Source organism: Ixodes scapularis, unplaced genomic scaffold, assembly GCF_016920785.2.
Source record: "Ixodes scapularis isolate PalLabHiFi unplaced genomic scaffold, ASM1692078v2 PGA_scaffold2__306_contigs__length_199485367, whole genome shotgun sequence".
In the NCBI taxonomy this organism is placed as follows: Eukaryota; Metazoa; Arthropoda; class Arachnida; order Ixodida; family Ixodidae; genus Ixodes; species Ixodes scapularis.
This window is the reverse complement of record NW_024609857.1, coordinates 5,378,755-5,521,308: the sequence shown is the minus strand read 5'-3', so window position 1 is coordinate 5,521,308 and position 142,554 is coordinate 5,378,755. Positions and strand designations below refer to the sequence as shown.

General features: G+C 49.0%; 4 protein-coding genes across 7 annotated transcripts; 3 read left to right on the top strand and 1 right to left on the bottom strand.

The window, feature by feature from the left end:
• The first annotated feature begins 17,603 nt into the window (after window positions 1-17,603).
• LOC8028950 (muscle-specific protein 20) lies at window positions 17,604-24,929 on the top strand. Its single transcript, XM_029976546.4, has 4 exons — window positions 17,604-17,927; window positions 21,469-21,593; window positions 23,238-23,442; window positions 24,432-24,929. Exons 1-4 carry the CDS (start codon window positions 17,877-17,879, stop codon window positions 24,609-24,611), a joined length of 561 nt encoding a protein of 186 aa, XP_029832406.1. The 5' UTR covers window positions 17,604-17,876; the 3' UTR covers window positions 24,612-24,929.
• Window positions 24,930-42,796: 17,867 nt separating this feature from the next.
• On the top strand, window positions 42,797-65,484 carry LOC8038490 (muscle-specific protein 20). Its single transcript, XM_040209970.3, has 4 exons — window positions 42,797-43,048; window positions 60,594-60,718; window positions 63,311-63,515; window positions 65,032-65,484. Exons 1-4 carry the CDS (start codon window positions 42,998-43,000, stop codon window positions 65,209-65,211), a joined length of 561 nt encoding a protein of 186 aa, XP_040065904.1. The 5' UTR covers window positions 42,797-42,997; the 3' UTR covers window positions 65,212-65,484.
• A 6,312-nt stretch (window positions 65,485-71,796) lies between these two features.
• LOC120839533 (importin subunit alpha-1) lies at window positions 71,797-94,706 on the bottom strand. 4 transcript variants are annotated; one of them, XM_040209923.2, is made up of 12 exons: window positions 94,510-94,706; window positions 92,450-92,513; window positions 92,245-92,373; window positions 88,871-89,052; window positions 87,399-87,571; window positions 86,969-87,051; window positions 82,154-82,277; window positions 81,050-81,318; window positions 80,417-80,521; window positions 75,212-75,394; window positions 72,989-73,135; window positions 71,797-72,166 (listed from the first exon to the last, which is right to left on the bottom strand). In XM_040209923.2, the coding sequence occupies exons 2-12, from the start codon at window positions 92,501-92,503 to the stop codon at window positions 72,074-72,076; spliced, it is 1,542 nt and encodes a 513-aa protein (XP_040065857.1). In that variant the 5' UTR covers window positions 92,504-92,513; window positions 94,510-94,706; the 3' UTR covers window positions 71,797-72,073. The 4 variants fall into 4 exon arrangements, with proteins under 4 accessions (XP_040065857.1, XP_042147607.1, XP_040065794.1 ...); XM_042291673.1 differs by having other exon boundaries at window positions 92,450-92,510; XM_040209860.2 differs by having other exon boundaries at window positions 88,871-89,055; window positions 94,510-94,705.
• Window positions 94,707-95,333: 627 nt separating this feature from the next.
• On the top strand, window positions 95,334-100,682 carry LOC8027688 (popeye domain-containing protein 3). Its single transcript, XM_042292152.1, has 4 exons — window positions 95,334-96,677; window positions 98,666-98,768; window positions 98,909-99,176; window positions 100,561-100,682. Exons 1-4 carry the CDS (start codon window positions 96,130-96,132, stop codon window positions 100,680-100,682), a joined length of 1,041 nt encoding a protein of 346 aa, XP_042148086.1. The 5' UTR covers window positions 95,334-96,129.
• Window positions 100,683-142,554: the final 41,872 nt, after the last annotated feature.

The window sequence follows — 142,554 nt, the reverse complement described above, 5'->3', positions numbered from 1 at the left end:
AACTGGCAACCATGATTTTAAGCCTCAATATGGCCAAGTGTCGCTACTCTAAAGCGTAGCTTATTTAATGACATTATTCATGCTCTTGTTCAAGAGACTTGTAATACCTGGAGGGGCCATTACGTAAGCCCCGTGGATTCCACAAGCCACTACCTTTTGACACCTGTTTCTTCCTCATTGTTCCCGCTTGTGCCAGTAAATTAGCTACGGTTCAGAGTAACGACACTTGGCCATATTGTGGCTTAAAATTATGGTTGCCAGTTATCTGAAGCTTTATCTAAAATCACAGGAAACGCTTTTCCGTTCCCCACAAATGTTTAAACAACCCGCGACAGAGTATTGCAATATTTCATTAGCTTCCTAGCACCGCATCTAATGCTGAGGAAGTCGTACTTTTGGATCATGACGATCGGTCGTTGCGTTTGCTCTGAACAAGACCAAAAATGGCGACGCCCAAAACAATTCTTGGGGAACGGAGTGCCGATACTTTAAAGCTCATTTAGTGACTCTGGGCATGAAGTGAAGTCGGGTGTATTCTTTTCCTCTTCGTCTTCATTGTATATTGATTTCAATCATATCGAATAATGAACACATTATATCACGCTACGCTTGTGTAATTATTTGTCTTAGATTTATTAACTTGACTCACTACTTTAACCATTCATTTATCGATAGTTAATCTTACAATATATTTTTTTAATGTGAAGGTAAAAAGACACGGAGAGTGATGATGATACAGACGCGAACGCCGCCCTCGGAAAGTTTTTGAACATTAGAAATCAGCAGTTCGTCTGGCATTCGCCAGGTAGCGCAACAAAACACCCAAACAGTTTTTAATTGTTTTTTAAATTATATAAGCTCTACACCTATTAAAAAACCAAAGCAATATCACTGTGAAAGTTTAATACATTGCAATGTATATCTATTCCAAACAATAAATGTTATTAGATGCCAATAAATCTGTTTGATGTTCCAAAAAAGATATGCGTCAAAAACAGGTAAGTTTGAAGGGCTCCTGGAGCGTTATGAGTTTGAAAATGAAAAAAAGCCATCGTCCACCTCTTGGGCAACCATTGTAGCTCTAAATGTTGTAAAAGATTTTATCATAGTTTAGTTATTTCCTCAGCGGCATCTGAAGTACCATGACTTGAAGCACCAAAAAGTGCTACGTCTGATATAAAATATCTAAACAAAAAATTTTACACAACATTAGATTTTTTTTTGAATATTACCAATAATAAGCACTACATCTGTAGCTAATTTAATTGTCCCAGCGCTTGTCATTAAAAACATATTTGTGATGTAAAATGTCAATTTTAGGGCAATGTTTGGAGGGATGAAAAAAATAAAGTAGTGCAAATACCAAAAAAGTGTATCGTTACATTCTGCTCCGACATCATCTTAACAAAGCTGCTATATTGGAACCGTGTTATATTTAATGGATCGTTCATAAAACATGAACTAGAGGAGCAAGTGGGGGTCCGCGACATCATATTCGCAACGCTACAAATGCGCGTGAACAGTAAAAACCAACACACACATAATATCAAATGAAAGAGGATTGCACTGCCTTTCGAATGACATCAATTCCACAAAACAGTATTTAAAAGGAGATGAGTAATGACCTGCTAAAAAGTACCTCAACTGCCACATTCAGTGGGACCGTGGCCTTAAAGGTTTCGAAAATCGTTTAGAGCCCTTTAATCAGAAAAAAAATTGGCAACTTTTGACGTCTGGTACCCACCGTTCGCGCTACATTTGGGCGGACAGTGAGGGAGCGTTCAGCGAATCCTGGTTTATCTTCTTGGTTAAAAAAAACACGGCACTTTTTTTTTTTTTTTAAACTACCGTTTAAGGCATTAGGCTTGTGTATACAAAAGTACGGGAAGCCGTATCTGCAGATGATTGCACAAAGAGCGCTGGGACGCTACCTGAGGTGGAATTTTTGCCATGTTAGAAAATCCGTGTTTCCCCGAATTTGGTGATTTGGACTGACCAAAGTAAAGTCACTGGCCATGTTCCTAAATTTACTGGATCTTACTCCAGGGTGGGGTTTTTCTACCTTGGCGTTCTAAAGCCTACCCGCGTCCAGCGTTTTTCAATCTGTGTTGTCACGTGACACGACCAGCCGGAGTGACTCGGATCCACCTGGGTACGATTTGGAACACAGCCACTGTGTCAGGACACGGCATTCCCTTTCTTTGCTGCTTTGCCGACAACGGGAGTTGCTATTTGCACAGCACCAAGAGGGGGGGTCACGTGATGCTCCAGTGACGCTGTTCCTCTGCGCCACACAATTCTGTTAATGGGGGTGGCGTGACTTTTTTTTTTTTTTTCTTTTTGCGCTTTGTCAGCTATAACGGTACTTATAGCTGACATTTATTTTTTATTTCATTTCATTCCGTTCGCTTCGCTCAATTACTTTAATCGCGTGACAGGCCGTCGACGTTTTTGAAACCCCAGTGTTATTTTGGCAGGTTTAGTTGAACTTACCCAAAGTATCGGAGCAAACGTGTATTCCGAATACACTTGTCGGTCGCTTCTTGCCTTAGTTGAATTTCGTATGGTAGGGGTCATATATAACTGGAGTGCGTGAAAAGAGGGAGTGTATTCAGATTCATAGCACCGACATTTCACCAGGGCGCATGGTGTGAACCGGAACGTACAAAGAGCAGCAACACCCCCTCCTACGCTAGGTTGCAAACAGACGTCTGGCTGAGGACATCGCAAGAATGGATGTAGAGCGCCGCATAGGAGGACGTTTACCGCTGCTTGAGCATTTTTAGTGCCCACCGAGTAACGCGTCGGATTTTCGTCGCGCAAATACGTGTGTCGATGTCTCTTAGCCTTGACTGCATTCTGTATGCTTTTTTTGCCGATGCTCGTTTGCCACGAGAGAACAGGCTCCACATAAACTATTTACGCATAATACGCAAGAAGCCACAAATAAACAAATACACTAAAAAATTGAAGCTGGGCTAGTTGGTCCAACATACCGAAAATGTAAAGCGCAAAGGGACAGACAAGGACATCAACTAGACAGGACAGCGCTTGTCCTGTCTACTTCACGTCCTTGTCTGTCCCTTTGCGCTTTACATTTTCAGTGCGCCAAACAAAACAGAGTTACACACTCTTGAATCTTGCACTCGGAGCCAGCAGCCGGAATTAGTTTAAGGTATGTCAAATCAGTTTAATCAATGTATACAACAACCCAACTTTCCGACGCCACGCCACTACGGGGGTGCTGCTGTTGGTTATCCGCATGCGCCGACGCTTCTCCACTCTTGGACTTCGTTTGTGCGCACGCGCGCTGCCCGCAGCCGGTGCGGGCGAACGCGGGCTTGTTTGGAAACAATCAGTGAATGTATAGGAGTCCAAACGAGTCGCCAAAGAAGTCAAAGCTGATAGAAAAAAATACTTTAAAAAAAATACTTAAAAAACGGTGTTAGGTAAGTCTCCAGCGAAGGAACGTCGGCTGCCACTCTGAGGTCTCCAGGGTGTTTTCGGTTCCGGCAGGAACAGTTCCCTTCAACTAGTCTTAAGTGAGGAACCCTCCGGTGGCCGTGTTTTCAGTCTACTCGTTGTTGCCCTCCGTGTCCCTCCCGGCCCACGAAAGAATGACGCCGCATTGTTGCGCCGGAGGCTCGTCGGCCTCTGGCACCTTCTCGCGATCGGAACGCCCCCGTCTTGGTCCTCTGCCACGGGCTGGAGCAGGCAGGCGTCGTTCTCGCGCCCTAAAATCAACGAGGCTGTCGCGCAGCAGCAATTTGGGACGGCCCCGACGCCATCCCGCTTCGCGAGCGAGCGTGAAGCCGTGTCAACCGCGGCCTGACGTCGTTGGAACCTCGCCGAACCAGAAGTACGGCCGAAATAAGAGGTAACGAAGCTTGGCGGCCGACGGAAGCGGAGGCTGCGATGTCTCCGACGCTTTCTGATTGCCGAGGTGTTCAGCGGGCTACCACCCGATTCGCGAAGCGCTTCCCGGCGCGGAAGGCAGCCGCCAGTGATAACAGCCTTAGCTCTCCTCCAGCCTCCCATTTCTCTCGCTATAACCACGCATCAGAGCAATACCGCATAGAAGACAAAACCTGCGCCTCCCCTCTCCAAGCGTCCTCACTCCACAAGCGCCCGCGTAACTTGCTTTAGCACGCGGCGACGTCAAGACGGACGTCAAGACGGTCTCTCGTCGAGATTCAGCGTGTTTGCCGCTTGGCGCGGGGACCCACCAACGATGACGTCATCAACTGTCCTTGTCTTCTAAGCAGTAATGGTGAGGGTGTGAACCCAAGTTGCGACGACAAAACTTGTTCCCGAAATCACCTCCAACGAGTTCTCCAGGGACAAGACGACAGCCTGCACTCGGAAGCTTCAGTATACTCTCTAAGATATCCTGGAGCGTCTGCTTTCACGCGAAGGACCTGCGGGAGCCACTTGTTGCAATGACGTTGTGCCTGGAACGCGTCTCCGACTGGTTCGTACACCAGGTTCAAAAAAGTGGTCCCTCGATATCCTCTTGATGAGGTCATGGAAGGGACATGCTGTCGCCGGCCGCAATCCTGGCGGTGTCACAACAGCGGTTGTGGATGTGGCAGACGTCTGTTCTGCTGTAGGTTGCTGTCCAGCTTGGCAGTCCTCGGAAGGTTCGGCAGCCAGGAGTTGGGACGCCGTGTCGACAGCGACACTCCCGCTCGCTCTTGCTTTCTATCGGGACTTCTGGCATCAACCACCGGGATCGCCATACTCGACAGAATAACGTATACCCCGGCTTTTGTGACGTTATATACGTCGTTACGCGAAAGTTTCGATAGCAGAAGTTTCCCCAGGAATTGAAATTAGGGAAGGCGTCTAAATTTTTAGGGGGGGGGGGGGGGGGGGGTCATTGAGAATAGAGGAGTCGTTTTGAGTTAAGGGTTTGCCATAAGAAAAACAACGGGGGGGGGGGGGGGGGGGGGATTAACACCCCCTTTGGGGGTGTGTAGGAAAATCACTGGTCGATAGCGCCGAGCTTTCGCTCCACGTGGTCAGAGCTACGGTGCGCTTGTACATTCAGCCACCGATCTCCCCCTCTCAACCAACAGCAAAAAAAAAGTTACTCTAAAAGAAGTCTCAGTTCACTAACGTGAAGGCAGATAACCACGGCGAACAACAGAAGTATACCAGCGAATGACAAAACTCAAAATACGATTCGATCTCAAAAAAAGAAAGTAAACGAAGACACTTAAGATTGCTTACGGGTATGAATTCGAAAGCATTCCTACGAACAGCGCGCCAGGTGTTCCTTTTTCACATGGCGCTCCGGCGGTGGCATCCCGCTCCCCCAGTGCGCAGGCGCGGCGAACCCCGCCGGCTCCACGACTTCTGTGACGATGCATCTGCGTTGCTGTGCTTTTCTTTGTGTTTTATATCTGAGGCGCGTCCGCTTTGACCTCGAGCGCACCGCCGACTTCCGTGACGATGCATCTGCGTTGCTGTGCTTTTGGCCAATGGGACTTTAAATGCCGCTTCGCTCAGACAAAGGAAGCTTAGGTGCCGTTTTTCGCTGCGACAGACAACGCCGGCTTCGCTCCATAAAACAGTTAATGTTTTTGCATTAAAAAAATGCATTGTGCGAACAGCGAGCAAGTGAGACGTCGTTGCTCCTGTGTCGAGATGCACCACAGGGAAGGCAGAGCGAGCTCCTTGCTCAAGAACGCACCTGGGGGGCTATGTTGCATGTTTTGGACTCCCAGGAGACTAGGGAGAAGGAAGTGAAGTAGGTGTGAATGAACGTACCTTAGCAGCACCCGCAGCACCACGCAACGCGTCATCAGCGACTCCACCAATCAACATCCAAAGAGCGTTGTTGACGTCACTTCCTTCTCCCTAGTCTCCTGGGAGTCCAAAACATGCAACATAGCCCCCCGGGCTGCCCGAGCTTTTACGCAAGAGGGTCTACTATTGGCGGGGCTGGATTGTACCGAAGACAGTCTGGAGACGCTGTCTCAAGCCTGCTTCTTTCTTGCATGACGGCCACATTGGTCACACGCTAAGACTGTCTGCAGACATGTTCGAAGCATGCAGGAGGAAAACAGGCTTCGAAGATGCTTCAGGCGTGTCCGCGAGCAATTTTTGGTCATCATGCCTGCAGCGATGTCTTTTCTATGATGTTTGAGCAGCGTGACTGCAGCTTTAGGCTTCCACAGTTCTTTCGAGTTATGTTCGAACGGAGCATAAAACTCTAGCAATAAAACAAAAATAGCAAGAACGTTGTTTGTTTTTCTTCCACGCTTCCCTGCGCTTTTGAAAGGTCCATCCAGACCTCCAAGGCCACGTGAACCTGACACTCTTGGAGCCCATTTGGTCGCCCGCTCCAGAGGACGTCGCCCCCAGCACCGGATCACGTGGTGTGCGCTCGGCGTGCCCCGCCAACACCGGCGAGCGCCTATGAAAGATACCGGCCCGCTCGCAGACAAACGCCCACGCCTCTGGGATCCCCCGCACTGGAACGGTCCTCCGAGAGAAGAGCAACGGAGGCAAGTTAACACCAGGGAGGCTGAAAATAGCCGCCCTTCCATCGGCGACTAGGTCACGCGCTCACCCTCGGCTCAGCCCGTGGCTGCGCAGTTGCGACACGAGCGGCGCGCATCGCGGGAAACCCCTCGACACCAGGGGCTTCGTTGTGCACATGGCCAATACCCCATTAAAAAAACAAGGCCTGTACCTCCCCCTCCTCTTTGCCAAACATCATCCCTATAGACCAACACGCGTCCCTGACGTCACGCAGCTGCGGTGGTGTTGTCTACGGCACTGCGCATGCGCAGAAGCGTCAGCTCACTCGAATTCGGTTTCTGCGCATGCGCAGTGCCCACACCTGGTGTGGGCAAACACGGGCTTGTTTGTAAACAGCGTGTCGGTCTATAAAAAAGAAAGCTGCACCGTGTTTGCCGCTTGGAGCGGGTCGGGGATCCACTAACTATGACGTCACGTCCGGGCCTTGTCTTCTAGGTAGTATTAACCCGACTCGCACCTTGTTTGCGGTCCGTCTCTTTCGTGTACGCTTAACCTTTCACCTTACGATGGACCGCAGCGGACGTTACGAGCCATCGCAGCCAATCCAACGTGCGACTATATATGCGCAAACGACGTTCCCGGAGGTCACGTGATACTCAGACTGCACAGGATTGACTTAGCTGACTCGTAGCATCAATCGCGGTTCATCGGGGGGTGAAACGGACCAGAGTCAGTCAAGGAAACGTGGTCCCCACATTGTCTTGGAGTCATAGATGGGCTTTCGCTTGTTTTGAACTGCCACGTGCACGATCACTCTGCTCCGGGAGAGACAGTCTACAGATCAAGCGACGTCTACTCGAACAACATTTCTGTGTGTCAAGTTCACCGTATGGCACGCGGTGAAACAATCAGCGGTATTTTACTGCGAACTACGCAGCACATCTAGCAAATAACAAAAACAAACAAACAAAAAAAAAAAAGAAAACGCCAGTAGAAGTCGGAGTTTTCAGCCAAGGGCTTCTGTGTCTCGTCATTCCCTGGATGTGCCTCGTAGGGCGTGGTGACGTCGCGTAAAGTAGGAGCGCAGGCACTTTTGTTCTGTGTCAAAGAATCAATCGCCCCTACAGAACAAGATGAATCCAGGAGGAAAGGACACCGCAGGAAAGCTCAAAGAAGGAAAGCGCACCGAAAAAAAGCTTACCTTTTTTTTTTTTCAGATCGGGAGAAAAACTTGTTCTTAAATTTTTATGCAGGACTTTTTTTTTCTTAAAGTACTAGAGTAACCAAAGCCAATTTAGAGTACTAGAGTAACCAAAGTTCAATTTTTTGCGTTGCCGGTATAGAGAAAATGCCAACTTTTTTTCTGTATTTGTCTACCGAATAAGCTACAAATTGAAAGCGTGCCTTCTTAAATAAATGATGAAATGGGAAAATTTGACCATGCTATGAATGTTTCTACATAAAAGGTAATTCAACATAAAAAAAAAGAATCAAGGAACTACTCAACCTGCATCCTACTACACTGGTAATATTTTCTTCCGGCCATCCTTTATTTATCGTTCAATAAAAATCATTTTATTTTCGTCGTGCAACCAAAAACGTTCATAAGGAAGGCTTGATAAAACTATGTACCTCCTAAAAAAAGAAAACAAAAACACGCGCATATATGGCATCGCAGACACACTTAAGCTGAGTGAAATTATTTCAGTTGAGTCAATTATTTGTCCACAGACTGACATGTGAGCTTTTCTCCGCCGCCCGAACAACATAACTTCATCAAAGACATTAAAGCTAATGCGAAGAAAGAATGGTACACAACAATGTAAATCCGCGGTTAAACCACTAATGCATCATAAAAAAAAAATTGACTGCATGTTTGGCCCTTCTGCCCAACATGCTTAATTAATGCGGTAGATTTATAGGGTGGGTGTTGCTCTTAGTTCGTGTGGTGCCTAGCACAGGATGACCCTTAGTCTTTCAGTGACTGGGTTATGTGGTGCTCTTACTGCAGGTTTTATAGTGTAGGTTTTTGCATAGAAACAGATTACGTCACACCATTGTCTCTTTGTAACGCTGCGTGAGCTTCTCTTCAGCACCATCAGAAGACAAAGCCTTTGCGCTGAATTTTCTTGGTCACCAAGAAAAGGTAACGCACCTTCTTGCTCTTTCCACGTCTCGTTCCGCGGGCTCTTTCTACGCCCCCTGTTTCTGATCCTCTCTTTCTTCACCTTTCCGCCTCAAGTTGTTCGCGGAAGTTTTATTTTGTGACATACGTGTCCGATCCAGGCACTGCGAAATGATTTGGAGAGTTCAGTGTCCCTTTGAAGGCAAAGTCTTTCATACAACTTAGAGGTAATAAAATATTGTATTTGGTGAAAAAATTGGTGCTGATATTTGTGCGTCCTTGCTGCCTTTTCTCGCTCAGATAATTGTCATATGAAATAATAAACTGCGGGCCTTTTAGTGGGTTTTTGGATATTGAAATGATTGATTACTTTAACATTATTCCCAGCACAAGAATAGCAGAATCATTACCCTTTTTACAATATGTTCACGAAACGTATAAATCAAGAAATGCTGTTCTCACTACAGAAACAAAAAGAGACGAAATCCAAGTCAGACAGCTGAAGTGTGTGTGTGTGCTTGTGTGTGTGTGTGTGTGTGTGTGTCTAAATCAACGCGTGACGCATAGCACTTCATATTACATCTAGTGTTTGACTCTTTGTCTATCGTTATAATGATGTCAAAGTTTTGCATATGCTAAAAAGAAAACAAAACGAGACCTTTTTGGAAAGACTATTATGATGAAATGACGTATTTTGTTATCGTGGCGTTTATTGGGGGTATAAATTGCCGCAATCTGTATTATTAATAGTAATAATTCTATTATTAATAACAAAATGAAGATAATATAATACTTACTTTTTGAAGCTCTAATATAATCTGTTGCTTATTATCTAATTTCAGGCGCGCGTACAAGTATGACAAACAAAAGTGCAAAAATTATCATCAGTGGTGCCAATTGCAGTATTTTTAATTAACAAGCTATAAGATGAAAAAGTCTAAAATCAATGAAAACATCCTGGCTGATCTGAGACATCCACGCAAAATTACATTAATTGTTTGTAACGCAAATGGTGCTTTCAAAGCTGCGATTTTTAAAAATCGGCAACACTTCCAACGTGGCCGGTAATATCTTTCCGGACCAAATGCCCCAAAATAAAAAAGTTAACAAAAAAAAAAAAACGAATTGCTTTTTTTTTTTTTTTTTTTTTTTTTTAGTTGCCAATCTTTTTAGAACATGTAGCTTCCTTCAATTCTACGCGCCGTCGTTTTTCCAATGTCATTCTTTCCAGTTCGAAGGAAAGCCTACCTGCTTGCACGTCTGCTCACTGGAGCACGTTTAGTTGGCGTTGTAAGCCGATGAAACAGTAGTGAGTTTTAGTATTGCGTATACGAGCGAACGCAAGCGCTGTGTGTTTCATTTAGCTTTGTGTGTTCCACACTGCTCGTGCGTGGAGCCTAAAAATTACGGTTTGGGATTTGTTCATGGCGATGACGTGCGTCTGCAATGTGGAGCACGCAACTGTGACGCAAACGCGCAGCGCTCGCATTTGCTTCTATACGCAATACTAAAACTCTCTGCTAAAGTACAGTCCCTTACCGGCTGCAGCACTACGTTGGGACAGTGAAGAGTGTTGTTTTCATTCGGAAATTACATTTCGCGAGCCATGATCGCGAGCAGTTCCGCCGTGCCCGCTGAGCAGATAGAATCGGGAGATCCTCACTAGAGCGCTTCCCGTTTCCGCCGCGGGAGGGCGAGCAACAAGCTGGAGACGCAAATAAAACTACATCTTAAAAAAAAATTATTTGGCAGACATTGTTTTAGGCCTGTTTCTTCCTAGTAGGATGATCATATAACGTTGGTCGCAGAAGAACCATCTCCAGACATGATGGATGCATACATATTCATGACAATGCCTCGAAGATGCTTGAGGCATGTCCGCAAAAAATTCAATCATCATGTCGGCGACGTTTGATTATGAGCAGTGCGACTGGGGCTGTAGTACAGTGCTCGCACTTGTCGGACTACTAAATGTGATTCCTCTCAGAAGCTCCAGCCTTCATACATATTTCTAGCGCTTATCACGCGGACCGAAAAGCACCAACAACTCTATAAATAACTACTTATCTTATTCGTTGTGTGCACTCGAAAGACTCGTGAGGAGAGCGATCAGTCTCACGCTCCAATACAATCAGTCTCACGCTCGAATGATCACTAAGTGGCAACAGGGCAGGACGCAGAGACTGCACGGCCAGTGGGAGCACGACACCGAACGCCTTAGTGGTTCAGCCGATACGCTCACGACGACGAAAAATTTACAATGCTCACGATTAACACACGTACAGCAATTGGTGCCCCGGGTACATCGCTGCGTGGCACACGCTTGGGCACTAAACAGGACTGGGCGCGTTTTACGACTAAGACTGCACTATCGGTAAGAGCACGACACCGATCGCCATGTTCCCTGTTTCGACTGGTTATCGCACATCCAATGATCCATGTTCCGGGTGGATCGCTGCGTGGCACACATACTCGGACACTTGCGAGCGTGTGGGGCGCAAAAAAAAAACGCGCACATATGGTTTAGTAGGGTGCGTTGTTGGGCTAGTTGGTTCATCTTAGTAAAACATAAAATAGCGCAACAGAAAGACAAGGACAAGAAGTATGCAGGACAGGCGCTGGCATCGCAGACATACATAAGCTGAGTGGGAGTATTTCAGTTGAGTAAATTCTGGGTTCACAGATTCATATGTGAACTTTTCTCCACCACCCGAACAATATAACTTTATCGGAGATACCAAAGCTAACGCGAAGACACAGTGGTGCACCACAAACGCCGCAGCGTCCAAAGCAGCCGCCGAGGCCACGCAGAAGTCGAAGACCTTTCCGAAAGCCTCCTCGAGAAGTGAATCATCGAAAGCCACGCGCGGTCCATTAGGCGAGCCCAACAAAACGACCCAGCCTAAAACAAAATACGAAAGTCAAGGAGCTCGCTATTTATACGGCGGAGACCAAAACGAAGAAGGCGTCTGTGGCGTAATCCTCGCGGCGCACGCTGATTCAGCCCACTATTTCGGTGGTGCGCGCGTCCCGGAGACCGGCGAGTCTTCGCAACAGCCGACTTCTCCAGATTCCGGTGCTCGTCAAGTCCTACGTGACGCAGCTCGGAACACCTGCGACGTAGGTCGGCTCCTCGGCCCTCCGCGCTCGTCACAACTGCCACAACTGCCGCAGCCGATGAATCAGAGCCCTCCGTATACGTTACGCGGAAGTGTCGACAGCGAGCTTCGTCGAATAAATGCCGAGCACTCTGCGGAAAACAACAGTCTGGGTTTCCATACGGAGAGTGCTTTCTCAATAGTGTAATCACTGGGTCGTCATCACCGCCCGCGTCTCAGCAGCCATTCCGGGTGTGCAAGCTTATCTGAACATGGACCACAGTAAACACTCTAAAAAAAGCCCGTGCGTCCGCTTTCCCGCACAACACTCGGAGAGCCAATCACCGCAACTTACGGAGGCAGCTCAGCGAATGACAATGCCGAAACATATTTTTATACCAAAAAACGCAGTTGTGACATGAAGCAATGCAAGCGTGACGTTTTGCATTGCTTAATGTCACAACTCAAACTGCGTTTTTTGGTCTAAACATGTTTCCGCATTGTCATTCCCTGAGCTGCCTCCGTAAGTTGCCGTGATTGACTCTCCGAGGTGTTGTGCGTGAAAGTAGACTCACAAACCTTTTTTAGAGTGAAGGCTGCGGGCATGATGTTCCCGCTGCCCGAGCACTGAGCAAGCCGCATACGTTTTCCGCATACGCAGAGCGAAGCCAAAAGCTGCTTAGGGGACCACAGCGTTGGAACCCCCTATCTAAAACTCCCTATCATCCCGCAACGTGGGTAAAGCAACTCACCGTCCACCACGAACAATTTTTGTTTTTACTTCGATGATACATACAATTGAAGGCCCTTGTGGAAGGCGCTATAACCAACAACAAACAAGGATGAAACCTAGCTATACAAAAAAAAGCATGGCTGCCTACAATTCAAGTGGAAGAAGAAAAGGAGGTAAACAAACCAGTACACAGGCATTCAGACAATACAATATGCAGGAAACGATTCATCGGCACGAGGTTACCCCAAACACACGAAAGCAATAATGATCAAATGGGATAAAACATTTACTCTTACATAATCGTTAACTGACTGGTAGTGAACACGCAAAATAAACGTCAAGAAAGCTATCTTTGCTACGCTCTAAAATTGCCTGCGCGCCTACCGACCCGCAAAACACTCGAAGCGCCAATCTCTGCGATCTAGGAAATCAGCTCAGCGAATGATGAGGCGGAGAATCTGTTTAGACCTCAAAATGAAGTCTGCGCTGTGGCGTTACGCAATGCAAGCATGACGCTTTGCATTGCATAATGCCACAGCGTCGACTTCAATTTTAGGTCTGAACGGATGTTCCGCCTCATCATTCGCTGAGCTGATTTCCTAGATCGCAGAGATTGGCTCTTTGAGTGTTTTGAGGGTAAGTAGACGCGCAGGTATCTCTTAGAGTGTAGGCAACAGGCATCCTCAAACCCTCCAATGAAGTCAGTGTCAATTAAAAGTCCAAGATGTAAGCAGTTTCCGTAGCGCGAGAAGACATGGGAGTTGTGGAAAACAAGCGCCCATGGCCAGGTTGTTCTTGATGCTAAAAGGGGAATACAGCGGCAAAGCCAAGCGCTATCCTTGTTTAAAAAAAAAAAATCCTTGGAACATTTTTGTTTTTTTAATTTGTTAAGTAGGTGTTTTGTGGCTGCATTAATTGCGAACGAGAATCCAGCTTTTCATATTTGCAATGAATAGCTTGCCTTCGTACCATTTCCAACTTGAATAGTAGGTTTTAAAAAAGCGAGCCCCAACGCGATGGGTCCCTCAAGCTGCTCGGGGTACCCAAAGCTTTAGGATACTAAAACTCTCTAATATGTCCTTTTGAACAGCGTGCAATGTGATTTTTTTACTGTCAACAGGTGCAAAACAGCTGCGCGCGAATACATGGCAGCCAGTGAATACAGGGACTCAAAACGTATACGTGTGCGAATTTCCTGTATTCTGCGGAAATCAGAAAATATTTATGTTTTTGTAAATAAACATAATAAAATAACTTACACCTTGGAAGTATCTTTTTATGTTATAGGTTTAGTAAAGACTAACCATAGAAGTCTTTCCAACAAAGATCCGATTGTTAAAGTATGGCTCCTTACTTCTATCTCATCTCTACCACATCCTCTTGGTCTGCGGTATAAACACGAAACAAAAACGTACGAACAATTTACATATTATTGAAAATGTTCCTAGACATCATCTCGAATATGTCATACACGCCTAATACTCTCAAGGGCCTTTTTTTTTTTTTTTTTTTTTCAATTTCGACTTTAAGTTTATTCATATCTCTTCACACGAGAATTGAGGGAGGGGGGAAAAAAGCAGTACAAAATTGCTTGACAGGGCGCCCCCCCCCCCCTGCCCCCCCCCCTTTTCATCCATCAGCAACAGCAGCGGAATTCATTTACAGCAATATCAAAAACAACAGCAATAGGAAAACAATATTTCGCGCACGTAACTAATTTATTAAAATTTAACTTCGGGAGACAAAGTGATAACGTACCAATTTACCCTTAGTTTGTCCTTGCGTGTTTTAGTTTAAGTTTAGGGCTATCGCCGCTTTTCTTGCGTAGAATTATAAATTTGTGCCAAGTACAAACTTGAAAAAGAGAAATTAACACCCAGTTTTTTTTTTTAATTTACCCTATTCGGTCAAACGAATATTTGGAGGTTTTTCTTCGCGGGAAAGATTGCCGAGAGCCAATGTTAAAGCAAAGTGAGATTCTCAACTTTGATGGTGTTGATTTAGGAACCTCATGAACAGGCTTCCATCGCACTTTTGACGCACCATCGGACTTGTCGGCCGCTACTAGAAATCTCGGTCGTGACGTCAGGGATAGGAACCATAAAAGGGCGCCACCGAAACATTTCGTCGCCAATAGAGGATATATATGTTCAGAAACTCGTATTGTTTGTATCACGCTGATTATTAGTAGCACGCGCGTTCTGCTAATAATCAGCGTAATACAAACAACACGAGTTTATGAACATATATATCCGAAGATATTTGTGCCTGTGGTCAGAGTATTCATTTTTCTCAAGAAGGCGCCTTGCTCGGAAAAATTAATACCCTGACCACAGAAACAAATATCCTCGAGATCCCTGTAGTATAGACGATTGCAAGCAGGGCATCTTGTGGCCGCCATGCCTCTGCTTGCACGCACAAGTATGTGCAATTGGAAGCTTGTCAAAAACAGCCTTTCTACTCTGGTGAAGAAGGAGCAGCGGAGCTTCTGTTCTCGGCGGTGGCTTTCCACGCGAGCGATCTGCTCTTCTTTCGCAAGGGAATCTGAAGCGCTCGACGCACGCGGCGGTTGCGGACCCATTCGTGCTGCTGCGTACGTCGCCGCTCCTTCCGCACCCGGTCTTCTTTCCCCGAAAAAAGGGTACGCGGCTGACCCATCATGAGTCCAAACCGAAACTGATTAGAGCGTAGGAAGCAGCGCGCAAAACAGACGAAGCCGAAGAAGAAACACACGTGACGTGCCCTGCGCTCGTCACGCGCGTTTCTTCTTCGTCCTCGTCTTTTCTTTTTTCTTTTTCCCCTTTTTTTATGCTCTGTTTCCTACGATGAATTCCCACCAACTCGCCCAACTATCCATTCTGCTACGATAGCTGGAAAGGTTGCCGCTATCTATGAGTGACGGTGGCAACCAGACTGGTTGTCGCTGTCGCATATAGATGGCGCGTAAATTTGTGTCGACATTTCTTTTTTTTTTTTTTTGCACCCGACACGATTCTTGGGAACCTTGCCCTATTGGCGACGTGCGCGACCGAAAGCGTCGCTGTGGTCGGCCTTCCACGATTGGCCAACGCTGATTATGACGTCAGAAAGGGGATTTATCATTGACGAAATAAGAGGAATGAAACAACTTTAATTTTGACGGTGTTGGCAGTGTTCCTTTGAGAGCGCAATGATTTCAAGCTTCCACCATGCTATTGACAAACACCATCGAACTTGTTGTTTGCAAGATAATGATGTCACAAGGGGGAACCATAGGAGGGCGCCACTAGGCGCCACCAAGCCATCTCGCCGCTAATACAGCTCCGCTGTAATACGTTTCCGTGCACGCTGCAGGGGGATCGGTGGCCGGGTGTGCTAGCGCACACCAGCTCGCAGCACGTGGAGCGAAAGCTCGCGCTGCAGAACCCAGAGATCCTGAAATCAATCCCCACCCCTGCCCGTTTCGATCTGGATGAGCATCGTACCGGCGTGCGCTCGTGTATCCCTACTGCGTGGTGCACGTTAAAGACCCCAGGCTAGCGGTTGTACCGTACTGCCTAAATTGTTCGTCTACAGCTGAGACACCAGACGCCCACTGAGGCAGACTATCTTCTGGCTGTGTAAACATACACACAACAATTTGCTTGTTTGCACGCTGCTTGCACGTATGAAGCACCGGTCGGGTGCTATGCTTGCAATTATGAATAGAGAATTTTCTCGGTGAATTTGGAGCCTTTTGGGGGCATTTTTAAATTGGTATCTCCTTTAGCGTGCAAGCGTGCGCTCACATTTACAGCACTTACGGCGCATGCACAAGGCGCCTTTGGACCTCTCCAAATTCACTCAGGGAATCCCACATAGATTTTGCTGGGTGACGTCACCAAGCCGTTTGCGTCTGAAATGGCGTGTACAGCTGCTAGCCCTTGGAGCTCACTGGTCCCTCAATCGAAGCACGGCAGTACTATAGATATACCACTGCAACACGTTTTAGTTTCTTGAGCACTGGAAGCCAATGCCTCCGATTCCGCTAAACATGCAACTTATTACATTTTTACGAGAGCGTTGACGGGATTACTGTTCCTTCGTTTGCATTTTATTTGTCAAATGCATCTTTCAGGTATGCGCTGCCTGCACCCGAGCCAACGAGGGGCCATCATAAAAATAAACGCGAGAAAACGGCTCTTGCGCAAAGCCAGGTTATAAAAAAACGTATTCCTACCCGCGAAGAGAAAATGACAAAAAATTTAAGTTGAGTCCGACATCAGTGCGTGCATGCTTCTTTTATTCCAAAAGCAGCTTTCCTTTTTGGTGGGCTCAATCTTTTAGCACAATTTCGTATAACTATTTTTTTAAGAAAAAGTTGTATAACGTCACTTCTACGAGTTGACAGTCAGACAAAAAACACATACCAAGAAAATCATTAAATAAAGCAATGTGATAAATTTTTGTCTACGAATATTCACAAAAAAAAAAGACCTGCCCCTGTCCTCGTGTTTTTTTATTATTATTTATTTAATTGACACTGTTCAAAGTCGAGTTGTTTTTTTTGTAAACTGTTGTTATCCTGTTCGTATTTGTGCCAAGCTCTTAATCATATAATTTTGAAGAAGGGATTACTTCACGAACGTCAATTCGCCTCGTACAACGCCGCTTCCACTAATTCCAACTTATTTTAAGAACGTGCTGGTCTTCAATGATCCAAGACAACCATATCGAACGTTGTATCTGTAACGTTATATAACGAATACGATGCACCATGTTTAGGCAAAGTAGACAAAAATCTCGGATGACCCAGGCGAAAAGTACTCCCGTCGTTAGACAACATCGATTCCAGTCTGTGAAGTAAAATAAGCACATGGCGGCTAAACGTCGTTAGTCTCGCACGCAGCGGAGTGTGTAGGAAACCAATTGGAGTGCCAAACTTAAGCCCCCCTCCCTAAAGTGACGCCCGGTGTGTCTGAGAACCGGGTCTCACGCGCGACAAATCACCCCTAAAATAAACCGACTCGGCAGGATGACACAAGACGTGAGCCGCCGTGCACCGATCGGGTGACTCCGTAATTGTTGAACAAACGAGATGCGGTTGCGCGGAGAATGCATCTGACGCCCTCATCTGCGTGCCAGTCTGACGCAACGGATACACAGCTCAGCCGTTCGACACTTTGCGTTGCTGCAACAGTGCGCAAGCGTCTGTCTCGAAAGCCGAACCTGGGTCCTGGCCATTGGCGGAGGCCCCCGGGGCGACCCGTTATGGCACGGCTCTGACATCATCGTCGACCAATGACAGGCGGGCTCGGGTCGGGGCCTCCCAGCGCCCAGCGAAAGCGCCCGAGTATTTTTAGGAGGTCTTCGAGGCACCTTGCCCCAGCGCGCCTCTGCAGTGTGTCCAGTCTTCGCTCAGTGCTCATCCCGATCGCTTCCGAGGAAACCCTCGCTTCGCAAATCTCGCGTCATGGCTAACCGTGGACCCGCCTATGGACTTAGTGCCCAAGTCGCCAACAAGGTACGTCGCTTTTTGATCTATCCCAGAGATCGTATCCAAGATGCCGCAAGTCTTATCAGCCGGACTTTTTTTTTTCTGAGCACCTTGTTTTACTCGAGAAGGAACCTATCACGTCATCGGTCGTTAATCGTGCCAAGACGTGGTAATGGCAACGTCACCTAACGAGTGGCATAATACACCGCGAACGTCTTGCTTCGTTGGCTCCCTCCAGTTTTTACCTACAGGTCGGTTATTCTATTTTCGCCCATCCGGCCCATCGGGCCTCGTGTTACAAACCATAGGTCAGCTAACCAGCTAAACCTCTTCCATATACAGTGGACATATAATCTGGGCGTTGCTTTTTTTGTTTTTATGTGTAAGGCGTGAATAATTACATCGCCGATCGATTCACGCTATCGCATGCCAATTAAAAGCTGAAACAAAAAATAGCCTGGTAACGACCAACTTAATAAACGTCTACAAGAGATAATCGAATTACAAATAGATATTTCGAAAGGACCGATTAGAGTTTCTGATTTCTGCTTGTCTTCTAAATACCAATCTGACCGCTTCTTTCTGATGTTTCTAAAATGTCCGCGTTCCGTACAAAAAAGAAAGTAACGTTCTGCATGATGAAGCTCGACGGTTTCTTTCAACTAAAAATAAAACCCCACGCCGAAAATCCTACATGGGAGAAAACGAAACGCGTTCTCTTAGAGCAAGTAGAGCATAGAGGATTATAGTACTCCGATTCGTGCCGGATAAAGATAAAACTAGTCTTCGGTGTTCTGAGGGGACGCTATTTTAACTTCAAAAATATAGCTGTAGTGCACAGTTACTGCTAAACAAACAAAAAAAAACGCCCTTTTACAACAAGAAAAAAGTTAAAAAAAACAACAGAAAAGACAAGTTACGCAATTTCGGACACCAACTAACTAAATAAACTTAATTATATGCTTTGCAACGTCAGCTGCACTGATCGGTGCAACGTCAATCATTGTCCTATACACTTCAGACCCACATACAACTCGCGTTTTGACAAATATATTTTGAACGCATTATGGCATAGACCATGCAGTGTCTAGCGTTGGTGGGAAGAATTTTCTAGAATTAGGTCCATCGAAGAGCTGTCACGTAAGTCTGTGAATCCAACCGAACTCATTACTGCCACAAAGGAAGAGGGCGTTTTCACCAATCCAGGAAAATATGGAATTGCGCATGTAGTTCTTCCCCGCAGCAACGCACAGCCCGCCAGCACGTCCCTAGGAGACGACAGGCTTAAAAATAGGACCGGCTTATTCGGGTCAGCCAAACTTGGCGCCCAATGTGGGTGCTGCACGGCGACCCGCCTCCGCACGCTCGAAATAGAAGCAGACTCCCTCAAAATCCCCTCTGACACATTTCAATTCGCGGATTTTCTCCCCCGAATAATGCTCGGCGTGTGCACTATAGTACACTGTCGGGTAGGCAGCCGGAGATGTTGTAACGTTATCTTCAAATTAGGACGCCCAAATACAGCGTGTGCCCGAAAAAAATATATTTTACAGCGTTTTTCTCGCCGCAAAAATTAAATACGCAACGCCGGCCGCTAACTCTCCACTCAAATGCAGTGCTAGTAGTACGAGCCGGATGTCAAAGTTTCAGAACTATCCGTTACCATATTTAAAGGTTGTAATTGTGTGTGATTTTATGAAAAATTAAATGGGGAAATGGGTCCTGTTTCCGGTAGCTAACGCCATTCAGCTTCGTGTATTTGTGGACTTCGTCGGCCAACATTATCCCGTCGCGAATATTTGAAAATCTCTTTTCACATTTGAATTCGATAACGACAAGCTTTGAAACTTTGGCATCTGGGCCGACTTGGCTAGGACAGCGTCTCAGCTGAGACTGGGTGAAAGCAAGCACTGCGAAGGCTGGGGCGCGGCGCGAGCGTCTTGAGGCAGGTTTCGAGTCCCGCTCAGCTCGTGCGCTGGCTTGGGCAGTGCTTTGTTTTCCCCCTGATCAGCTGAGACGCTGTTTCTAGCAAACCGGTCCGTTTGCTAGCGCTATATTCGGCCGGAGACAGACCGTTCGGCGATGTGTAGTTTAGTTTGACAAAGAAAAAACGCAAAACGTTCTTTTTGGGGGACACCCTGTTCTTGTATTGGACAATGTCCCATTGCACACCGCACTCACCTAAAAACATCAACATTATAAAAACAAATGTGAACACAATGTTCATTTACAGAAAGAGGTGTCCATGTAGCACATCCGGTATTTCTCAGGAGGATATCGTCCTTAAAACCTAAACCTCAGTAGTTTAGGGCTTTCGTCTGAAAATAAAGTTTTGTAAGTATAATAATGAACTTGTCATAAAACTCGTTTAGTTTCGTTTGTTAAGTTATTTTTAACTTCCACTTTAGAAAGTAAGAAAGGTAAATGTGATTTTGCATGACCTCGCAGCACGGTTGTATAGTTTCCCTCGTAGAAAAGGCACGGAAATAAAAGTACATTTTGGATGCTCTATTATTATTATGTGCATACCAAGAAACAGGAACACATGATTTATTTTTATGTAATGCACGATCAGTGAGCCTTGCGGGTGTCCGTATGACTTCTAGCAATAAACAAAACATGAAAAGAATCAAGTCTTGTGGTCAATGGCGTTTACGTAGATCAATTTGATGACTGTACAAAAGAAGAAGTGCTGCTTACTTAACGTAGCATTGTCGGCGGACCTGGTGCCTTTTGTTCAAAGCCATTGTGACTTAGATATCTTACTTCAATTTTATTTTTTTACTTTAAAATACTACATTCTCCACTAAAGACACAGTAGGAGTGTATAGAAAAAAAAACACTACTGTACAACCTCCAAGAGTGCCTTCAGATACAGTGAAAATACAAAAGGGTAGAAAGCCCCTCAGTAACGTCCATAGGGCAAAACTCGTAAGGGTGCAGGCGAGCTGGTGAATATTAACCATGTTGAATCAACCTGAGACTGGGGTAGAGAAGAAACATCAAAACGTAGAAGGGACTGAAAATAGACAGGACGACGTCTCCATAGGGCGTCAAAACAAAAGTATGAAAAACAGCACACACAAGAAACATGAAAAGAGTCAAAGTACAGGCTAGCTGGTGGAAGTCAACCATTTCGACGTTTACCCTGAGACTGGGTTTTTTTTTGAAGAGCAGAAGTAACTAAAAAAACAGACCTGTCTATCTAAACAGACCTGTCTGTTTTTTCTGTTACTTCTGCTCTTCAAAAAAAAAAAACCCAGTCTCAGGGTAAACGACGAAATGGTTGACAAAAAACATAGCTATCGAACAAAGTCATGGGTGCTTATCTGGACAACTAACAAAATCGGATTAAATATATGAATTATTCATTTCTTCTGGTAACGTATTCCATTCACGAACCGTTCTTGGCAAATCTGAATACTTCAAATCGCCTATTCTGAAATTATATTCAGCGCAAGCCTTAGTGTCGCGATGTATAGGTCGGTATCTAGAAACACGGTACTGTTATGTGCGCCGGATATTTTAAGCGTTCACTGAGCCGTTAAATTGTATGCCTTGAACGCAGATCGCGGGCAAGCGCGACCCCGCCCTCGAAGAGAGCATCCTGGACTGGATGTCGGCCATCATGGGTCAGCAGCTGCCCCGCGGCGACTTCGGCGACACCCTGCGCGACGGAACGATCCTCTGCCAGTAAGTCGGGGCACTTTCCGTAAACTTGGGAGTCGCCAACAGGTAGCCATGATGGGATGACCCGTAAAGGACACACGACTGCTTCTCGCATGCTCTGTTGCACGGGAGCCAAACAACGATGCTCACGCGTGATTCTTCTTTCCATCCCATTTTGTCGGTCACGTGATGGCGTCACATGAGCTTCAGTTCGACAACTCTAGGTCTCGCTGTCCATAACCACTTTATTTATTTTTGGTATTGATTGATTCTCAAGCCCGAAGCAGTACAGAGAGGAGTGGGTTAAAGCGATAGCAACAAAAAATAAAACATTGGAAAGATTGTTCAAAATGATTAGCGATGGCTGTTTTTGAACACGTCGGTGTCGGTGATCGAAGTGATCGAGGCTAGGAGAATGTTTCAGTCGTTCAAAGCCTTCGAAGTGAAGGAACCGAAGTGCAAATTGGTGCGGCTGCAGGAACGTTAAACTGGTGGTCGCTGCGGGATTAAATGCACGATGGCGTTGCAAAGAGAGAGGCGCTAAAATTCCGGGTAGAATGGTAAACCTTATAAAATAGACAAAAAACAGGGATTTTACGACGCCAAAAAAAAAAAAAAAAGAAGGTCAGGTAAGTTTAGATTACATTTCATCGAACTAATGCTGGCAGTTCGAATATAGTCTGAAAAATAAAACGCAGAAGACGATTCCGGGTGACCTGTATGTTAAAAATGAGCCAGTTAAAGTGAGGGACCCAAATCGATGATGCATGCTCAAGTTTGATATTAGTAGCGGTTTGTAAAGACGAATCTTCAGGTTGGACGGGGCTAGTGAAACGCTTCGCCATAGATAATCAAGTGCTTGATTCGTGTTACTTGTCAGATAGTCAATGTAAGTTTGCCAACAAAAAAAATATTTGAGATGTAGGATATTTATGAGACATTTTTTAAGAATGTAGTCACAGGATGCAATGCCCAAAGTCTGGCGTCAGATTTTCATTGACTTGCATTTAGTGGCGTTACGTTTTATCAGCCAAGTGTCACACCATGAAAAAAAAAGATTTCTAAATTAAATTGAAGGGTAAGCAGATCAGTAGGGTTCATAATTTTTCGACAAATAACAAAGTCGTCGGCGAACAGATTTATGGAAGAAGAAATGCCGTTAGGTAGGTCATTTACCCTAATATTTGTCTTTGTGTGACCCCAGATGTTACAGGTATGGGGTAGGATCATGTTCGTTTGCAGCCATAAACTGCGTACGGTTAGACAAAAGGCATTCAATCCACCCTCAAACAATCGGGATTAGGCTATGTTTACTTAGTTCAAAAAGCAGTAATGTTTCGCAGACCGAGTGAAAAGCTTCCAAAAAGTCCACGCAAATGCTGTGAATAGTGGTAACTATTTAGTTGCATAAAAAATGCTCTTAATTTCGTTTAAAAACTTCATTTTTTTTTTATCGCCCGCCGGTACTTATTATCAATGAAACCTTGCAGGTTCGAAATTAAGACACCCAAAGAACCTCTTGGGTTCGATTCTTTAGTTAGAATGCAAAAGGGCGAATTGAGTAATCATCAAGGTTCAATCAACTTCGGTTTCCAGCGCCTCTGTAAGACAAATAGAAATGTACGTATTAAACAAGAACAATGACGGTGACATTTTTTCTTTTCCCAGTTTCATGAACAAGCTGATGCCCGGCTGCATCCCCAAGATCAACACCTCCGGCGGCCAGTTCAAGATGATGGAGAACATCACCAACTTCCAGAACGCTGCCAAGCAGTGGGGCGTGCCCGAGATCGACGTCTTCCAGACGGTTGACCTCTGGGAGAAGAGGAACATCGCCCAAGTTGCCCAGTGCCTGATGGCCATCGGACGTGCCGTGAGTAGAAGACGCACTCCCCATGGGACGCATCAGCGGCTTGAGTTGTGGGCAGTAAAGAGGGGGCTGTCTTGACACAAGTGGGTCAAGTTTCTGCTCGCGAAACCCTAAAGCTCGAGTGAGAGCGCCTATTTAAAACCGCTCTTTATATTTTATGAACCAGTATAAATGAGAAATAAAATAAATAATGACACGAACAAATATTTACTCGAGAGAGAGGCGCGTCAACCGGTCTAGCGGTAGTTCAGGCGTCTCAGCTGCAAGGTTCTTCAAAACAAACCTCAGAATTTTTTTTAATGTTGTAAGTTTTGTTTTTTCTGAACGTACGCGCTTTGATGTTCAAAATGAAAAAAAAAATACCACTTCATCTGCACGTTCTGTTTTTTGTTTTTTTTGGAAGGGGGAGTGGGGTTTTGATATATGCAAGGTAAAATTTCTTGCTTCCAAAAAGTACGAAATTTGGTTTTGTCTATGTCTTGGCTTCAGAACACGCTTAATCAGTAGCTCTTTGAAATATACATCGAAACAATCAGTCTGGCTCAACTTACGCGCCACAAATATAAATGCAACGTTTCTCGGTCCTTGGTGTAGCAATTTTCACCATAAATTACTTTGATGAATTATCCAGTTAGCATTAGTCGTACTAAACTTGCGACTCCATACCCACTGACTAAAAAAACAGAAAATGCGCGCGTAAACGAATTTCGGACCAAAATAGATAGGCGGGAGATCAAGCAGTGGCCAACGGGACTGCATGAGGACCTCAGCAGGGCAAGTGCGCAACTCAGAAGCATTGAGCGAATTGTAGCCGAGACAAAATATTAAAAACGGCACAATTGTGTCTAAAGCATTAGCGACATTCTTCGAACTTCTCTATGAGATTCAGAAAAACAAAGTAAATTGTGTTTTCTTTTTTTAGTGGAGGATATTTTGTCGACAGCTCGTAATGACGACCCCCAACCACTGTCCCTTCCTGCGTCTCCTCGCAGTGCTACAATCACCCCGAGTACACAGGCCCCTGCCTGGGCCCCAAGCCCTCCGAGGAACAGAAGCGCGAGTGGACCCAGGAGCAGCTCCGGGCCTCCGAGGGCATCATCAACCTGCAGTACGGCTCCAACAAGGGCGCCACGCAGAGCGGCCAGAACTTCGGCAACACCCGGCACATGTAGAGCCTCCTTGGCCAGACTCAGGCAGCGAGCGAGCGCGCGTCCCACACCTCCGGAGAAAAGCCCATAGCGATGTCCTCCCTTCTTCCCTCCTTGGACACCTCTCCCTCTTCGTGCCACTCAGTCCAGATCCCACCGAAGAGAGTCCCGCTGACCTTCCAACCCTAAGCCCGCGTATACCTTGTTGTTTTATTCGTTATATCGCTGTTGGCTTTTTTTTTTCGGTTTTAAAATAAAAGGAAGCGCTTCTTTTTGTTATTTTTGTTTATTTGTACGACACCAAGAAAATAAATATGATGCGGTGAATGACGGACGTCCGGATACAAGCAGTCGTTTGTGGTTTATATGCGAACGCATGCATGTACCTTGGGTAAGTGCAAAGGCACGAATGGACACGGATGGCGAGAAATTGGAAACTAATTCCCCCAAAATACGCTAAAAAACCAATACAATAAATTAAGAAAAGAGCAGAGAGCATGATACAGTTCATTGATGCAGACTTCTGCTAAAGCAGGTAGTATTTAACGATACTGTCAAGAGTGAGTTTTAGAAAATCATCCCCGCTCACTGATAACAGCAGCCGACATCGATGTGGCAGAATTAAAGGGATTATTCAGAATGCAGTTTTGGTGGATTGTATGGCGAAATATATTTGCATATGCGTAGCAACGCTCTCTCGTGCTGACATCTTAGATTACCGGCAACAATAAAAGAGTAATTGAATATGATGTAAATGATCTAACGGATCGAAAAGCAAAGATAGCTCGCTACCGGGAATTTGCCTACAATTACTCGGTAAGGTTATCGGAGTGCGAAAACAATAAATTACTGAATGCAAGACAACCAGCGCGATATGAAACCAGATTCAGCTCTCTGCAGGGGTATGAGTGCGTAAGGGGCGTGAGGGTCGCCGCGTGAAAGCTGTGAGGGCGGTGAGTGCGTGAGGGGTGTGAGGGCCATGAGTGCGTGAAGAGCGTGAGGGCCACGAGGGGCGTGAGGGCGATGAGTGCGTGTGAGGCGTGAGGGCGGTGGGTGCATGAAGGGCGTGAGGGCTATGAGTGCGTGAGGGGCGTGAGGGCGGTGAGTGCGTAAGGGCCATGAGTGCGTGAGGTGTATGAGTGCGTGAGGGCCGTGAGGGCGGTGAGTGTGTGGGGGGCGTCAGGGCCATGAGTGCGTGTGGGGCCTGAGAGCGGTGAGTGCGTAAGGGGCGTGATGAGTATGAGTGCGTTAGGGCCGTGAGGGTGGTGAGTGCGTGAGGGGTGTGAGGGCCATCAGTGCGTGAGGATCGTGAGGGCCGTAAGGTTCAGTGAGGGTGAGTGAAGGACTGAAGGTGAGTGTGACTGTGAGGACGAGGGTGAGTGAGGGGCTGAACGTGAGTGTAGCTTTGAGTTTAAGGGTAAGTGAAGAACTGAGGTGAGTGTGGCTGTGAGGGTGAGGGTGAGTGAGGGCGACCTAAAATGCCGACCTCTGGCCCCGAGACGCGGCCGCCGAAAGTGAAAAGGTAGAGCGGCAGACAACAGATGAGACGAGGGTCGTGTAACAGGCGCCCCGCTGCGGCGAGACGCCGAAGCACACTTCTCCCGAGCAATGAATGTTCGGTCGTGCTGCTCGCGTTCCTCGCGCTACCGCTTCTTTTCTCGTCAAGTGTAAAAACCATGTTTCGGGTCCTCGCCACTGCAAAAGCTGTGCGCTGAATACCTAGGTTCCCCGAGACATTCTCTGTGCTACTAGATCCTCGCGCTCCAAATCTGCGAGGGTGCTCTCTATGGCTCCGTCGTCGAACTGCCAGGCTTTGTGAGTATAGAAGGTGCTATGCCAGCGCTCGTGACGATGATTCCGCTACGGTACCTTTAGCGTTCTTCCCACCCGTGCATCGAAAATGGTCTCCAAAGTGGCGACACAGTACGTCACAAAAGCCGGCGTGCCATGTAGTCGGATGTCGCGATCCTGGCGGTTGGTTGTAGAAATGCTGGCCAATGAGGCGATCGGGCACAAGGATCGCTGTAGTCGCGGCGTCCCAACTCGTGTCTGATTTGGTTTCCGACGTCTGTCTATCTGCAGAGCGACCTGTGGCAGAACAAGCGTCTGGCCGCCTCCACCGCTGCTGCTGTGCCACCGCCAGTATCGCGACAAGCAGCGGAAGAGCTGGTTTATGACGTCATCGGGCGCAAATTGAGGGACCTTTTTTTGACGCGGTAAACACACCAGTCGGAGACGCGCTCCTGGCACCATAACTCAGCCGCTGCGTCGACGACGCGGCTTGGCGAGAGTACTTTACCGTGAGGAACGCTCCTAGTAAACGGGCGTGTCTATACACAAGCCTGTTTGCAGTGGCGCATGAAGTGGACGACACTTCACATTGGCTCTAACGCGTGATCGCCAGTTTCTACCACATTTTTTTTTTCTCTCGCACTTGAAATGCTATTTGAAAACAAATCGAGCACTGTGCACCAGTGTTCTCAACTGCCACCGAGACAACGCTAGTAAATCCGAACGGGATCGGCCTAGTTACGCGGTGGTGCTAACTGTTCTGCAGCCGTTAATGACACTCGAGCTCAACTGAGGCCGAACATCATCGCTCAAGCCATTAACTGTGTTCAATATGGCCGCATCTGCGGCGCCGTAACTGTACATGGTTAGTGAAGCCTAGTCGAACCGCCCGTGAGGCTGCTAATTTCTTCGTGAACCGCGTCCCCAGCACAGTTTCGTTCCCTTTAATTGGTTCCTAGATATTTTTCGAGTATTCTGGTTAAGCACATGTTCCCTGGAAGTTAGGCAACCCATGCCCTTGTTTTATTTTCTTCAACATGGTCCCCGATAAACACCGAGTTTTCGCCGAACTCCAAAAATTGACACCGAAAAACACTGAACCTGCGGAAAAAAATAAACCCGAGAACACCCCCCCCCCCCCCCCCCCGAATTTGAAGAAATATATAAATGCCCAAAACACAGAACCCTAGTTATGACGGATGTTGTTGCACCGATCGAGAAGGAATAGCGTACCATTCTATTTAGTAATACAAAAAAAAAAAAAAAAAATCTCAACGCATTTTATAAAATTAAAAAAAAATGTTTCATTTATTTATAAAACGATTAAAATGCTTGATATTATGACGCGTACGTCCGGTATCTGTTTCCATTTGACTGTGTAAAAGCAAATATGATGGGAACAATTTTAAGATACTTTAAAATTCTCGCTGGCAAAGGATGCCGCGTAGACTAAGATCTTACAAACTGTAATGACAGTGAATAAAGAGATCGGAGTTGTACACATGCTACAAGATATCTTTATTTTTTGTATAAGTGCCCAACCTTTTATATTACCCATTGTTGTGACCGAGGAGTTCCCCAGGCAGCCTCAGGCAGGGCCAGGCCAGGACCGGAACCGCAGGCCGACTCCCGGAAGGAACATCAGGAGACCGGAGGGTCTCTCACGATAAACTCTGTTTAATTACATATATGCAGAAGTATCTACATCATCCGAGAGCACACTTTGCGACCTCTCGTTTGCTCCTTAATGGGCTCGCTGTTGGTACTCCAGCGGTTGGCAGCCAATGGTGGCCGAGCTGCCAACATACATCATGTCCAACCCCCCCCCCCCCCCCTTATCCCCTCGAGCAGGCACGCACACACACGCACACACTGCAGTGGCACACGGGCTTCACATTCCGAAGCACTCTCGCCCTCAATAAGCTGCGCCAAGGAGTCGGTGACAAAGCGTCCTTTGTCAGCCCGTGAGACGTTGACCGTGATGGTGATGATCCCTCCATCAGGCGGCGTCATGCCTCAGGAAAAGGGTTTGGCGGGATAATCCGAATGTGGCACCAGACGACAACCCAAACCGAGCTCACCCCCCCCCCCCCCCCCCTTTCCCGCGGAAGTCCCGCCGCCGGCGGCGTCACCCGGGAATCTTCGCCCGACGTCAACACGACGCCGAGGGACGCTGTCTGTCAACAACGGCTCAGACGGCCGGTCGCCGACCCTCAATGGGATGGCGAGACCCCCGCCGGGTGGACAAAGAAGAGGGGGGGGGGGGGGGGGGGTGCGAAGGAAGGGACGTGGCCTTGACCAAGGCCTATCGCAACACCATCCCTCTCCCCTTCCACAAATGAGGTGAGGTTACTTTGGATGAAGGTAATCATAAACACTAAACAAAAAACATACTCCACGAACTCCACCCTTCTCAGCCGCCTGAGAAGGGTGCTCCTCCCTGCGCACGGGAGTGCTAAGAAAAAGCGGCAGAGTAAGGGGCGTTGAACGCTGCTTCCGTGAGAATGAGGACGGTTTCAAGTTTCTGCGAGATATGTAAACTCCCGGAAAAAAAAAAGGTAATGATAAAAATAAAGTTAATTACAAAAATATAACGCATAATAAAAAAATACAACGACGAAAAAAATTAAAAAGTAACAAACAATCAATCAATCAGTCAGTGTTTATTGAGAGTCTCGGAACAACCTCTCCGTCATCCTGAGTGCTTGAGACTCCGGTTCTTCCTCTCCTTCATCGTCGTTTTTCTCCCTAGTCTCAGGGTTTTAGCTCATCATGTTTGTAGGACTGAAAAAATGAAGCAAATCGGGGGGCACACGAAACCTTGGCCCGGGTTCGTGAGAGCACGGCGAGCACGGGCAGTTGCGTTCGGACACAAAAAGGAACGGCATCATTTCGATCGCGCTCTACGTGTTTAATCATCACCAGCTGTTTTGCGCTCAAACATTCTGTTCTTTGTAATCGTTCTAGCACACGTAAATCATATAAAAGCAAAAAAAAAAAACACAATTGGAGAAGTACAACGCTGTCCACGCGTCTAACACTTAAACCACAACAGATTCTGGAGGAAACACGTGCTTCAAGAAAAATCAAGAGCACAACCCAGAGGCGCATAAAAAGTGTGCATGTTGTAAGCTAAAGAAAAAAAACACATTTGATTGTTTACTGAGATATAGGAAAGGAGCGGACATAACTTATGCCCGGACCAGGACACCCTGTCACAGGTTTTCTGATATTCTTTGCTTAAACACCAAGGGCCACCGATCAGGCGATAGGCCCACGCCTCAGTGGAGTCTTGCCAATGAAGGGGAGACACGCAGCTTTGGAACAAAGCAAGTTTAGTAAAGATACGACTGACACAAGAAGATAAAACAATACTACAAAAAAAATGGTTAACAAATGCCGAGCCACGAAAACAACAGGACTCGAACACACTTCACCCAACCGGCGCACGGGCGGCAAGGAAAAACACTCAACCCAGAACGAAATACTCAAAAAGTCTACAGCTTAGTACAATGCATTAAACATCTCTCACGCGGGTGCTTCCCCGGAAATAAAAAAAATAACAACTTAGGAGCTTAAATTTTATCAAATATTAAAATCGGACACATGTGAGAATAAAAACAAACTACGGAAATACCGCTACCTTCATTACTATAAAATAAATTTGCGAGCTGAGGGGAAATTAGGCCTCACAGTGTCCGGGAGTGACAGTCTTGCGAGGCGCTGTAGGAAGGGGGAAGGAATGGTTCCGGTGGTACCAGGGTGGATTGGGCGGCTTGAAGTGGCCACATACTCACACACACACTTCGTCGTCGAAGTCTTCCCCAGTCCGGACCTGGCCCGCTACCTTTGCTCTCTACGAACTTGACGCTACGATTCTCCGTCTGTTGCTTCCGAGTTTCCCGCTCATACTGCTTGCCATTGCACCAAAAGGTTTCCCACAGCGGGCCCCCGCATTCCAGCACGCAGGCGTGGAAAAAAGTAAAAAGAAACCAAACCTTAGGACGCTGACCCGCTCGTCCCTTCATCCTCCCCCAAAGACAACATCGCTTCGTTTTCGGGGAAACTGGGTCCCAGTCCCCACACCCCGCGAATTTCTTGAAAGGACGCGTCAGGCCGGGAGAACGGATAACGTAACACAGTCGGATTTTGTGACACGCCCCTAGCGGCAAGCAGATCGCTCTCATCGGTAGGTCCTTTTTAGCCGCTGCACTCGATCACGTTCGCTCAACCTTTGCACCACGGAAAAGCTTCCATAATTTGTAAGAACCATAAATTCCGCCGTAATAATGGCGTGCACACAAGGCCCGCGCAATTCGTGGCAATTGATTCCCGACAAGTAGGCGGCGACAACCGCTAGATGGCAGCGAACAATCAGAGAGCTTCTATTACAGAGAATGTCCAACTGATCGATCAGGGTCACGTGGTTTATGGGCCGCGTTTGCAATACGAGCTGCGAAGAGGTGACGAAAGCGTTGATCGTCTGCGAACACCTCCGCCTTTTCGTCTGCTTTCCTCCTCGGCACGCGATAACGCAGCGCATGCGCACTTCCGACCAATCTCCGAGGGAGGCGTCCGCCATTATATTGCAAACGCTCCCCATGGTTCGACTACCTTTTCTACAATCTAGGCTCTCTACAAACAATAGGCGACAGAGGCGACGCCGCCGGCGTGTACTTTTCCTATAAGCGCTTTTCAGTCCAGTTCTAGCATAAGGATGTTTGTAACAGAAAGATGAAACCTACTGCAACACGAGCTAAACATATCGAGTGTGTCAAAGTAAAGGTCCAAAAAATACTTAGCCGAGCTATTGGTTGGGTTTCATTAACTAAATTGTTGAGATATATAAAAATCCGAGTGAAGTAGTGTACGTAGAGTAAGAAATAAAAGAAAAATGTATGGCAAATTGCTAGACAAGCATGTTGCATACGTGAAACGTTCTAGCATCAGAAACATTTAGCGATAGTCTGAGTTTCCGGACGCCAGTCGTCTACGTTTACGGCGCTCTTTATCCGATAGTTTAACGCGTACTATGTGTACACTTCATAGCTGTGCCCAGAGTGAAGCGATACTTTTAAAATCGTCATATACAAAATTGCAATGTGCGGTAAATCGCAGGTTTTCATTTAGTTGTTGTATTGGCACTATGATTAACCATGTGCCACGTGGTGACGTGACGTCATGCTGTCAAAACATTCTATCAAGTAATGTAACGTCACGTGACCCCGTGACATAACGTGACTCACTGCGTCAAGTCGATTAAATTTAAGAAAGTCACTAGTTTTATTAACCTTGATGACACCGTGACGTACGCGATTTTCATGACCCCGAGCCGAGTGAGGCTGACCAGGATCGAGTGACCAGGGCTAAGCAGAAGCGGCGACGTGCTGATTATAACCGTGCTCGACGTGCCAAAGAGACCCTGGAGGAGAGACGTCTGGCTAGGGATACGGACGCGAGGCGGGACCTTTCTGTTGAGGCGGAAGGTCGTGTGAAAAACCCAGCTGCCGACAAACGATCGTACTTCGCTGCAGGATTCGTAGAAATTAAATAATTTAATTGACGGAATATAGCCTTATTCAAAGCAAGCAGTGATCCCGCAGTTCGATGTAATCTGCAACGTACGAAGCACCGCAGAAACACAACATTGTTGTCTTCTTTTTTGCTTGTGTTTCTTGTTAAAAACTGTCTACATAAACGGCGCAGATGTTGGGATGCGTAAGCCATATAATGATCACTTTTTGCGAGTGCGTGATTGTTTGTCTCGCTCGCGATGATGCACGCCAGAGCAGCGCAATCAGGATGACGGTATAGGGAGTATTCACTGGCGGCCATAGCTGTGTGCGCAAATGCTGAGCGCGTGCTGATGGCGAGCTTCCAGGGTTCTTTTGCAACGTGCATTCCGCACCATCAAGAGTGCCGGTCTTAGCAGCCTATTAATGTGGGCTCGTTCTGAGCATGCGCTCTAAACAGCACCCACAAATATGACGTCCAGTGAATACTCCCTATAGGGCAGCAGCGGTACACGCTCATGAGGTAACAATTCGAACCAAATTCATGTCACGCGAAGAATATAACAAAGCGATGCCGCTGGTCTTCTTCTTTGATCGAGGTTTTCGTTACCTTGGTACTGTGAAACAAAGTCAGTTACGACGCCGAACAGCCTGAGACTTTCAGGAGATTCCTATTCTTCCAAGTTCTTCCTAAAGTCACGGTCACACTGCCTAGACATCGTACAAAAGACATTCTGCAGACGCTGTCTGGGGCGTTTCTCTTCCTTGTATTAAAGGGGCGGTGCAACGATATTCAATTGGAATGTTTTTCACTTTACACGAGCTTACTGGCACTAATGGGACTCAAGGATACTCGCATGCGACGGCACTGACCAAGAAACTGCTTTGTTGCGCTGTAATTTTGAGGACAAAACCGAGCGTTTTCATTCAATCTCTCCTTCGCAGAACCTGATGACGTAGCTCGGCGGTAGCAGTACCGCCCAGTGACGATATTTGAACGCGGCTTATAGATTGGACCCGAGCATCGCGTGGGCACTCAATTTGGGCTCGTGATAATCGATAGCTCGAGAAGCATTCGGGTAGTGTCCTGTGTCCAATCGCTGCAATGACGACAACAGCCGAACCATAACAATGTCTGGAACGCAGCGCGTGTCCTTTGCCTTGCCAACCCCAGCGCATGGCTATGATCAACATTGGCGGCATATAATCGGCTCCAGATCACGTGGCCGCTTGTTCTGGCTGCGAGTTGAGGGGGTGAACTCTGCTCGTTTTTCTTTATTTTTTTCGGTGACTTCGATTGCGTGTGGTGAAAAACAAACGGGTATTTCACAGGTCATTAACGTCAGGGATCCGTTCTAAGCGGTATTTGCGCAAAATACGAAAATCGTTGCATCGCCCCTTTAAAGTCACATTTGTCATACAAGAACTGCCTGCAGACGTGTTGAAAGCATGCATAAAGCAAACATGCTGCAAACATGGGAGAGACGTGTCCGCCGATTCTTTTGTCATCATGTCTTCAGCGAAAATTTTGTACGATCTGCGAGCAGTGTGGCAGCGGCTTAAGGGGATACTGAATTGAAACTTAAAATATACAAAAATATCAAGAGACAAGTCAAATAGGATCAGATAAACCTCTCATCGATAGTCGCATGGTCGTATTTTAAGCGGATGGCTATATTTTTCATTCTAAATGCCTGGATTTTGGCGAGCGCTTCAAAATCAGCCATCGAAGAGCGCGATGCATCTCGGAAGATCCGGCGGGCCTTGACGTCATCATGCCATGAAGGGTCAAGCGTACCGTAGTTATAAGCTTTGCCACTTGGAAACGTCAACGCGTTACAATCTTGTTTATTCGAAGTACCCGAGGGCTGTAACATATTGCGGAGCCGGCGGAACGGCGAAGCTGCCTCGAGTGTGCGATGGCCGACCAACGCGACGAAAGCGGTGGGTATGATGACATTAATTAGGACGAAGACGCCACTCACTACATCACCAGTGGCCACGATGGCCGAGAAGCGATTCGCCCTAGTCATTGATATCTGTATAACCCACCTGCCTTAGCTTCGTGATCCGTAACAGCCACAGGTAATAGAGCTTATTCACAAAACGGTTTTACGACAAAACCTACGAAGAAATCCGTATTCACAAAGCGAAATTATCGCAAGTTTTTTTGTAACCTACGATGAAATTCTACGACCGCGCCTATGACGTACCCGGGACAAGACCATCTATCTGCACACGACCAGCTGACTTACTGAATGGAATATGCCAACGCGAGCTTTGTCGACCCTTCTCGCATGAATAGTTTGAACCCTGACCTCTATTTTGGGGTAAGAAGGCCAGTCTTTCGCCTCTTCTTCCCTAGCTTGTCTTCAGATGCAGCGGCGGCAAATGCTCTCGTCAAAAAGGGACATTCTCCCCGATTCTATCTCCTTTTTTTGTGTTAGAGCTCAAATAAACACCGTATGGATTATTTTCTTAACATGGGTACGTACAATTTCTTGAGTATGCTCCTTTTATTCCAAAATGACGGTACGCCAACACATGTCGAGTTAGAGCAGCCGTTGGAAGCTACTTAATGCCGGTTCAATCTTTCTCTGCCCAGCGTCACGTCAGCATCGAGTTGCGATTGTCTAGTGGCCCAGAGGTTCGTAAAATCGGTTGTAAAAGATCGTCCCTGAAGCTATTATCAAGAACGCGGAGACAGTGTGGTTCCGCTCCCAGTGCGAACAGGTATTTACTGTACAAGAACTTGTAGTTGGGCTAGTTGGTGAACGTTATGAAGTATGGTGTAAGGCGCCAAAACAACGGGCACAAGGGAGAAGACACACACACAGATATTTACGTAGATCTCGCTGACACTGTTTAAGTTCAAACGTATCTTCCTGGGCGTCGGCTCCCTCCCGAATCCACAAAAAACGCCGTGATTTATTTACATGCGCGCCGCTTTGCGGAACCGTGCGGGCCGTCTCCGTTTAGCAACGATGGTAGTTGTGTTGACTTCGTAGCGATCGAGTTCGTTGCAGTCAACCAACGCAGCTATCCCGTCGCCAGGAGAGGTGGGCATTCGGGCAACATTTTGTGGCATCGACATCACATCGCACGTACACAATCCCCAAACCACCGCAAGCAAGCGTTTCCGGAAAGACCACGCGATACTAAAACGAATGGTGGCCAACTCTGCTGTTACTTTTTTCACCAAAGCGCCTCGGTACCACGTTCACGCCTAAGCAATCTCTATGAGTGAGCGTACTTCCCGTCGTGGCGCTACTCTTACTAACACGTTGTCGTCCCGACATTCCATCGAAGCTTCACAGACATCCGCGAGGTGTTTCTTTGGTTATCGCTTTATTCAGTTTAAAATACCTTTTCTCGCATTATCTTACGAAATATTGGTGTTGGTGAAGTTCTACTTTAGCCCGCTTCATATTGAAGCAAAGAAATGAGCTCCAGAATTTGGTTTCCGTACCCCTTTAGCAGCTTCAACTACGTCCGCGACTTGTAAGGACTCGTGGATTTTCTTTCTTTGTTCTGGTTCCTTGGAGCCTTCGGGCCCGGCGTCCCCTGACCGCGCCTGCCACTCAAAGGTGCCGAAACACTCTCGAGGCGCCCGAGGGGGCCCGCTGTGTGACGTCACTCGGCCGCCTCTTGGCAGGGATGCCCGTCTCGCGTTGGTGATCGATGCGGCGGCGGTCGAACGGGGCTCTCCTCGGCCTGAGTCACGGCCCCCTGGAAATAGAAAATAGAGCGCCGGTGTGAGGAGCCTCCTCGCGCCCAGTCAACGGGTGTACGGCCGCCGCTTCTCTTCTTTCGTCTGCGAACGCTGCTGTTGTCGCATCGACTGTTGTGTAACGGAAGAACGACGCTTTTCTCAATGAGCCGCAGACAGGACATCCCCCGATGGGGTGACTTTTGCGCCCAAACATTTCTGGCACCACGTCATAGAGGAGACGTTGCCCGCGAGCAAGCGCAAAGGCTTCGACGTTTCAAGAAAAGGTGTTATTATTATTTATTTATTATGCTGATTTATATATAGTATTTTCTTCACTCTTTTTTCTTTAAAAGTATTATTATTTTTTTATTTATTATTTATTTAGTTTTTCCCTATATATTCTGAGGGTTCAATGCATCACAGGGGACAGTGGTTACAAACTATTGCGATGAGGTAACAAAGTTCAGTTATTATTAGTACAGTAAAAGGGCTCCTCAATATTACCTATGACGGTTCTTGAACTGGGACTCTTAATCTGGAAACTTGGAGAAAAATTTGACCGCCGTGATTGGCCGGCGCCAAGACCAAGCGCGGCGCCGGTCAATCACGGCTGCCGAATTCCTCGCCGACTTTTCCGCCAAATGTCAAACATTTCCCTGTTGGGGATCTTCGATTGATGCTCTTGACGTGGAAAGGCGGTTCCACTTCTTTGACGGGAAAGAAAAAAATTACTGAAAGAAGCACTAGTTCTACACGATAAAATTCCGAACTTACGAACATGATCTAAACGAGGTGAAACCAGACTTGTGCCTTTCTCAAATACTTTACTCAAGATAATGTATTTCAAATACTTTTTCAAGTGTCTTGGTATCTTGCAAATACCTTTGATCGAAAGTATTTAATATTCTCTTTAATTACAATTCCGAGTATCTTGTACTCATTATCTCAAACACATTTTCGACATTCCACCATTTTCCGAGTTCTTCAGTGTGAAGTGGTGTGGGCGTGGCACGAGCAAACGTAAACATTCTTTCGAGCAACCAAATCCTCTTGCTAGCTCCGATAAGCTACGATGACTTTGATTGAGCTCGTGAAAACATCGCTTTTTGCCGACTGGGACTCTTATTTCAGCCCCAAAGTTCGTACGATGAAGGTTTCCCCTCGCATTCTCAAAGGCGCCTTTTGTTTCCATAGAGTTTCATCCCAAAAAATCCTCAAACAAAAGGTGGGGCTTTAGAGGAGTAAAGATGCCACCCTGAGTCGCAACGCAGACCGGGAAACGACCTACGACAACAATGCAGAATTGAGTGTCAAGAAAGTAACAAATAGAAGAAAATGAGAAGTGGATTCATTTTTGTTTTGCTTTTCTATATTTGACCCCGCTAAAGCAAACGTCGAGGTTTTCTTTAGTTTTTTTTTTTTTTTTTTTGGTAAGTCCGTCACCTATTTTTCTCGCGAACACTGTCTGTAAGCGAATATTGATAAGCGGAGAATAGTACAGGACACTAACTACGAGCTGGATGACCTCTCAAATGCCAACAAAGCGTCTCGCAACGTTAAGTGCCTTTCTGAACACTACCTAACAGAAGAAGGTGCGACCACCGCCGTGCCTATTATGTGGGCTTTCTTTGTTATCCATTCACTCACATCCGTATCCCAAGTTCGTTTATAGTGAACTCCCCATATAGGGAATATGGGTTTTAGTTAAACGATGCGTCTAAGGTGCGCCGCAGGACGTGATATTAAGCGATGCCACTATTGACGAGGCGCTCTGACCCGTTTCTCACCCCCACACCTCGATGTTTACCCAACACAAGGCCTGTGCACATGCCCACAGGCGTTGCGGGCATGTTCATGTCATTTTTTTAATAGAGCGCGGGACACAGTGTAATGTAAAAATACCAACAATTAGTGAAGTGACGTTAAGTGCTGGATCTCTCCCGAAAGCAGTCGTCAGAGGATGCGAGCTTGACCCACTTGGGCTTTTGTGCTGAGCTGGGCACCGTGCATGCTGCATTGTTTATGCAGGCCGGAGTGGTAACAAAAGAGCCCCTCCTCCCCTTCACCGGAGAACACGAACTCCAGCCGAACGCTGACGCCGCGTTCGGTTAAGTCAGCCGAGCGCTGAGTCATTGTATTTGTTGCCCCCATCCATGTAGCTCTAAAGTTAACCGCTTGAGGAGCCACGGTCTGATCTCCTCTCCAATAGCTAAAGCGACCTCTTTCTTGCTGTCCCAGAAATGTTTTGTAACGTCTATCAGTGATACGTCAAACCCGTTTATAATGAACAGCAGAAAACACTACGATCAGTTCGATATAGCTAGTAATTAGCTATAGCAAAAAAAAAACATTTACAACGAACTTCTACGATGCGTTCGTTGTAAGGCGAGAACTTCTCTTTCTCATCTCTTCGCTTCCGCCTTGTAACAAAGCGCCAAAAAGATTTTTTTTTTAGTGCGTGGAGTTTTTTATTTATTTTTTTAGCTTATCTCTCCTTCTGAATCGCTTCTCTTCGTGGGCAACCGATTTGAGATGAAAATAATTTTTTTCGTGCGTGCGTGCAGTGTATTTTTTTAGATTTCTCCCCTTCTGAATCGCTTGTCTTCGCTCAGTTATGTTCGCAACCTGAGCTTTTGAAATTTCCTTCATTTCCTATTTTTTTGGAAACCTTCCCGGGGGGGAAAAAAGTTCGATATAGCCAATATGTTGTTCGTTATAAAAATTACTTTTTACATGCATTTTTATTTAAATTTTCTGTGAGTTCAATATCAGCAATAATTCGCTGTACGTAGGTTCGTTCTAAACGGGTTTCACTGTATTGCCACGCGTTTTGCCCAAGCTAGCGCGTGGCCGAATACTTACCACGCTTGGGTGTCACGCGGAGGTTCTCGCGTTGAGGCTCCGGGTTCGATTCCAGGGAGCGGACTCCTCTTTTATTTATTCTTGCAACTTGACATTCTCGTAAGTTCAAGAACCTTGTCGTCTGATCGAGTTACGAATGTTCTACGTGCGGAACTTTCTACGCCGAATGTTCCAGAAACCCACGCGGGTACAAAAGGAGCTCCGAGTAGCGGTCCGGAGTCAGTCTCGCCCCAGCGCTCGATCCTGCTGTTTTGCCGACATGGACGCCTGCGACGATAGTTCTTCTCTATTTTGTTTTGGGCACAAGTTCGCCTCATTAAACTTTTAATTTCTTCAGTTATTCGTTGTTTGATCATTTGTCATTCGTGACAATATCCTGCTCCTTATCGTTTGACTGCGTAAAATAGCCCGAAGGTACTTTGTTTTTCTTTTTCCGTTTTGTGTTGTGCGCGCTGATAAACTATTCTGGTAACCAAGATTTGCGCAGCTGCGTAATTGTCATTGTCGCTGACGTCGATAAAAATTACGCAATGCGGAAGTATCTCTAAAAGTAACTGAATTACATTTCTAAGTATTTCTACTCTACTCAAGATACTTTACAGTGAAAGTATCTTCACTAGTATTTTAAATACTTTATGAAGCAGGTACTGAGTAACTTAACTTAAATACATTTCTCGAGTATTTTGTCTAACATTGGGTGAAACGCACTTGAGGGGGGGGGGTAAGTTTGAAGCGCAGGAAGGGGTAGTGAAACAACTTGTGAAAGAGGTAGGGACGAGAGGTTTTACGGCGAAATGCTAAGAATGACAGGTCAATGTTAGATTTCATTGTACTGATGCTTGCAGTCCTCTTATAGTTAGACAATTCGTGGCGAGTAGCTCGCAAGGGTCGCGTCTGCAGAGGAAGTTGAAGTATCCTCACTCTGAATTGTCAAAAAATTCCACCAGGCGGCGATACCCAAACTTCTCGTGGCGAATATGAAATTAACGGAATTGTTTGAATTTGTATTGCAGTGAGTGTGTTAAGTTTTCACGGGAAGGATTTCAGCTGCAGGCACTCCGCTGGTGTCTAGATTATATAGTCCATAAACGAAAGTGCTGTCTAGACCACAGACTAAACCAGCAGCAGTGGCAGAACGGAAAACAAGTGGTACTTGTTCTCCACTTTGTCACTGCTATACTTGAGCCATAAACTAGCACGGAGCTTTTTTAGTAGTGCCGGAATAAGGCAAGGCGCTGAGTGAAGGCTCGGAACAGCAAAACAAGGCTCGGCCGGGTCTGAACCAGATCGCGTCGCTAAAAGCGGCTGCTGCAGGTGTGGGACGCAGACCGCGCGAGGGCCGCCCGCGCTCCTTGCATCGCCCTCCGCGGTGACCCTCGCAGCCACGGCGCGGTCCCTGGAACACCTCCACGCCGTCAAGGCCTCTCGCCTCCGGGATCATGACTCACGAGCGAGGAATCTCAGTGTCAGAGCCCCACGCAGCTTCAAACCGGGGGAGGAGTCCACGTCACGTGACAAAACGAAAAGAGGCGGAAGCGTTTGGGCAGCCATTTTTGAGGGTTGAACCTGTTTGGCTTGGCACGTTACTGGCACGAATGCCCCACCGGTCGAGCCAACATAGAAGCAAGCAAACAACTAAAGCAAATTGGACATGGGGGGGTAATTATCGTGTTCCACGAGTGACTGTTTGTAAACAAACGTGCTCGACGGCAGGAGGAGCGCGGTACTGTACGTGCGGAAAAGCACGTTTCATAACAGCCTTGGGGTGACGTCGGAAACAGGACTTGGTAGAGACAGAGACATGTCGATTCTACTTTGGCAATGCAGGCTCAGCGCAGTAGGAATGATCTTGGGAGGGAAGCAAGTGAGCCAGTGTACGGTACGACTGGGGGGAGGGTACTCCGGCAATTTCTTTATGGTCCCCGATTTGCCGGAAAATTCGCTAAACATAGCAACGAACATCGCTGAAATAGTATCCCAAATATTAGATCAAAAATATTTGTGTTTTGCAGAGTTATTGAATGTACAATTTTAATCCTCGCCGTGTTGTTTTATTTGGACTGTAGATTTGGTTCCCAACTGATTCCAAGCAGTTTCATGGCGTCAAATGGATGCTTTGGAAGCTCGCTCCAGAATCCGCGCACAAGCACGGAACAAATGCTCGGCATAGCCTATTTTTTAGACTGCTTGCTCGACTGGCAAGCCTGCCTTCCACTGACGTCACGGCACTGAAAAGTGCGGAAATATATGAATGCTGGATTTTGCAACGTTTTCATTTGCCGATATCACAATAACGATTACTATTAAACGCCGGGGATTTCCAGAAAATATATTCAATTGTGGTAGCTCGAAAAATCGCCGGAATGCCTATTTAACGCGCATTACGCATTGGTGATGGCACGACCGAAAGATGCTTTGTAACAGCTGTGCATGGGCGCCGCCATAACCAACCTTCGGTTTCTGTTTCCTCTTATTACGTTTACTTCACTTCATTATTACCGCAGCAGGGCAGGTTATTGCCATTTTAGATTCTACTGTGTCCTTTTGCCCAGAATTGGTCTTGGTGGAGGCTCGTCAAGGCCCGCTTCAGTGGCTTAGCAACTCGGTAAGACGAGAGAAGGCCAGCGAGGGCGGCTGTAACCTGGCACGTGTGAAAGCATTCATTCGCTCTTACTCGCGTGATTTGAAATGTGGTGGCGCCACTGTGCAAATAGCCCCCAACCACTTCCGGTTCTGAACTAGATGGCTGTTTTCGCAGTATTTGCGGAATCAAATACACACGCTATCTTCTGGAAATAGCTAGTTATACCACTGTCAGACGTAATTCACTCGTATGATAAAAAAATGATGAGTAAACAATTAGAAAATATACGTGGTCCGGAAGTGTGCCGGCTCTACCCAATAAATAACGCCACTGAGGTGGTTGCCAAAAAAAAAGGGGGGGTGGGGGGGGAGGGGCGGATACAATGCCTATGTATATCAAATCACTATATACAGGGTGTCAAAAAAAAACTAGGCATCGCCGAACGGTCATTCTCAGTCCAAAAGTAGTGCTAGAGGTCTCAACCAGATGCCGAAGTTTCAGCCCGATCCGATGTCTTATTCAAAAGTTATAAGTGATTTACTGAAAAGTTCAATGCGAAAATGGAGCCCATTTTTGCCTGTTTTCGGTTTCTGGTGCCCATAGAGCCCCATGTATTCGAAAACTCCGTCGGCCGCCATTTTCCCGTCCAGTCGTGGCCTGCCATGATTGGACGAATGCTGATTACGACGTCAGGAAAAGATTTCTCATCGAAGAGGAATGCAAGAACTTGAATTTCGACGGTGTTGGCAGTGTTGCGTTGAGAGCGCAATGATTTGAAGCTTTCATCATGCTAATTACAAACACCATCGAACTTCTTGTTCCCAAGGTAATGACGTCACGAGAGGAAACCATAGGAGGGCACTGTCAAAACATCTCGCCGCTAATAGGCCAGGATATGATCCACATAATAAACGTTTCAATCAATCAATCATGTGCTCTAAACATAGCTCTCAAATATGGCGTCCAGTGAATACCCCCTATACAACTACAGTGTACTAGAATAGACTGTAATGCAACGCTGTCAAAGTTGTTGGCGCAAGCAGGGGGCTTGATCTCGTTGATCATTTACACGCGTTCTCGAGCTAACAAAACCATAGATGAAGCCACGGACTCGAGCCAGTAGCTTTGACAGTGTTGCACATTAAGTAGGAAATAGAGCATGGTACCCTAGGCCACTAGAAACAACCGACACCGACAAGCCTCAAGCACGTGCCGCACGTGCCGCGAAGGCATCTTTGACAGGCTTTGCAATCACTCGTGCTGGCACTACGAACACCAGTACACTGCAAGTCCGCCAAAGCCTCCGCATGCACACTGCACGAGATTGGGGCTTGTCGGTGCCGAATGTTTCTGTATGTCGCTCTAGTGAGACTCGGACGTTAGGAACACGTTTTAAGACCACAGCGACATATCGCGTTCTTGGTCGTTTCCCGTGGTCGTTCCCGAGGCTCGTCCGAGACGCAACAAAAATGATCCGGCACGTCGTGGTTCCGCCGCCATCCGTTTTTCCCGCCCTACAATCCAATCATATTAGGGGATCTTAGCAGGTCGCTCCGATACCTCAGGTAACGATACCCGGGAACGATACGGTGCACGTGCAACGGCATCAGTGCAGTATCGGATATGAATATTGGGGGTCATCGGACCGATCTACTGAAAGCCCCTATTGTCGGAACCGTTCGCTCGCGAGTCCGAACCGCGGCCAACTTCCTGCGGACAGATGCCCACGTGGGCCCCCGACGGAAACCCGAGACGGACTCCGGACGGGCCGGGGCGGGCCCTGCTCCCCTCCGGACCGCGGCTATCTTTAGCCCGGGCCCCGCGGGCTCGGCGCGAACGCGTGCCCGACGCATTCGCCCCGCGCTGTTCCACCGACTCCGGGACGAGGCGGCAGTGTTCTTCGGCCCAGGAGCTGCCCAGGAAGCCGTCGTCGTCGACACCGTCCAAGATGGCCTACCGCGGACCCGCTTACGGACTCAGCGCCCAGATCGCCAGCAAGGTCAGTGCGCGCTTGGCTTTGTCCCTCCCTTCCCCGGACGTGGATCGAGGTGTCCTGCGTGTCTGCAGAGTGGATGGATGGCCTGACGGTATACATCACCGCCGCATAAAACTCTATCGTGCAACAACTGAGTCAAAGTTTCAGACGCTGCGTGTGTGGACCGAAACCAAATTTTACGTTCGTGTTTATGCAGCTTAAGTTCGGTCTGCTTTTGAGGTGCTCCAACACTGGTTTACGTTGTATATGAGAAATTTAGCCAGAGCAGTACTATTGCTAGCCATGGGTCTTTAACGTGCATCGCGCAGTAGCGATACACGACCGCACGTCGGTACGATGCTCATCCAGACCGAAATGGGCGGGGGCGGAAATTGAACCCACGAGCTTTCCCTCCAAGTGCTCCGAGCGAGCTGCGGTGAGCTAACACTCAGCCACCGATCCCTCCGCGCGTGTGGAAAACATGACATAGTTGTCACTTTTGTATTTTAATCCCGCTCCGTTATTTAATTCCGACCGCATACTTTGAGCGTCCAGCGATATAAGGATAATAGAACGCGGTTAGGCGCGTTGATTATCCGGAGCGTCCTCGGTGAGGGAGAAGACGCTGAATTAACATCAGTAAAAGTCCCCTTGAGCGCGGCTGTGCCCTCGTTTCTTGGATATCATCGAGCGAACGCCTGTTCGCGAATAGACGCTAAAGATGGAGGCACTGTCGTTTTATATGTAACCGGTCCACGCCAAGGGCCTCGACGAACTGGAGATTTTCGTAACGCTCTTACTATTTTAGCCGATACAGTTTAACCGTGCGGTGCTTGAAATGACGCCTCAGCACCCTCCCTGTGCGAGGAATTGCTGCCACGCTTGGAGTTAATTCTGGAAGTGAAAATTTGGCTGCATGTTTGGTCATTTTGTCAAACGCGCTTAAATGTGGTAGCTTTATAGGGTGGGTGGAGCTCCTAGTTCTGGTTGTGCCTAGGGCGGGATGACCCTTAGTCTTTCAGTGCCTGGGGTTGATGGTGCTCTTAGTCCAGGTGGTGCCCAGGACAAGGTTTTGTATGGAAACAGAATACGTCACACCAGCGTCTCTTTGTGACGTTGCACGCGCTTCCCTTGAGCACCACCCGGATACAAAGCCTTTGCAATTAATTTTCTGGGCCATCAAGGAGGGGATACCCGCGTTTTTCCACCATTTTCACTCCCCCTTCAATCCGCGCCCTTTTTTTACACCACCTGTTTCTGCTCCTCCGTTTCCTGTCCTTCCCACCCCTCTCCGCTCCGCGCGCTTTCTCACACCACCTGCTCCTGCTCCTCTCATTTCTACGTGCTGGGTCCATGGCTCAGTCAGCAGTGCACTAAGCTTTCACATAGGTGACCTGGATTCGATTCCCATTTCCCAGCACAAGTTGCCGTTCTTTTCAAGATCGTTTAACGGTTACGGACTGACTGAACTACACATCTTGTGATTACGCGGCTCCCGGGGTTGGTCGGCCCTAAAAATCTACCGCTTAAATACCGCTTTAAAAGCAATGCGCAACGCAACGCGCTCGTCCCGGAAGGAATCGCATTCTTGAAGGCAAACTAACCGAGAGGAGAGGGGAGGGTGACATGGCTCAAGATTTATGCGTCTTTGAGTTCGTCTTCTCCTCAATGACGAGCGTCCTGAAGGAGGGCTGTGTTTACTCTATGAACTCCGAACGCCTACAGTGAAGTCCGAGGATATTGCGCATCTAAGGCCGGACTGCATGGAGCAACTACTCCGCGAATAACCAACGAAATTTGCCAGCTGGAGTTCGAGCTGCGCGAGGTGTCAGAACAATGACTGCCAAAACGCGGTGTTCCAAAGCAAACGTGGCGCCAGGCGAGGTTCGTCTGTTGCTCGCCGCAAATGTTCGCTCCACAGAGCCTTTAGACTGGATTCGCGTTGCCAGCTTGACAACAATAAAGTACCAGTGACTGTGTTAGCAAATGTTCGCGAGTCCTCCGGGATTCCGGTATAACACCTTGTGCTGCCCGATGCTTAGTCTGAGTCACCGCAATGTTCCACGCGCCAAGGGTTCCGGTAATCGAAGTACCGTACGTCATATATCCGCGCGGAAAACCTCTCGCAACGTCCGCCGCACTTATTTTGACAGGTCACCTCGTGGCGTTCCGTCTCGGTGCACGTTTCGATGACACCGCGCGTTTGGACCCGAGCGGTCGTCCTGAACGTTTATTGGCAAGCCCTTCAATAACAAAGAGAGAGAGAATGTGTTTATTAATAGAAATACAACGATTCACTTGTAACGAGAAGTTATAAAAAGAGAGACACTCCCGTTTACAGCGATATCATTCTCGCAGAATTTGCCCAATTTAATCAAAAAAAAAAAAAAAAACTTTTTTTTTTTTTTTACATTTTGCAGTTACGCGAACCTTTCTGTTCGAATAATAAAGATGTGTAGCGTACCGTCAGCGTAATACCGTTACCACACACGTCGGGAACCGTGCCGCGGATGTGCACTGCGAGAAAATCGACCAGAAGCATCGCTCTGGTAGACCTTCAACGGTTGGCCATCGCTCACTTTGACGTCTTGAGTCAGATGAATTCTACGTTTATTAATGAAGAAAAGAGGAATGTCAGGCTGGTTAATTTTGATGGACGTTATGACTACAAGCTTCCGTCCTGTTTTTTAGAGAAACTATCGAAATGGTTTCTGGCAATCGACAATCCTGGTCGTGACGTCACAGATAGGAACCATAAGACGGAACCACTAAAACATCTCGTGGCCAATACTGGGCCCCATACTCAGCTCAGTAAAAGATTATTAGAGAAATGATGGCTAAAATCAAGGGACAGATTGATGCTAAATCTGATTAAATTTCTTTAAAGTACTTAATTTAATACTTAATTTCTCCCAGCTGACGTCTCCACACCAGCAACACGGGCCGCCCGCTCGCGTTCACACGCAGCAACAGGATTGCTACAATCTCGCAGAATATTTAGACGCGCAATTACGTGCTATAAACGTGTTTTTTATATCATTAAGTGGCGTTGAGAATACTAACTCATCTTTTTGAAACGGTTTATTTCCAAGAACGATCCATTTCAAACCAGAACCAAGTCTTCAGTTGTCATCATCACCGACACAGGGGTGTCACGTTAAAATGTAGCGTCCCTGATTGACTGCTGCCGCTTCAAACGTCTCCGAGTTGTCCAAGTTGCTCGTGCGTTTCGAGCTGAACTACATCTGAGCAATTAATGAAAAATGTGATTTGTCTGAAGCACGCCCAACGGATGCCGTTACCATTTCTTCGCAAAACACACCAAAAAAATTACGCTCAAAATTGTTTTTACGCGCCAATTTTTATGAATTTCTGCACTTATCCAACATGCCCCCAAATTTTTCAAAAATACTTTCGCGTTTTTGTTTTGTGAATATTCGGGTGCAACCTTGAAAGGATAAGGTAATTCTGCATGAAGATATTGTTTCTTGAATTATGGCGGCGAAAGCATACATGTGACGTGAAACAGTAGGACACTTTAATTCATAAATAGAAAGGAACGCGAAAGAAAACATTTTATCAGTATAACAGTAACGCGTTCTGTTTTTTTTTTTTTGTTTTTTTTAGATAACGTAGGTCGGTAACGCGTTCCTTTTATTTGCAAGTAACTAGTTATGTATTTCGTTACTTTTCTTCGGTAACGGTATAGTGCCCATTCTCCTCCCGTGACGCCTGTTTACGCTCCAGCGGCTGGAAGGTGCTGCCATTTTCTTGCTGCAGCCTCATGGGAGCCAACGGCGACTGTTACGTCGCTTGACGAGTGTTCACTTGACGCGATGTTACTTGCCCTTTCGCATTTTCAACGTTGCTCTTGTGGCAAACATAGCGGGCTGGATGCTGCGGTGCATGACTTCGCAACTGAGAAATCGCAAGCAAAATCGCACCGTGTAAATCAAGCTTTAAAACCTCTTGCGATGTCCGTTTTCTTTCGCTTTTTTTTTTTTCAACTTTCTTTTAGCAAGCAGGAGGACGGAAAGCGCCCCACGTTTTCCACCAGGAACGCAGAGGATAGCTAAAGCAGACAGAAATAATACTGCGCAACATTCCGGCTAAAGAGACCTTAATCTCTTTAGCGCCTGTCCTGTATACTTGTCCTTGTCTTTCTGTTGCGCAATGTTATGTTTTACTAAGACCTTAATCAGAAGCGTCGTTATTTAGTGACTCCACCGCGCTGGGCGTATTTATTTCGGTGATATCATATTTTTCTTATGAAATGCGTGAGTCTACAGCAAAAACTTCATTGGGCGGTGTCTTGGCATCATATTCCAGCGCTTCTCCTAAAACGAAATTACTTTTTTTTTTTCGAGAACACGGCAGGGATGTCAAAAACCTTTTATTTCACCTTCCTTCTTTTCTTTTTTTATATTCAAGAAAAACTCGCAACGCCTTTTAGGAATTATTGGGGGAGGGAAAGGAAGCTCAGGAACCCTGTGCTTCCGCAACAGGCCTTCAACCTGTAGCTTCCGGGAGGGCGGATCGCACGCTTCATATGGCTGCTTGGCAGAGACCACTCGACCCTCCAGCGGAAACGTCGGCGCCGTGCTGAAGTCAGTCCGTCAAGTCGGAGCATTCTATTTGTATACACTCATGCCTGGCAGCCTTCCGTCTCTCTGGCCTCTCAAGAGCCTTCCTGGCACTCTGTGCCAATTGCCTCAAGGCCCGCGAGATAGCGAACTTGACAACGATTAATTTAGACGGCCGCGTTATGAGTCAGAGAGTGTCGCGTTTATGTTGTCTAGCCCCATGGGCGCCACAAACACCCAACATTCGTCTACCAACATAACGAAAGCAGCATTTAAATATCCGAACAATTTTACTCTGTAGATCTTGTTCACAAACGCGTTCGCTTTATGGCCAGATAACCGTCAGCCGCAAAGAGTCGGCAACATGATATATCTGACGAGTCTACAAGCGGCGTTTGTCGTTTGTCGCTCTACTGGGACGAGGTCATATTGGCTGAAAAGCGCCGGGACTGTAAAAGTTGAGACTGGCCTTATTTTTTTTTTTTTTTTATAGTGATATTTTGTTAATATGGACACCTCCTTTTCCCCCCATAAAGCGTCCATAGTGTGAGGTGTCCGTAATAGCGAGACAGAAATGCATGCATTTCCCCAGTTCATCTCTGAAAATGTTGTCTATAGCATGGTTTCCATATTAACGGGGTTCGTATTGTCCAGACGTGACTGTATTTGCTGGCAATGCGTTCTTCACGCCAGTCAGAGCGGCAGGCCCAAGCTGTGTTTTTCTACACAATAAAACTCAAATGTTTCAAGGCAAAAACCCTTTTCTCTAAAAAAAGTTTTTTTTTTTTCTTTTAAGAAATATAATGTTTTACATTACATTTATGTTCCTTTCCTTTTTCCCTCTTATGAACTATTGATTCCCGTGTCCTAATAGAGCGACAAACAGAAACAACCGACACCGACGAGTCTCGAGCAGGTGCAGCGTGCACGCGAAGCTACCTTGGCAGGTTTCGGGTCCTAATCTACACGGCGGAACCAAGGGACGGGACATCGGCGCCTGCTGTGATTGGCCAGCTGTGAACTGCTGACCAATCGCAGCAGGCGGCCATGTCCCGGTCCCTTGTTCCCGCTTGGTCGCGCCGGGTAGATTAGTCTCCAAGGGCCCTAATCTACACAGTCTCTCGGTGCTCGTGAAGTAAGCACGCATGCCAAAGATACCTTGCGCCAACATTCCTAGACTAGCTCAGTCACGGAACTGTCCATACGCGCTGCTTGAACGAGCATACCCAGTGGCGTACCAACTTGTTTTTGAGTGTGTGTGTGTGTGTGTGTGGGGGGGGGGGGGGGGGAGGGGGGCAAACCAGACCTCCCCCCCAAGGGCCGGGGGGGTGCCCTTGGTATCCCTTGGGCGCCGCCGGCCAGTGTTTGCCCTGCCCAGTGACGGCTGTTTCAGGGGGGGGGGGGGGGGGGGGGGGGGGGGGGGGCAAAACACATGCCTTGCCCCCCAACCCTGAGAACTTAAGGGGGGGGGGGGCGGCGCAAACCTCACTCATGAGGGCCCTCACTCACCCTCACTCACCCTCATCTTCACAGGTGAGGTGAGGGTGAGTGAGTTTCTGAACCAGGAAAATTCATGAGTGTGAGGGTGAGTGAGGGCCGTGAGGACTGTGAGGGCGGTGAGGGCCGTGAGGGCCGTGAGGGCCGCGAGGGCCATGAGGGTCATGAGGGCGGTATGGGGTATGAGGGCCATGAGTGCGTGAGGGGCGTGAGGGCCGTGAGGGCGGTGAGTGGCGTGAGGGCCATGAGGGCCATGAGTGCGTGAGTGGTGTGGGTGCCGTGAGTGCGTGAGGGGTGTGAGGGCCTTGAGTGCGTGAGGGCAGTGAGTGGCATGAGAGGCGTGAGGGCCGTGAGGGCGGTGAGTGCATGAGGTGTGTGAGGGCCATGAGTGCGTGAGGGCGGTGAGTGCGTGAGGGCCCCTTCAGATCGAGTATCTTTCTCAGCAATATTGGTGTTAATGGCAGGTTGTTCTCTAGCTTTCCCTAGATCGACACGAATTGCTGAGATCGGGTCCGGCTCAAAATAAGCAAGCAACTCGGAGCAATTCGAAGGCGTTTGAAGCGGCTGCATCCAATCAGGGACGCAAAATTTTCACGTGATACCTCGTGCCGGTGATGATGACACCGAAAGACTTGGTTCTGGTTTGAAATCGATCGTTTTTTTTGGAAATAAACTGTTTCAGAAAGGTGCATTAGTATTCTTAACGAGATTTAAATGCATAAAAACACGTTTATAACGCGTAATTGTGTCTAAATAGTGCAACAAAAATAAAATTCTATGATGACGATGGCAAATTGCAGCAATTGGTTGCTGCGTGTGATCGCGGGCGGCCCGTGTTGCTGGTGTTGCGACGTAGTTTCAGGGCGAAATTGCCCCATCTGAAGCTGGCCTGAGTGGCTTGAGGGCCATCAGTGCGTGAGGGGTGTGAGGGCCGCAAGGGCGGTGAGGCGCGTGAGGGTGGTGAGTGGCGTGAGGGCGGTGAGGGGCGTGAGGGCGGTGAGTGGCGTGAAGGCGGTGAGGGCCGTGAGGGCGGTGAGGGCCGTGAGGGCAGTGAGGGCGGTGAGGGCCGTGAGGGCGGTGAGTGGCGTGAGGGCGGTGAGTGGCGTGAGGGCCATGAGTGAGTGAGGGGCGTGAGGGCGGTGAGGGCGGTGAGGGGCGTGAGGGCCGTGAGGGCCGTGAGGGGCGTGAGGGGCGTGAGGGCGGTGAGTGGCGTGAAGGCGGTGAGGGCCGTGAGGGCGGTGAGGGCCGTGAGGGCAGTGAGGGCGGTGAGGGCCGTGAGGGCGGTGAGTGGCGTGAGGGCCATGAGTGAGTGAGGGGCGTGAGGGCGGTGAGGGCGGTGAGGGGCGTGAGGGCCGTGAGGGCCGTGAGGGGCGTGAGGGGCGTGAGGGCGGTGAGTGGCGTGAGGGCCATGAGTGAGTGAGGGCCGTGAGGGCAGTGAGGGCGGTGAGGGCCGTGAGGGCGGTGAGGGCCGTGAGGGGCGTGAGGGGCGTGAGGGTGGTGAGTGGCGTGAGGGCGGTGAGGGGCGTGAGGGCGGTGAGTGGCGTGAAGGCGGTGAGGGCCGTGAGGGCGGTGAGGGCCGTGAGGGCAGTGAGGGCGGTGAGGGCCGTGAGGGCGGTGAGTGGCGTGAGGGCGGTGAGTGGCGTGAGGGCCATGAGTGAGTGAGGGGCGTGAGGGCGGTGAGGGCGGTGAGGGGCGTGAGGGCCGTGAGGGCCGTGAGGGGCGTGAGGGGCGTGAGGGCGGTGAGTGGCGTGAAGGCGGTGAGGGCCGTGAGGGCGGTGAGGGCCGTGAGGGCAGTGAGGGCGGTGAGGGCCGTGAGGGCGGTGAGTGGCGTGAGGGCGGTGAGTGGCGTGAGGGCCATGAGTGAGTGAGGGGCGTGAGGGCGGTGAGGGCGGTGAGGGGCGTGAGGGCCGTGAGGGGCGTGAGGGGCGTGAGGGCGGTGAGTGGCGTGAAGGCGGTGAGGGCCGTGAGGGCGGTGAGGGCCGTGAGGGCAGTGAGGGCGGTGAGGGCCGTGAGGGCGGTGAGTGGCGTGAGGGCGGTGAGTGGCGTGAGGGCCATGAGTGAGTGAGGGGCGTGAGGGCGGTGAGGGCGGTGAGGGGCGTGAGGGCGGTGAGTGGCGTGAGGGCCATGAGTGAGTGAGGGCCGTGAGGGCAGTGAGGGCGGTGAGGGCCGTGAGGGCGGTGAGTGGCGTGAGGGCCATGAGTGAGTGAGGGGCGTGAGGGCGGTGAGGGCGGTGAGGGGCGTGAGGGCCGTGAGGGCCGTGAGGGGCGTGAGGGGCGTGAGGGCGGTGAGTGGCGTGAAGGCGGTGAGGGCCGTGAGGGCGGTGAGGGCCGTGAGGGCAGTGAGGGCGGTGAGGGCCGTGAGGGCGGTGAGTGGCGTGAGGGCGGTGAGTGGCGTGAGGGCCATGAGTGAGTGAGGGGCGTGAGGGCGGTGAGGGCGGTGAGGGGCGTGAGGGCCGTGAGGGGCGTGAGGGGCGTGAGGGCGGTGAGTGGCGTGAAGGCGGTGAGGGCCGTGAGGGCGGTGAGGGCCGTGAGGGCAGTGAGGGCGGTGAGGGCCGTGAGGGCGGTGAGTGGCGTGAGGGCGGTGAGTGGCGTGAGGGCCATGAGTGAGTGAGGGGCGTGAGGGCGGTGAGGGCGGTGAGGGGCGTGAGGGCCGTGAGGGCCGTGAGGGGCGTGAGGGCCGTGAGGGCGGTGAGTGCGTGAGGGCCGTGAGGTTCAGTGAAGGTGAGTGAAGGGCTGAAGGTGAGTGTGACTGTGAGGGTGAGGGTGAGTGAGGGGCTGAAGGTGAGTTTAGTTGTGAGGGTGAGGGTGAGTGAGGGGCTTAGGTGAGTGTGGCTGTGAGGGTGAGGGTTAGTGAGCGTGACCTAAAATGCCGACCTCTGCCCCTTGCCCCCCCCCCCCCCGGGGTGGTATGCCCATGGCAGTACCCTGCGCCCCCCCCCCCCCCCCCTTCTACCCCCGAAGCTCGCCTCCCGTAAAGCCCCTCGACGTGTTCGCGGTCAGCCTCCCGTCGTTCCACGCGCCACCATTTTAGGGAGACGGGTGCTAAGGTAGCTGCAGTGTATAATATGAAATGCATACGTGTTAATGCACGGCATCTAGATGGCGTTTCACGGTACTCTATGGTAGAGTAACTGTATAGGATGCTCCGCAAGCGGAGCATATACAGTTACTCTACTCTATGGAACACGAAGTTTTGCTACAACAATCTCGATGGCGCTTCAAACGACGGGAGGTGGGCTAAAGTGAGTGAAGGGGGGTACTGTTCCACACCTGACCTGAGCTGACCTAATTTAATAACGTTGCCTTTCGCGCAAGCTGAACGCGTTTGAGGCATGTCGGTGTCGATTGTTTCTGTCAACGCTCTAATCTAATGGGACTAGGGCATAAACACAAACTCGGCGAGGCATCTCACCAGCAAAGTGGTGGACCCGTTTCGCGGAAGGACTACGAAGAACAGTGCAACCTTATACGAAGTCGCCGGTTGCTGGCAAGTTTATCGTTGAGAAAACAACGTTTGAAAACCTAGTGCTGTACGCAGGCACGTAGCCAGGATTTTGTTGGGGGGGCCGGGGGGGGGGGGGCGGGGGGGGGGCTGTAGGGGGGCCGCCCATGACAAAATGCTTTATGACGGAGAGGGAGGAGAGGAGGTCCCATCAAAATGGAAAAATTCGGGGGGGGGGGGGGGGGGGGGGGGGGGCGGGCCCTATGCCCCCCCCCCCCCCTGGCTACGTGCCTGGCTGTACGCTGAAGATAAAAGAGGCAAGGTAAACAAACGTACTGCGCTCAAGCCATTGAACCGTTGCAGCAGCACACAAATCAATGTTGTAACTTACAGATTGGCATGTTACTTTTACTAGATATGCGCAAAATGTACTGGAACTTTGAGGAAGCTAACATAGTATGTTGCCACGAACAAGTGGCAATCCTTACTTCCTAGAGAACATCTCAACTAAAAAACAAAAACAAAATCCGGACATTGAAAAGTAATATTTTCCTCGCCACATATATATATATATATATATATATATATATATATATATATACAAAAGGCGTGTTTATTGTATAGTTCGGAGTTTAGCAGACGTAAAGTTCCGAAATCTGTTTTCAAATGATCATTTGGCGCAAGAAAAAAGAAGAAAAAAAAAAGCACAAAGGTGTGAAACTAAACAAATCTATGGTAACAGTTTAAAAATACAAAAAAAAAAAGTTGTTATTTCTTGTCCTTTTTTTTTTTCAAGTATTGCCAACATTGGAATTTTTTTTTCTTTTTTTGCAGCGTTTTACGCTTGTGTCGTGCAAAGAAGTGCAATAATAGCGGCAGAAAAGAGTCTGCAAGAAAGTGCGTTTTCGCATGAACCTTAAGCCTGATTCACATGGTGCAATTTCGCTTGCAATTTCGCAGCTGCGAGGTTGAGCACCGCAACTTTCACCACGCTTTTATTTTTGTTTTCGCACAAGCGACTCGCAACTGCAAAATCGCAAGCAAGGTCGCACCATGGGAGCGAGGCATTAACTCGCTAATATGGATGTGAAGAGAATAAGAAATAAGTTTTCCATTAATTTGATGGCTTCTGTCCCCGTTGTGAAGGTGCAACGCGGCCAGTGTCCTGCGACAACTGCCTACATGATATTTTTTTTTTAATTTGATTTAACATGCATCAGGTGACAATTGTTTTAGTGTGCGCAATTACAACACCCCATCAATATTAACGTTTGCAAAATTAAGACTTGAGCTTCCTCTCAACCTGCAGCACGTTGTTTTCAATAAACCAACGTCAGAATTTTGTTTTATTCCTTATTAAGAGGTTACTGCGATTGAGAAAATGTCCAAATACAAACTTAAACGCGGCTTCCTTTTTTTTTTTTTTTTTTTTTTTTTTTGCAGTGCAGTAAAGCGTTGAAGGAATAAATCTTATCGGGGCACGCCATGAACCACGCGTTTGAGGCAGGAAAAAATGTCGGATTTTCTCGCGGTAAAACGGCAAATACATGCACGTAAAAACGTCCGACGAGTTTTTCGACTCGGCGGAAATATGGATTATTCATTTCCTGCGAAGTCCAAGGTGCGCAAAGTGGCGGCGGATTGTCCGATTTCAAAGGGACCTATGATAAAGGCACCCTTATGTTGACAGTGTGAACGGGGTACTAAAGTGTCCAGACAAAACACTCGGAAGAGATGACCGAATCGTTCACGCCGAGTTCTGTCAGATTCAGTCGTCTTTCACACGCGTCGTACGACGCGCTGGGCGTTTTAAAAGAGCCATGAAACGAGTTTTCGACTTTCGCTAAATATTCCTCAGAACTTGCCTTAGTTTTCATTTCTAAGCAAAGGCAATCGGCAAATAAATTCGAGAAATATGAGCATCGCTCAATTCCTCGACTCTGATCCAAAACAAGCGGCCACGTGGCCTGGTTGGTGCCGATCCTGTGCCGCCCATATCATTATAACCACGCGCTGGGGTGGGCAAAGTAGAAAACGTGTGCTGAGCTCCAGACATTAACAATGCTTGGATTTTGACTAGTTGTTTTGTTATTCTGATGATAAAAGGGAATTGTTTCTTTCAGTCTTGCCTTCGCAAAGCTTGAATACGCAATTTGGGATCGAAACCACTTATCTGATAATAGTCGAGCGCGTCTTATGGATTGGACACGAGAACTGCGTAAGCCCTCGACTTCGGCGCGTTATACAATCAATGCCTCGGCGGACACTCAGCTAGTGGCTCGCGTCTAACCACTGCGGTAATAAGAATAGCCGAACTGTAACAATGCCTGGAGTTCTGATGTATACTGCGCTGCAAAGTCCCACTTAACACATAAAGACGTAAACGTAAACTATGAAAGACAGTTCTTAACTGTCTTTCATATCATCTCGTAGTTTACGTCTCCGGTAAACTACGTTTACCGGAGGACCAACGGCTTGCTCGACGGCCCACGCCTCCGCTCGGCACCGGGCCCTTTCCGCCTGATGTACGCCCTCAGTAAAGTCAGGGCCGTTGGTTCGCACGCTCTAGACGTCTCGGGCCCACGTGTTGAGGGCGGTTTTCTTTTCGGCCTGCGGGCACGTCGTCCAGGTAGCAAGTTCGGGCACGCTGCCCGTGGACGCAGGCCGACGAAGCCGAGCCCGCCCAAGGACCTCCGCCGAGGAGCCAGCTGGCCCGAGTCCAGCGCGATCGGTTCTCAGCCTGTCTCGGCCAAGAGCGAGCGCTCGGCGCCGCTTACGTGGAGGAAAGAGGCCGCGTGAGGGACGAACCAAGGGGCCAGGTTTTGACACAAAGTGAGCGGAACGGATCGTCAGTAGGGAAGATGGACAGATTCGGACGAAAATAATTTCGAGAGGGAAATCTGCGGGCCTTGTTTTAGCCATAGGTGACTGTGTTGTGTGCCTGTGTAGAGACCCGGAAGTTAGTCAGCTCCAGTGCGCGTCTGGCGAAAAGTGACCAGACGTCCCGTTTTGACCGGAAAAGTCCTGTTCTAGGGGGCCATTTCTGCCGTCCCGTCATTCTGTCTCAAGGAAGTATTATGTCCCGTTTTCGTGGGAAGTGATACACGCTTGACGAAATGCCCTACAGCGTGGAATTCGCGTAACGAGCGCCGATGAAACGATCGTGTAGGTGAAACCTATGTCTATGAAAAGTTGTCTACGAAACGTAATTTCACAAAACGAGTGTTTCGACGAAATGATTGGGACCCCTCCATGGCCCGGTTTGAGATACAGGCATTTTCCAATCAACTGCAACTTGTATGGCACGGCATTCAGCTCCTTTGTCTATATAAATCACGTGAAACAAATCATGAAAAGCATCGCTGTCGCATTCTGTAATGAGTGGCACAACCAAGTAAACGTAACGTGCGGCCTGATAGTTAAAATGCGCTTTAAATATTTTTTTTTTCATTTTACATTAGTTATAATGTTATAAAAACAACAGTCGACTGCATGACATTTGATTTCGGAACGTGCATGTGGAACCGCGACGCTGCCTGCAAACAAGATTCTATTTTTTTAATTTTTTTTTACCAAAACTTCTGGTCGCTCCCTAGTCCCGGCTCCAAAGTTCCAAGTTTGAGACGTCAAAATAAAAACTAAAAATATTTTGACGGGGGTAGTTAAAATGTTTTTTAAAAATATGTTCACGTCTTCAGGAAGTGGCGGCACGTACATCGAAATAATATTCAAAATTATTTTGAAAGTGGACGTCAAAATAGTCACTACCTATTCACTGCGCATGCTGGGGCATGCGTCATAACTACATCGGCCTCCCAGCTACCAGGTGGTATTGAGAAATCGTTTTATTCGTAATAGAACTAGTTTTCGTGCGTTTACGAGCGGAAGACTGGTGTTTCTAAAATGCTGAAGCAGCGTACTTCCTGGCTAAACAAATAACTAAAAGCTAAAATTTCGTTGCCGTACGTCCTTTTAATGCGCCACATGCAAGAGCAATGTGCTCTGCATTTTAGTTGCTCACGGTCTCTGCGCACGTCGCATTTTTAAGGCCGGTTTACACCTGCAGCGCAGCGCTGAATTAATTTAGCGCTGTATTTGCTCCTCTCGGCGCTGAGATTTCCTCCCTACCACTTGGAATAGCACGAGGTAGCGCGGATTGAGTCTTCTGTCGCAACGAGATACCTCCGCTCTGAGCAAGACAAGGTTTTTTGTGCTGGGACAAGCTCGGGGCTTCGACGGAGTGCAGTTCGCTACATGTGTGAATAGGCCTTTATTCGCATGGCTACTTCTGTGTTCTGCAGGAAAGACAACAGTGTATGTACCAATGTTGACGTTCCAAAGGCGAGGAGAACTTTCGGCTCGTGAAAGCTTTCCAGTGAGCCAGTGGACAAGAAGTAAAAATTGGCTTGTGTGTTTATTTATACAACCTAGAACTTATAGTCTGCCTCAAAGGGCGACGATCCTCCCAGCTGTAGATGAGCAATTTCGCGAGTGCAGTACAACCGCTAGCCTGAGGTCTTTAACGTGCACCACGCAGTAGGGATACACGACCGACGCCCGTACGATGCTTATCCAGACCGAAACGGGCAGGGCTGTGGATTGCACCCAGGATCCCTGGGTTCTGCAACGTGAGCTCTCGCTCCACGTGCTCCGAGCTGTTGTGCGCTAGACCACTCGGCCACCGATCCCCACTGCACAAGAAGTAACGCTTGCTTTTACAGCCCTCTGCATAAAAGCGCGCAACGAAACTGTAAAAAAAAAATAATAAAAAAATACCCGTTATTTTTGGGGGTTCACGCGTCATACATCCATGCACGTTGTGCGTGAGATTCTTTTATCTTAATATATTATTCTTTCGCACAATTGGGCGTATTAAATCGGCTCTTGTTTCACAAAGACTGCGTCGATTTATTTCGACAGCGTACTATGCATAAAGGCCGGTTCAGACACTTGAGTTTGAGTGCGTTTGACTGCGTCGCGTCGAGAACCGAAAGCGAGTGACCGGCACATCTGTGCTTCGTATGAAGCGTGGACTCCAATTCAAGGAATTCATCTTGGCATGCGATGTAAGCAGTAGGGATGTCCTGGCTTCTCGCAGCCGCAACGCAGTCAAACGCAGTCAAACGCAACGGTCTGAACCAGGCTTAAGACACATTCACTCTTGCGTTTGGTTCCCACCTATAATAATATTGTTCTCGGAAATGAGGTTCTCGGATGTATCTTTGAAACTGAGAACCCTAGAATCGCGTATTGTTATAATAATTAGGGCTCTTCGCTCCTTTGTGATGCGTCTTCTAAGCGGAACAAAAAAACGTAAGGCGATAACCATGGGGTTTTCTGAGCCGCTTCGCGCCGCAGTTACTCCAAGTAAACACCTGAAATTCGACGTGGCTGCCAATCTCCGAAGTCAGAAAGAAAAGAGAGAAAAAGCAAAAACAAAAAGAAAGAAGTTAGACACTCTCAACAATGACAGCGCATCTCTCTCTCTCTCTCTCTCCTTGTTTTTGTTTTGTTGTTGTTGTTGTTGTTTTGTTTGTTTGTTTTTTTCAAACTTGTTATATTTGCGTTTTTGAACACGCTTCCGGATGTTCTGCTTATCAGCAGCAGTAAGTGTGCTTCCGCGCCAAGAAAAACACCCGGAGCTTGCACGTTGACTAAGACCGCACAACCCTCTCCCCTTTTTCCGTCTCTTGATTTTAATGCGCGAAAGCATTATTTGTCCCATGGAGCGAAGCCGGCGTTGTCTGTAGCATCGAAACGAGCAATAAATTCCCATTGGCTGCGACGCGTCATATCAGATACTTCGTCACGGAAGTCGGCGGGGCCGCTCAAGGTCAAAGCGGACGCGCCTCACAAATAAAACACAAAGAAAAGCAGAGCAACGCAGATGCATCGCACGGAAGCCGTGGAGCCGGCGGATAGCGCCGCGCCTGCGCCGTGGGGGAGAGGAATGTCACCGCCGGAGACCCGTGCGGAAAAGAAAGACGTGGTGCGCTGCTTGTAGGAATGCGCTGCGTGTAGGAATTCTTTCGTATTCCTACACGTAGGCAGTTTTAAGTGTGTTTCCGAGATTTTTCTTGTTTTGCTTTGTTTTGCACTTAGGGGTCGGATACAGTTAAGTGCAGTTATCAGGCCCCAATTCTGTCGTCAGCCTCTTTCGCTGTATCGGGAGTTTTCCCGAACGTCAGGAAACATTGCCTCCTATGGGAGATAAAAGCACGAGACACGATGTGATTGGTAAATGACAGCAGAATCTCCACAGTTAGCTCGAGTGGCCTTGTGAAAGGGGCGATTGGGTTCCTGTTTTTATAATGACAACTCAATCTACGGATCCTAACAGCGGCACGCCTCTTTTCTGGAATATATCCCGGAAATAGAAGCCTGTCATGGTGTTGGTCTCGTTCTAATAAAGAAAAAAGGCCACGCATTTTTTTTTTATTTATTTATTTATTGTTTTCTAAAGGATGCTTGTGCCACATAGATTCAGTCTTCACCTTAAAAAGACTACTCTACCTCAAAACTTGGAGGACGCTTAAGCTTCGCCTTTAAGAGTGGAAAGTGATTGCGTTATCGGGCCCCGTTCGCGAAGCCTTCTCATTCGCCGTGCAAGTGTGTCTTGCGTTTCCTAGTCAGTAGCCTGTCTGGCTCGCAACCGAAATGTCCTGGATTCGTATCCCGCCTAAAATTCTTCAATTCTTTTTTTTTTCTTTAAGGCAAACGAACTACTTTATGAGGTGAAATCATTTGAGACAGGCGGCGACCTTTAATTCGCATTACACGTCATGTTTTATTCACTTTTATTCCACGCATGACGTCACGTTCAGGTGAGCGTCGTTCGAAATTTTCGTGCGAGGTCATGTGGCTTTGACGTCATGACCCTATCGACCATTCAGGATTTTCCTGTAACGCAACCGACGCCGGCTTTTCTGCGACACGAGCTCCTTAACGTTATCGCGTTGAAAATCACTTTAGTGCCACTGTAAACGGTGCTTCGAGTGCACTCGCATATCAGACGGGCATCGATCCAGGCCTTGCGCTCTTGTCGACTCTCTACAGACTTGTACGAAACGCGTAACTTACTTTTTCTGAAACAAGTGACGATCTCGTGCCTTTTCAAGAGAACAAACGATTATCATATTTTCGTTACTTTTGGATGAACTAACGAGTAACGGTATTTAGATCCTTCTAGAGGAAAACGTGTGCAACACAAGCACCAAACTTGGTTCTCACTCCAGCACGTGCCTGTAATTTGCATGGCAAAAATAAAGGCGCTTGCAAAATCTCTGTAACGCGAAATTAGAGCGCAGCTCTCCAGGAGGAGGGGGAGAGGGTACGCAGGGGAGGGTATGCCAACACCACCTTGTTGACTCTCCCCTCCCCCTCTTCCACACCCATTCCTCCTCCTACAGTTTCCCTGCTAAATTTAGCTGAAAAATCGACGCTACGTGACCTCAACAGCAATTCAATTTCCCGCTAAATTTAGCGGGTAATTGAATTGCTGTTGAGGTCACGTGAGGTCACTTTTTCCGCTAAATCTAGCAGAGAAACTGAATTTTTTTCGTAGGTAACGTGCCACCAAGCCGTGTAGTCATTTTCCCCGCTAAATTTAGCGGGTAATTGAATTGGTGTTGAGGTCCCGTGACGTCAATTTTCCCACTGAAGCTAGCGCGGTTACGCCGACGGCGATGCCGACGCCGAAGCCGAAGCCGACGCCGCGAAACCCGAAAACGCGCCTAAGAGCTGCGCTCTAAAAATCACGAATTAGACAATAAAATAAAATATGCTCACGGTGGCGTCACTGTTATCCCCGAATAAACGTATTTAAAAGCGAGGAAATCATATAGACGACAAAAATTAGGTAGCGGCTACTGCAACATAACAACGACACATTCGGAGAAACGAGAAAATGACGCGCCACTTTCAAGCTGACGTAAACACGTTCCGTTTGAACCGCAGTAACGCGTACCGTACTTGGTTACTTTCTGAACGAGTGACGAGTGCTGGTAGTTCGTCATCAGTAACGTGTCCATTTCTGACTCTCTGTTTAGATTGCGTCCAAGCGCGACCCGGAGCTGGAGTCCCAGATCCTGGACTGGATCGAGGAAGTGCTCGAGGCTCGGCTGCCGCAGGGACCCTACGAGGAGGTCTTGCGGGATGGCGTCGTGCTATGCAAGTGAGTCACAAAACGGCCCACACACAGCGTTGACAGACTGGCGTCGCTTTTGGGCTGACTGCGATAGGAAAATATCATATACTGTCTACGCACCTGCGAAATGTAGCGTTTAAAGCCACCAGACGTCTGCCGCCTGCTCGGCCTGAGGGAACATCCTTCGTGAGCATTACTGGAGGGGTTTTAAGCATTCGAGCCGCGGTCACGAGGCTAAGACATTATACAAAAGACAGTCTGCAGACACCGTCTTTCTATGACGTCACGTTGGTCTTACACAAACTGTTTACAGACATTTTCGAAGCATACATATGTATATATATATATATATATACGTGAGGCGAGTCCGCAGGTAATTGTGTCATCATGTCTCCAGCGAACAGCGTGTTTTTGTATGATGTGCGAAGCTGTGTGCCTGCGGCTTTAGACTCTCCTCGCAGGATTCATTTCCTCGTCCGTTTGAGCTCGAGTGCACTGCAGCGATACAGTGCGAACACGCGTGCCCGCGCTCTTTCGCGTCCACAAAGGCAAATGACGAACGCTATGTCGAATTACTGTGCGTCGCAGATGGCCTATTTCACTTCATCATACTGTTTGACAGAAATGTTTCCCTCCGAGTGAAAAACGAAAGAGAGTTTGCTACCTGGTCAGAGAAAGGGCCGTTCAGGGAAAGAGCGGACGGAAGGGAAGGAAAGCTGCACGAGAGAGAGAAAGAAATAGAGAACATGCACGCGAAAATTCTACACTATCAATATATACGGTGGAAGAAGTAGCGAAGCTGGGTATAAAATAAGCCGCAAAAATTAACGGATAAAAGATAGCGAGCTCAAATTCTTATCAAATGAGAACCTCAGGGGTAGCTTTCTGTGGCAATCCGAAGAGAGGAGGAAAGCGCGTGTACAGCGGTTGGTGCACCCTCTCCCCTAGCATTGACTACATTGCCACAGAAAGCTGACCTATTCCATGGCGCAGCTCTGTTTCTATGCGGCAAGAAACTGAGAGAGAGGGAGGGGACGAGAGCGTGCGAGGACGTCAAGACCACTGATCTCCATTGTAGTAGGCTGGATCGCAGATTGGCTGCCCGTCGCTGGCACCACTGGCGGCAGCCATTGCTTGACACCAGGCAATACACGCGTCTATAGGAGAAACGCACAAAAGTATAAAATATTTAAGTAAGGTAAGAAATTGCAGTTTTTCCCGTATCTCCCATAGAGTCGCATGCATCAGCTGGGGACAAGCGATGGCTGCCGGTGGTGCCGCTCGACCCCATGCAAGAAAAGCCTCGATCCGCGATACAGTCTACTGCAATAGAGGTCAGTGGTCGGAACACCGAGCTCTGGCTGGAGTGATTACTAGCTTCGTTCCACCTATCTGCACCTCCAGCACCGGTGCAGAAAAGTGTAGGGCGCTGTCCTTCCGATCGTATCTTAATCACATAGGTGCACTGCCCTACACTTTTCTGCACCAGTGCAGGCAGTGCAGGCAAATCGAAGCTAGTAGAAAGACCCAAAATGTGCCTCTAATGCAATCGTCCAACGCGTTAGAACGCGGCACCGGCGTCCGGCATCTGGCTTTCGCATCCGAACTCGTTCGAACTTCGAAGAGTGAGCAGAGACAAAGGCAGCTATAGCTTTAGGTCTACCCACCAATCATTCCAGTTAGAGCTCGGCGTTCGAACATCCCTGCGCACTCTCGTCCCCTCCTCTTCCTCCAATGTTCGGCGCACAGAAAACAGGTACCGCGTAATCGAATGTAAGGATTGCGCTTGGTCGGCGCTGTAACCGCGGGGGAAGAGTGGTGCTGCTGCAGCCATGATTTTTCTCCTTCTAATGTCCGAACTTCCCCCGTGGCCCTAAGCCGCTCGATCAATCCTTGACTTCAGCCTTCTACATATTGCGGTTCGTTACTCGCTCAAGCCTCCTCAGGGGTACTACCATGGCATAGCGTCTTGGCTCGTGCCTGAGCACTTAAAAGACAAGGCCTCCGCGCATGACGTCATCGTTAGTGGATCTCTAACGTCGCGCTTTTTGTGAGATGCTGCAAGACTCTGGTATAGGCGACGCTGCGTGGATCCACTAGTGGTTACGTTTGGGTATGGTGCCTGGTACGCGTCTCCGACTGGTGTGTTTACCGTGTTGCCGCCTGATGACGTCATAGAAGTGTCATGCTATCGCCGCGGTCGCGATCCTGGTGGCGTTCCAACAGCTGTGATGTATGTGGCAGATGCCTGTTCTGCTGCAGGTCCCTCTCCAGTGCGGCAGTCCACGGAACCTTCAACAGCCAGAAGTTGGGACACCGCGACGACAGCGACACTCGCCTTTGGTTGTGCTACTCGCAGCCTTCTCGTTAGCATTTCTACGACCAACCGCCAGGATCGCGACAAGCAACAGCGTGGCACTTCGGCTCCTGTAACGTCATATTTTGCCCCTTCGGAACCACTTTGGATGTATGGACAGCATGGGACGCTAACACACCAGTCGAAGATGCGCTCTACGCACCATAGTTTGGGGAAGGGGGAAAGGCCTTGTCTTCTAGGAAGGCGGCCCCAGAAGGGGACGGCACACGTAGACACGAGTCGCCCTTCCTTTCCCTCGGCAGGGTGATGAACGCGCTGCAGCCGGGCATCATTCCGAAGATCAACACGACGGGGGGCCAGTTCAAGAAGATGGAGAACATCGTCATGTTCCAGAACGCGGCCAAGCAGTGGGGCGTGCCCGAGATCGACGTCTTCCAGACGGTCGACCTCTGGGAGAAGAGGAACATCCCCCAGGTCTCCCAGTGCATCCTCGCCCTGGGCCGCGCTGTGAGTTGCCGTAGACAGAGTCGTCAGACTGTCTTACTTTTGTACTACCTGTTTGCACTATGGCGCGGGCTTTAGGACCTCGTTCTAGGCCTCATTATCGGTGATTTTCGTCGCGTGTCTTCAAACCAATCCGAAGCGCAAGTTTGTCTGCTTCTTTTGCGGGGGTTATGGTGACGTCTGCAAAACGCCGAGCTCCAATTGGTTTCGAATGAAGGATAGTGGGTAGACCTCAAGGCAGCTCGCATTGAGGTCTACCCACTATCCTTTCAATCAAAACCAATCAGAGCTCGGCGTCTTTCTGACGTCACCGAAACGCCTGCGCAAAAAGTAGACGACTTGCTCTCCGCGTACTTTCACGGCTTTGTCTTTATACCGCTAGGCGCTTTGGATATCTGATTCGCCCGAGAACGCTTGCGAGCGAACCTGCCGCCACAGCTTTCTGTTCTGCAGAAGCTAGGAGCAATTATTTCATTTTACGATTGCGTCTCGAGCAGACAACTAAACATATTTATGCGTGTTTTCCTCCTTTGCTGCGGTTCTCCGGAGACACGGAAACCCGAGGCATACTCGATGCACGCGCAAAAGCGGACGATCGGGTATCGTTATCGGAGGTACCGGAGCGATCTGCTAAAATTAACATAAAATGGAAAATTCGATAGCTTATCTGTTTTTCACTGTTATTTATGCGTTGCTGGGAAAGATTGCGGGAGTGGCCAAAGAGATGGTTGTTGTTTTTGTCGGCGAACAAAAGGCTGGCATTTGTCACGCTAGTAGCACTATAACCAATAAGGACGTGTCCTTCTTTGCAGTGCCCTCTAACAATGCTGTCTACAAAAACATTTTTACTATTAATGGATGAACGTAATGGATGCTGACTGAATTTGTAGGGTCACTCGATCGCTGATCACAGTGAGCCTATGTCAACGGCGGCTCTCATAGCGAATTGGCTAGCAGCTCATATTGTGTCCTTTAACGCAAAATTTCCGTTTTTATTATTATTCGTCGTTTTCTGTTATAAAATTGTCTTGAAGGACCGTCAGAAAGGACAGTCAGAAAAAAACGTTATGAAGGACCGTCTGTAAGTACCGTCAGAAAGACTGGTTAGAAAAAAAAAACGTTACGAAGGACCGTCATAAAGGACCGTCAGAAAGGACCATCATGAAGAACCATCAGAAAGAACAGTCAGAAAAAAACGTTATGAAGAACCGTCAGAAAAAAAACGTTATGAAGAACAGTCAGAAAGAACCGTCATGAAGGACCGTCACAAAGAACAGTCAGAAAAAAACGTTATGAAGGACTGTCATAAAGGACCGTCTGGAACGAGCGTCATGAACGAGCGACACGCTGAGTCACAGGAAATTAAGGATATACATAAATATAATATATATATATATATATATATAAAAGATGCGTGTGGTGTGTGCGGGACAGATTTTATGTCGTCTGGTCTTTGTCAGCATGATCAAGCTTGCGTAATTTTTTTTTGAACAGCTGTTTTTGTGGCTCTTGGTCGCAGTGTTACCTGCACCCGGAGTACGAAGGTCCGTGCCTGGGGCCCAAGCCGGCCGAGGTCAACAAGCGCGAGTTCACCGAGCTCCAGCTCAGGGCCGGGGAAGGAATCATCAACCTGCAGTACGGCACCAACAGGGGCGCCAACGCCAGCGGCATCAACTTCGGCAACACCAGGCACATGTGAACTTGCGCCGACGCTCAGGCAGGCCGGGTAGTCCGCCGGATAGTTCGCAGATGCCTCCGCAATCATCTCCGACTAACCTGTGTTGCCGCCAGCGGTCCACAACAGCTGGCATTGTGAAAGAACTGCTGCCACGTCTTGGCATTCGTGAACTAGCTGGTGGTGTCGCTGCCATCTTGATGCTTCCGTGTACGAGAAAATGTGCAACACCGATGTACCGCAATCACGCACGCTCACACCCACATCTTTGCGGTACAATAAAGAATGAGGCATTCTTAACTAGGGAAGTGATGTCTTCTAATTAATAATGTGCGACAAACAGAACCGTGGATAATTAAATTAGAAGCATAGCACGACTGGGTTACGACACAACGTCGTTGGCTTCAGCAGTGTTATCATTAACAGTGATATGATTGGCCTAAGCCATTTTGGAGCACCTTTCGGAGCAGCCAAAACAGTGTTTTGGAGCAGCAAAAGTGGCTTTTGGAGCAGCCAAGACAGTGTTTCGGAGCAGTAAAAGTGGCTATTAGAGCAGATATTCTTAGAATAATAAAAATATTAGTTTTAAGTGCTATACAAACGAAGGGCACTTTGTGTTGTGTTGTGTTCTGATGTGACGTGTTGTGACGGAACTCGCTGCTCGTGTTTTTACTGCTGAGACATCCCACAAGTGTACAGTGATAGGCATTCCCGAGCAATTCCGAAAAACCGCTTGCCACCGTTATACTGAATTCTCACGTGCCAGATTTTCGTCAAAAGTAAGCAAACGTAATACAATCCATTGCAAGCGTCCCAGCTAGTGCCTCTGTTCCTCTGTCGTGCAATCATGTTCGCATGCACGTGAGAGCCACTTCGGTAGGCTTGCAGTTGCGCGCGCTTCGTCGCGCGATAGGAAGGCTGTGTTCCAAATCTTACCCCAATGGATCCGAGTTACTCCGGCGGATCGTATCACGTGACAGCACATATTGAAAAACGCTGGACGTGGGTAGGTTTTAGAACGCCAAGGGTACAAAACCCTTACCCTGGAGTAAGATCGAGTAAATTTTGGAATACGGCCGAAGACAACGGCTGTTCCATCGAAACCGAAACCACGCAAAAAAGGTAGTATAAGTAAACACACACAAAAAAGAACCTGAGCGCATCGATGTAAGACATCGCCAGCCACGGTCAAGATGTTCTTATAGCGTTTGGTGTAACTACTGAACTTGAGAGAAACAAGCGTGCTGTGCGGGTTCAGCGTGCAGACATTGCCTTCTTTGCTTTAGCTCACTTCTCTTCACCAACCTTGTTTCGCGGCAGATTTTTCACGTACCGGGGCACCTCTCGAAAGAAAGCCCACCGAGAGAAACCTATCAATACTTCGACACAACAGTCCAAGTTAAAAAGGAACTTTTTTTTTTTTTTTTTAGTAAGGTTTGATTAAAACAAGAAAATGAATGTTGATGAACATCTGGCGGTACTTAGTTTCATTTTAGAAAGCGCCATATCTGCAGGCAGCGATGTGGGGACGGCAATACCCGACGTCGCGCGACCACAGTGACTGGAAGGCAGGGACCAAATATAGTTTTCCCACGGCCGTTGCTTTCAGGAGCGAGTGCTTCAGCTCACAAAGTAACTTCTGCCGCGCAAAAACGAGGTTTCGTTTCACAGCATGACGGCATGGCCGGTACCCGGCACGCTAGTGTCGGAGCGTCCGCACACAACCGCGTCTATTGTTGAAAATATTTTTAAAAGGACGCGAGACGAGACCCAGAACACGACGAGAACGCGAGATGGCGGGAAAACCGTGCAAGACCGGATGGACAATTGATGCAGGGTACTTTGTGTCGGGCGGCCGCTGGCGACACATAAGACATGACCCACGCATGCTCAATGATGGTACTCAGTTTAGTTTCGGTTTTAAAAAACGACCATTTTTTTTTTTTTTTTTTGCGCATGCTTGGCGCAGATTACTCATATTTTGGCAAAATGTAGCAGGATGTAGCAGGGTTAGCCCCTTGGTGCAGTTTGGCGCAATTGGCGCCAGCAATCACGTCACTTCATTAAAAATGAGGCAAATGAGGTTCCTGGTAGGTAAGTCAATTATGACTGGAATGTAACGTCTGTGGTTCGTTTTATTTAACTTTCAACAAAGGTTTGAAACCACCATCCAGAAAATCGATGAGCGTATGGCGGGAAAACGTCATCAGAGAGAACATGATCTTGTGTGGATGAATCGTGTACGTTGAAATACGGGTAATATACAGGTTCCCAAAAATACCGGGTGGGCAATCAGTTGGTCGAACGACATTTTAGCGAACGCTGACTTCTCATTCAAAGAATGGGTGGGCCAGGTGCATAAACATTTTTGTAATGAGCCGCCGCAGACTGCTAAAAAGAAGCGGCGTCAATGCAAAAAAAAAAGGGGGGGGGGGGGGGGGGGGGTGTTGGAAACCTTGAAATGAGATGGTGTTGAAGACAGGGGAACACGTCGGTCATTATGCGCCTGTCCGACCGCAGCGTCGTGTCACTATCGTGGAAAACTTGATAGTTAGGGAAGCTACGCAAATTTCTATTATTTATTTGTGATCTATAGCTTGCGATTAAACGAATTTCCACGTGCTGTGTTGAGATTGCGGTGCTGCACCTGCAACCCGGAAATCAGTCAGTTTCGGAATTACTTCGCCGTCACCAATTTTTATGGTTCGTGTTTGAGTCGTTACCATGGGATGCAGCGGCGTAGAGTTTCCATTTTCCCGGGGGGGGGGAGAGACTCTAGAGCCCCGGCCGGATGTCACCAGGGGGGGCATGAGCCCAGATGCCCCTCACCCCCCCCCCCCCCCCCCCTTCCCCCGTAGTACTGCACCCGTAGTCTACGCCTGATGGGATGAATTATTCGCTTCACAACTTGCTTTGGTTATTTTCAAATCGCGGATTTCGCGAAACGTAGGTCGTCATGAAAACAAAGGTGTTTACCGCATACTCGGTTCCCCGTAACTTCGCAGACGACAAAAGCCACGGCACCTGCGAGTCTGCGACCCAACGGGTGCTGTCAGAGCCAACCAGGTGTCCCCCCGGTATACTGTATTGCCGCATGGCTGCGCCTCCCATGGCCATCGTGTATGAGAAGAAAACTCGGTTATCTAATGGCAAAAATGCCTTGGAAACAAACAAAAAAAAAAAAAACTTTCAGTAATGTAATTATTTGAAAATTAATAAAATCATCGACCTTAACACCCAAAGGGAAGGATGACAAAACAATAAAAACATTACTCTTCAATAATTATAAATTGTAATCTAATCTGATGAATTTAGCACACAAGTTTGAGCAACGGCAGGGTAACGATCACGAAATAGTCCGACCTGCAGTCGTAGATCCCGAGGTCATTCGGATCAGTGGCTCCTGCAGGGATTGGAAAAGGCTCGGCATTAACAGATTGATAAGATGATTCTAATGAAGACGATAGCGTCTGCTGAATCACCGGTTCGCGAATGCCGGAAGAGTCGAGATTGGGGCACCGAAATGTTTTGCACATTTCGGTGCCCAAATCTTGACTCTTTTTTGAGGAGCTGGTAAGCACCGTATTTGACTTTCGCTTCAGGCGGCTTTAGGTGTTACTGTAGATACCCTCAAATTTACGCAGCAGCACTCAAAACAAAACAAAAAAACAAAAAAAAAAAGTTGCAGCAATTGAACGTTATCGGTGCACTACAAATTTTAGTGTTTCGATGGGCCTGAGGGAACGATCGAGAGAGAATGCGAAAATATAAGAAAGAGAAAGAAAGGGAGAGAGACATACAGAGAGGGAAGAAGAGAACGAGATAGCGATAAGAAAGAAGACCGAGATGGAGAGAAGAAGGCCAACAATATCTACAGGGTGTCACAAAAGAAAATTTACACGGTATTTTTTACCGCAAAAATAAACGGGGCATCGCCGAACGCTCATTCTCCGCCCAAAGATAGAGCTAAAGGTCAGAACCAGATGCCAAAGTTTCAGCCCGATCCGATATCTTAATCAAAAGTTATAAGTGATTTTCTGAAAATTTCAATGGGGAAATGAAGCTCATTTTTGCCCGTTTTCGGTGTCTGGTGCCTAGAGCCCCATGTGTTCGAAAACTCCGTCGGCCGCCATTTTCCTATTGAAATTTTCAGAAAATCGCTTATAACTTTTGATTAAGTTATCGGATCGCGCTGAAACTTTGGCATCTGGTTGTGACCTCTAGCGGTACCTTTGGGCGGAGAATGAGCGTTCGGCGATGCCTAGTTTATATTTGCGGTAGAAAAGACCGTGTAAAGTTTCTTTTCTGACACACTGTACATGCAGTAACTCTGGGCTTGTTGACAGAGATCCGTCCAAATCTCAGCGAATCCAGAGGCTGCCACGTCACGTACGAATCCGCCCCCGATTTGCGCAACTTCAATGGACCACTGCCCCTTCCGCCCGGGGGGGGGGGGGGGAGGGGGGGGGGGGATAATGTAATAAGGCTGGCGAGCTGGTTACAGTAAAACATTTCTAAAACATACAAAGAGCGGGCAAACAGAAGACCTCTTGTCGAAAATAATCAATGGAGAAGGGGAACAAAGGGGACAAAGGACAAACACAAATCTCCAAACACAGCTAGGTGACTGGTGAGCAACGGAAAAAATCAGCTTGGTCGGGGTATCGAACCCGCGGGACCTCTCCATTTCCAGTGGAGCGTCCCCTTTGTAGCCTCCGGGCCTCAACCTTCGGCTTTCAATATGAGATAACTCCCGACTACAGTAAAGAGAGATGAGAGCCGACTTTTTTCATATGTTCGAAATCTAGAACTTTTAAGACTCCTTATCGAGTAAGAACTATCTAAACAATGTTCTGAAATTATTAAATAAGAGAAAATATTGGACACTTTCACCGCACCCACTTATTTGTCCCGGCAACCCTTATTAAAATAACATTTGAAAAACCTCACTCACTTCTTCCAGATTAGCAGTTCTCAAATTTTTGTCCATTAAATGAGGCAGATAAAATACACAAGGAGAATCTGAAGGCGGCCACTCTTAAATGGAACACCAAATCGACTTTTCAAACAAATTTCCGTGTAATATAGTGTGGGAACCATGGGGTACCCTATATCCCTATCTAGGTCTAGCTTCGAGGAGGCCGTGGGAGCTGTCGTCACCCGAAGGGGACGGCTCTCCCTCGCCCACATAGGGAAAGTGATAGTGGACGCGACTACTACCGGCCTCCCCGGGCGCGTCCATATCTCCAAGGCTACATAGGCCGGCCCCAAAGGTGACATATTGAGCCTCCGGCTCAGCAACACTTCCTTTGATTTCCTTGCTTTCAAAACTCTGACTCAGGACTGGGGGCTCTTATTGGCGGAGGCCCTGGCTCTACGGAGCTCGGTTTTTCTTTGTGGGTCTCAGACTTCTCGTGAATCTGTCTACTCCGGCAGCGCGGGAAACCGACCGGGTGATACTGGCAATTGAGCCAGCGCCCAGACTTTTCCTGTTCAAGAGCAAAGCGCGGGGTTGGCATTTTAGTTAAACACGTGGAAAACGGACTTATTGTGTTGGCGTTGTCTCTCGTCCACCGGCGCCCAAAAACGCAGTCAATGGAAGGACCCGGCGTAGCCGCGCAAAGAGCGGACTACGGAGTGGTAATTTACCACAATGAGGACCAGGGGTTAATTGTGAAATCCCACAATAGGTACAGAAGTATTGGTGCATTTGTTTAGTAAGAGCATGGGATGATTGGTTCACTTAGTAAAGGAGCATAGAAACAAAAATCTACAATTTGTATACTTTGATCGCGTGTAAACACGATTTTTGAGTCACTACCACATTTCTGCCAAATTGAAAAGGATATCCAAGTAAATTTTGCTCAATTCAAACTTTTGTTTTGCGGCACCTTACATTTTTATTTAACGAGTTCGGCCTGCTGTACTTCACTGCAAACATGGGATCATGTTTTTGTACCTTGCACTTGGGACCAGCTGTTCCAAAACCAAAAAAAAAAAAAGTACTATGGATGTATGCTAACTATAGTTAATGACAGGTCGAGAAGTAGCTCTCCCATCTCTTTCCATTTCAGCAGAGCGAACGCTGGAGAGGATGTTGCCTTCTCACCAGCTTTCGCTCTGTTGGAGTAAATAGAGGCGAAAGGAGTTTCCACTTCGTTCTTGAACCGTCACCGACTATAGCCATAAATGTCCTACGCTCCATTGATGATAGAGTGAAGCGACAAGACTGAACTTAGGAAAGGTCTCGAACTCGTCAGGCAGAAGTGCAAAACAAAAAAAAAACTCGTGGGGGGGGGGGGGTTGAACCCCCATTTCCCCCTTCCTCTACCCCATCAGGGCACCACTTAACAGCATAGACAGCCCGGAAATTTGGCACCTCCACACTTGTCTGCATCACACAACCAGTAGATGTATCCACAAATCTCTGCACAAATTCTCCGTTCTTTTCTCAAGTACCTACCTGGGGGAAAAATAGGGTTCACCACAGATCTTTATGTTCAAGACCCTATGGAGGGAGACATGCATCGGGTATTTTATTCTTGAAAGAAAGATTATATTACACGCTTTGAGGTCCACCTGCCAGAGGATTCAGACAGAGTCAATGCACCCGAAACACTCAAGACCTTTATTTAAAAGTACAAAAATAGAAAATAAGTGGAGACAAAGGGACCAGAAGGGCAGGGACACCTTCCATTCAGAATGTACAAGCGAGCAAGCAAAGGAACAAACACAATCCTATTTTTGTTTTCCACTTGAGTTACGGGGAAGGCGGCATATAAACAAATCTGTACAAACTTTACAAGGATCCGACTGGTGTGCCAGTTCTTCCGCAATACATACACACAACATGCATTTCAAACGAGGGGAGTCCCCAAGGCCGGGCTCAAAAGGAGAAGCCTTGGTCGGGAGCCGGAGCCGAAAAAGTGAAGCCGTCCCCTGCAGACTCTGGGACCAGGCCATAGTCTTCGTCCTCGCCCTGAAGAAAAGAAGCAGCCACGGCATTCTTGAGCACAACGCATCTGCGCGATGACAAGGGTTCAAATCCCACCCACTGGTTTTCATGTGGCAGGTACTGTACTGTACAGCGCACATTCTTTGACATACATGCATTGCATGCAGGACATCGATCATACATGATCTATGGTTTCGCGCACCGCGAACATTCGTCATCTGACGTGCTGGAACATGGCAGGCACCTTGGGGCAGCTAAATAAATGCTAGTTTCAGTATCGACATAGTTTTCTCACAGAGATGGGGATCTATCAGAAACAAATCTAAAGCACGGTACTGGCACTCGGCAACCGTGGCGGTATGCCCGCAAAAATTAAGGCAAGCAGCGCGGCAATACTGTGCTGTTGGCAGCCACGCCAGTACTGAAGAAACCTTGCGAGCCCACTTTTTCGAGGAGCATGCGGCGAACCAATCGTCGGGATTTACGCTAAGGGTGCAGCAAGATTTAGAGAACCGGAACATATACGATGCGTAGTGCCACCACACAAGCAGCATTTCTGTATGGAAAGGTCTCATCTCTGCCTCATCATTTGTTAAACATATCAAGAAGGAAAGTGGCCCAACAAAGTGCAGCCACTGCCAACAAGCCGTCTTTTGGCAATGCTTTTTCTTTATTCCTAATCTAACAACGAAGCTCTCCTGCACCATCATCCCATATTTTTTGGCAGAGATCTCGCACGACCCAACAAGTTACGGCGGTGTGAGCAGAAGCAACTACGATGTGCCTCGCTGTTCGAGAAAGGGTGTTGTCCCAGCAGGCAAGGGCCCGAGACCGGTAGTTACTCACGTCGCCAAAGTACTCCTCAATGATGCCCAGGGAGACCCTGTAGACCTCGCTGTTCTCGTGCGTCTGGAGGGCCTCAATCTTGTCCAGGCCCCCAACCTCCTCCACCATCAGGCAGATCTTCTCACGCTCACCCAGCTTGTCCCCAGCCTGGGGAGACAAACAAGCACCAAAACCAAAAGCGACGTCAACACCCATCCTGGAAATCGGCCCTGCAGGCTGTCTCGCAACTGCACGTCAATATGCCAGGACTATCTGAGGCATACAGTCGCAATGTCCGAAACTGAACCGCCTTTAATGCTGACAAGTATACACTTGCGTTAGACACAACTTTCCAAACGGTTGCGAAATGCAGCAGTTACATTGGACAGATAGCCAAAGGAAGCGCACGGAAAAATTATGAGCTTCAGAGATAGTCGTACATCAGATAACTCCGCAACTTTCCTACGCTTTTCCAATACTGTCCGGTTCGGCAATCCTTCTGGTGCCATAAACGCCGTGTGCAGCCTCTGGCTTGCTCGCTCCCCTCATGGGTCCGTATCGAATCAGCATGGTAGGTTCAGCATGTGAACAGCAGTTTTTACAGACTCCATCTAATCATTGGGGAGAGCAAGTAACACCAAAATGGAGACATTCTATTGACCCAGCTCCCTTATCCAAAATGCCTACGATAGACCTATTGCTAAATTACCCAAGCATCAAGGAGAACGCAGGTAATGTTGGTCTACGCGCCGCACGTGCTAGTAACTCCAATAGTAACTGTTCCAACGCAAAAGCCTAAAAAGAATGCCATCTTGCACACACGTTCGTCAATGCCTTTTGTTTTTTTACTTTTATACAAGGAAGGCAAGCACGTGCGGCACACAGACCTACATCACCAGCATTCTCCTTGATACTAGGGTAATTTAGCTATAGGTGTATTAGTCGTCAGAGTGACTATATTTATATATAGTATTTGATATAGAACTGAACTTTATACACAATCTAAAAATTGTCCTAATGAATAATGCCAATGCTATCTTTTCATAGTGCTGCATTGCTTCCTCTTGAATACACAAGGTCATGGCCCCCAAGGAGGCATTCAGTATTGGTGGACACCCCCGATGATACATTATCTTGTCAGAACACACTATCTCTACAGTTTGATATAGTGTGGCAAGACACACAGGCATGGGCATTGTCTTCGAATTTCTTCCCATGAGAGCCGACACAAAGGGGGCATTGTCCAGAGCGATGCCCTTGTGTACAGTAAAACACCGCAAACAACTCGCAGGAGATAGAAGATAAAGGGCATCCGTCAGATTGATCCTACCCACTCTTTCTGTATGGGCACGACCACACCATTTCACGTTGCAATGAACCGCAGAGCACGCCACGAACCAAGTCAATGCAACCGTGTGCGAGTGCCCCGACCTTCAGAAAGGGTGCAGCGATGCGCGGTGTGCATAGTCGTGCGATATATGTGAAGCGCTAGATTTGCTGGGAGGCAAGTAGCATTTACTGCAATCCATCAAAAGGTGAAACAGTAGTACATTGGGGGCACGTCACCGCCAAGCAATGTACGACGCAGACCAGTTTGTTTCTTTTGTTTCTGTGTTACTATTGTATTATTCGACACAGTGAAGAGGCCACTTCCGGAAACACAATGAAAACACTAGGCTCAACCACACCTGTGAATAACCAAATGGCAGCATGGCGCATGGCCGCCAGATGCACACTTTCGGATACTTTCGGCTTAATGTTTGGATTGGATTAGGGTCTGCGGCTTTCCCATTTGTAACTAAGTCTAGTAGCTGTAACTGGATCTCGTCTAGTGTTGTGCCCTCAGTGCAATCCAAGGCTTGGACTGGATTCGTCCGCGGTTCCCTTTGCTTCAGGTAGCAGACTACATCGGGTGAGCAAAGCCCGCGCTCCGCTCAAGCAGAATTGATTGCCTATTTTTCTACCCCCAAGTCCTCAAGTCTTTGCTCAGGGCACTTGATGGCATTTTCGGCCCATTTTCCCCTGACTGGGCTTGCTTTTTGACAATATCCCTGACAATCCCGGTTTTCCCGGTCGCTAGACAGCCTATTTAGAAGACCACTTTTTTTTTTAAAACAAAGTATGGTGCAGATTTATGCTCCACTACCTTCCTCCAGCGAATGCCAGAAATCCAGTAAAGCATTTTTGACTAGACGCCACTCGGCAAAGTTGAGAAGGAAATGCTGCCGGAAGGGTGCCACTCACGGCCAGGATGTTGCGGATGGCATCCAGGGCCACGAGGAGGGTCTTTGCCTCCGGCACGGCGAGCATCTGGCAGACGGGAGGCAGGACCCCGGCCTGGACGGCGTACACTATCTGCTCCAGGGAGCCACCAGACGTCAGGTTCGTGATGGCCCAGACCGCCTCCTTCTGGCTCTTGTGGTCCCCCTGCACACACACGCTGCTTGGGACTTCGCCAACACAGGAAGGCAAAAGGAACCTTGACCAGTAAAAACGTACTGACATCCACCGGCACATCTCAATACTGTAAATCCAGCATCAACGCCCTCCCTCGAGAGATTGCTTATTCAGTTTTTTTTTTTTTTTTTGCCGAATATCCATAACATAAAAATTCCAGAACATTTCCTATCCGTTTCGATTTCTGTGGTACATCACGTGATGTCAGACAAGAATTGCATCAACCACACGTTCTGCGGTACTGGCATGTGTGACAAGCGAGTTCGTAGCGGGTTCTCCCGTGCTTATCGAGCCGTGAAATGCGGATCTGCAATACCCTTTCTCGTGACATGCGAGCTCGCAGCTGGATTCTGCCTTTTTTGTCCACAATCTGGGCGCTCTACCGCACTGTGGATTGCCAATTTTCGGTGTCCTCTATTTTTCACCATTTATCTTTACTTAGGGCGGGCATTCTTACAGGATTTTACGGTACTATGAAGTGAAGAAAGATTTGCAGTCGACAGTCTAAGCGCGGTCTAGACCGACATGCATTCCGGATTCGTGTACCGGAACGCGTAAAATATACATTCTGGCGCACGAATACGGAGCAGAATCTTAGATTTCGGTTTGGACGGCCATTTTGGAAAACATGAACATATTCAGAACACGGGAAAAGGAAGGAGGGGATACGCGGCAGATGTACTTCGCGGCTGCGGGTGTAATCCATTGCTACAAGTGCCTCCACTGTCTAGATAATAGCGCGTCGTCTGCTCCGTGACGTGGCGACATCAGCAACGTCCCTCGGTTCCAGACATGAGGCCTAGTGCCAATCGAGCGGAATAACATCGTCACAAGACAACAGAAATACCTTGACTATTTTGCACGAACCTCAGAAGTTTCTACTTAGTGTCGTGGGAACTGAAACAATGATGGCAGGGCACGAATGTAATTTTGTCCCACGAAGTCTCAACTTGCGACAATGGTGGGACGAGGGAAAAATTGCTTACCCAATTTGCCACGCAACTGACCGAAAACTATGAGACTTGGCATGAACACATTTGACAGACGAATAAATGCATCTTCGAAGGAGAAGTTTCAGTAGGCATTCTTCATTTAATAAAGCCAGCAGAGGAGTACTTCGGTGAGGCGGAACGGTGGCAGCACAGAAACTATCACGAGGGAAGCTCACACCTACACCAGTTTCCGACGTAACTTGACGAACAAAGAAGCGCTGCCGACAAACCTTCCTCCGGTCTCGACGGGCCCTTCATCCACACGGTCACCCCAATCAAGCGCAAAAATGCTGAACAGTCTGTGGCGGATCAGGCGAATTTTCAGCAGAAACTACAGCGTGCAAAATCGGGTACCGGTATAAATACTCGGAGAAAGCATGCGAGGGAAGCTCACATCACTGCAAAGTTGAGATGCAACTTGACGAACAAAGACGCGCCTACAAACCGCGGAAATTCAATAGGTTTTGAGGCCCGCTTCAGACGGGGCAACTTTTCCTTCAATTTTGAGGTTGCTGGTGGGTTGTTCCCTAGATCAACACGAATTGCTGAGATTGGGTTCGGCTCGAAACGGACGAGCAACTCTAACAACTCTGAGACGTTTGAAGCGGCAGCAGCTAATTGGGGATGCAATATTTTCCCGTGACACCCCCGTGGTGGCGATGATGACAGCTAAAGACTTAGTCTTGGTTTGAAAAAGATTGATTTTGGAAGTAAACCTGTCTTCAAAAATATGAGTTAGCATTCTCAATGCCATTCAAAGATAAAAATATGCTTTTAGTGCGTAGCTGTGCATCTAAATAGTGCAAGACAAATCAATTTTCATGATGATGATGGCAAGTCTTAGCAATTCGGTTGCTGCGCGTGAACGCGGGTGGCCCGTGTTGCTGGCCCTGCAACATCAAGATGCTGGGAGAAATTGCCTTGTCTGAAGCGGGCCTCAAGTTTCAGTTTCCTATCGGAGCACATCTCGGCCCCAACGGCACCACGCCCCATGGAGAAATAGTGCAACCAGCCTCTGCTGTGTCGCGTGAGGACAGCGCAGCAGAGGTTGGTTGCATATTTCTCCACGAGGTGCAGTGCCTTCGGGGCCGAGATGCGCTCCGATAGGAAACCGAAACTTAGAAACCCGTCGGAGTTGCGTGGTTTTTCAGAAAGGTGTAAAATGCTTTGCTTGAACTATCGTTCTGCAATTTGTTGATTTAGCGTTTTTCGATGATGCTGAGCAATTTTCTAATGACACCATGCCCTTAAACACAACATTAAAGAAGTTAATTATGTGAAAATAATTAACAGCTTAATTATTCCGGACTTTAATAATTTTCCTAAATAGGCCCCTGGCCCAGGACCGAAACTACATAAGTATTTTTTTGTTGCGACGCATAGTTTTCGCAATATCGAATTTGTCCACTTTTCGTGAAACACTTTGTATATCTAATCTAAAATGAACCTACTTATCTGAACTCTATATAAACGGGGAAATTGGTAATGCTCAGCGAGTAGCCGAATTCTTTTCATTACAGTTCTTGAGGCAAAAACGAGCATAGATTGCAGTCACTTTCACAACCAACTACAGTGTAGACCGCATATAACGTATGTCGCGGGAGTCGCGAAAATCCGCACTATAAGCGGTACCGCGTTATAACCGAAACATCAATTTTTCAGGCCAAAATACATGCCATAAGACAACTTACCTGTGTAAAAGAATTTGTTTTATGTTAGATGAAAAATAAACCTTAGTTTGAGGAAAGTCTTTATTACACCAGACTAGTACACTTCTCTCTCAAGTGTGTCACACATTTTGAAAGAAATGAGCGGCTTTTGCCTGGCGCAGCCTTTTAGCGGCGTCGCGGGTTGCGGACGGACGTTGCGAGCGTTCAGGATTGCTAACCCTAATCACTTTTCTCCGGAGATGAAAACGCGTGAAAATTCGCATCCTTCATACGGTACGCGCCAGTAATACCTTGAACTTGAGCACACGCATGAAATGCGCCAAATAAGAAATCCGGGCGATGTTCGAGGACACAAATGCTTAGAAATCACAACTGTAGTCGATGTAAACAAACACGACGACACGGGCGTTTCTGCCGTCTTGAGAGCGCCGCCACGACATCGCCGCTCGAGTAGGTGGATCTTCCCTTCTAGTACGTGCTGGGTTATCATAGCGACACACAACGAACATTTACAGTCAAGGATAGCGCTTTTACGCGGAACGATGAGATGAACGCCGTCTACGACGACGATCGCAACGTTGATCACAACCAGCAGCCGGCCCGCGACCGGCATGCATGCAACGCGCGCGAACACTTCTCCTCGACCTGCGATTGGTCTGTCGTTGCGGCTGTTTCTCGTCCCACTAGAGCGACAAACACCGATTTTTGTCCGACGACACCACAAAGTTCCGTGTCGCCGATGCTGTCCCACTACAACGACCAATGCCCGCGACAATTGCCGACACGCGCCGACAAACGATCGACGACGGACGAGTCCTTGTCTGTCGTTGGACTTGAAACGCAGCAAGCAGTCCCACTGAGGAACATGTCTCGGAGACAAACGTATCCTCCTCGCCCGGTTGTGCCTTCCGTTGCCTCCCTTCCCACCCTTCTACCCTTCCTCCCGTTCCTCCCGTGGCTCGCTTCGCCGCTATAACGGCTAGACCTTCAGAAAAGCCCTTGGCGGCCACTCCTCGTTCCCGCAGTTCCGATCTCTCGATTGCTCGTCGCGGGCGCGGCTTGCTTGCTTGCGCCGGGCGGTCGGGTTGCGAAGGGGAATTTGCTGTGGTTGGTTTTGCTCGCGAAAACTTGGTGCGTGAGGTGGTGCTTCAAGACGCCGAGGTCTACGGCCCTGCATCAGGATGGATACCCACTCATGTTCGAGGACTAACCAAAGTAAGACCTCTCAACACGAAGTAGGACACCACGTTCCGCGGCAAGCCATTCCGGCAGACGAGAGACTTGTCATCACGTCCAAAAAAACGCCTGCCCTTGATCATTCGGATACGAGGTTATAAACATCCTCGAAATCGGCGTGAAGTTCCGTGGCGCTCACCTAGAATTCCTCGAACGACTCAAAAAAGGAACGATTCGGTTATTCAAACTTGGAAAAAGCTTGGTGTCGATTGTCACGACTGTTTGCGGAAGGTCGCCAACGGCAAATGAAGACAAGTGAATGCTTTAATCAAGAAATAAAGTAATCGTCTCCTCTTACACCGTGTTTGTCGGCGCGTTTTATGCCCAAAGAGCAAAACACGAAAACCGCGTCGCCAGACTCAGTTTGTCTGTGTATTTCGAAGTGTTTTGTTGACAACTCCAGTCCCACTAGGAAACAAGTTTCCTTGCCTCTGTGTTCTGTGTCGTGTCCGCCAAGTGGGACCGCGGACTTCGACAAACAGGCTGTCTGTCGGTGTCGTCTGTCGTGTGTCGCTGTCGTTTGTCGCTGTCTGTCGCTCTAGTGGGATGCGGCGGAGGGACGCGCACGTGAACGACATGTGCGTGCGTCCCTCCGTCGCTAGGGCAACTGAAACCTCTCTCTTCGCTTCTCCCGCTTCTTCGAGCAACCTCCTTGCCCCGCGAGTGCCGCTTGCGCAACGCTTGCGGCTCGCGCCGTCAGCGCAGTTATCTAGTGTCGCACAGGGAAGCGTGCTCGCTGCTCCGGTCGTCGGCGGGCTGTGCCAGAAACCGCACTATAACCGGTATTTCCCTTCGCGCGCCTGCGTTTTAAGCGGTATGTAATTACATGAAGTTCTATGGGAGGCGAACCGGTGGTTTAAAAAAACCGCGTTATACCCGGTCCTGCACTATAAGCGGTTACGTTGTAAGTGGTCTATACTGTACCAAGTTTACCGCAACCTCTACCGTAATTACCCGGTGGCTGTGGCGACACATCTTGTTGCAATTTAAAGGATGCTACAATAAATGGGCGGGACCATGAACAAACCAGCGAGTCGGATGTGTTCCAAGCCCCACACCGCAGTCCCGCAGGCAGTCGAAGGCCCCACACTCACCGTGGCCAGCACCTCTATGACCGGCTCGATGAGGCCGGCGTCTATCACCGACTGGATCTGGTTCTCGTTGCCGGCAGTGATGTTGGAGACAGCCCAGGCCGCTTCCTGCACAGATAAACACGTTGGATCCAGAGGCTGCTCGTGGATGCAGGCAGCAACAACCCCTAAAAAGTGCTGGTGTTGTATTCCCCAAACCAGTGGGAACAAGCTCTTTCTAGAAAATCAACACCGAGAATAGTCTTGAAGATTTTACACCAGACTGAGTAAAAGAAAGATGAAGCACTATAAATTAAAATTTGCATTCAGCTATATTAGTTTTTTTTTTTTGCGAAGCATGTCCTCTTTCAGAAACCTCAACTCCCCACCACATAATGGCTCGCCATCAACTTCCATGAACTGTCGAGCTGCAGAGTAACCTGCAGCAGAGCAGGCCATCTATGTGCCACATTCCCCGCCACCACCGTCACACCGCGAGGGTTGCAGTCGGCAACAGCCTAACACTTCAGCGCCATCAAGCGAAATGGAGGGGCCACTTTCCTGAATGCAGTAAACACACCGGACTGAGACAATTCAGGCACCGCTGCGCGATTAAGTCGAAAGCGGCCTCGAGAAGAACGTCCAGTAGTCGCGCACCTTCTGCAGGTTGACCTTGGAGTGTCGCAGGAGGGCGCGCAGGTGGGGCAGGGCCCCAGCGTCTATGACGGCCTGGGTCTGGGCGTCGCTGCCGGTCACGACGTTGCCAAGGGCCCGGAGGGCGGGGGTGAGCACCGCCACGGGCCCCAGGCCCAGCAGCTCCACCAGACGGGGCACCACCCCCGCCCGCACCACCTCCTCAATCTGCTCGTTGGAGCCGTCCGTCAGGTACGACAGGGCCCAGCAGGCGTCCGCCACCACCTCCTTGTCTGCGGGGAAGGCGCACCCACGGGACGACCCGTCTACACACTGGCAGGCACCAGACTGGGCACTTTTTGTACCTATACTATGTTCACCCCTACTGCACAGTGGGAGCTAGACACTTACCGGACCAACGAGCCACCTCCCTTTCATCATTTGACAACGCTCTCTGCACGTGGGTATGGGTATGTGTATCTTTCACATGGCGAAAGATAGAAGTACAACAGGTCCATAGAGTATCTAACTTCCATCGCACTGTCAGCTTATAAATGAACAAAGCTGATAGGCATGGCAATTTGAATGCTTCATAAAAACACATTCCTCTGGTAAAAAAAAAAGTTGTTTAAGAGGAGTTTTTTTTTAAACCGAGAAAAAACCAAAATGCCTCTTTCCTACACTACCGTGACAAAGGCAATGGTAAGGCAATGCATTCTCCAATACCTTTGCAGCGACGTTGCACGCAGCAGCCTCCCCGAAAGAAAGCCCCTTTAAAGCTAGTGCTCTGGCAGGTGTGGAACGCAAAGTTTCAGTCTTTTGCAGCCACACACACACACACACCCCAACTTTAGCCCCACTATTTCTTGTCTCCCGGCTTCCTTCAAAGCCGGGCGCTTGTTCTCTTCACCCTAACCTAGTGCGGTCTCCCGCTGCGCGTGTGCTCGGTCAACACCAGCTCCATGGTGAGGCCGTGGCACTGGCGGCGACGACGCGAGTTCGAGCCAAATGCTGATGCGGCACTGGTGCGACGCCCTTCCGTTAAAGGACCGATTTACGGCGAAGCTGCCAGCGAGTGGCACGTAACTGCTCCGTACAGTGAAGTCTGCCCCTGGAACAGCCACTCACCCGTGTGGTGTATCAGCTGCGCAAGGGCTGGCAAGCACTCTCGGATTGCCTCGAACGGGGGCGGAGGGTTCTTGTTTCGGCACAGGTTGGACAGGGACCACGTCACGTTGCGCAAGAATGCAGCCTGCAAGAACGGAAGTCCCACTGGATGGAGATGGGAGTGCCCAAAGCCCCAATATCTCTTTCCAGTAAACTGGGGGAGAGTTTTCTGCTCCAGTACTGAAGCGAACATGAAACAATTAGTTTTTACTTTGGTTACGCGGTAGTGCTCGAGATAAAACCACTTCACGTCTACGGTGCTTATAACGGGCAACGGTCCTCGTTTACGAGGGCTGGTTTACGCGAAGTGTCGACGAGAGTAACCTTCCTTTTCCCCTTCGACTCCGTACCATTTGGCCACAATCGTACCCCACCTCAACGAAAGTTACCCTCTGTGGGCAACATAACCTGCTCAGTCTGGCCTCCCAGGAGGTCGAACGAAGGTCGTACACCTAAAATAATGATTTGGAAGAAAAAGGAAGCTGCAAGCAATAGTCACCTCGGACCAAGGCTTGTCATATGAAGGCTGTGACAATATTCCAACAAGGCATTTTCATTTGGAAAAGGGGCGTCAGTCCCCGACACCAGCTTCCATTTTACGATGCCTTTTAAGAATACAGCTAACGCTAGCCTCGCCGTACCCCCAGCAACCTTTAGGTAGAGTGGGCTCGGCGAAAGCGACAAGAGCACGATGTCAACTAAGACAACGCTCTTTTTTATACAGGCCCTGCTCTGTTCTTATCTTGGAGCACCGATCGACTACAGCACGTGTGGAAGCGACAAGCAAGCCGCCAACGATGACCAAGTGTCTCTACAATCGCCAGTCGCAGAAGTGCTGCCCTCTGGGTTCGTGACGTCAAGTGCTTCAACGCCTACAAAAGGACTAACCCAGGAATTCATCTTCAGTGGGCTCGGCGAAAGCGACAAGAGCACGATGTCAACTAAGACAACGCTCTTTTTTATACAGGTTGGTCACAAAACCTCTCTTTTTGCGAGCAATACTCTCATGCTCATTGTTGTGCCATGCCCACAAACTTGTATTGACATTGCGTATGATTGTTTCTATGCATGCAAATTACTTGTTTGCGGTGATGTCGAGACCAATCCTGGCCCTACGACTGAGGAGATGTTTCAACAAATAATGAACGGACAGAGTGCAATCCACAAAGAAATTACAGAGTTAAAAACACAACAAAGTAAAACTGAAGTCATGATAAGCGGAATTAACGCCAGGTTTGTTGAATTTGACCAAATTCTTCACGAGCTCAGGCAGAAAACGGAACGAGTTCAGGCGCTGGAAAGTAGCCTCGTAAATCTTGAAAGGACTGTTCTTTTTCAAACTCAGAAAATTACAGATCTCGAGGATCGGAGCCGTCGATCAAATCTAGTCGTTTACGGGATAGCAGAAACAGAAGATGAAACGGAAGCACAGCTGAAGAGTAAAGTGATCACAGAGGTCCTGAATGGCATACTAGGTGTAACTTGCACTTCCATTTCAAGGATTCACAGGCTCGGTAAACCTAGTGACAAAAGGCCTGTCATCTTGTTCTTTCAGGACTATAACGAAAAACAAGCAATACTTCGCAATGCCAAAAAATTAAAAAATACACGGATATCCATTTGCAACGACTATTCACCAAGCACGTTAGCAAAACGTTGGGCACTTTGGTTGAGCGCTAAGACCGATAAGGACCAAGGGAAAAAAGTGTTTTTGGTACATGACAAGCTTCGTATAAATGATGACTGGTATATCTGGGATGACGTCGCAAACTCCCGCGTTCAGCTGCCACAATTACAACCACGTTCGAATGAATGACGCCCATGTACTCCAGAATCAAAGCAACTCCGCATTTTAAACATAAATGCACGGAGCATTGTGAACAAGGTTAACCAACTGGAACTTCTCTTATTGAATTATGATCCCCATATTACGGTAATAACGGAAACATGGTTGCACGAGGACATTAATAATGATAGTATCATTCCACCATCCTACAGCATATTCCGCAGAGACCGCCCATCGCGTGGTGGGGGGGTTGCTGTAATACTGAAAGATCATATTCATGCCGTGCTTCTAGATCAGATTGAAGAGCATGAAAGCTTATGTTTAAAGCTGAATTGCTGGGGTAACACAATTATCTTGTACGCTGTTTATAGACCTCCCAATTCTCAACCAGACTTCCTAAACCAACTGTACAACCACATATCCTCATACAGGAACAATAAACTTGCAGTTGTTGGGGACTTCAACCTTCCGGGTTTTGATTGGGCCAATTTGTCCGCTAACTCATGTCAGGACAGTGAGATTGTTCTTGACACTATGTTTGCCTATGATCTACAGCAGGTTGTAACCGAAAACACGCGAGAGCAGGGCTCGAGCTGCTCTATCCTTGATCTCGTTTTTGTTAGTAGATGCTTATCTGATTATACGGTCAGTGTCGAGAGGGGGATCTCGGATCATAAACTTGTTTATTTCTGTTGTACTTTAGCGAAAGAGTCACCTGAACGGAAAAGTGTAGTTAAGAAAATTAAAGACTTCTCGAAGTCCAATGATGAGTGTATTCTGGACTATCTGGATTTGGCACTTGATAGTTTTAACGACTCAGACGTGCAAGTTTTATGGAACAAATTTAAGGTTATTTGCAACTACTGTTTGGATAACTTTGTCCCCAGTAAGAAAAAGCGTGTTAATAGGGCTCACCCCTGGGTGAATCGGAAAATAATTCACTTAAAGCGAAGGATTAAACGCCTTAAAAAAACTAAACGTAGAAACAACGGTCGCCTTCAGGACATGCAGGACGTGATTATTATTTTTCTAATACTCTGCCTAATTTTATTAAAAACGACCCTCAGAAGTTTTGGAGCTACCTAAGCAACAAAAGAAAACCCATCGACCAAATATGTGTTGACAGTACAGTGATTGATGACACCATAGTGATCGCTCGTCATTTTAATGGATACTTCCAGTCAGTTTTTTCTGACGCTGAAACGTACGAGTGTGAAAATCATGAGCGGTCCTACGTGAATGCTGATCGCATATCGCTTGCAGGCGTATTTTCCATGTTATTGAACTTGAAAACGAAAAAGTCACCTGGGCCTGATAAGATACCCAATGCCTTTCTGCGTCGTTTCGCGGAACCCTTAGCACACTTCTTAACAGTGATATTCCGCACGTCATTTTTGTCGGGAGTTCTGCCGAATGATTGGCTCTTAGCACGTGTTGTGCCGGTGTTTAAAAAAGGAGACCACTTATCTCTGAGCAACTACAGGCCAATCTCGCTTACGTGTACATCGTGTAAGTTACTAGAACATATAATTTCAAATATGGTAACTGACTTCATTGATAAAAATAACTTAATAACCGAGTTTCAACATGGATTTCGAAAGGGCTATTCAACAGTGACACAGCTAGTCACCACGGTGCACGAATTTGCCTCCACTTTGGATAAATCTGGTCAGATAGATGCCGTATTCATAGACTTCAGCAAGGCATTTGACAGAGTGCCACATGGTAAACTGCTTTTTAAATTGGAAAGTATTGGTCTTGACTCAGCCATCGTTAAATGGATCGGATCCTATCTACATGGTCGTAGACAGTATGTCGAGGTTGGTTCTGGTTGCTCAGAGATGCTTGATGTGACTTCCGGTGTACCCCAGGGAAGTGTCCTTGGGCCACTATTGCTCTTGATATACGTCAATGATATTGTTTCTGTTGTGGACCCAGGAGTGAACATTCGTTTATTTGCGGACGATTGTGTATTGTTCAAAGATGTTTTGTGTACTAATGACCAACTCGCACTTAACTCAAGCTTAAACTCTATACAAGACTGGTGCTACCAATGGAAAATGAAATTGAATCTCGAGAAAACTGTCTTTCTTAGAATCACAAACAAAAAGAAGTACCTCTCCTTTCAGTACAAAATAAAAGATTATAACGTCTCTGAGGTAGACCATTACAAGTATCTAGGGCTGACAATTGATAGTCATTTGGGCTGGTCAAGACACATCGACAACATTACATGTGCTGCTTTTAGAAAGCTAGTCCTCATTAGACACAAGTTGAAAAATACACCCCCTAACGTAAAATTGTTAGCGTTCAACACGCTTGTGAGACCTAAACTGGAATACGCCAGCGTTGTATGGGATCCCTTTACCAAAAAAGACATAAATAAATTGGAAAGGGTTCAAAGACGGGCAGTCAGATTCATTTACGATAAGTTCAAGCGATCAGATTCTCCCTCCTCTCTAATGCAGATAAACAAAATTGAATTGTTGCAGGAGCGAAGGCAAATAGCAAGGCTAAAGTTTCTGTTTCTTCTTGCAAATGATAAGCTATCTATTAATCGCCACGCATATCTAAAACCCATTGCTACGAGACAGACCAGACATCACCAACCACATTCACTGACTCCGTACTTTGCTCGCACCAATCTTTTCAAATTTTCCTTTTTTCCAAGAACAATCAATGACTGGAATTCCCTGCCCATTGAGTCACTTCCTTCTTCCTACCTCATGACCGTATAGGTTTTTTTACTGGGAATGTGTATCTTGCTCTTGGAGGCTTCTTGTCCTGTATTTTTGCATTTGTTATTTACTGTATATTTTAACCTAGTGGCCTTTTTTGATATCTTTTGTTGAAGACTGTTTTTTGTCGTGTATTTTACGATCTGTATTCACTCCTGCTTGGACCATTTAGGTCCGCAGTATGTCATAAATAAATAAAAAATAAATGTGGTACTACGCTCGTCGCTCCAGAGATCCCGTCAGATGACTCACGGGAGCGTCGGCCTTGATGAGACCAAGGAGGGGCTTGAGGATTCCCAGGCTCAGCACCATGTCACGCAGGGAAGGTCCATCGCCTGCGCAAAGCCACCAGCTCAACATCCACTGCGTTCACACCCGCAACGCACACATCCATCGTCTGTGGCCGCATGGCAAGGGGGGGGGCTCCCCTCGTGGGTCCATACGAAATTGGCACGGTAGGTTCGGTGTATGGATGGCAGTTTGACAGACAATCTAATTATGGGGGAAAAACCACCGCAGCCAGAACGCAACTCTACCCCGTCGTCACGCCGCCGCCACTTTCTCTTAGTGTCAAATAGGTTCGCAATGGCTAGCACTGGAATCGCTGTCATTCGCGCCGTTGACAGTCACCGGGCCGAAGCGGCGCCGGTAGGAAATCTAGAAACCCTGGGGGTTACCCCACCTGCAATGTTGCCCAGCGCCCACACGGCCTGTTCGCACACGTTGGAGTGGGGCGACTGGAGGAGCCGGATGAAGGAGGGCACAGCTCCGGCCTTCACCACCGTGTCCGTCTGCTCGGCCGTGCCGGAGGCTATGTTGGTCAGGGCCCAGGCAGCCTCAAACTGCAGCGAGGGGCTGGGGGAGAGGGAGAAACAACCGCATCAGCGCGGTTCAAAGAGGACGTGCGACCACGCTCAAAGGGCGACGAAGGGACGAACGGAAAGCGGCACTCTGGGAGGAGCACGGCGGCGGCGCCATTGATCGTATGAGCGGTGTGGCAAGTGGGGAAAATGCTCTCCAGTGTAGATAGAATTATTAGCTAAACCTAAAGTTATTTCCGAATTGCATAACTATATAGTTCAACCGGCTACACAGAATGCCAGAGCATGACAAGAACCGACGTCAACAACATTTACTATCCTTTCTATACGGTGTTAAAGGGACAGACACCACCCCAAAATTGTTTTATATCTTGCCAGGAGGAAATTTCTTATGCTGTCAGAAGACTACCCAATCAATATTTTCCTACACTGTTGCATATATTCTGAATAAAGTAAAAAAAAATGCAAATTATAAATGTGTGCCTTCAATGACCTACAACTCTGATCATATTTGATGGTTGTGTCGAAACCACAAGAAACGGCACGTGACCACAGAGAAGAACAGTGAGCGCGACTGAAACTGGCCAGTTCTCAATCAGCAGATTTCAGGTGGAAAGAAAACAAATTTCGAGTGGAAAATTGTGTTCTGGGTAGTTGAGCTCTCATGTCATGTACATATAAAAACCCTGGCGAGCATAAATACCCTGTCAGTGTCCCTTAAGACACTAAAAGGACAATTTTACAAAATCGCCAGTTCACTAGGTTCTGGCTTATGCCAAGTACAGTATGTGCCAACGGGGGCACTCCCTCGACCGAGGAAGCAAGATGCCGTTGGCTCTATTGAGCTGCAGTGACCCAGGCTGGGCTCCCACTGAGTGTCTCTCATTCCTATTGTGGCTTATCTTTCTGCTCTCAAGTTCGTTACAAGTCGCTGCTTTTTTCTCCTTCTTAGGAATCCATGCATTGTTTCATACTCAAAATCCTCGAATCCCGTTGTCTGCATGGTGGCACCAGGTATTTCTAAAACGGCAAATTGGCCCCTCGCAGACCATTTAGGAGCATGATGACAGAGAGCACTTCCCGTATTCTCCCGTTAGACACATCCGGAGCAGCTGGAGGCGGCTGGCAACGCCGCTCCTTTACAACGGTATGACCTAAGTGACGCTGCCCGAATCATGGGTCACCTAGTGGATCTCGCCATTACCCAGCTAGTCTCCCAAAGGTGGTGCTCCAAAACCGACGTTGCCACGGCAACTTCCGCGCGTGAATGGCAGCCAAGTTTTAGCGGCTAATCGCTGGCACCCCTCCGAGCGGTGCAGGAAGTGGCACCAACCAGTCGTCGCGTTCGAGGGAATGCACCAGAACCGGCACCACGCCGGCCTGGATCATGGCGTCGATGGGCGGGTGGCGTTCCCGGGACAGGATCTTGCGGGCGGACTGAGTCGCCTCCAGCTGGCACTCTGGCTGCCCGCTCGTCAGCCCACGCACAATCTCCTCCAGGGACATCACCGCCCCCTGCTGCACAGAACCGGGCAAATGCTCGATTAAGGGCTGCCACAAAATGTGACAAACGCGGGGCACATGCGCCACTGCGCATGAGCTTTTGGCTCTTTTACTTGCTCCAGCTGTACTTTACTGGTCAAGATAGCCGAAACCGTAAAAGGGTAGAAACATCAGACGCAAATGTCGCCAGTCACAGTAAACCATTTAATGGCCAAGCTGAGAAGGCCTAGAGGTGGTCCTATAGGTCACTGAAAACGAGGAGGTAAAGACGAGAACACGATGCTGCAAATCCCAAACACCAACATTAGTAGTAAAAAAAAGGGGGAAAGAGAGAGAGAAGGGCAGAAAAAGAAAGCAGACAATAGGTTAGGGGTGTTTGTTTTGCCGTGACAACATAAATTCGCTTGAGCACATGTTAACTTCATTTATTTTGTATACAATGTGCAATGTCAGTGCTTTCCACCAAGTAAGTACAAAATAACACTAAAAAAATGGGAACAGACCTTGCAAGCAATGTTTTCCCGCTTCTTTGCGTACACTAAAGCATCTACGCCCCGCCGTTCCGGAGCGGCCACAATGCATGGGACTTTTTTTTCCAGATTATTATACTTAAAGGGGCGGTGCAATGATTTCAACACTAAAAGAATGTGCAGCTTATATTTTTTATATTGTTTACTTCGGCATAAGTAAGAGAAAAAGTGCCACCATACCCCAAAATACCTCTATTTCGCTGCGGAATCGCAAAATAAAAAACACTTTCCCAACCTGCGGCCACATGGTGGCCGCAAATGGAACCTGTGGTATGACGTCATTCGGAGTGGTTTTTGTAAGTGATAGTGTTAGGCAATTGTAAGCTTCATTTAAGGTTAAGTTCAAAAAATCTTGTTGTTTAGGCATGCAGAAACGCTTCAAAAGCCTAATATTGCCGCTAAAAGATTTGTGGCGCCATCTACCGCAAGTCAATTAAACCTGCAGTCGCCGACATCCGTCGACGCCCGAGGCGCCTACGGCGGCTACACGAGCAACCCGGACGTTTTGTCTTTCTCTCGCTCGACGGAGTGTGTTGGTCGCAGTCCGTAGTATCGTTATTGTTCCTGGTGTCTCGACCTCGACTTCGACTGCCCGTCACACAAGTCCAACTGACTTACTGTACGCAAGCATCTTGCGCCCGACGTCGCTCAGGCCGTCCGCCCATACCGCCATGTTGGTCGGGAATCGACGGGAGAGCGGCGAGGCCTGGCAAGCCGGCGAGCGCTGGGGAAACGGAAGCCAGAAGCACCCAACCGGAAACCAACGCCACTCCGAACGACGTCACAGGCGAAGCTGGTGCCGCTTCAATGTTGAGTTGAGGGGTGCCAGAGATACAGATTTCTTTTTTTTTTTTTTTTTAATGAAAACTAAGGCAAGCAGGGAAGAATAATTTTCGGTCCTTCGTTTTATATGTGGCCGGGATCAATTCCCGCAATTAATTAGCCAAAGTCCGCAAATTGTTCCACCGCCCCTTTAAGCAAAAAAAAACCACAGAAGTTTGTTTTCTTTTTTCTTAAATTTTGACGTTAGCTTTTATGCGTGCAATTTTATTTAGAAGGAAGTGAAACGACATGAATATTTCTAATCCAATCGATCACAGTCGTTTTAAGACTTTCGCCCCTGCTCTTACATCCGTATCGGTGACCATCATTTTCTACGATCCATTTTTCGCAGAAACAGAGCTAGACCTTGGAATTTCATAGTACAAAATATAAAAAAAATACACCTTTCTTTAAATTTGAGCTTGCAACATGCAACTGTCATTGTTCTTGGCCCGGGATCAAGAACATCCGTGCAATTCCCTACCAAATATGTTTCCGGGAGCTATTTCAGCTTCCTAGATCAGATGCCATATTTTTTTGTGTGAACCGTTATAGAAGGTACAACTATAAACGAAAAAAACTAGAATAGTCGTGTGAGAGAGAGGTCGAAAAGGTGTGAACAGTTTCTTTACAGAGCACACTAACCACAAACGTAAATCCTCGCTGTTCACCATTAACCCTTTGACGGTAGTCGCCGTACATGTACGATGGAGATAACACATTTGAAAGCGACCGCCTAAATGCGAAACTGTGCGCACTGCAGGAGGTGTTGCTATTTGTTACGTCTTTTGGCGAGTTATAAACATATTCGTACGGTGTTTAGCTTTGCTGGGCTATTTACAGTTCTCACATTAGACGCTCTGCGCACATGAGGCTCACTTCGTGCGGCACTACCACTCTGGCGGTAGTGCCATACTGGCACTTCCCAATTCAGACTTTCAACGCATTTCCAAATTGCATTCCGAGAATAAGAGCCCATCATCCAATGGAGATGCCCTGTAAAGTACCTTGAGCTAGGAAACCGAAACCGCTGGAATGTTACGGAAGCGGACGCCCCAAAATGAAAGCGAATGTCAGAGGTGACAATTGTTCGCCTTCATTATTTTTATTTGATGCCTCTAAACCTAAACGGCTTGCAAGCACTTTATGTGCTCCCATTAGATAATTAGGAAAAAACCTGCACATTGATTCTTCGGAAAGAAAATGTAACCACTGGCAAAAATCGTTTGGGGAAAAAAAAGCTTGACCATCAGTGGGATGAAACCCTATACCCTGTCACACAAGCAAATCGCACAGCTTGGTTAGAAGCAGTGACACCCATTTGAATACGCAACAAGGTCTCAACCGAACCTGCAGAGGTGCTGGTTTCCTGCCAATTCCCAACCTGCAACATGGGAGGCTCAAACAGGGCCTCATGTTTTAACAGCTGGCTAATGAGGGGAATGGGCAGCAAAACTGCACAAATTTCATGTGGTTGATGTTTGGGTGTAAAAAGAAAGTTTACAAGCATGCTTGAGGAGCATTTCAACGACCCCTCCTAGGTATACGTCCTCCATATCTGGGTCTGTGTCGATAAAACTAATGGAGGAGCACAAACATTGCCAGCAAGAGCACCAATGTATAAAAAGCTCTGAGGCATCGCACAAAGGGTAAATAGCAAGTTATAAGGATTGTTGTCCCAGGCCTCAGTAACAATCTAACTAAAGAAGCCAAGTCTCCCAGCAAAATGTCTGCTACTTCTCCGAGGCTTCCAGGACCTGCTTTTTCAACTAATGTGTGTAGAGCAGTGTGCCGAGATCTTTGACAGCAGCAACAGGGTCGATTGCACAGCCCTCCTCAAATGGGGGCTCACCTTGTTCTGTTCTGCGAGTGGGCTGACGGGGTCTTCGCTGAAGCTGACATTCCTGCGCTTGAGGATCTGGTCGTCCTTCCGCTGCTTCCGAAGCTCCACATTCACCTCGTTCCTCCGTCGCCTCATCTCCTGCCACACACAAAAGCACCGCATTCAACGACCTGCAGCCCCCGTTGCACGCTGCAGCTCAAAAGCCCTTTCTCACCTGTTGGTCTTTGCCCTTATTCTTGAAGTTACTGATACGGTTCTGTGTCGGCATTTTCGGTCTGCTGCAACAAAGAAAGGTGTAAATGAGAGTATTACAGGGGCACATTCTGTTAAAAAAATTAACACTTTTTTATTACTGCTTACTACTGAAAAACGTTTAGCCTTTCCACTCTGGTGATGAAGACGACCAGCGAAGCTGTAGTACAGCTTCGCTGTCACACTGTACACCACAGTCAGTGTTGCCAATTTAGCGGTTTTCCCGCTAAATTTAGCGGGTTTTGGTTCTGTTTAGCGGGATAAATTACTGTTTTGCGGGCGGCGGGATTTTTAGCCGATTTTATGTCATCTTGGCGGTTTTTCAGAGATATAGATGTTTTATATCGATTTACTGTTATGCACCTTTCATATCCATAATAATAAGGATAATAAGAGTCCAACACTAAAGAGACTCGTCTTCGCTGACTCTTAGTGATGTTCTGGTTTGTGAGAGTAACGCCTGTGACGTCATCAAAACATTAAGACGTTGAATATCGGAACATGCCTCTTCGTTTTGTGCGTGCACGTTTGAACAGCACGAATGTTCCAATTTTTCTATGACGTTTTTGTCACTGTTTTGTGAAAAACGTGCAGTGAAGTACGCTCAAAAGTTTGGAAAAGACTGGCTATAAGACCCCAAGCTTAAAGACTGGCTACTGGAGGTTCCTCTAAATAGCAGACGAGCCAGGTGCCGCTATTTCAAAACGGAACTATCTGCGAAAAATGTGGATTTGGTCGCACACGCTGCAACGAAGAAGCATGTTTCGGCCGCTGCACCTTTCTCCTCTGGTAACAGACGACTCAACAAGTTGAAGTTGAAGTTGAGCGCATACGAACCTTGCAATGTTCGTATGCGCTCACTCTGCAATTTTGGCTTCAGATCACCTGGGTGAACTGTGGCATGGCGTAACAGGCTTCTAGTCAAAACAAAAGGAAAGCTTTGTTTCAGATGGCATTGATACTATCTATACTGTTATTATACCTTTGTCAAGAATTAAAGCAAAAAGAAAAAAGTTGAAAAAGTCGTTTTGCGCTGTGTTTTGTATTTAGCGGTTTTCGGGATTCCGACTGCGGGTTTTCAATTTTTGAGTTGGCAACACTGACCACAGTACAATGTACTATGGTGGGAATGAAGTAAAGGCCGGCCGCAAGTCGGCAAGCCAGAGTGGAAAGGCTGGAAAGGTTGCCGCCATCTAGGAGCGACGGCGGCAACCAGTCACCCGGGAAGCCTGTTGTCTGGTTGCCGCCTGCCCACGGACACGATGCCGGGAAAACTAGCCCTCAACAGCTCCGTTGAAAAAACACGAACACTGAACTTAAAAAAAAAAAAAAAAAAAAGAAAAGCCGGTGCTTTGGACATTTAGGCATGTTGCGAAATGCGGGCTAACTGTTACGAACACTGTCACGGTTCAACAAATAAAGGCTAGCAACGTAGCAACGAACGGAACGCAAAGATTTTGGACGATGTGAACCCGGAACAGTGACGTGGTGTTCTGTAAAAGAGCCGGCGATAAAAGAGCGGTAGGTTATATGTGGACGCGTTCGGAAGTCCGAAAACTTGAAAGGAGACTAGCAACGACGAACTGCGAGACGGCCCAGGGCGCCGGGGAGACGAGCTTTTTCCAACTGCGCAGTTGGCAAGAATGACACCACCCCGATTTCTTTGCTCGATAAACAGACGCGCACAGCGTGGTTCTATATTCGAAATGAGCAAATAATACAGCAGACTTGGTGGACAAGGTAAGATTAATTTGATATTCCGCGACAACAGCAGTGGCCACCGTCAGTACGACAGCTTTACAAGGCGACGGGTCTAGCTACAACGGGAACAAGCTCGGACGGAATGAGCGCTCTGGAAGGAGCTTGAACTATCCGTCGTAGTGGGAATGCGGAGTTAAGCCGACAAAATTCGAACTGAGAAAGAAAAAGAAACGGCGAACACGGAGCACGTTTTCTAAAAGTTTTAGGCCTAGAGTGTCCGGTCAAAATATCGCTCCCAAGCGCGCTTCGCCGAGGACTTACTTTTGCGTGCTGTGCTTCGGTGAGTGACCCGTGCACACGAAGAGATAAAAAGTTAAAATCACGAGGACGGCACAACGGCTAATAAAAACGGACAAAGACGTCAACACGCACAACGAACTCGGACAACGCAAAAGCACAAGGATTTGAACGAACGGTCGTTTACAAGGCCAGAATTCTTGGTGGTTGTGATTGGCTGATGACCGTGGGCAGCGCTGCCGTCGGGAACGTTAAATGGTTAAATCGGGAGTTCCCATTGGCTGATCATTCATGCTAATCTTTTAAATCCAGCTGTAATCGAATAAAATACGCAGAACAGTGGAATTACTGAAGTGTTCACTTCAAATTTATATTATAAGAAACATTTGTGGTTTTCCTCTGAGAGCCATATTGATTTCACAAATGCGCAAATTTTTCTGGGGAAAAAAAAGAAAAAGGGTACGACATTTGTCGTTGTGACGTCAAAACTATTTCGGTAGTTGCGGTAGTTGTTTTGATTCGTAAATGTTTTCCCAAAGCCATCCAAGCGTCCCAGTTGTACGACATTATAATTTAAAATGGAGCAAAAGGAGCCTTCTGGAATACGTTTTGGGGACGATGAATATCTCTTTTTAAAAGTCGAATGCCCCCTAGTTACCTTGGCTTTTTTTCAATTAGTTCCATGACTAGTTCATATCAGCTTTGTGTAAAAACTATGGTGGCTGGAACCCCTGGAACGCGTCTCCGACTGGTGTGCTTACCACGTCAAAAAAGTGGTCCCTCGATCGCCGCCTGATGACGTCATAAAAGTGTCAGGCTGTCGTCGGTCGCGATCCTGGCGGTGTTCCAGAAGCTGTGGTGAATTTAGCAGACGCCTGTTCTGCCGCAGGTCGCTCTCCACTGAAAGTCCACGGAAACTAAAAACAGCCAGAAGTTGGGACGCCATGACGACAGCGACACTAGCGTTCGGTCGTGCTTTTCGCCAGCATTTCTACCACCAACCGCCAAGATCGCGACAGGCAACAGCATGGCATAGCCTCCGTAGCATGGCACTCCGGCTTCGGTAACGTTATTTCTTGCCACTTCAGGACCACCTTTGATGTATGAGCGGGTAAAACGCTAGACACACCAGTTGGAGATGCGCTCCACGCACCACAATTTGCACCGCCTAATCTATCAACCTTGAATGGTGGCGCCACCTTACGACCACTGTAATCTACCGACGCTACCAACACTCAGAGCCAACTCTACGACGACTCTACCAACTCTACGGCGAGGAGGAAGGAAGAGCGAAAGAAAGCAGCGCATCTGCGGGACGCGACGTTGGAATCGCTGTCGCAGCTGCTCGGCGTGGTCTACTCAAGATTGTCCTTACGTGCCGTAACCTCTCCTGCCCGTGCCTATCTCTCACCCGAGAAAGATACGGAACGAGGCACGCTGGCGTCATGTTACTGCGTTGCTCAGACCACCAGAGGCGACGGTCAGCAGCCACGACGCCGCCGTCGCCGCCGCATCGGAGTACTCCGCTGATCTGACTCGGACGTCCAACTTCGTCGCGGGGTGCTGGTTGCCCCGCGCTCCGTCGTCGTCGTCGTCGTTGTTGTGCCGATCTTCCTCGACGGGAAGGGCGGACGTCGCGAGACCATGGCGACGACTACCATGCTCTCGATTTTCACGGACAGTAGCAACGGCAGCGGCCCGGTTGCGGCGGCGGCGACGAACGAGACCGACGTCGCGTACCTGGCCAGCGGCCCGATCTGCCCGAGCTGGCTGCCCACCAACCACCTCCTGTTCCAGCTGTCCAACATCTTCCTCTTCCTGTCGTACATGGCCCCCGGAGGCATCCACGGGCTGCTGTACCTGCGCATCTGCCTCACGCTGGGTAGCTTCTTCTTCGCCCTATGGGGCTACGTCATCCTGTGCGCCTTCGACACGCTCGTGTGGAACGCCTTCTTCACGCTGCTCAACCTGGTGCACGTGTGCGTGCTCATGTACATCCTACGGCCCGTCCGCTTCTCGGCCCAGATGGAGACTCTGTACAGGGACATGTTCCAGCCCCTCAAGGTGTCGCGGCAGCAGTTCCAGAGCGTCGCGGGCTGCGTCAAGGAGACGCTGGACCTCAAGCCCCGCGAGAACTACTCGCTCGAGGGCGTGAGCCGCGCGGACCGCCTCACGCTCGTGCTGGCCGGCAGGTGAGCCCACTTCCAGGGCCCCTCGTGGCTTTCTCGCCTGCAGAACCGCCGCATTGCAGTACGTGGTACAGCCACTCACACCCTCCAGATTCATTCAGGATGACTGTAATTGGAACATAAGGACGAGATTTGACCCATCGACTTCCCTGTGGAAGCGTGACATCACTCTCCCAAACTCTCGATGGAGATCTATCTCACAGAGTGGGTGGGTTACATATACATGACCCTGAGTACCCACCAGCTGGATAGATTGGTTCGCACCCCTAGAACTGGTACCACTACCCGAATGACGGTGACAGCATCATTATATGAGCTCGTTCACATTCGCCAACTTGCCCGCGTGCTCGTCATTATTTTGTCTGTTGTCCCTTTTTCGAAGTGTCTGAAAGCCTTTTGGCTTTCAAGCAAGAGCAGCTGTTCTGTTTGGCGGCGGAACATCTTTGCTCCCGGCTACAAAGCCGTTCGGTTTCTGTACCCGTGTTGCCCGTGTGTCTGATGACGGGGACGTCGGGACGTGACAAGTATCATTAACGAGGATGGTCGTGATTAGTAGTACATTGCACCGCACGTCGAGAAGGGCAGCTTGTCCAAGGACACGGGCCAGCGCGAAAAGAAGTACATGAGCGTGAAAATAAACCAGGGCAATGACGGTGATGCTCTGAAGGTTGTATATTTCTGGTGTAAAAAGTAAGCACGGAGGACCGGTCCGAACACCTTGCACTTTACATTGGGCTATTTCGTCTGGGCAGGAGACCACATAAGGGCAGTCGGTCTCGCTCGTGCTCTTCCTCGTTGTTAATCCGGCTGTCTTTACTTCAGTGTGCGCTACCGTGCGATGGCTGGCGGGCGTCTGGCGTCGCTTTCCAAGCAGGCCGAGCGTAAAAGCGGAGCGACTGTGTGGAGTCGCGACGTACGCCCTACTTTGACTCGACGCGGGGAATTGAATGGGCCGGCCTGACCTTGCTACGCGGCGCAACGACGTTTTGAATCTTCGTGCATTTCTGTTCCCGTTCACGGGCTACCGGAAAGAGATGAAACCTGTTGGTGAAGGTGCGGACGTGTGCGAGCCCAAGCAGACACGTGCGCTCTAGCCCCCCCCCCCCCCCCCCCCCCCATATCGCTTCGTGGGCTTTTCAGTTGGGTTGACCGAGCAACTGACGTTACAGTAATAATAACAAGCAAGCAACAATAAATAGCAACTGACGTTACAGTATAACAATAAAAACAAAAAAAAAACTAATAATTTTTTTTGGCAGCAGTGCGTGTATTTGTTCTAATTAGTACTGCACATTGTCGCTAATTAAAAAGAAAGGAAAGTAGATGAATGCAGAAGCGAAAATAAGTGTTTAATAAGGCGAACTTGTGCCTGTAACTAAAAGCATGAGAAAGGAAAAGATACCCTACACCTTACGACAAGGACGAAAGGGGCGACTGTCCCGAAGCAGCTCAGGAATGTCCTGATCCAGAACACATGATAACAGCCGAGAATGGGCTGGAAATAACGAGAAGAGTAAAAAGATGGATAAAAGAGAACTGAGCGGGTTTCGAACCATGTCCCTCTGCGCGACAGAAGCCTGCGTTGCCGACTATGCCACGCATGTGTGATGTCGCTTTTTCTTTTCTTCGCATCTGGAGGAGAGCTTTAGAAAGGCTTGAGGGTGCATGTTAAGGAACTCGGTACACACTTTGTACTTGTTGCACAATTATGCGAAGATTCACGTGCACTTCCTTCGCGTCCATATCGGCATAACGGACAGACAATCGTGTTTTTTATTGGCTGAGCAAGCGGCAATATCACGACGAAAAAACAGCCAAACCCAAGGATAAATGTACCCTTTCGGAATCGAGCGCAACTATACGCACCGATCGCGTCTATGAATGCTCTCCACGTCATGAAAAAAGCTCAGATGTTTCCCTATATGTGCGCGGAACAGCGATCAAGGCCTTGTGGCAGCCACACTCTAAATCACCTCCATCCATGTTTGCAGGCTTCTTGCATCTCAAAATGGCCGAGGGCTTCAAATAGTCGACAAGCACGAGTTCTTGGACTCTCCCGAGTGGTTCGGTGTCTGCAGCACCGACTACTACCAGGTCGGTCTTCATATCCATTCTGGTCGTTGTAAAAACGGCATAAAACAATAGCGTCAATTTTTTTTTTTTAAGATGTTGATTTGATTTTGCGAGACAGTGACCCATAAAGTGTGTGTGTGTGTATGGCCGGTTTGCTTCAGGTGACCACCACAGCCTTAGAGAAGTGCCGAGTGGTGGTGTGGAACAGGGACAAGCTGAAGCTGACCATCAGCGGCGACGCCTTCCTGAAGGCGGTCTTCGACAATGTGGTGGGCAAGGACGTGGTTAAGAAGCTGCTCTTTGTCATGGAGTCGTCGTCCAACGGCGTGGTGCACGATCCGGATTCGGTCTCCGAGAGCACCAAGCTCCTGATCCAGATGAAGAACGAAAAGAGCGGCATGGGCGTGCTTCTCAACAGGCAGTGCAGGGGTGAGCTGAAGCAGTTCGCATTTAGCCTCGGGGCAGTGGACAGGAGGCGCCTAGGATGGGTGATGGATGCGCGAATGTGGCACGAACCCTTTTAATTAGGCGGCGACTCGCGTCACCTAGCCGAAGCTTTTATTTCGACGATTAACTACTTTCCGAATAGAGAAAACAAAAATAAGAAAACCGGTAAGGTTGGGCCTTTTTAACGGTATACTTCTGAATTCGGAATTAATGGAGCGTGGTAAAGAATCTCACATCGCTTCGCTACTAACACGAGCATTCATTTACAATTCTCCTCAGTCGGAAGTTATACAATCCGCGTGAAAGTGGTGCCTCTTCACCCTGTAGAAACGAAAATAATGGAACGAAACTCTAATCTTCCCTCGACTTCTGCCACCAATCCGATGACCCGTGCTCGGTGATCTCAGTTGGCTGCTAGTCAGCGCGGCTGGTGGCCGAAAATGGCAACTTTGGGCGGTACCACCGAACTACCGTAACCGAGCGATTGTTGGACACGAATCCCGCGTCGTGGAATTCGACGCGGCATTCGGACGTTCGAGCTCCGAGTCGGGTCCAATGATCGCGGCGTGGCGCGTCTTCAGAGTTGCGAGTACAAGACGACGTTCGTCGTCTTGCCCACGCGTATGCAATATTCAATTCAAGTGCAGGGTGAGCCTTCCACGGTTTATAGTCCAACACGCTTTTTACAAACTCACTATATATATATATATATATATATATATTTTTTTTTTTTTTTTTTTTTTTTTTTTTTTTTTTTTTTTACGGTGTTTTTGTGTATTTTATATGGCCTGACTGAAAATCCCGACAAATTTCCCGCGGTTCTTCGAGACTCGCACGCAAACTTGCCGGGTCGAGTTCCACATCTTGAGAACTTCGGTAAATATACCGATTGCCAGCGCGCCTTTAGTCTCGAAGCTTGTTCTAATACCACGTACCTTCCCTGGATCCATGTAGTAGATGACGGCAAACGCAAAGAAATGAGTAAATAAATTAAAGTTCTCGTTAATGTGGCCCCGTCTTTTAGGAGTATAGCGACGCCCAAAAGCACATTTTGCTGGAAGAATACGGCCTCTTCATTCTGCGCTGGTTCGGGCCGACGTGCATTTTGCCTCCCTCCAGACCCCACCCACCCCGCCGAAAACAATTAGCTGCTACGCCACTGCACGGAGTTTTAGATGGCAGCACCGAAAGAAACTCGGCTTCAAAAATATACGAAAGAGTCATACGAACAGAACGGACAGAACAAACACCTTACGAAAGATGTTTGTCCTGTCCGTCCTCTTCGTCTGACGCTTTCGTACATTTTTTAATTTATTACCAACGCGCTCAGTCCAAGTTTAAACTCAGCTTCACGTTTGTTTTGCAGTTGTGTTTCTAAATACCTTCATGCCTCAGATCCGGGTTCAATTCTTTTGTTTTAATTGCCAAAGAGAAGGAAAAAACGTCCCTCAATACGGTATCGAGACGGTGCCCTGTCCCACGAGATAAGTTTCCCGGTGGGGCATTTTGCCGTGAGATATGATTGTGAGTCGCATATATCTGTCGTTTATTCTAGATATGCAGCTGGCTGCGGCGCGCCGTCTTGCGATTGTGGAGACATAGCAATAGTGAAAAAAAAAGAAAAAAAAAAGAAAAAAGATTACTTGAAGAGACCAGCCAGTTATTGCTGTTCCGGCCTCTTCGCGATGTGGAGGATGCAATAGTGATCGCGTTCGTGCGCGGAGTCGACTGCGTCGTTGCGTCACGCGGGGAAAAAAAAAAAAGGGAAGAGAGGGGGGTTCAGGTCAGCGTCAGGGTCAGGGTCAACTTTCTGGTTCGGAAAACTCCCTTCCCCTTTTTCTTAGAACTCGATGCAGCCAGCCCTCGATGCTTGGTCTTTCCGGGTTCGCGGCTGTTGCGTCAAAAACAGAAAGATAGGAAATCATCTCGGATTGAGAAAACAGTTATATTGACGTCATATTAATGAAAGTGATACTTTTCGCGTCTTCCGGAAAGAGCGTCACGGACGTGGAAATAATACTCCCTTCCCCTCCCCAGTTATGTTTACGGTGGACGTCTGGATAGACCAATATCTATGCTAGTGTATGCTGGGTTCGGAGCGGCCATGCGCTGTGATGCCGTCGGCATGAGAACCACGTCGCATAGAGATTTTTTTTTTTTTTTTTTTGGCGACACTTTACTTGAAAGTTTGAATTAAAAAAAAAATGAAAGGCGTTTACAATTCTCTGTAATGACGAATGAGAGCGCAGCTCTTGAGAAGGAGGAGGGCAGGGTATGCTCCCTCTCTCCTATTCGCTCCCCTCCCATTTAGCGGGAAATTTTCGCTAAATTTCCCGCTAGCTTTAGCGGAGAAATTTTTCACCTAACATGTTGTTTTTCGCTAAATTTAGCGGGACATTTTTTCGCTAAATTTAGCGGGGAAATATTCCCGCTAAATTTAGACGCCGTGTGACGTCACGAGGGTGATGTCACGTGTGTTGAGAATACTAACTCATCTTTTTGAAAAGGTTGATTTCCAAAAACGATCCATGTCAAACCAGAACCAAGTTTTTAGCTGTCATCATCACCAGCACAGGAGTGTCGCGTGAAAATATCGCGTCCCTGATTGGCTGCTGCCGCTTCAAACGTCTCCGAGTTGTTCGAGTTGCTCGTCCGTTTCGAGCCGGACCCGATCTCCGGAATTCGCGTCGATTTAGGGAAAGCTAGGGAACAACCCGCCAGCAACCTCAAAATTGAAGGAAAAGTTGCCCCGTTTGAAGCGGGCCTAAGAGCTGCGCTCTAAAAGAATAGACTACACAAGCATTGCGCGAGTTCATACCCTTCTTTGTATCGAGGCGGTGTGTGAATTCAGAGCCACTTCGGGTTCAACGAGTGCTTACCTAAGGTCCCTGCAGTTGTACCTCTCATGCAGACTTGTGGAGTATATGGTACTCCGCCTCCACCACTTACAGTTTATAATAATAAAAAAAATGTACTTTTTTTTTTTTTTTTTTTTTTTTGGGGGGGGGGGGGGGGGGGCTTTTTGTTTAAAATTTATTTCGTCGCCTTTAATGTTCAAACATTCTCGTCCGCGTCGAACGTCGACCGAAGTTCATAATTAGCGCATGAACGAATGCGAGCGGGGTGGCATCCTTAATTGCTTGTATATGCATGTATAGCGCCAGAGGAGAGGAGACCACAGATAATTTGGTCGGGCGCTTATTCTTCAAACTGGGAAATATGTGACTGCTTCTTTCCCTGACGAATCGAAAGCACTTTTGACCAACCTTTTCTGGTCGGTGAATCCATTATTATTTTTTTATTTATTAATTTAAAGGTGTCATATCGGACGCATCCTGTGAGGGGGGATCATCGGCAAAAGGTAATGAATATATTGTGAACATTGTACAAGAAGTTTGCAAATTGACATATAAATACTATAAAAATTAAAGTACACAAAATACACAAATTTATATACACACTAGTTATAATACAAATGATCAGAGTTCCTTAAACAGTACACTATTTATGTTCATCACGGTTTGTTCAGGCAAGTTGTTCCATTCTGTAATGCTCATCATTAGAGGGATGCTCATCATTAGAGATCGCATAATAACATGGAGAAGTTATTATGCGATCGATATTGCTTATGTTTGCACGAGTTATCTGTTCGAGAAGGAATGTAATGAGCTGATTGCCAATATAAGTATTTCTGAAGTGTGAAAAACTGCTCTAAATGCCACGAAAGAAACACATTCGGCTAGTTTGATGCCTGTAATTGTAGAAAGGCCAAGATTTGATTATAGGGCGGGGATACTGCTTTCGGCCGAAACATCCTTTAATTTAAAGCGAACTGCTTTATTTTGAACAGACTTTAATCTAGCACTTAATTGTTTTGATGTGGATGCCATATGACACTGGGGTATTGAACTTTAGGGCGAATTATTGTTTTATATACGCCAGTAATTTTGTTGCAGAAGGGCAAGATAGAGATCCCAATGAGTTCAGTGAGCTAGCGATAAGGTTATCGATATGTTGGTTCCATAATACATTTTCGGAGATGCGAACGGCGAGAAACTTACACAGCGAGACCTATTCTAGCTGCTGGGTTACTAAATAGTTTTAGTATAGATCGTTCCGATGATTCCGATGACGATACCCGACGCTCCGCCACCGCTTTTGCGTATCGTTATCGGAGGTATCGAAACGGCCTATTAAAACTCTCCGTTAACGTATATCGAACGTATGATTTGAGTTTGATCAAACGCTTATGGGTTTTCCATTTTCTAGGGTTAGTCTTCATTTGCCAGCTGAAGCAGGAGCATGTTAGGGAGTCAAGGTCATTTTGAAAAAGGCAACGATCAACACGGTCATCTGCAACTAGTCGAACGGTGGACTTAATTGAAGAATGAAGATCATTGATATAGATTAAAAAGAGTAGGGAGCCAAGAACGCTACCTTGAGGGACACACGAGGTTACTGGTGATGAGCTAGGTGAAGAATTATTTACCCCGCGCTGTCTGTTGGAGCAGGCTGTTGTTGAAGAGAGGGCATGCCCGCAGCCACTAGTCAACGGAATCTCGCGCGTCACCAATGTTGAGCGCGAGGCTTTCTCTGGACATCATCTCGTTTTGTAGTTTGGTTGCGGCGAGTTTTTGTAAGTGGGGTACCGCACTCGAAGGATAAGGATAAGCTTTGTTTGCGAAGAAATACGAAGAAGAATTATCTGCCCCACTTAACCGTACCGCGTTTCTATGTGCGACCTGGCTGTGTATCTACTGCTTTTGTTCACGTATACACGTTGTAGTACGAAAAGTTATTCGCACTCGTGACTGGAAAGTTGCGTGCACGAAGGTATGATAATAATAATGCGCAATCCGTTTGTACACTTTAATTCACTAAAAATAGAGAAGTCTTAACAATATCTAAATTAAACGAACAAACCGAAGAAGACTATAGTAGCCATGGTGTTTGAACGCGTAGGAAGCGACAGGTACTCTTTCCGCATCTTTTCTCTGGCAGCACGATAACCAACGCGCACTCAGTGTTTACTTTCCCTCGAACCTTCCCGGTCTTTTCTTGTCGCGCTTACGGCGCTCCTGGCAGTCAGATATTGAATCGGGGTGTTGTATAGTTTCTGGCCTGGGTGGAACCCAAAAAAAAGGGTCCCTCCCCTCAAAAGGGATTAGAGGGGATTATTTCCCTGGACTGCCGCCCCTGGGAAGGGATTAGCATGGATTATGCTCGGACCACTTCTTTGCATAAACCCTAGGCAATCGTCGCGCTCTGATAGGACGTTCGACGCGGAGCTTTGTTAGACGCCTTCGATTATATTAGAGAGAAAGGGAAGTGCACGCGTGGATAGACTGAGTGACGGGGGGCCATGGGGACTTCAAGAAAGCCGGGTGGCCACATGGTGGACACGCTGGAAAGGCGGCTTGTCTTGTTTTGGATCGGCAGGAACACTTTGCTACTTCGAGCAGCGAACGGCCGCTAAATTAACCGCTGATGCTACCGTGAGCTAGGATCGCCTCATAACGACTCCGTGAAATTTGGATTGTCTTGGATTGGCAGAAACACTTTGCTACTTCGAGCAGCGAGCGGCCGCGAAATTAACCGCTGATGCCGAGTGGTTTTTGTGACGACTCGTCCATGTCTCTTCAACCTGCAAAATGCGGTTTGTTTGCTTCGCTTTTCTACGAGCGTACCGATTTTGCGAAGCAAGGTTCGTTTCTCGGGCTTTGCGTAATCAGGATAAATCGTGTTCTTTTCAATACGCGTCGAGTACGTTGCACCGACTCACCCGTGAACCGCGCGCCCGAAAACCACGGGAGGCAATGTAACCGAACGCCTCGGACCCCAGAACCGCGCGAGACGGCAGAGCCCGCCGAGGAGCCTCTTTGCTCTCCTACTTCTGCGTGTTTTCTTGTACTATGTCGACTTTGCGGAAAGGGGAAAATAAAAGTGAAGGGCAACCACACGCGCGTCTCTTCGTTTTATTATTTGTGTCCCAGTCTCGGATTAATAATGAGTCGTTCTCCGTCTATACTCCGTTTCAGCTTATGTTGTACCGCAGAGAAGGCCAGAAGCGCGAGCTCATAGCGTTGGCAGCTGCCTGTGTTGCACGAGAGCTTGTGCCGTCGAGATGTGTCCTAGAGCAAGGAGCTCGCGCTTGTAGCCATTCCTGCGGTACAACACTAGGTGAAACAGAGTATAGACGATTGCAAGCTGGGCGACTGGCCGCCGCCATGTCTCTGCTCGAGCAGGCACGCCCGTGCGATTACGAGCTTGCCAAAGCTACGTTCACCCGCGCGTTGCACGCGCTTGCACGCATGGGGCACCACTTGTGGCGCCATGCTTGCAATTGTCTATAGCCCGCGTTTTTGCCACGAGTTTCTGCCGTGTAAGCAACACAACCCTTTAACTGCTTTTATTTATTATTATTTTTTTCGCTGCGGATTTTTTAAATTTTTATTCGTGCCTGGTTCTGCTACTCTTCTGCTCACGCAATAACGTGTTCCAGTAGCCTGAAGCAAGTCACTCTCCTATTCTTCACCGTTGAAATATTTTAGGCTGTACAACAGTAATGTGTGCACACTGAAAAGTAACTTCTTGCTGCAATGTTTGTCGTTGAATAATGGATCACCAGCACAAATATTACTTACCGATGAGTGCCCAGGACAGCTTAAGAGACATTAGTGCACCCTTCAATGGTTCAAACCACTACTTCATGCACCACACAGGTGACTGTGGCATAGTGACAAGCACAACCAGGGTGCTTGCTGTTTAATGTCAGAAACACTTTGGAAAATGCAGTTACCACATGACCCTGAAGTTCTAGAGAATCTTAAACCTTGGTGCCATGCAAAATAACTAAGCTAAAGAAACCGTCAAAGAAGAGTCACAATAGGTGCAACCCACAGGTTCTCATGACTCCACATACCGGGCCGGCCAGCTGTGGATCAGCGAGCAGGTGTCGTAGAGCAGCTGCCACTGCGAGCGGTGCAGTGTCTCATAAGAAGAAACGGTTGCTGGAGAAAGCTCTCATGAATGCAAAGTCTGTGGTGAACTTGGAGTAGTGATGGTGATCCTGAAACAAAAAGGATTCAAGCCAAGCCTGTTCCTGTGCTCCATGACGTATGGCGTCCTCCCCTTACCAGAATTCCTGGCTGTTATTTTCCTTCCTTACGTGTGCGTGCCCCCATCAGCAGCAATAGTAATAATTGCACGTTGCTTCAACAGGACGTGCTGATTTGGGGGGCTTGGTGGCAGAGTGTGTTAGCACACTGCAGCTCGCAGTGTGTGGAGCGAAAACTTGCACTGATCGCCCCTGCCCGTTTTGACCTGGATGAGCACTGCACCTACACATGGGCGTGTATTACTGCTATATGATTCATCTTAAAGACTTCGGGCTATCGGTTGTACCGCACTAGTCAAATTTCTCACATAGAGCGTGACAAAGTGTCATGCGCTGCCAGACCGACCTTCCTTCTTCTCGACAAATAATGTCCAATTTTCTTTGTTCCTGCTAATTTCGCAGTCGAGTAAAAGAAAAAAAAAACTACTTTTGTGTGTGATGGGAAACGTATAACCCTCTCCATATACCAGGTTTACCTACAGCCACCTGAAAACATTGCACCTCTTCAAGTGTGAAAGAGGGTAGGCCTGCACGCAATCCACTACACTCTGTTTCACATTAATTTGGGAAACTGTAGAAACTGCGGCCTCTGTGCAGGCCGTAGGAGTCTGCTGTGAAATTAAGACACTTGGGAAGAACGTACCCCATGTGCCTAAAGACATTAGATGGTTTCAAAAAGGCATTCATACTTTCAGTCGGCTTGCAAACTGTAGCAAGAATGTTGGTTTGTACCATAGAAGTTTCAATTGCCCCTCCTTGAACTACTAGAAAAATGACTTCAAATTCACAATAGTGCTGAACGCAACTAAAACACATGGAAGAACAGTGGCCGAGTCGGCTAGCACGTCTCAGCTCTGGGCATGCGGAGCGAAAGCTCGCGCTGCAGAACCCGGGATCGTGGGCTAAATCCCAGCATTTGCTCATTTCGATCTGGACGAGGATCATACCAGTACGCGTTTGTGTAATCACTACTACATGATGCACGTTAAAGATCCCAGGCTTTCGGTCCTACTGCACTGGCTAAATTCCTCATCTACAGCGACAAGCTTGGCATCATTCGAGGCAGGCCAACCTTTCGCTGTCTAAACATCCTCAACACAATGCTACTTTTTTTTAACTGAAACACGTACAAAAGGGAACATGCCTATGACCTTGTACAGTAATGCATTGAACTGTTTGCGAATGCTTGTGATACACAAACGGGCAAGAGGCAAGAACGAGAGCATGCACATTCACACTGTGGCAGCAAATACACCACAGCAGCCTCCTTTGCCATTGTTGCCATGGTGGATGGAAGAGCAGGGCAGCGAATGCCGATACGACTGAAAACATTGTAAAAGTTATTGCTTTGCTTTTAATAATAGTTTAAAAAAATTTAGATTAATAGCTTTTCAAAACAAAGCCACCTTAGCAGTACTTTTTGGAGAAGATGGAACAGTCTGCCGTGATGGTGAGGAAATGCTGCAGCCTTTGCCTTTTGCCAAGTTATGGAGAAACACAGTACATATCATTCCACTTGGGGAAAAGACGCACCTTTGAACCAGAGCGCTCAGATGGGACTTTTCCTCGGTGCGTAGTCTGCTTTGGAAAACGAGCTGTACAAAACATCCGTTAGCATGCAACACGGTTCCACATCTCACACCTCGGCTATTTCAGGTGCAAATATGCAAATTTAGAAGTGTGAGTTAGCGTGCAATGCTATACTCAATGAAGAGATTAACAGGGCACAATCGCGCAACTATCTCCCGTGCAAACAATACAGAAAACTGGAAACAAGCACATAAACAATGTGCATGGTCAATCTGCTCTGGCAACAAAACAAAAAAACTTTACACCAATTTGGATCGGAACTCATTGAACCCCCTAACAGCGGAGTCTGAAAAATGAAATAAAATAAAGCACTTGCCAACAGTGATTATGCATATTCGAGGCATTTCGTCGACGAAAAACAAATCCGCCACAAACCCGGTGCTTGCTAAACCTTCAAGGAAAAAAAACCAAGGTTGCTTACATTATTGTTGATATTTGTGGCAATGTTATACACCAACTTATGTTTACAAACAAACTGGAGCGCCCCTAGCAGACGCCACCGGCGCCGCGCATGTGCGATGGAGTGTGGGCAAAAAGCTCGCCGTCGCCCATAAACAAACCATTCAAATGCAATGTTGGCGTCGGTGCGAGTCCTCCTGCCCGTTTTCGCGTTTGAATTGTTGATTCTACGTCTTCCTGGCAATGCCCGACTACTTGAGTGGCCTGAGCGAAATTACCGAGGCTTGTTGCACCAAAAAACTTTGCGTGAATAATGTGACATGCGGCGATTCATTCCGCACGAACGCCGCAGAATGTATGCTAAAGCGTGATTCGTATGATAAGATTTCGCTCGCAATTTTCAGTTGCGACGTCGCCCGGGCTGCAAAAGCCCGAATCATAGCTGAAATGGATGGCGTTAATACTGAAAATCGCTAGCACAATCAGACCAAGTGAACCAGGCATAACAAGTCAGTGACGCCCACTGGTAACAATGATCAACATCTCCTTGTACCTACTGTTTATATCGAGCCTCCTTACCAACCTTCAAACTTCAGTCTCTTGAGGCCTGCACTTATTGCAACTACCAAGCCAACATTTGGTCTACGGGCCGGTGTCGTCTAAAAAGCAGACGACAAGCAGAAACGTTTGAAAGAGTACACAACAGTTCGAACGATAAGGCGACCGTTTAACTTGAGGACGCACTGAGCGTAGTCCGCAGGTGATTCGTACAACTTGACGGTTTTATGGCGTTTATGTTCATCAAATAAATCTAATGACCACAAGTATACGTGAATTCAACCCAGAGTGCTTCCCGCCCAAGCAATCGTGGTCCGACAGCGTCTGGTTTTCTTTTTTCACGGCTCATATCCACGTTCTTGGACGAACCGAGCACATGAAAACTGACCTTCAAAGCTTTCTCGACTCTTTTGGTACAGGCCCAGTCGTAGAGATTTGACGAGAAAGCAGGTTTTTGTCTGGTTCCTCTCAAAACAATGCAGGAATACACGCCTCACATGGGGTACTTTTGCCCACAGCCCCAGACCGAAAGTGCGCCCGACACGCCACCACCGCGGTGCGACGTAACAGAGCTGAGTTTGTGAATACAGAAGAGAGGGGGGGGGGGGGGGGGGGACATATAAGTCACATACCTGCCCTTTAGATGTGGCACATGGGACAGAACACTTGGTACGTTCAGAAGTAAGTTGGATGTGATCAATTATATCCGTAAATAACAATCGCACATTTGTAATTCGAGTGGATGGCCATATTTTTCGTTTCAAACAACCCACCCTGCTGGCAGGCGCTCGACAAGTTGCAGTCGGAGAAGGGTTCATTTGTTACGTCGCTTGCTTCGTATCCCACAGACCACAGGCCACGCTACTTCCAGGCTGGCGCGATTATTGGCTTTGCCACTTGGCGATGCCAGCACGTCACTACTTGGCCCTCTGAGACGCCCCAGGACCGGCCATGATAGCCACGGCTTCGCAGTTGCGTTCAGGTGGACGCGCCACACTTCCATGGAGCGGCGCTGCTCTAGATTGGCGTTTATCTGGTGATCTCATTGCCTATGCTCCATCCCACAAGCTGTCTGCAGCAGGTGCAAAGGCACGAGCACGTTGCTTTCAAACGTGCCATTCTTGCGCAAGTGCTCATGCAAACAAAGCTCACTGCAGTCCTATGCCCCCGCGCCCTTGCCTTCGTCTTAGCTGCGCACACCGTGCGAGACCGAGTATAGTCGGCATCTATGGCTGGGATCAGTTAGGTTGTTTCTAGCTTTGTATGTAAGAATGATCGTGCATTTGCGTCAAGGAGCGAGGGAACCAACTATGAGTTTTGCAAAGTATACCGTCGGAACCATATTAGCCTCTTGTGCAATAGGCGTAGTGGCCGGAGGCAGTGCTGCCAGTAGGTGAAATTTCTCTGGACGTAATAATGGAATACCTATGCTAGGTGATTAACGAATGAAAGGAGCAGCAGACAGCATACCAAACCCAAAATAGCCATTCATGTGCTGCGCAAACGAACAACATCACAGCGGCAGTAAGGAGGGGGCCGCTAGATGTTTAGTGCAGCCAACCACGGGGTACAGCTGAAAATGGCGAAATGCCTACACTTGGCTCGTGCCCTCTCCTTCGTTCGCCCTGCCGAATTCCGTGAAATTGCGCAGATGCACATAGCACTGCAATCGGACAACATGGCGCCACCCTGAAAGCCCCAAGTTGAATGATGTATAGCCACTGACAGGTGTCACCACAAAAATAAGAGTTGCAGCTGCTTGCTTTGGCTTCAATGGTACAAGCTGCGCCAACAGCTCCATCGACCTACTTTGCACAGCTAATGCAACCAATGCTAGACAATGATACAATTAGATAGCCAAAGCGATGCAAGTGACAACACTCCTAAGCCCCATATTTATTGCTGTAGCAGACACATGGGCCATAGTCGCTTGCTGTGTTCGCTATAGTTAGTAATAGCACCCGAACGGCAGCATGACCTTGCAGTTGTCCCATTTACAGCACAAGCTTTTTGCCTTCAAGAATGCTTTGGAATCTCGTAAGCTTGGAGCATGATGGGGCCAAGAGCCTGTGCAGCCAAAGCACAACGGAAGGTGACGAGCGGGTGCTGGAGGCCTGCCTGCTTGCCTACAGCGACACGGGACAGGTTTATGAATCTCCGAAAGGATGAGTTCACATGAAATTCACAACCGTTGCATTGTGGATATCGCATTATTTTTGTGTCTGGACGCAAGGGCAACATTTGAGACGCCACGCAGAGTGCTCGCTCATTGCCCGGCAACATCACCATGACTTTTGAGGCGGATCGCTCGCTTCCGAGCGGCAGGTCACAGCTGCTGTATTACATTGAATGGTGCCATCTACCCGAAGTCAATGAAAGTGTTCCCTCCCCGCTTCTCACTCTGCTGTTGGCCGGCGACTGACGAGCCTGACCTTCGACGCCCAAGTCGGTTTTCTCAGGTTTCCCCAATGTGCTCTCATGGCACATCATAAATCGAGCGACCCCGAAGGCGGTGTACAGCTGAGGAGCAGGACAACTGCCGTAGTTATTTGGCCGAAGTCCAAAAATCGTTTCATGGCCCCTTTAAAGAAAGGTTTTGTTACGCACCAGCAATCGAAAGGATACAAATGTTTAGATATGCCCAACTGCCTCGCATGACGATGCGTCCAGGAGCCGCCACTGAGAGCAGGGCCCGTTTGCTCGAAGCTCTGACTGCGGCTAAAGTTAGCCGCAGTACCTAGGAGAGGGATTTTGAAATCACGTGACTGGCTCGGTAGGGATGCGGGGAAACATGGGCGGCGCCCCAGCGAGTGAGCGCCGCTCGCTTTGGAAATAATATGTCGTTGTAGCGCGTTAGTCAGCAACGAACGGTGCAGGAGGCTTTTGCTTTGCCTTACCTCAATTAAACCGCAAAGCATTGGCAATGACATCGGCGCATTGTTCAGATAGTGTTTCGATTCTGGGCATTCCTAAGTCTAAATGAACGCGATAATTGTCGGCATGGCAAGGTCTTTGGAAAGCGGATTGCCTTGACTCAATCGGCCGCGTATTGATAGCACACAAATGCAGACAGTGTCCCAACAGACTTTCTTCTCAATTATCCAAGCATCGCGAGGAGAACGCTGGAAGTGTAATTTTACGGTCCACGCGCGCTGGCCTTCCTCTTATAAAAGATTCGAAGAAAAAAATCATAATAAGGCTTTAACGAACACGCGTGCAAGGCAAAATTTGTTTTAAACTTTTTGCTTTAGAACGGTTACTACTGCAGACGCCAGCACGTGCGACGCGTGCAACTACAGTCGTAGCATGCACCTCGGTGCTTGGATAATTTAGAAAAAAGGTCTGTTGGGACGCTGTCTGCTTTTGTGTGCTATCAACAATCTGCTTTCCAAAGACATTGCCATGCCGACAATTATCGCATTCATTTAGGCTTAGGAATGCCCAGAATCGAAAGACTATCTAAAAAATGCGGCGATGTCATTGCCCATGCTTTGCGGTTTAAGTGAGGTAAAACAACGCGAAAGCCTCCTGCACCATTCGCTGCTGACTAACGCGCTTGATATTGCAGCTACAACGACATATTAGTTCCAAAGCGAGCGGCGCTCACTCACTGGGGCACCACCATGTTTCCCCGCATTCCTACCGAGCCAGTCACGCGATTTAAAAAAATCCCTCTCCTAGGCACTGCGGCCGACTTTAGCCGCGGTTAGCGCTTCGAGCAAACGGGCCCAGAATGGTCGTCATCCCACAGGCGAGATAGGCTTGATGATTAGAAGATCACGGCCAGTCAATCCGGTTTTGGTGGCATGTCATCATGTACACAATTTTGCACTGCACACATGACTGATCGGATTGTTTTCATCACTACACTGCTCATTAAAGAAATCGAATGGCTCCTCTCTCTTCTTAGTGCCAACTCACCGCAGGGAGGCTAACTTTACCCTGCCTAAACATCCATGAAACCAATATGACAGTTTTTTTTTGTGTTAGTGAACCAACACACCAGTCTGACTGGATTTCGCAAGCAACAAAAGTCTGGCTCCTCTACGAGATGACGGTCATCCTTTTCGTGCTCACGGCTTTCATTGGTGGCTAATTGTACGCACTCAAAGATCTGTACACCTTTGATGACTCACATGTAACGAAACTTGTCTTAAAGGTTGGATACCAGGTGGTCGTGGATGTCCGTCAACTCGCAGCCACAGCTCACTGTCGTGGACATGTCACAGCTCCCATGCAGACCTCTAACATCATTCTAACTCTCCTTGCAACGGTAGTGCACACCCCAGCACAAGCACATCTGAGGAGCACTTTCAAGCACAGCACCTTCCACAGGGATATAAGGAAGGCACACAACCAAACACAGCAACAGATCACCTCGGTGACGGCTACGTTCCCTTCCTGGGAGAAACAGATTATCTGCAGGCAGTACGACAAGCACGCCCGTAAGAGACCGTGTTGGAATCCAGGCTTCATCACTTTGCTTAGTTTGAGAATCCAGAAAATGAACGAATGTGGACAAATGCAAAGTTTTGTTTTGCTCTTTGTATTTCCTTCAAATCCTCGTGGCTAGGAATCGCAGTGAAGAAAAAGAAAAGACGATAAAACTAGACGGGTAATATGCAGCCTCTTATCTTCAACGACGTCCGTCGTTCCGCTTTCGCTCCTCAATAGATTGCCGACAGCTTCCCCGGCGGCGACGCTCAGGCTTTCTGGACATGCGGGAAGTAAAACACTTGATCAAAGCAGGGCTCTCCGACAAGGACGAGTCACATGTTCCATGCGAAAGGAACTTCACTTACTGGTGATTTTCTCGAATGCCGACATCACAGAGCGCTTTCAAAGCAACAAACACATACCTTTCGTGGTGTTAGACGGACAGCACGAACGCGCGCAGCCCCAACAAGCCGTCTCGACAACGCAAACGTTTGTTTCGTTGTGGGATATAACTACAGATTTAATAAAAGAGCATACCTCCGCTGGTACGATTTCAGCTACTAAATATGAGGACTCTGGTGTCCAGAGAAAGAAACGAACGAGAAGACGTTTCGAGCAAGAGTTATTTGAAGAAAGCGATTGCTATTTCTGCATTCTTAAATACTTCTTACTGTACTGCTATAGAGATTGCCTGGAAATGCTTGAAAGTTGACCATGGAGGTGGAAGTGAACGCACCGACTCACCTGGCAGAACTCGCAGAACAAAAGCCGCCATCTTGACATTCCGATTTGGATTTGGATTGGATCGATGGATGGATGCTAACGGCTGGTAACCATTGTTGCCAAGATGCTCGGTTTTTGTTTTCTCTCTTTTTCTAAACGAAAATTTAATTTTAAAATATTTGTAAAGATTTTCCAGATTCGGCCGGGGAAATTTCTTATCTTACCGGTGCCTGTTTAAAACATGTTGAAATGATTTGTGAAAATTATTTGTGAAAATTCAAGTGAAAAGTAAATCAGATCATAGCTAAACAACACCTCGCTTACGTTTAGGACTGTTGTCCTCGTGGTCTGGAGTTTGATCTTTCCCTCTGTTCGTTTTGAACGAAATGATTGGGCTGGATATGCCCGAAAAAAAAAAAAAAAAAGAAAAAAAAAACAGTTTACGCAAGTTAACAAATAACCTAATGTTTTTTGTTTTGTTTTTTCCCCGACACTTGGCCCTGGGATTTGGAAGATTCGTTAGGCCTAAGGATTGTTGACCCGTCGGTCATTGGAATAAAGGCTTAATATTCCATATCAGCGGCGTCGGCATGTTTTCTGGTGGGCTAGCTTAAGCGGCTGAAGCCAAGGTGCCATGCTGGTTGCCGTACCGCGTCATTCAGGCAGTTGTGGAGTACGGGAGAATGGATTACGAGCGAACGCGTTTGTTTCATGGCGTCTCCCCACGTTTTGGAACATTCCCTTTGTTCCGACGTTTGCATGAATATGCATGGCACCCTTGGTTTGAGATAAATATGTCTGGTTGCGACAGCGTGTACGCCGCTATATGTTTAGGTAGTTCTGTGACACCTGGTTCTGCAATATGCAATATGTGTATGGGCGCACGCCTTTCCCTCCTCACCTGCACACCGAACGGCACCACAAACTTTTAAGTGCAATAAAGTACTATCACTATCACTATGCAATATGTGTCTGTGACAACTGGTTCTGCATACACAATATGTGTATGGGCGCACGCCTTTCCCTCCTCACCTGCACACCGAACGGCACCACAAACTTTTAAGTGCAATAAAGTACTATCACTATCACTACTGGGAAGACTTGTCCCGGTGACTGTCGTCACTGTACGTCCCAGGAGTTTCCCCCGGAAATGAAATTAAGGGGAATGACTAAATTTTTAGGGGGTTAGGGGAGGCATTGAGGATAAAGGAGTCGTTGTGAATTAAGGGGGTGCCTTCGGAAAAACAAGGAGGGGTGTAGGGAAATCGCTGGTCTGTCCAATCACTCTGATCCAACGCAAGTGTGTAGTCTAAGCTATCGTTAAATGGCTCGCATATTTTATTTTGTTCTATCATAGCAAGACTCCCTTCACCAGCAAGTTTGCTAAAGCGAAGGCTACGGGCGCGAGATTGCGGCTTTCAAACTGCTTTTGCAGAACAAGCGCTCGCCCTAGATATTGATGTTCGATCGTAACCGGTATTCAGTAACTAAGTAGCAGCCACAACAGAAATCAGTCATACTTCATAAATGATTTATTTCTTCCGCTATGTATACACAGCGAATAATAATCACAACAAATCGTAAGTGGATTGTCCGTGGAGAGGTCTCCGCGTATAAGTCGCGCAGAAAGCGCACAAATAGTAGATGGGTGCCCGCGTATACGTCGCACAGTGAGAAGTACTGGTGTTCTCGGCGTTTTATAACTTGCCCTTTGTATTTTCTTGCCGTTTTTTATTTTAAAAACGGCAAGTTATAAAACGGAAATAAAAGACAAACGGCAAGTTACAAAACGCGGACACCACCAGTACTTCTCACTGTGCGTTTTATGCGCGACTTATACGCGGAGACCTCTCCACGGACAATCCACTTACGATTTGTTGTGATTATTATTCGCTGTGTATACATAGCGGAAGAAATAAATCATTTATGAAGTATGACTGATTTCTGTTGTGGCTGCTACTTAGTTACTGAATACCGGTTACGATCGAACATCAATATCTAGGGCGAGCGCTTGTTCTGCAAAAGCAGTTTGAAAGCCGCAATCTCGCGCCCGTAGCCTTCGCTTTAGCAAACTTGCTGGTGAAGGGAGTCTTGCTATGATAGAACAAAATAAAATATGCGAGCCATTTAACGATAGCTTAGACTACACACTTGCGTTGGATCAGAGTGATTGGACAGACCAGCGATTTCCCTACACCCCTCCTTGTTTTTCCGAAGGCACCCCCTTAATTCACAACGACTCCTTTATCCTCAATGCCTCCCCTAACCCCCTAAAAATTTAGTCATTCCCCTTAATTTCATTTCCGGGGGAAACTCCTGGGACGTACAGTGACGACAGTCACCGGGACAAGTCTTCCCAGTAGTGATAGTGATAGTACTTTATTGCACTTAAAAGTTTGTGGTGCCGTTCGGTGTGCAGGTGAGGAGGGAAAGGCGTGCGCCCATACACATATTGTGTATGCAGAACCAGTTGTCACAGACACATATTGCATAGTGATAGTGATAGTACTTTATTGCACTTAAAAGTTTGTGGTGCCGTTCGGTGTGCAGGTGAGGAGGGAAAGGCGTGCGCCCATACACATATTGCATATTGCAGAACCAGGTGTCACAGAACTACCTAAACATATAGCGGCGTACACGCTGTCGCAACCAGACATATTTATCTCAAACCAAGGGTGCCATGCATATTCATGCAAACGTCGGAACAAAGGGAATGTTCCAAAACGTGGGGAGACGCCATGAAACAAACGCGTTCGCTCGTAATCCATTCTCCCGTACTCCACAACTGCCTGAATGACGCGGTACGGCAACCAGCATGGCACCTTGGCTTCAGCCGCTTAAGCTAGCCCACCAGAAAACATGCCGACGCCGCTGATATGGAATATTAAGCCTTTATTCCAATGACCGACGGGTCAACAATCCTTAGGCCTAACGAATCTTCCAAATCCCAGGGCCAAGTGTCGGGGAAAAAACAAAACAAAAAACATTAGGTTATTTGTTAACTTGCGTAAACTGTTTTTTTTTTCTTTTTTTTTTTTTTTTTCGGGCATATCCAGCCCAATCATTTCGTTCAAAACGAACAGAGGGAAAGATCAAACTCCAGACCACGAGGACAACAGTCCTAAACGTAAGCGAGGTGTTGTTTAGCTATGATCTGATTTACTTTTCACTTGAATTTTCACAAATAATTTTCACAAATCATTTCAACATGTTTTAAACAGGCACCGGTAAGATAAGAAATTTCCCCGGCCGAATCTGGAAAATCTTTACAAATATTTTAAAATTAAATTTTCGTTTAGAAAAAGAGAGAAAACAAAAACCGAGCATCTTGGCAACAATGGTTACCAGCCGTTAGCATCCATCCATCGATCCAATCCAAATCCAAATCGGAATGTCAAGATGGCGGCTTTTGTTCTGCGAGTTCTGCCAGGTGAGTCGGTGCGTTCACTTCCACCTCCATGGTCAACTTTCAAGCATTTCCAGGCAATCTCTATAGCAGTACAGTAAGAAGTATTTAAGAATGCAGAAATAGCAATCGCTTTCTTCAAATAACTCTTGCTCGAAACGTCTTCTCGTTCGTTTCTTTCTCTGGACACCAGAGTCCTCATATTTAGTAGCTGAAATCGTACCAGCGGAGGTATGCTCTTTTATTAAATCTGTAGTTATATCCCACAACGAAACAAACGTTTGCGTTGTCGAGACGGCTTGTTGGGGCTGCGCGCGTTCGTGCTGTCCGTCTAACACCACGAAAGGTATGTGTTTGTTGCTTTGAAAGCGCTCTGTGATGTCGGCATTCGAGAAAATCACCAGTAAGTGAAGTTCCTTTCGCATGGAACATGTGACTCGTCCTTGTCGGAGAGCCCTGCTTTGATCAAGTGTTTTACTTCCCGCATGTCCAGAAAGCCTGAGCGTCGCCGCCGGGGAAGCTGTCGGCAATCTATTGAGGAGCGAAAGCGGAACGACGGACGTCGTTGAAGATAAGAGGCTGCATATTACCCGTCTAGTTTTATCGTCTTTTCTTTTTCTTCACTGCGATTCCTAGCCACGAGGATTTGAAGGAAATACAAAGAGCAAAACAAAACTTTGCATTTGTCCACATTCGTTCATTTTCTGGATTCTCAAACTAAGCAAAGTGATGAAGCCTGGATTCCAACACGGTCTCTTACGGGCGTGCTTGTCGTACTGCCTGCAGATAATCTGTTTCTCCCAGGAAGGGAACGTAGCCGTCACCGAGGTGATCTGTTGCTGTGTTTGGTTGTGTGCCTTCCTTATATCCCTGTGGAAGGTGCTGTGCTTGAAAGTGCTCCTCAGATGTGCTTGTGCTGGGGTGTGCACTACCGTTGCAAGGAGAGTTAGAATGATGTTAGAGGTCTGCATGGGAGCTGTGACATGTCCACGACAGTGAGCTGTGGCTGCGAGTTGACGGACATCCACGACCACCTGGTATCCAACCTTTAAGACAAGTTTCGTTACATGTGAGTCATCAAAGGTGTACAGATCTTTGAGTGCGTACAATTAGCCACCAATGAAAGCCGTGAGCACGAAAAGGATGACCGTCATCTCGTAGAGGAGCCAGACTTTTGTTGCTTGCGAAATCCAGTCAGACTGGTGTGTTGGTTCACTAACACAAAAAAAAACTGTCATATTGGTTTCATGGATGTTTAGGCAGGGTAAAGTTAGCCTCCCTGCGGTGAGTTGGCACTAAGAAGAGAGAGGAGCCATTCGATTTCTTTAATGAGCAGTGTAGTGATGAAAACAATCCGATCAGTCATGTGTGCAGTGCAAAATTGTGTACATGATGACATGCCACCAAAACCGGATTGACTGGCCGTGATCTTCTAATCATCAAGCCTATCTCGCCTGTGGGATGACGACCATTCTGGGCCCGTTTGCTCGAAGCGCTAACCGCGGCTAAAGTCGGCCGCAGTGCCTAGGAGAGGGATTTTTTTAAATCGCGTGACTGGCTCGGTAGGAATGCGGGGAAACATGGTGGTGCCCCAGTGAGTGAGCGCCGCTCGCTTTGGAACTAATATGTCGTTGTAGCTGCAATATCAAGCGCGTTAGTCAGCAGCGAATGGTGCAGGAGGCTTTCGCGTTGTTTTACCTCACTTAAACCGCAAAGCATGGGCAATGACATCGCCGCATTTTTTAGATAGTCTTTCGATTCTGGGCATTCCTAAGCCTAAATGAATGCGATAATTGTCGGCATGGCAATGTCTTTGGAAAGCAGATTGTTGATAGCACACAAAAGCAGACAGCGTCCCAACAGACCTTTTTTCTAAATTATCCAAGCACCGAGGTGCATGCTACGACTGTAGTTGCACGCGTCGCACGTGCTGGCGTCTGCAGTAGTAACCGTTCTAAAGCAAAAAGTTTAAAACAAATTTTGCCTTGCACGCGTGTTCGTTAAAGCCTTATTATGATTTTTTTCTTCGAATCTTTTATAAGAGGAAGGCCAGCGCGCGTGGACCGTAAAATTACACTTCCAGCGTTCTCCTCGCGATGCTTGGATAATTGAGAAGAAAGTCTGTTGGGACACTGTCTGCATTTGTGTGCTATCAATACGCGGCCGATTGAGTCAAGGCAATCCGCTTTCCAAAGACCTTGCCATGCCGACAATTATCGCGTTCATTTAGACTTAGGAATGCCCAGAATCGAAACACTATCTGAACAATGCGCCGATGTCATTGCCAATGCTTTGCGGTTTAATTGAGGTAAGGCAAAGCAAAAGCCTCCTGCACCGTTCGTTGCTGACTAACGCGCTACAACGACATATTATTTCCAAAGCGAGCGGCGCTCACTCGCTGGGGCGCCGCCCATGTTTCCCCGCATCCCTACCGAGCCAGTCACGTGATTTCAAAATCCCTCTCCTAGGTACTGCGGCTAACTTTAGCCGCAGTCAGAGCTTCGAGCAAACGGGCCCTGCTCTCAGTGGCGGCTCCTGGACGCATCGTCATGCGAGGCAGTTGGGCATATCTAAACATTTGTATCCTTTCGATTGCTGGTGCGTAACAAAACCTTTCTTTAAAGGGGCCATGAAACGATTTTTGGACTTCGGCCAAATAACTACGGCAGTTGTCCTGCTCCTCAGCTGTACACCGCCTTCGGGGTCGCTCGATTTATGATGTGCCATGAGAGCACATTGGGGAAACCTGAGAAAACCGACTTGGGCGTCGAAGGTCAGGCTTGTCAGTCGCCGGCCAACAGCAGAGTGAGAAGCGGGGAGGGAACACTTTCATTGACTTCGGGTAGATGGCACCATTCAATGTAATACAGCAGCTGTGACCTGCCGCTCGGAAGCGAGCGATCCGCCTCAAAAGTCATGGTGATGTTGCCGGGCAATGAGCGAGCACTCTGCGTGGCGTCTCAAATGTTGCCCTTGCGTCCAGACACAAAAATAATGCGATATCCACAATGCAACGGTTGTGAATTTCATGTGAACTCATCCTTTCGGAGATTCATAAACCTGTCCCGTGTCGCTGTAGGCAAGCAGGCAGGCCTCCAGCACCCGCTCGTCACCTTCCGTTGTGCTTTGGCTGCACAGGCTCTTGGCCCCATCATGCTCCAAGCTTACGAGATTCCAAAGCATTCTTGAAGGCAAAAAGCTTGTGCTGTAAATGGGACAACTGCAAGGTCATGCTGCCGTTCGGGTGCTATTACTAACTATAGCGAACACAGCAAGCGACTATGGCCCATGTGTCTGCTACAGCAATAAATATGGGGCTTAGGAGTGTTGTCACTTGCATCGCTTTGGCTATCTAATTGTATCATTGTCTAGCATTGGTTGCATTAGCTGTGCAAAGTAGGTCGATGGAGCTGTTGGCGCAGCTTGTACCATTGAAGCCAAAGCAAGCAGCTGCAACTCTTATTTTTGTGGTGACACCTGTCAGTGGCTATACATCATTCAACTTGGGGCTTTCAGGGTGGCGCCATGTTGTCCGATTGCAGTGCTATGTGCATCTGCGCAATTTCACGGAATTCGGCAGGGCGAACGAAGGAGAGGGCACGAGCCAAGTGTAGGCATTTCGCCATTTTCAGCTGTACCCCGTGGTTGGCTGCACTAAACATCTAGCGGCCCCCTCCTTACTGCCGCTGTGATGTTGTTCGTTTGCGCAGCACATGAATGGCTATTTTGGGTTTGGTATGCTGTCTGCTGCTCCTTTCATTCGTTAATCACCTAGCATAGGTATTCCATTATTACGTCCAGAGAAATTTCACCTACTGGCAGCACTGCCTCCGGCCACTACGCCTATTGCACAAGAGGCTAATATGGTTCCGACGGTATACTTTGCAAAACTCATAGTTGGTTCCCTCGCTCCTTGACGCAAATGCACGATCATTCTTACATACAAAGCTAGAAACAACCTAACTGATCCCAGCCATAGATGCCGACTATACTCGGTCTCGCACGGTGTGCGCAGCTAAGACGAAGGCAAGGGCGCGGGGGCATAGGACTGCAGTGAGCTTTGTTTGCATGAGCACTTGCGCAAGAATGGCACGTTTGAAAGCAACGTGCTCGTGCCTTTGCACCTGCTGCAGACAGCTTGTGGGATGGAGCATAGGCAATGAGATCACCAGATAAACGCCAATCTAGAGCAGCGCCGCTCCATGGAAGTGTGGCGCGTCCACCTGAACGCAACTGCGAAGCCGTGGCTGTCATGGCCGGTCCTGGGGCGTCTCAGAGGGCCAAGTAGTGACGTGCTGGCATCGCCAAGTGGCAAAGCCAATAATCGCGCCAGCCTGGAAGTAGCGTGGCCTGTGGTCTGTGGGATACGAAGCAAGCGACGTAACAAATGAACCCTTCTCCGACTGCAACTTGTCGAGCGCCTGCCAGCAGGGTGGGTTGTTTGAAACGAAAAATATGGCCATCCACTCGAATTACAAATGTGCGATTGTTATTTACGGATATAATTGATCACATCCAACTTACTTCTGAACGTACCAAGTGTTCTGTCCCATGTGCCACATCTAAAGGGCAGGTATGTGACTTATATGTCCCCCCCCCCCCCCCCCCCCTCTCTTCTGTATTCACAAACTCAGCTCTGTTACGTCGCACCGCGGTGGTGGCGTGTCGGGCGCACTTTCGGTCTGGGGCTGTGGGCAAAAGTACCCCATGTGAGGCGTGTATTCCTGCATTGTTTTGAGAGGAACCAGACAAAAACCTGCTTTCTCGTCAAATCTCTACGACTGGGCCTGTACCAAAAGAGTCGAGAAAGCTTTGAAGGTCAGTTTTCATGTGCTCGGTTCGTCCAAGAACGTGGATATGAGCCGTGAAAAAAGAAAACCAGACGCTGTCGGACCACGATTGCTTGGGCGGGAAGCACTCTGGGTTGAATTCACGTATACTTGTGGTCATTAGATTTATTTGATGAACATAAACGCCATAAAACCGTCAAGTTGTACGAATCACCTGCGGACTACGCTCAGTGCGTCCTCAAGTTAAACGGTCGCCTTATCGTTCGAACTGTTGTGTACTCTTTCAAACGTTTCTGCTTGTCGTCTGCTTTTTAGACGACACCGGCCCGTAGACCAAATGTTGGCTTGGTAGTTGCAATAAGTGCAGGCCTCAAGAGACTGAAGTTTGAAGGTTGGTAAGGAGGCTCGATATAAACAGTAGGTACAAGGAGATGTTGATCATTGTTACCAGTGGGCGTCACTGACTTGTTATGCCTGGTTCACTTGGTCTGATTGTGCTAGCGATTTTCAGTATTAACGCCATCCATTTCAGCTATGATTCGGGCTTTTGCAGCCCGGGCGACGTCGCAACTGAAAATTGCGAGCGAAATCTTATCATACGAATCACGCTTTAGCATACATTCTGCGGCGTTCGTGCGGAATGAATCGCCGCATGTCACATTATTCACGCAAAGTTTTTTGGTGCAACAAGCCTCGGTAATTTCGCTCAGGCCACTCAAGTAGTCGGGCATTGCCAGGAAGACGTAGAATCAACAATTCAAACGCGAAAACGGGCAGGAGGACTCGCACCGACGCCAACATTGCATTTGAATGGTTTGTTTATGGGCGACGGCGAGCTTTTTGCCCACACTCCATCGCACATGCGCGGCGCCGGTGGCGTCTGCTAGGGGCGCTCCAGTTTGTTTGTAAACATAAGTTGGTGTATAACATTGCCACAAATATCAACAATAATGTAAGCAACCTTGGTTTTTTTTCCTTGAAGGTTTAGCAAGCACCGGGTTTGTGGCGGATTTGTTTTTCGTCGACGAAATGCCTCGAATATGCATAATCACTGTTGGCAAGTGCTTTATTTTATTTCATTTTTCAGACTCCGCTGTTAGGGGGTTCAATGAGTTCCGATCCAAATTGGTGTAAAGTTTTTTTGTTTTGTTGCCAGAGCAGATTGACCATGCACATTGTTTATGTGCTTGTTTCCAGTTTTCTGTATTGTTTGCACGGGAGATAGTTGCGCGATTGTGCCCTGTTAATCTCTTCATTGAGTATAGCATTGCACGCTAACTCACACTTCTAAATTTGCATATTTGCACCTGAAATAGCCGAGGTGTGAGATTTGGAACCGTGTTGCATGCTAACGGATGTTTTGTACAGCTCGTTTTCCAAAGCAGACTACGCACCGAGGAAAAGTCCCATCTGAGCGCTCTGGTTCAAAGGTGCGTCTTTTCCCCAAGTGGAATGATATGTACTGTGTTTCTCCATAACTTGGCAAAAGGCAAAGGCTGCAGCATTTCCTCACCATCACGGCAGACTGTTCCATCTTCTCCAAAAAGTACTGCTAAGGTGGCTTTGTTTTGAAAAGCTATTAATCTAAATTTTTTTAAACTATTATTAAAAGCAAAGCAATAACTTTTACAATGTTTTCAGTCGTATCGGCATTCGCTGCCCTGCTCTTCCATCCACCATGGCAACAATGGCAAAGGAGGCTGCTGTGGTGTATTTGCTGCCACAGTGTGAATGTGCATGCTCTCGTTCTTGCCTCTTGCCCGTTTGTGTATCACAAGCATTCGCAAACAGTTCAATGCATTACTGTACAAGGTCATAGGCATGTTCCCTTTTGTACGTGTTTCAGTTAAAAAAAAGTAGCATTGTGTTGAGGATGTTTAGACAGCGAAAGGTTGGCCTGCCTCGAATGATGCCAAGCTTGTCGCTGTAGATGAGGAATTTAGCCAGTGCAGTAGGACCGAAAGCCTGGGATCTTTAACGTGCATCATGTAGTAGTGATTACACAAACGCGTACTGGTATGATCCTCGTCCAGATCGAAATGAGCAAATGCTGGGATTTAGCCCACGATCCCGGGTTCTGCAGCGCGAGCTTTCGCTCCGCATGCCCAGAGCTGAGACGTGCTAGCCGACTCGGCCACTGTTCTTCCATGTGTTTTAGTTGCGTTCAGCACTATTGTGAATTTGAAGTCATTTTTCTAGTAGTTCAAGGAGGGGCAATTGAAACTTCTATGGTACAAACCAACATTCTTGCTACAGTTTGCAAGCCGACTGAAAGTATGAATGCCTTTTTGAAACCATCTAATGTCTTTAGGCACATGGGGTACGTTCTTCCCAAGTGTCTTAATTTCACAGCAGACTCCTACGGCCTGCACAGAGGCCGCAGTTTCTACAGTTTCCCAAATTAATGTGAAACAGAGTGTAGTGGATTGCGTGCAGGCCTACCCTCTTTCACACTTGAAGAGGTGCAATGTTTTCAGGTGGCTGTAGGTAAACCTGGTATATGGAGAGGGTTATACGTTTCCCATCACACACAAAAGTAGTTTTTTTTTTCTTTTACTCGACTGCGAAATTAGCAGGAACAAAGAAAATTGGACATTATTTGTCGAGAAGAAGGAAGGTCGGTCTGGCAGCGCATGACACTTTGTCACGCTCTATGTGAGAAATTTGACTAGTGCGGTACAACCGATAGCCCGAAGTCTTTAAGATGAATCATATAGCAGTAATACACGCCCATGTGTAGGTGCAGTGCTCATCCAGGTCAAAACGGGCAGGGGCGATCAGTGCAAGTTTTCGCTCCACACACTGCGAGCTGCAGTGTGCTAACACACTCTGCCACCAAGCCCCCCAAATCAGCACGTCCTGTTGAAGCAACGTGCAATTATTACTATTGCTGCTGATGGGGGCACGCACACGTAAGGAAGGAAAATAACAGCCAGGAATTCTGGTAAGGGGAGGACGCCATACGTCATGGAGCACAGGAACAGGCTTGGCTTGAATCCTTTTTGTTTCAGGATCACCATCACTACTCCAAGTTCACCACAGACTTTGCATTCATGAGAGCTTTCTCCAGCAACCGTTTCTTCTTATGAGACACTGCACCGCTCGCAGTGGCAGCTGCTCTACGACACCTGCTCGCTGATCCACAGCTGGCCGGCCCGGTATGTGGAGTCATGAGAACCTGTGGGTTGCACCTATTGTGACTCTTCTTTGACGGTTTCTTTAGCTTAGTTATTTTGCATGGCACCAAGGTTTAAGATTCTCTAGAACTTCAGGGTCATGTGGTAACTGCATTTTCCAAAGTGTTTCTGACATTAAACAGCAAGCACCCTGGTTGTGCTTGTCACTATGCCACAGTCACCTGTGTGGTGCATGAAGTAGTGGTTTGAACCATTGAAGGGTGCACTAATGTCTCTTAAGCTGTCCTGGGCACTCATCGGTAAGTAATATTTGTGCTGGTGATCCATTATTCAACGACAAACATTGCAGCAAGAAGTTACTTTTCAGTGTGCACACATTACTGTTGTACAGCCTAAAATATTTCAACGGTGAAGAATAGGAGAGTGACTTGCTTCAGGCTACTGGAACACGTTATTGCGTGAGCAGAAGAGTAGCAGAACCAGGCACGAATAAAAATTTAAAAAATCCGCAGCGAAAAAAATAATAATAAATAAAAGCAGTTAAAGGGTTGTGTTGCTTACACGGCAGAAACTCGTGGCAAAAACGCGGGCTATAGACAATTGCAAGCATGGCGCCACAAGTGGTGCCCCATGCGTGCAAGCGCGTGCAACGCGCGGGTGAACGTAGCTTTGGCAAGCTCGTAATCGCACGGGCGTGCCTGCTCGAGCAGAGACATGGCGGCGGCCAGTCGCCCAGCTTGCAATCGTCTATACTCTGTTTCACCTAGTGTTGTACCGCAGGAATGGCTACAAGCGCGAGCTCCTTGCTCTAGGACACATCTCGACGGCACAAGCTCTCGTGCAACACAGGCAGCTGCCAACGCTATGAGCTCGCGCTTCTGGCCTTCTCTGCGGTACAACATAAGCTGAAACGGAGTATAGACGGAGAACGACTCATTATTAATCCGAGACTGGGACACAAATAATAAAACGAAGAGACGCGCGTGTGGTTGCCCTTCACTTTTATTTTCCCCTTTCCGCAAAGTCGACATAGTACAAGAAAACACGCAGAAGTAGGAGAGCAAAGAGGCTCCTCGGCGGGCTCTGCCGTCTCGCGCGGTTCTGGGGTCCGAGGCGTTCGGTTACATTGCCTCCCGTGGTTTTCGGGCGCGCGGTTCACGGGTGAGTCGGTGCAACGTACTCGACGCGTATTGAAAAGAACACGATTTATCCTGATTACGCAAAGCCCGAGAAACGAACCTTGCTTCGCAAAATCGGTACGCTCGTAGAAAAGCGAAGCAAACAAACCGCATTTTGCAGGTTGAAGAGACATGGACGAGTCGTCACAAAAACCACTCGGCATCAGCGGTTAATTTCGCGGCCGCTCGCTGCTCGAAGTAGCAAAGTGTTTCTGCCAATCCAAGACAATCCAAATTTCACGGAGTCGTTATGAGGCGATCCTAGCTCACGGTAGCATCAGCGGTTAATTTAGCGGCCGTTCGCTGCTCGAAGTAGCAAAGTGTTCCTGCCGATCCAAAACAAGACAAGCCGCCTTTCCAGCGTGTCCACCATGTGGCCACCCGGCTTTCTTGAAGTCCCCATGGCCCCCCGTCACTCAGTCTATCCACGCGTGCACTTCCCTTTCTCTCTAAGGGAGGGACCCTTTTTTTTGGGTTCCACCCAGGCCAGAAACTATACAAATTTGGAATGCAGTTAACCCTGTGGAAATGCGGTCATTTCCTTTCCTCGAAAGGCCCTAAAGCGGCCGCGGAGCGAGCCGCTGGACTCATTTGTTCAGCCGCACGCATCCGTCGGTGGCGAGGGGGACAGCGCCATCTTAGAAGCTGTACCCTCGTCACCCCCTCCGAAAGGGGACGCGATTGTCCCCAAATCCTGGGACCCCTGTGGTCGAGGGTGCGCGAAGGAGGCGTCGACGAGGAGGGGGTCGGACGCCGTGCAGGGGGACTCTCCGGGTGGCGACGGGAGCGGGTGGTTGTGCGTCGGACCCGTCTCCAGTACGTCGGCTCTCGGGAAGGCATCGAGCGGTGAGTCGATTCTCGTCACCGGTGCTCAGTGTGTCGCGTTGTTTACGCCCTGTATAGCTTCTTGCGGTGATTAAACTGTTTGGTCACCCGGCACACTGTGTGGTACGTTTGTCTCTTCTATTAGAGCTACGCTGTGCAGCAAACGAACGAACCCGCCGCGGCGGTTGAACGTGAGTACGCTGCGGGGTGGGTGTTGGAACACGGGCTCTCAGTGAGCCCCGGGTCTTATTGTTCCGCGAACGGTGTTTAAACTCTCCCACATTTTGGCGCCCAACGTGGGGCCCTGCGGTTTACTATTTTATCGCAACTTCCGTTGATTGTTTGACTTGCACAGTTGTTTGTCCTTCCGCGCCATGCCGACGCGCTCCGTCGACTTTACGGCGTTGAACACGTTGGCGGACGTGGCTACGTGGGGGCAGGCAATCGTTGATCGCCCCGTACCACAACGAAGTCCCCTGACCGCAGTTGGTCACGCCGCGGCTTCGCCGACACAGCAAAGTACGGATCACATTCGAACCGACTTGATGGCGCAGAGGTCACAGCGCGCGTCTTCCTCTGAGGACGGCCCGCTAATTAGCTTCGCTACGGACGTTGCTCTCTCAGGAGCAGGCTCGGAGTTTACGCCGGGCGTCGCCCCTCGTGGGGCTGACCCTTCGCGCCCGGGTATCCCGACCGTTTCCTCCAGAGAGGATGGCGATCAGTTGGAACCCCCGTCTCCTGTCGCGCGCTCGGCGGCCGCTGCTCCGGCCGCACAGCAAGCGTTGCTTCAGGATGCCGCTCGCATGATCGAAAGCCTTACTGGCGCAATGCAGTCTATCCTGCAATCCCCTCGAGCGGTGAGACCTCCGGTTAAAATCCCGGTCCCTAAGTACCGTGGATATGGCGACCGGATCAGTGCGACCGACTTCCTCGAGGCTCTGCTCCACTATCAGCAGGCCACAGGGAGAGACGATCAAGAGATCCTTGGACGCATCCTACCCATTGCGCTGACCGACCAGGCGGCCCGCTGGTTCCGCCTCGTCGGACAACACACGCTCACGCTGGACGAGTTTCGGGCGGCGTTTCGTCAGGAATTTCTCCCTGCCGACTATGAACGCAGGATGAGGCGTGAGCTGGAGCGGCGTACTCAGCACCCCGATGAGTCTTTGCTCGAGTACGTCCGGGTTATGCAGGAGCTCTTTGCTCTGGCCGAGCCCTCCGCTCCGGACGCTGAGAAGGTGGAGCGCGTGATCAGGCAAGCTCATCCTACCTTCGCAGCGTACCTCCGAGGCAGCCGATTCCGCGGTCTGGATGAGCTCGCGCTCGAAGCTAGGCGCATACAGGGTGACATTCTTGCCGCCCGTGCCTATCGGCCCCCGCCGCCACCGTCAGCCTCTCTAGAGCCTCGGTGCGCTTGGAACGGCGGCACTCCGTCGCGCCCGCGTCAGGCCGACGCCGCCACTGTGTTTGCGGATGGACCGGGCGGAGTCACCCGAGACATTTCTCTCCGTGCGCTTGACCCCTATACCTACGGTCAGAGAGAGGCCGCTGCCTCGTCGCAAGGTAACCGGCCCCATCGGGACCAGATTTCGGACCCAAGACCAAACGCGCAGAGCCCTCAGGGTCAGCAGTTGTCTGCCGGACCCCGGGGAGCCGACGCGCAAAGGAACGCGCGTCGCAACTCGCAATCGAGGACCAGCGTACGATGCTTCCGGTGCAACCAGGTGGGACACTTTTTTAGGGATTGTCCCGAACAGCGAACGTCCTCAAGGCCCGCTCGTACGGTTACGGGAAACGGACCAAGCCGTCGGTGAAAAGGCCGGCGGCTCGACGTGTGACAGAGCGCCCAGTGGTCGCTCTAGCGCCGTCGGTATGCCGCGTTGGCCCCTCTTGCGGTGTACCGGCCCCGTACCTGACATTGACGGTCGCCGGTCGACCATTCAAGGCCCTCCTGGACTCCGGGGCCAGTGCTTCGTTGTTCGGTGAGGAAGTGTTGGAACACCTGCAGAAGCGGTCTATTCGCTTGAAAGAGTGCGACACTATCTTCCGTCTCGCCGCATGCGGCACCACGCGGTCTGGCGGTGCAGCGAGATTGGTAGTGCGTTGGGAGAATCGAGTGAGACGCCATCGTTTTATTCATCTCCCCGGCCTGTCCGCGCCACTCATCCTCGGAAGAGACTTTCTCGCCCGGACGGGCATGGTAATCGACGTTAAAAACGGCGGTTATCGGGAGGGTGCCTTTGGACCCCTAAAGCCTTTCGTTGAGCCCCCAACTTTCACACCGGCTCAATTACCTGCGAATCCGGTGGGGCGCGTCGACGGCTTAAGCGGAGCCCCTGTCTCCCCAAAACCGGCTTCCCGACCCGCAGAAGCCGCCTCACTTAGCGCAGCCGTGTCGAGGGAAGCCCCCCATCGACTGTTGTCACCTTCGGGCAGTCTAACGGGACGTGAAAGGGACCGTCTCTCGTCGCTGTTGTACGATTACGACACGCTGTTCACCGATCGACCCGGTTGTACGAATCTGGTGCAGCACCGCGTCGACACAGGAGATGCGCTACCTTGGAAGTGCAATCCGAGACCGGTTAGTATGGCCAAGAGAAAGGCCATTGACGTTGCCCTGGAAGAGCTGATTGACTCCGGTGTAGTCCGACGGTCTGAGAGCCCCTGGGGCTTTCCCGTCGTCCTCGTGCCAAAGAAAGACGGTAGCTCACGCCTCTGCGTGGATTATCGCCGGCTTAATCAAGTCACTCGTAAGGACGCCTATCCGTTTCCCAGCATTGACGCGATTATCTCCAACCTTGGAGGGGCCAGGTACTTTACCACGCTCGACGCCAGCAAAGGCTATCTCCAGGTACGAATGGAGCCCAGTGACGCCGAAAAGACTGCTTTCGTGTGTCACCGAGGTTTGTTCGAGTTTTCTCGGATGCCGTTCGGTTTGACGGGGGCGCCTATGACGTTCCAACGGCTGATCGACCGCGTCCTGGGAGATGCGAAATGGGCCCATGCCCTCGCCTACTTGGACGACATTGTCGTGTACTCGATAACTTTTGAGGACCATTTGCGTCACTTAGAGGACGTTCTCGAGAAACTGAGAGCTGCAGGGATCACTTTGAACCCAAGTAAGGCTCAGATTGCTGAAACCCGTATCTCTTTACTGGGGTTCACTATCGACCGCGGGCGCGTCTCGCCTAACCCGGAAAAGCTCAAGGCAATCCTAGAGTATCCGGCGCCGACAGACGTCAGCGCACTTCGTCGCTTTCTTGGTATGGTGAACTATTATCGTCAGTTTATCGGGGGATGCGCCGCGCTCCAGGCTCCTTTGACTCAATTGTTGAGGAAGTCTGCGAGATGGAGTTGGGGTCCCGAGCAAGAGGCTGCTTTCAGCCGGTTATCTAAGGCGCTCGCGGACACAGCTGACCTCAGGCTGCCCGACTTGAACAGACCGTTCGTCATCCAAACCGACGCGAGCGACCTGGGCTTAGGAGCTGTTTTGCTTCAAGAGCAGGAAGGTGTTCTCCGGCCGGTTTCCTTTGTGAGCCGCTCGTTGAACCCGGCGGAAAAGAACTATTCCACCGCCGAAAAGGAATGCCTGGCGATCATATTCGCTCTGCGGAAGTTCCACATGTACGTGGAAGGGACCACCTTTGAGGTTCAGTCCGATCACCAAGCGTTATCCTGGCTTTCTCGCATCCAAGAGCCGTCTGGTCGGCTAGCGAGATGGGCACTAACCCTGCAACAGTACGACTATGTCGTGCGGTATCGGAAGGGAAGCACGAACGTGGTGGCCGACGCTCTGTCGCGGGCCCCAACTGTGAGTTCGGCTTCCTCCGAGGTGGGTGCCTCGGCTGCGCATGCGGGAGCCTCTGCTTCAGTCGCAGTCGGGAACGAGCCTGACCGAATTTCTTCGGGCGAAAGCGTAAACCTCGTTGATCCTGTCACCTCCGTGGAAATCGCATTCAGCAGAGAAGAGCTACTCGAAGCTCAGCGGAACGATCCCTTTTGTCGACGCGTGATCGACGGACTCTCGAAAGAGTCGGACGCTGCCGGTCCGGACGGTAATGCAGTCGGGTGCTCGATAGACCGTACAACTATCGGCGCCGCGCCTCCGAATGCTGCTGGTATTGCAGATGAGGCCTGGGATTCGTATCTGCTCGAGGCTGACGGACTCCTGCTGCGGTACATCCCATCTGAGAACGACACCTGTGCGCCGTTCAAGGTGGTGGTGCCTCGCTGTCTGAGAGGCGCTCTAATGCGCTACTTTCACGACTCGCGACTGGCCGGACATGCAAGTGGCTCCAAGACTTACTATAAGTTATGTCACTTCGCTACCTGGCCGGGAATGAAGCGCGACGTACTTCGGTACTCCCGCTCGTGTCACAGTTGCCAAAGCGTGAAGCCGCGAGGTGGAAAACCACCCGGGCTTCTGCAGCCGATCGACAGCCAGCACTCTTGGCAGCTCGCGGCGTGTGACGTCATGGGTCCATACCCACGAAGCCCGAGAGGGCACCAGTACCTACTGGTCATCACGGATCATTTCACTAAGTGGGTCGAACTATTTCCTCTCCGCAAGCTGTCGGCAAGGGTGATCCTCGAAAAGCTGAGAGAAGTGTTCTCGCGCTTCGGCTATCCGAAGGCGCTTATCAGCGACAACGCGTCATGTTTCTGCGCGAAGGTGTTCAGGGAGACATGTGCTGCTCTCGGAATCAAACACAGGAAAACGACCACGTACCATCCGCAATCGAATGTGACGGAACGCCGCAACCGGAACATCAAACCGATGCTGGCAGCATTTTGCCAGAGTCACAAAGACTGGGACTCATCGATCCCCGAAATTGGGTTCGCTCTGCGGTCTACTGTGAATCGGTCCACCGGTTTTTCGCCGGCCTATCTCACTTTCGGGAGAGAACTGTTGAACCCTATGGACAATGTTCTACGGAGTAGCGGCGAAGAAAACGCCGAGCCATCAGCCTGTGCTGATTATGCTCGGGGGCTACGCGACAGGATGAAGGAGGCTTTCTCTAAGGCCCGCCAAAATCTTGGTGTAGCACGAGCCAGCCAGAAGGCTCAGTACGACAAGACCCACCGGGACATCCGCTACAAAGTGGGTGATCTGGTTCTCAGGCGTCAACACGTTCTGAGCGACGCCAGCAAAGGCTTTTCTGCTTCGCTGGCACCGAAGTGGTCTGGGCCATACCGAGTACGCGAAACTATTTCTCCGCTCGTGTATAAGCTAGCGGACTTGCAATCAAGACCCGTTGGCGGGCCGGTGAACGTCTGTGACCTCAAATCCTATGTCATGAGGGAAGGCGGCGCGGCTGGGGAGCCGGGCATCTTGAGCCCGCAGGCACCCCTCCCGCCACGCGACGTGGGCGGCAGTTCGCCCGCGCCTCGATACGAGCTGCGGCGCCGGCGACATTAGTGTCGTCAAAGCCGCCGCCGACAATGGCAAAAGCCAAGCACGTTTGCTTAGAAGCAAGGCAAGATCGGAAACGATTTTTTTTCAAACTTGTCTTTCCACCCAGCACGCGGCCACCGGGGAGTCGACCTTTTTTTTTCGACTCCGCGCATCTCCCGCTCACCGGGCGGGGCGAGCTTGGTCCGATGTTTCCCCATTTGGTGCACTTGTGCGCCTCCGGGGAAGCAGGTCAACGAACCCGTTCTCAGGGACCTCGCCGCGCGCGGCCGCCGAATGGCCTCTATATGGTCTATCGGGTGCCAACGGTCTGGAGAGGGCGCGCTTGGTTCCATGCATGCCTCCCCAATTGGGTGCGCCTGTGCGCCGCCGACGAAGCGGGTCGACGAACCCCTTCCTAAGTACCTTCGTGCGGGCGGCCGGCGAAGGGACTCTGTGGTCTATTCGGCGCCTATGAATCTCCAATTGGCAGCTTATGCCTGCCATTAGGCTCACTCATCCCCAAAGTCGTCTGGGGGGTGTTGTTGTCGGGGAAGCGGCAGCCGGAGAGAGCCCTTTGGGTTCCCCCATGCCGGGCCTCCGGGCACGGATGCGGGTGGGCCAGCCGGCGCTTGGAAGACCTACTCGGGCGGCGCGTCCCTGCTTCAGCAACTTTCGGCTGCCACCCTGCCTCCGGCCTGGGGACCTCTTGGACCGTCCTCCTCCCCGTCGACCACCCAAAGAGGTGACGGATGCCTATAACTTCGCCACCCGGGAGGAACCGACTTGCATTCCCCGGCTTTTTCTACGAGAGGTCGAGACCGTCGCCATGAGCCCCCAGCGGAATCATCGCCAGCGCCGATCCCGCCGTCGTCCTGCCCCGGCTCCTCGCGGACCTGGGACGCCCTCCCGGAAACCAGCCGCCGGCGCGGGAGCGAGGGACCGTCAACCTGGTCCTACCGGCGGCCGCGGGTCTTCGCGGCGAGAAGAGTCAGGGCCCCGGGGTGCGTCGTCCAGAGCGGTCGCCACGTGGACGTCGCAGGTGGGCTCGGAGGCACCGCGGGTTTTCGTCAGCTGGGCCCGATGGAAGCTGCAGCGGAGACCCGAGCGGGGCCAGTCATCGGAGCATATTCCATCTCTGTTCCGCGGCCAGACCACCGAGGACGCGGAGAGAATGGCCGCCGGGGCATGCCTGACCCCGGCGGACGGGGCAACCTACTGCTCCGACTGCGGCGGCCTCGTGGTCACCTCTACGACGGAGGCCCAGCACCGAGCTTCCCTCTTCCACCGGGGCCGAGTCGGCGGAGACGGCGGCGGCGGCCACGTTGGGGGACGTCGCCTTTCTCGAGCGGCCTGAGGCCGTGGCCTGGGTGCTGGAGAGCTTCCAGCGCGATCCAGCATTCCGGGACGCGGTGCTGGCCGGTGTTCTGGCCGACCCCAACCATCCAGACGAAGGGGCGGCGATTCCGATGGCATGTCCGGGGGCTCCAGCGGACCTTCCGGGGGCGGCGGCAGCAGCGGCAGCGCCACCGGCAGCGGTGTCGCCTGCGCCGGCGGACGAGCCCGGGCCAGCAGTGGGACCTTTGAACCCGGGGGCCCCATCGTTCACCTTCGACGTCGAGATGCTGCTGTGATGCTGCTGTGAGTGCCTGTGCACCTCGGTAGCACTGTTTATTTTAGTTTTGTCGTTTTGGGGGGAAGAGAGCCAGGGCCAGGTCTACTTTTTTTTGACCGACCGCGCATTTTAAGGGGGGGAGGATGTGGAAATGCGGTCATTTCCTTTCCTCGAAAGGCCCTAAAGCGGCCGCGGAGCGAGCCGCTGGACTCATTTGTTCAGCCGCACGCATCCGTCGGTGGCGAGGGGGACAGCGCCATCTTAGAAGCTGTACCCTCGTCACCCCCTCCGAAAGGGGACGCGATTGTCCCCAAATCCTGGGACCCCTGTGGTCGAGGGTGCGCGAAGGAGGCGTCGACGAGGAGGGGGTCGGACGCCGTGCAGGGGGACTCTCCGGGTGGCGACGGGAGCGGGTGGTTGTGCGTCGGACCCGTCTCCAGTACGTCGGCTCTCGGGAAGGCATCGAGCGGTGAGTCGATTCTCGTCACCGGTGCTCAGTGTGTCGCGTTGTTTACGCCCTGTATAGCTTCTTGCGGTGATTAAACTGTTTGGTCACCCGGCACACTGTGTGGTACGTTTGTCTCTTCTATTAGAGCTACGCTGTGCAGCAAACGAACGAACCCGCCGCGGCGGTTGAACGTGAGTACGCTGCGGGGTGGGTGTTGGAACACGGGCTCTCAGTGAGCCCCGGGTCTTATTGTTCCGCGAACGGTGTTTAAACCCTCCCACAACCCCAAGCACGCTTCCAATCCCTTTCACTTTACTTATTCTTCGGGAGACCAGCTGGATGCTGTTCACGTGTGTGAACGATTTGGCAATTTCTGCATTGAAATGTTTTCTGATGAGAGCTTTCCCTTGCCAGATATTTTACCTGAAGATAGTATACTAACTCAAATGGCTCCAATTACTATGTGTGCAACTGGTATTTTGAGAAACTAATAGAAAATCTTTCAACAAATTCAGCTCCAGGCCCTGGTAATATTTCAACGAAACTGCTTAAGCTGGTGCAAAATTGCAAATATGCTACTTGTCAGCGGTGGCCGGGTGCTGACGTTCCGTTATTTATTAATGCGACGTTGATTGGAGAAAATGAAATAGCGTTTATTATACTAGATTAACTTCTGATTACATAGAGGTCTCTTTTGCGTGCGTTACGTGGCGTGCCTCCGGTCGTTCTGTGTGAGGTTTTCTTTCCACGCAGGCACAAGCGGTGTCTTCTTCCCAGGCAGGCGCTATGGGCGAAGTTCAGTTCACGCTCTCGCGAAGCGTAAACAAGCTGGGCCCGCAACCCCGTGCGCTCGCTGCGCTCGCAAAAGTCACGTATTGAGGATCCATTACAGATCCCGCCGAGGCAAGACAAAAAAACAAGTAGACAAACGAGCTGGGCCAAGCTAACACGCCCCGGTTTAAAATTGATTTGTCCTCAAATCACTCCAACGCGTAATCCGCAAGGTAGGCCGGAGGTCTGCGCGTCCTTGACAGTTGCTGACCCACAGCGTCATCCTCGACGCTGATGAGTGCTCCGTAGTCTTCTTTATCGCGCGTTGGGGCCTCGGATCCGTTCTCGTCTTCACGTTCATCGCTTTCATCCGCGCCGGAGAGCGCTCGGCCGACGCAGGTGTCGGATAACTCCGGTGCCGCATGGTTTGCGTGTATTGTGTCGGCGGAGTTGCTCGACGTTTGCCTTTCTTTCGTTTTGTCGTCCTTTTATGGAATGCAGCCTTTTGATGACCACGGTGTTTGGGGTTGAAAAGGACTTGATCTCGAACGGGCCGTCGAAGAACGGGTCCATCGTGCTTGACCTCGCTCCGATGCTGCAGTAAACAGAGTCGCCGATTTTAAATCTCGGAGTCTTGCTCCTTGCGTCATAACGGCTTTTGGCCGAAGCTTGAGAGTTTTCCCAAGTTGGTTTTCGCGTCGTGCCGCTGTCTCGCCAACCTGTGGAGTCTAGTCGTCTCGTCTAGGTCAGCCTCAACTGTTCCGATGTTGAGCTGTCCGGGAAGTTTCGGGACGTAACCGTGCATGAGTTCGAAGGGGCTAAAGCGTGATGAACTCTGTCGCGGAACGCTGACAGAGAAAACTGCCTCGGGTAGAACCTTCTCCCAATTCTTGTGAGGTTCGATGAGTTTTCGAATTATTTTCTTCAGCGTCCCTACCATCCGTTCGACAAGACCGTTGGCCTGAGGCCAGTAGGGTGGTGAGGTCACGTGCGTGATTCCAAGTCGTCTGTACAGAGCAGCAGTCTGTTTGTTGACGAAGCTTTTAGCCTGGTCGGTGACGATTGTCGTGTGCACGCCAAATCTCGGAATCCAACGATTCAAGAGGTAGTCGACGCATTCGTCAGGGTGCGGGTCGGGACGCCTGTTGTTTGCTGCGTTGACGTCGAATGCTCGTGCGTGCCTTGTTTGCGTGGTTGAGTCTTTTCTCTGGGACGGCGGTGGTCCAAAGTCGTCGCGCAGTCAATCAGCTCGAGGACCGATTTACAGCCTTGGGCTGCCAGGGGATTGGCCCACTTGTCCTCTGTGATTCCGTGTAGGATTAAAGAGATACGTTCGCTGGCTCCTAGCCCACAGGGAGCTCTCTCGAGCATGGCATTCTTCGCGTAGATGTACAGCACAATGCTCTCGTTGTGGCGGTCTGTTTGTTGACGAAGCTTTTAGCCTGGTCGGTGACGATTGTCGTGGGCACGCCAAATCTCGGAATCCAACGATTCAAGAGGTAGTCGACGCATTCGTCAGGGTGCGGGTCGGGACGCCTGTTGTTTGCTGCGTTGACGTCGAATGCTCGTGCGTGCCTTGTTTGCGTGGTTGAGTCTTTTCTCTGGGACGGCGGTGGTCCAAAGTCGTCGCGCAGTCAATCAGCTCGAGGACTGATTTACAGCCTTGGGCTGCCAGGGGATTGGCCCACTTGTCCTCTGTGATTCCGTGTAGGATTAAAGAGATACGTTCGCTGGCTCCTAGCCCACAGGGAGCTCTCTCGAGCATGGCATTCTTCGCGTAGATGTACAGCACAATGCTCTCGTTGTGACGGTCTGTTTGTTGACGAAGCTTTTAGCCTGGTCGGTGACGATTGTCGTGTGCACGCCAAATCTCGGAATCCAACGATTCAAGAGGTAGTCGACGCATTCGTCAGGGTGCGGGTCGGGACGCCTGTTGTTTGCTGCGTTGACGTCGAATGCTCGTGCGTGCCTTGTTTGCGTGGTTGAGTCTTTTCTCTGGGACGGCGGTGGTCCAAAGTCGTCGCGCAGTCAATCAGCTCGAGGACCGATTTACAGCCTTGGGCTGCCAGGGGATTGGCCCACTTGTCCTCTGTGATTCCGTGTAGGATTAAAGAGATACGTTCGCTGGCTCCTAGCCCACAGGGAGCTCTCTCGAGCATGGCATTCTTCGCGTAGATGTACAGCACAATGCTCTCGTTGTGACGGTCTGTTTGTTGACGAAGCTTTTAGCCTGGTCGGTGACGATTGTCGTGTGCACGCCAAATCTCGGAATCCAACGATTCAAGAGGTAGTCGACGCATTCGTCAGGGTGCGGGTCGGGACGCCTGTTGTTTGCTGCGTTGACGTCGAATGCTCGTGCGTGCCTTGTTTGCGTGGTTGAGTCTTTTCTCTGGGACGGCGGTGGTCCAAAGTCGTCGCGCAGTCAATCAGCTCGAGGACCGATTTACAGCCTTGGGCTGCCAGGGGATTGGCCCACTTGTCCTCTGTGATTCCGTGTAGGATTAAAGAGATACGTTCGCTGGCTCCTAGCCCACAGGGAGCTCTCTCGAGCATGGCATTCTTCGCGTAGATGTACAGCACAATGCTCTCGTTGTGGCGGTCTGTTTGTTGACGAAGCTTTTAGCCTGGTCGGTGACGATTGTCGTGTGCACGCCAAATCTCGGAATCCAACGATTCAAGAGGTAGTCGACGCATTCGTCAGGGTGCGGGTCGGGACGCCTGTTGTTTGCTGCGTTGACGTCGAATGCTCGTGCGTGCCTTGTTTGCGTGGTTGAGTCTTTTCTCTGGGACGGCGGTGGTCCAAAGTCGTCGCGCAGTCAATCAGTTCGAGGACCGATTTACAGCCTTGGGCTGCCAGGGGATTGGCCCACTTGTCCTCTGTGATTCCGTGTAGGATTAAAGAGATACGTTCGCTGGCTCCTAGCCCACAGGGAGCTCTCTCGAGCATGGCATTCTTCGCGTAGATGTACAGCACAATGCTCTCGTTGTGGCGGTCTGTTTGTTGACGAAGCTTTTAGCCTGGTCGGTGACGATTGTCGTGGGCACGCCAAATCTCGGAATCCAACGATTCAAGAGGTAGTCGACGCATTCGTCAGGGTGCGGGTCGGGGCGCCTGTCGTTTGCTGCGTTGACGTCGAATGCTCGTGCGTGCCTTGTTTGCGTGGTTGAGTCTTTTCTCTGGGACGGCGGTGGTCCAAAGTCGTCGCGCAGTCAATCAGCTCGAGGACCGATTTACAGCCTTGGGCTGCCAGGGGATTGGCCCACTTGTCCTCTGTGATTCCGTGTAGGATTAAAGAGATACGTTCGCTGGCTCCTAGCCCACAGGGAGCTCTCTCGAGCATGGCATTCTTCGCGTAGATGTACAGCACAATGCTCTCGTTGTGGCGGTCTGTTTGTTGACGAAGCTTTTAGCCTGGTCGGTGACGATTGTCGTGGGCACGCCAAATCTCGGAATCCAACGATTCAAGAGGTAGTCGACGCATTCGTCAGGGTGCGGGTCGGGGCGCCTGTCGTTTGCTGCGTTGACGTCGAATGCTCGTGCGTGCCTTGTTTGCGTGGTTGAGTCTTTTCTCTGGGACGGCGGTGGTCCAAAGTCGTCGCGCAGTCAATCAGCTCGAGGACCGATTTACAGCCTTGGGCTGCCAGGGGATTGGCCCACTTGTCCTCTGTGATTCCGTGTAGGATTAAAGAGATACGTTCGCTGGCTCCTAGCCCACAGGGAGCTCTCTCGAGCATGGCATTCTTCGCGTAGATGTACAGCACAATGCTCTCGTTGTGGCGGTCTGTTTGTTGACGAAGCTTTTAGCCTGGTCGGTGACGATTGTCGTGGGCACGCCAAATCTCGGAATCCAACGATTCAAGAGGTAGTCGACGCATTCGTCAGGGTGCGGGTCGGGGCGCCTGTCGTTTGCTGCGTTGACGTCGAATGCTCGTGCGTGCCTTGTTTGCGTGGTTGAGTCTTTTCTCTGGGACGGCGGTGGTCCAAAGTCGTCGCGCAGTCAATCAGCTCGAGGACCGATTTACAGCCTTGGGCTGCCAGGGGATTGGCCCACTTGTCCTCTGTGATTCCGTGTAGGATTAAAGAGATACGTTCGCTGGCTCCTAGCCCACAGGGAGCTCTCTCGAGCATGGCATTCTTCGCGTAGATGTACAGCACAATGCTCTCGTTGTGGCGGTCTGTTTGTTGACGAAGCTTTTAGCCTGGTCGGTGACGATTGTCGTGGGCACGCCAAATCTCGGAATCCAACGATTCAAGAGGTAGTCGACGCATTCGTCAGGGTGCGGGTCGGGACGCCTGTTGTTTGCTGCGTTGACGTCGAATGCTCGTGCGTGCCTTGTTTGCGTGGTTGAGTCTTTTCTCTGGGACGGCGGTGGTCCAAAGTCGTCGCGCAGTCAATCAGCTCGAGGACCGATTTACAGCCTTGGGCTGCCAGGGGATTGGCCCACTTGTCCTCTGTGATTCCGTGTAGGATTAAAGAGATACGTTCGCTGGCTCCTAGCCCACAGGGAGCTCTCTCGAGCATGGCATTCTTCGCGTAGATGTACAGCACAATGCTCTCGTTGTGGCGGTCTGTTTGTTGACGAAGCTTTTAGCCTGGTCGGTGACGATTGTCGTGGGCACGCCAAATCTCGGAATCCAACGATTCAAGAGGTAGTCGACGCATTCGTCAGGGTGCGGGTCGGGGCGCCTGTCGTTTGCTGCGTTGACGTCGAATGCTCGTGCGTGCCTTGTTTGCGTGGTTGAGTCTTTTCTCTGGGACGGCGGTGGTCCAAAGTCGTCGCGCAGTCAATCAGCTCGAGGACCGATTTACAGCCTTGGGCTGCCAGGGGATTGGCCCACTTGTCCTCTGTGATTCCGTGTAGGATTAAAGAGATACGTTCGCTGGCTCCTAGCCCACAGGGAGCTCTCTCGAGCATGGCATTCTTCGCGTAGATGTACAGCACAATGCTCTCGTTGTGGCGGTCTGTTTGTTGACGAAGCTTTTAGCCTGGTCGGTGACGATTGTCGTGGGCACGCCAAATCTCGGAATCCAACGATTCAAGAGGTAGTCGACGCATTCGTCAGGGTGCGGGTCGGGGCGCCTGTCGTTTGCTGCGTTGACGTCGAATGCTCGTGCGTGCCTTGTTTGCGTGGTTGAGTCTTTTCTCTGGGACGGCGGTGGTCCAAAGTCGTCGCGCAGTCAATCAGCTCGAGGACCGATTTACAGCCTTGGGCTGCCAGGGGATTGGCCCACTTGTCCTCTGTGATTCCGTGTAGGATTAAAGAGATACGTTCGCTGGCTCCTAGCCCACAGGGAGCTCTCTCGAGCATGGCATTCTTCGCGTAGATGTACAGCACAATGCTCTCGTTGTGGCGGTCTGTTTGTTGACGAAGCTTTTAGCCTGGTCGGTGACGATTGTCGTGGGCACGCCAAATCTCGGAATCCAACGATTCAAGAGGTAGTCGACGCATTCGTCAGGGTGCGGGTCGGGGCGCCTGTCGTTTGCTGCGTTGACGTCGAATGCTCGTGCGTGCCTTGTTTGCGTGGTTGAGTCTTTTCTCTGGGACGGCGGTGGTCCAAAGTCGTCGCGCAGTCAATCAGCTCGAGGACCGATTTACAGCCTTGGGCTGCCAGGGGATTGGCCCACTTGTCCTCTGTGATTCCGTGTAGGATTAAAGAGATACGTTCGCTGGCTCCTAGCCCACAGGGAGCTCTCTCGAGCATGGCATTCTTCGCGTAGATGTACAGCACAATGCTCTCGTTGTGACGGTCTGTTTGTTGACGAAGCTTTTAGCCTGGTCGGTGACGATTGTCGTGGGCACGCCAAATCTCGGAATCCAACGATTCAAGAGGTAGTCGACGCATTCGTCAGGGTGCGGGTCGGGACGCCTGTTGTTTGCTGCGTTGACGTCGAATGCTCGTGCGTGCCTTGTTTGCGTGGTTGAGTCTTTTCTCTGGGACGGCGGTGGTCCAAAGTCGTCGCGCAGTCAATCAGCTCGAGGACCGATTTACAGCCTTGGGCTGCCAGGGGATTGGCCCACTTGTCCTCTGTGATTCCGTGTAGGATTAAAGAGATACGTTCGCTGGCTCCTAGCCCACAGGGAGCTCTCTCGAGCATGGCATTCTTCGCGTAGATGTACAGCACAATGCTCTCGTTGTGGCGGTCTGTTTGTTGACGAAGCTTTTAGCCTGGTCGGTGACGATTGTCGTGGGCACGCCAAATCTCGGAATCCAACGATTCAAGAGGTAGTCGACGCATTCGTCAGGGTGCGGGTCGGGGCGCCTGTCGTTTGCTGCGTTGACGTCGAATGCTCGTGCGTGCCTTGTTTGCGTGGTTGAGTCTTTTCTCTGGGACGGCGGTGGTCCAAAGTCGTCGCGCAGTCAATCAGCTCGAGGACCGATTTACAGCCTTGGGCTGCCAGGGGATTGGCCCACTTGTCCTCTGTGATTCCGTGTAGGATTAAAGAGATACGTTCGCTGGCTCCTAGCCCACAGGGAGCTCTCTCGAGCATGGCATTCTTCGCGTAGATGTACAGCACAATGCTCTCGTTGTGACGGTCTGTTTGTTGACGAAGCTTTTAGCCTGGTCGGTGACGATTGTCGTGGGCACGCCAAATCTCGGAATCCAACGATTCAAGAGGTAGTCGACGCATTCGTCAGGGTGCGGGTCGGGACGCCTGTTGTTTGCTGCGTTGACGTCGAATGCTCGTGCGTGCCTTGTTTGCGTGGTTGAGTCTTTTCTCTGGGACGGCGGTGGTCCAAAGTCGTCGCGCAGTCAATCAGCTCGAGGACCGATTTACAGCCTTGGGCTGCCAGGGGATTGGCCCACTTGTCCTCTGTGATTCCGTGTAGGATTAAAGAGATACGTTCGCTGGCTCCTAGCCCACAGGGAGCTCTCTCGAGCATGGCATTCTTCGCGTAGATGTACAGCACAATGCTCTCGTTGTGGCGGTCTGTTTGTTGACGAAGCTTTTAGCCTGGTCGGTGACGATT

Excerpts from the sequence above, each read along its gene's own strand:
- LOC8038490 (XM_040209970.3), top strand. The coding sequence starts at position 42,998 with ATGGCCTACCGCGGACCCGCTTACGGACTCAGCGCCCAGATCGCCAGC. Across the intron at positions 43,049-60,593 it reads GCGCCCAGATCGCCAGCAAG|ATTGCGTCCAAGCGCGACCC; the intron begins GTCAGTGCGCGC and ends CTCTCTGTTTAG. Across the intron at positions 63,516-65,031 it reads TCCTCGCCCTGGGCCGCGCT|TGTTACCTGCACCCGGAGTA; the intron begins GTGAGTTGCCGT and ends TCTTGGTCGCAG.
- LOC8027688 (XM_042292152.1), top strand. The coding sequence starts at position 96,130 with ATGGCGACGACTACCATGCTCTCGATTTTCACGGACAGTAGCAACGGC. Across the intron at positions 96,678-98,665 it reads ACGCTCGTGCTGGCCGGCAG|GCTTCTTGCATCTCAAAATG; the intron begins GTGAGCCCACTT and ends CCATGTTTGCAG. Across the intron at positions 99,177-100,560 it reads TCTCAACAGGCAGTGCAGGG|TTGTGTTTCTAAATACCTTC; the intron begins GTGAGCTGAAGC and ends TTTGTTTTGCAG.
- LOC120839533 (XM_040209860.2), bottom strand. The coding sequence starts at position 92,503 with ATGCCGACACAGAACCGTATCAGTAACTTCAAGAATAAGGGCAAAGAC. Across the intron at positions 89,056-92,244 it reads CACTCGCAGAACAGAACAAG|CAGGGGGCGGTGATGTCCCT; the intron begins GTGAGCCCCCAT and ends GGTTCTGTGCAG. Across the intron at positions 73,136-75,211 it reads CCATCCGCAACATCCTGGCC|GCTGGGGACAAGCTGGGTGA; the intron begins GTGAGTGGCACC and ends TTGTCTCCCCAG.
- LOC8028950 (XM_029976546.4), top strand. The coding sequence starts at position 17,877 with ATGGCTAACCGTGGACCCGCCTATGGACTTAGTGCCCAAGTCGCCAAC. Across the intron at positions 21,594-23,237 it reads GACGGAACGATCCTCTGCCA|TTTCATGAACAAGCTGATGC; the intron begins GTAAGTCGGGGC and ends TTCTTTTCCCAG. Across the intron at positions 23,443-24,431 it reads TGATGGCCATCGGACGTGCC|TGCTACAATCACCCCGAGTA; the intron begins GTGAGTAGAAGA and ends GTCTCCTCGCAG.